We start from the raw sequence: 144,179 nt of genomic DNA, 5'->3' as shown, positions 1-144,179 counted from the left end.
AAGTAACGTTGTTCAGTTAATAAAAAGCAGTCAGTTTTTGTCCAAAATGTCACGTCGAACGCATTGACGTCAACAATGCGTTTAAGTGTTCGCACGTTAGCTTCGAATCTATCAGCACAATTAAGTGCTGCAAATCTCCTTCCCACTATTAATTCTTCGGTCGATTTTAATTGCTTTATTTAAAAAAAATATGACCAACTAACATTCTAAAAATTCGAAAACGCGACTATGACATTAATAAATTATTAATCAAAATCAACCGAGAAACGTGGGAAATAGAGCCCAAACAACATTTTGAAGTCAGCTGGCTGTAAAAGGTTCCAAAACCTGTCACAAATCCTACAATACTTTTATTAGGCTTTGTAACGATCATCAAAACCTTCTTAAATCCAACCGACTTGGAACTATTGCTTGGGAATAGACTCTAATGAGCCCTGGCGGATCCTCCATGTTTATCGAGCATGTCTGATGCATATGATCAGCCATACTCCATCTGCAGCAGCCGGTTCGTGATGAACCGTTGGAGGCGCATTAAAGTGTTAAAAAGGTGATATGTTTCACTAAAGAACACTACATTACAATAATCAAAATGAAACTCCTTCACTTTAATACCGTCAACCCCTGCGAACTTGGCCAGGGTATAAGAGAGAAATATTCTGCTGATTTTGTTTCTCTGGCCTAGAACTATCTTTTCATTCAGCATTATTTCAATGAAAACGCCACGGTCATATTTTGGATTGTTTCCTTTTTGTTGATTTGATTTTGAATACCATTCAAAACAATCGTCATGGCTTACTTTGTTTAAATTGGGTTGGGATCTGGGATTAATGTTTCCTAATACTGCTAATATCGCTAATTAGTATTAGAGGTGTCCCGCCTCTAGGCTTTTGCAGTTTTTATGGAGAAATCCAAGGAAGAACTTTTGGGGTCATACCAGGAGCAACTCCTGGAGGAATTTCAGAAAACAATTCTACTTCAGAAGAAAGAACATAAGAAAGAATAACTTGGTGAATCTCTCAAGAGTCTCCTGGAGAAATTGAACCCTTTCCTTCCCACGAATTTCAACGAATAAATCCATTCCCTATGCCAAAAGCGCTTTTCAGTTTGTTCAATTATTGCAAATTAGCCATAATTTTTCGAAATCAATGAAATTTTTTGTTGTAAATCAATAGGTTTTTGATTGCATATCAATAGTTCCACTATTGAAACAAGTAGTTCGTCGTCGGGTTAACATTATATGAGGTTGCAATCATATTCCGAATCAATTCCGTTTGTCTCAAGTTCGTCGATGGTGCTCTAGAGCACGGGTTCCCAACCGGTGGTCCGCGGTCCCCTGGGGGGCCGTGAAGCCAGTCCAGGGGAGCCGCGATGTAACCAGAAAAAATGTTAAATTTTTATTCCATTTTAAAAAATAGATATCAATGTAAAATGTAAATCATACTTAATTACTGAAGCTGAGAAATAAATTTTCAGTATAAAACGCCTTCAGAAGAAAAAATTTTCGGCTGCGCCGCTATTTTTCAGCTACGACTTAAATTTAATATTCATGACTCAGTGTTCACAAAATATGAGTGTCGAAACGTATCATTGATCGTCGAGAAGATTGTGTCATATTTTTAATAAAACTGTAATCGACATTGATCGTTAAATTAAATAAAAATAGTTTATAACTGCTACATTATAAATAAGTGCGAAAATGTTACCTACTTTCAAATCAAACATAACTTTTCAATCCGACGTAACTCGAGAATGTAAACAAATCCGGGTTAACAGCTGCATGCATGATTCATAGAGCAAATTGAAGAATCCACATCACTGTTTGATGATTTATTGCTTAATTTGTTTAACTAAGCATATTATTCGAAACGACGTATCTAACTATTTTGATGTTTACAACTTTACTGATAGATACACCGTTTTGATATATGAGAAAACCAAACGACGTATCTAGCCAAAATCAAAAGTACCTAACAGATACACCAAACTGGCACCATACAAAAGCGACGTATCTGGCATGACGTATCTCTAACCAACCCGGTGTATGAGTATTTTTGTCAAAATTCATTGTGAAAATGATATGGAATGAGTAGGTTTTGTTTCTTACCTAGTGCGTGCTATATCCCTGGTGATGTTAAGCACGAAAAAACTTATGAAAAGTCTTTTTATAAAAAACTATTTTAGTGAAATGGTCGTCAACATTGACCATGAATTTACTCAGATCAGTGAAAAAGTTAGATACGTCGATTTGAAAAATTATGCTTGAAATGCTCGATACGGATTACTGTATATTCTAGTGAGAGCTTAAAGGAGTGTAATACAAACAATAATCAATTATTGATTCAAATTTACTTCGATTCGGTGTTGCGACGATAATAAAATTCAAAATAAAACCATGCTTATTTTTACATGAAAAATAAAATCGCCTAAAATATGCAGGATGTTAAAATATGTAATATGTTGGAATTACAACTTTAGAAATACCTAACGACAATCTCAAAACATCAATGGTATGCCTATAAAAAATGCTCTTAGCAGCACAACGCAAGTGTTTTTCATTTGTTTACGCATTTGATATGCTTTCTATCTGATAACAACCAAATTAATCACCCCAAAACAGCCTAATCAAGCTTATCATTGCCGCAAAATAAACAAGAAAACATCGCCTTGTAAGGCAACTAAACCTAGGCACTATTCCGATCACTGCCGCTGCTGCTGTTTTTCCAATATTGGTAAATAAAAACACACCTCCCCCGGGCGCACGGTGCATGCATGCGATTAGCTGTCAAACAGCGAATTAAAAAAAAACACTCCCGAAGCCGTGCATTTTTAGCGCGCCAACAGCAGCTCGATGCACCGGGCGATGTAAACAAAGCAAATTTGAGGTGGTTTCCTAGTCCATTCGGACCGCCGGCCAAATCCACCCGACGGACCTTCATTCGCACGGACGTTTCGATACCGAATTCGCCGTAAAATCCAAAAATTTCCACCCCAATCGGACGATCTAGCGCCATCCGGGATTTGTCAGCTTTTGGCAAGATGGCGGCACACGAAACCTCGTTTTTCTCCGTCGCTGCCCTAATCAAAGCAAAATGAGCAGTCACTTTTGAGGGCGATTTGCTTACCGATTCCTCCTCCTTTTCCATCCCGCTGGGCATCTGCGGCACGGCCCGGTTGATGGCCGAGTATTCCGGCAGATCCGGAAGCTCCTCGGCCAAATAAATGGGCATTGGTTTCGAGGGATCCAGGGCCCTAGCCCGAAACGAAAGCTTCGACATTTTTTTTCTTCTACGCCTTTGCTTCTTTCTCTCTCTCGTTTCCTCCTGCTTCGATCAGCTTTCACAACTTTTTGTTGACTGTCACCCGTCTCTTTCTTTCTTTTCTTTTTCACCCACCCTCCAGCACCGCACCACTTCCCCTCGCCCGATGGATGCGTGCAAAAACTGGGACCTAAAACCGAGAAAACCGAACGGAAGGAAAAAAACACGCGAAAATTTCTACTTCCAAGGTCCGCTAGGAGGTCCACCGGGACCCGGCAACACGACCCGGAACGTTTTCTAGTTCATTACGGTGGTCACGGCGCGCTCGCACTCAGTCACAAATGGGAAAAAACAATTTTCTGTTCTTGCTTCTAGAGCGTGGTTACGGAAAGCCATAATGGCGGCTCTAGTTGACTACTGCGCTCGCTACCTACAACGCCTTCTAGCTGGGGCCACAGCCACGGCGGACTACGAAAATTCGTTCACTCACACCACTGAAGACAAACAAAATCGACTTCTGTGGGGTGCGTTCAAACACCAAATATTCAAATAAGAAAATCTTTTCGTGCAGTTTGAGACAATTTGTTGGGAATATTTACATCTGATTTTTTCTGGAATCATAACCTTAAGCCCCCCATTTTATCACTAATCTGTAATGACATTTCCAAAATTAGGTGTGTTTCATTCATGCCCTTTAACAAATCGGTTAGAATCCTTCATTTTCCAACCAAAACAAACCCATTCCCACTAAAGAGTACGTTTAATGCCTGCCTCCCAATCTTACGAGTGTCGTTCCATGTGTGAGTGTCAACTGCACGAATATTGATTTTCGCTTCCGCGGATGTCGCCTTTGTCGACTGGTCCTATGCAGCACACGAATGGGTGACGCGGATTTCCACGCGTTTTCGATGCAGATGACAGCACTGACAGCTGAAACGTCACATTGAATCCTTCAGAAAGTTTTATTTCGGAAAAAAATATGCTGCAAAGCTATGTGCACGGAACCACAAATTTCTCTTTTATTTATTCTGGCGTTCGACTTAACACAGCTTGAATCTGCATAGGAATCACAACAAACTTACGGCCTATGGTCCACTGCACGAATTTATGCTGGCCTGCTTACTCTCACACGAAATTTGACGTTTGAGAGGTGTCGGCACCGCTCAAACGTCAAATTTTCTGTGAGAGTAAGCAGGCCAGCATAAATTCGTGCAGTGGACCATTCAAATCGAACGCCGGTTCGGAAGCCGGACACGCAAATGCCGATTTTCTAAAAATCCGCACATTGAACAAAACATAGAGTTTCTATATCTGTAGATAGAATGACAGATCAATCGATAAAATGACATCAACCCGAACAAGAGAAAATCCCCATACAAATTTAAAATCAGGCTTTCGATTTAAATGTTAGCAGAACAATATTATATAGTACAAGATAAAGATTGTCGCTAGTGTTACCATTGTTCCGGCGCCGCAACATGTTAGGTACATATCTGTCAAAGCTGAATGTGGATGTCTCAATATCACTACACCGATTATGCTGATCATCGACGACAATCAGCACGATTTGCATTGGGACCCCTAGTGACTCTCATTTGCCTCTCAATGTTTCTATCCCAACATTCGTTTACACCCTTATTCACCCAATTCACCCAACATACTTATTCACCCATGTGGATTTCAAGTTTTATTGAACTAAATAAGCAAATTTTTCATTTCATTTTGTCACCTTAATTTAATTTCAATTATATCTTGTCACCTTAATTTGAAGAAGAGAGAGTCGATGAAGAGAACTCTCATGTTACTTTCGCCCTTATTTAAACTCAATCTAGAAATAATGGTTAAACAAACAAATAAAAAAATCCATAGTTAATACTCGGTTCAGATTACTTGAAGCATAAATTTTAGAATTGAAATTTCTTAAGACTTTAGCCTTTAGTCTTTTAGACTTAAGACTTTACTTAGTATGTGTTGTGCACAGATGGAATGGTAGGTGCCTATCTGCAAAAGGCGCCTATTGTTCGACAGTCGGCTCATTTCTATCTGCCGATAGTATAATGATGCCAAATGATGCCGTTTTTGCACATTCATCTTTGTACCCCACCAGAGTCGTCGATCGAGTCAACGACAGAACGCCATCAGCAGCAGCCGCCGCAAGATGCTGCTCTCACGCGCCCATCGCTCGATTGGGCTTTTATTACGTTTATTGTAAATAGTGTGTTCGTTAATAAATCTAGATTGAGTTTAAATAAGGGCGAAAGTAACATGAGAGAGTTCTCTTCATCGACTCTCTCTTCTGCAAATTAAAGTGACAAAATGCAAATTCAATCGAACTTTTTTACACTTAGAAGCTATTATGCCTCTCAAGAAAAATCAGAATATGGCGATTATCTGCCTCTGGCTTCTGATATTAGCGCGACAGTCACTAATCATAACAGCGTCACCAGATTTAGAAGTACATAATTCCACTATATGGGGTTTGACAGCAAGAACACTCATTCCACTGAGCTACTCTTGCCGTTCGTCACAAATACATTCAAAAACATCTGTCACTTCGCGAAACCCACGTGCTTTTGTTTTTGGCGGGAACACTTTTTCTTTTGTTTTGCCTTGCGACTGTCATGCGGCGGTATGCATTGCGAGCGTACGACCGCCGCAGGACTCTAATAAAAGATAAGCGCGACAATAGATTGCATCGCAACCTAGCGATATATGACCAAAAAGTGTAACCATACTTGCATGTTGTCACTTTAATTTGAAGAAGAGAGAGTCGATGAAGAGACCTCTCTCATGTTACTTTCGCCCTTATTTAAACTCAATCTAGAAATGTATATTTTACTCGTGTTTATGTCCGCGTTTTAAGAACATATTCGGCCACCAACCGCTATTCCCCCGGACGTAACAGTATGGATATTGAGATATTCTATATCAGATGCCTTCACATGTTAGCCTTCCATCGCCAGCAGCTGATCGTGTAAACAAAACGTTTGACAGACGTGGCCCGGGATGTTGCGGTCAGCGACGAGAGCGACAATCTGTTGGAGTAAAGTAGTCATCAGTGTTTGGACGAAAAAGTGATCAGTGAACCACTCGGCAGTTTTTCTTCCCTTCTGTTGGTTCTGTTTCAATAACCAAGCGGTGTATGTTCTCTCGTCGAGTCGCATGGTTCACGAAGGAACACAAAGAAGATACTCCGATATAAACAAGCAGCGGCGATGAGCGGGCATCGCTAAGTGTAACACTTACCGATGATCGCTCATCGTTGGCTTGGGGCAACTGTGAATAATCGTTATTTTCATCAGTATTTAATGCGTTTTCGCTTTAAAAACGTGAAATACTATTTAATTTAACTGTATTCATGACGTTGCAGGTTGTGTAGTCACAATAAAAAAAGAATTATGGCAATAAAATATTCTTACCGAATGCATCGCTTTCATTAGCGTCATCGAGCATCTTCTCTCTTTATTGCGCTCTCGTATCGAACCGGGCAAGAGAATGAACAGCATTTCGGGGAGCGTTCCCGAGCATGTTGGTTCATGAAATGCTACAATCGCGAATGTATCACTTGCTGAGCATGGACCATTCAGTGGTTCGCGATAAAAATCCACACACTGGTAGTCATCATCATCATCATCATCATCATCATCATCATCATCATCATCATCATCATCATCATCATCATCATCATCATCATCATCATCATCATCATCATCATCATCATCATCATCACCGACAGCACCGACAGCACCGACAGCACCGACAGCACCGACAGCACCGACAGCACCGACAGCACCGACAGCACCGACAGCACCGACGTGACAGTGGTGTTTCAAAACTGTCCCCCCCCAAATTTAACGGTCGACCAACGAAGCGAGCGAACGCTTCTGTCAAATCAGAGCGGACGCGAACCTTTTCCTATATGAATACACGGGGGTTCGGATGCAAGCTATCAAAACAATGCGAACCGTTATCCAGCAATTTACGAGCGCTAATGGCTGCCGGGCCGGCGAAGCTGGCCCGCAACTCAACTCGTCGAAAAACTTATCGTTTACTGTTTTACGTGCATGTTTGTTGGTATTAGTGAAATCGCGTTTGACAGATCGTTTTGTTTACATCTAATCTGACGTTTATTGTCAGTTGAAATTTTGAATTTTGTCCCGTTCACTTTACACCAATTTCAGTTCAGATAAAATTATTTAGGTACCTAATAATGAAAAAAAATAGTTAACACCAACCGAAAAATGTGAAAATTATCGCTGGCAATAGTACGCAAAACCTAACAATTTACCGATGCTACAGAATGTCGCATTCCGCATGCCGTGCACCTTAGCCGCATCCCATTCCAACGTTGAGTGATGTTTTCAGAGTCGGAAGAGTGCTCGTTGCTGACGCGTGCCCTAGACGCGGACGAAGCTGGCCAGCAACTTGTACGGCGAAGCGGTGGAAAGTTTCCTTCGCACCGAGGACCGCGAAAAACGGGAAGAAAAGTTGAACAAATTTGCCAAACAGGCTCAGAAGCGGGCGTATGCCGGAGGATCTGATGGAGAAGTTTTTTTTTATTCGCTTTCGGATTGCTACGGTCTGCTGGAGTTGGCCTCTAAACAGAAGCGAGACTTTGTGCAGTGGATCCGAGTTAACGAGCTCAACGAAAACCCGGTTCGCAGAGGAACATGCGTATTTCTACCACCAGAAGGTGGTTTCCGATTGTAGCTTTGTGGCATCGTTGGCGGAACCTCGGGCGGAACTTGTACGAGAAGAAGTGTCGATTTTTTATCCTAGTGGAAAGTATTGGATCCGGATGCACGTCGATGGGATCTCGAAGAAGGATTTTATTGGCGACTGCCACTGCCTCGGATGGAGAAAGCCTTCAAGAAGCTAATGGTTGGATACGATTTTCCCGGATCTAATAGAGTAAGTTTTGGGTTCTCTCGTTATTCTTTTATTTTATTTTTTTTATTTTTTTATTTTTGAAAATGGGATATGAACTTTGAAAAAGAAATTATTAATAATCACGGAAATACAAAGTTGAAGATAAAATTTACAATCTATATATATAAATCTATATATATAAAAATGCAGTGGCATACGTGGGACCGCGCATAACTAGCGAACGGATGATCCGATTTGGGTCGTCTGAGTTTTGTTCCATTAGTTTTCACCAAAGGAAGGTTTGTGAGACAAAAAAATAATTAAAAAATGAGAGTTTTTGAAAATCGGGTTTTCATCCATTTTGAAAGGGGACTTGGGGAATTGGAATAGGAAAAGGACTTAAAAAGTCAAAAAACGCAGTAGGCAAGACAAAGTTTGCCGGGTACAGCTAGTTTAATTTAGTTTACCTTGCATAATACAGAGGTCGGTCAAAATATCAGAAAAAAAGCAGTAAAGACAAAAAACCCGTAATTTTTTGCAGGTTTTACCTGGTTTTTTGTCCTTTTTCTACTATTTTTTTTATATTTCGGCTTGGCAAAACTAATTTCGCTTCGACGGGATGGAAAGCGCGTCGATTGTACCTACCAAAAGATGCGGACTTCAACGCCGATGCCATTTCAATCGTCTTAGAGAAGGCCTCGGTGCCTCCTTGGTTGCATTTGCTATGGTGAGGTATCTAAATCAGCTTTGATATAAAGTGTATTTGAAGCTTGGGTGTATTTAAGATTCGTTCTGAGCTTAATGTTGTTGCTCATTATTTGAAGTCACCTAAGTGTATTTGATGCTTAGGTGTAATCTAGACTTTATTTCAGATTCGTTCTGAGCTTAACGTTGTCGTTCATTATTTGATGTCACCTAAGTATATTTGATACTTAGGTGTAATCTAGACTTTATTTCAGATTCGTTCTGAGCTTAATGTTGTCGTTCATTATTTGAAGTCACCTAAGTGTATTTGATGCTTAAGTGTAGGTGTAATCTAGACTTTATTTCAGATTCGTTCTGAGCTTAACGTTGTCGTTCATCATGTAAAGTCACCTAAGTGTATTTGATGCTTAGGTGTAATCTAGACTTTATTTCAGATTCGTTCTGAGCTTAATGTTGTCGTTCATTATTTGAAGTCATCTAAGTGTATTTGATGCTTAGGTGTAATCTAGACTTTATTTCAGATTCGTTCTAAGCGTAATGTTGTCGTTCATCATATGATATCACCTAAGTGTATTTGATGCTTAGGTGTAATCTAGACTTTATTTCAGATTCGTTTTGAGCTTAACGTTGTCGTTCATTATTTGAAGTCACCTAAGTGTATTTGATGCTTAGGTGTAATCTAGACTTTATTTCAGATTCGTTCTGAGCTTAATGTTGTCGCTCATTATTTGAAGTCACCTAAGTGTATTTGATGCTTAGGTGTAGGTGTAATCTAGACTTTATTTCAGATTCGTTCTGAGCTTAACGTTGTCGTTCATTATTTGAAGTCACCTAAGTGTATTTGATGCTCAGGTGTAATCTAGACTTTATTTCAGATTCGTTCTGAGCTTAATGCTGTCGTTCATCATATGATATCACCTAAGTGTATTTGATACTTAGGTGTAATCTAGACTTTATTTCAGATTCTTTCTGAGCTTAACGTTGTCGTTCATTATTTGAAGTCACCTAAGTGTATTTGATGCTTAGGTGTAGGTGTAATCTAGACTTTATTTCAGATTCGTTCTGGGCTTAACGTTGTCGTTCATTATTTGAAGTCACCTAAGTGTATTTGATGCTCAGGTGTAATCTAGACTTTATTTCAGATTCGTTCTGAGCTTAATGCTGTCGTTCATCATATGATATCACCTAAGTGTATTTGATGCTTAGGTGTAATCTAGACTTTATTTCAGATTCGTTCTGAGCTTAACGTTGTCGTTCATCATGTAAAGTCACCTAAGTGTATTTGATGCTTAGGTGTAATCTAGACTTTATTTCAGATTCGTTCTGAGCGTAATGTTGTCGTTCATCATATGATATCACCTAAGTGTATTTGATGCTTAGGTGTAATCTAGACTTTATTTCAGATTCGTTCTGAGCTTAATGTTGTCGTTCATTATTTGAAGTCATCTAAGTGTATTTGATGCTTAGGTGTAATCTAGACTTTATTTCAGATTCGTTCTAAGCGTAATGTTGTCGTTCATCATATGATATCACCTAAGTGTATTTGATGCTTAGGTGTAATCTAGACTTTATTTCAGATTCGTTCTGAGCTTAATGTTGTCGTTCATTATTTGAAGTCACCTAAGTGTATTTGATGCTCAGGTGTAATCTAGACTTTATTTCAGATTCGTTCTGAGCTTAATGCTGTCGTTCATCATATGATATCACCTAAGTGTATTTGATACTTAGGTGTAATCTAGACTTTATTTCAGATTCTTTCTGAGCTTAACGTTGTCGTTCATTATTTGAAGTCACCTAAGTGTATTTGATGCTCAGGTGTAATCTAGACTTTATTTCAGATTCGTTCTGAGCTTAATGCTGTCGTTCATCATATGATATCACCTAAGTGTATTTGATACTTAGGTGTAATCTAGACTTTATTTCAGATTCTTTCTGAGCTTAACGTTGTCGTTCATTATTTGAAGTCACCTAAGTGTATTTGATGCTTAGGTGTAATCTAGACTTTATTTCAGATTCGTTCTGAGCTTAACGTTGTCGTTCATCATGTAAAGTCGCCTAAGTGTATTTGATGCTTAGGTGTAATCTAGACTTTATTTCAGATTCGTTCTGAGCGTAATGTTGTCGTTCATCATATGATATCACCTAAGTGTATTTGATGCTGAGGTGTGAACTAGATTTTATTTCAGATTCATTCTGAGCTTAATGTTGTCGCTCATTATTTGAAGTCACCTAAGTGTATTTGATGCTTAGATGTAGGTGTAATCTAGACTTTATTTCAGATTCGTTCTGAGCTTAACGTTGTCGTTCATTATTTGAAGTCACCTAAGTGTATTTGATGCTCAGGTGTAATCTAGACTTTATTTCAGATTCGTTCTGAGCTTAATGTTGTCGCTCATTATTTGAAGTCACCTAAGTGTATTTGATGCTTAGGTGTAATCTAGACTTTATTTCAGATTCGTTCTGAGCTTAATGTTGTCGCTCATTATTTGAAGTCACCTAAGTGTATTTGATGCTTAGGTGTAGGTGTAATCTAGACTTTATTTCAGATTCGTTCTGAACTTAACGTTCTCGTTCATTATTTGAAGTCACCTAAGTGTATTTGATGCTCAGGTGTAATCTAGACTTTATTTCAGATTCTTTCTGAGCTTAACGTTGTCGTTCATTATTTGAAGTCACCTAAGTGTATTTGATGCTTAGGTGTATTCTAGACTTTATTTCAGATTCGTTCTGAGCTTAACGTTGTCGTTCATCATGTAAAGTCACCTAAGTGTATTTGATGCTTAGGTGTTATCTAGACTTTATTTCAGATTCGTTCTGAGCTTAACGTTGTCGTTCATTATTTGAAGTCACCTAAGTGTATTTGATGCTTAGGTGTAGGTGTAATCTAGACTTTATTTCAGATTCGTTCTGAGCTTAATGTTGTCGTTCATTATTTGAAGTCACCTAAGTGTATTTGATGCTTAGGTGTAATCTAGACTTTATTTCAGATTCGTTCTGAGCTTAATGCTGTCGTTCATCATATGATATCACCTAAGTGTATTTGATGCTTAGGTGTAATCTAGACTTTATTTCAGATTCTTTCTGAGCTTAACGTTGTCGTTCATTATTTGAAGTCACCTAAGTGTATTTGATGCTTAGGTGTAGGTGTAATCTAGACTTTATTTCAGATTCGTTCTGAGCTTAACGTTGTCGTTCATTATTTGAAGTCACCTAAGTGTATTTGATGCTTAGGTGTAGGTGTAATCTAGACTTTATTTCAGATTCGTTCTGAGCTTAATGTTGTCGCTCATTATTTGAAGTCACCTAAGTGTATTTGATGCTTAGGTGTAGGTGTAATCTAGACTTTATTTCAGATTCGTTCTGAGCTTAATGTTGTCGTTCATTATTTGATGTCACCTAAGTGTATTTGATGCTTAGGTGTAATCTAGACTTTATTTCAGATTCGTTCTGAGCTTAATGTTGTCGCTCATTATTTGAAGTCACCTAAGTGTATTTGATGCTTAGGTGTAGGTGTAATCTAGACTTTATTTCAGATTCGTTCTGAGCTTAATGTTGTCGTTCATTATTTGAAGTCACCTAAGTGTATTTGATGCTTAGGTGTAATCTAGACTTTATTTCAGATTCGTTCTGAGCTTAACGTTGTCGTTCATCATGTAAAGTCACCTAAGTGTATTTGATGCTTAGGTGTAATCTAGACTTTATTTCAGATTCGTTCTGAGCTTAACGTTGTCGTTCATTATTTGAAGTCACCTAAGTGTATTTGATGCTTAGGTGTAATCTAGACTTTATTTCAGATTCGTTCTGAGCTTAATGTTGTCGTTCATTATTTGATGTCACCTAAGTGTATTTGATACTTAGGTGTAATCTAGACTTTATTTCAGATTCGTTCTGAGCCTTACGTTGTCGTTTATTATTTGATGTCACCTAAGTGTATTTGATGCTTAGGTGTAATCTAGACTTTATTTCAGATTCGTTCTGACCTTAATGTTGTCGTTCATTATTTGATGTCACCTAAGTGTATTTGATACTTAGGTGTAATCTAGACTTTATTTCAGATTCGTTCTGAGCCTTATGTTGTCGTTTATTATTTGATGTCACCTAAGTGTATTTGATGCTTAGGTGTAATCTAGACTTTATTTCAGATTCGTTCTTAGCTTAATGTTGTCGCTCATTATTTGAAGTCACCTAAGTGTATTTGATGCTTAGGTGTAGGTGTAATCTAGACTTTATTTCAGATTCGTTCTGAGCTTAATGTTGTCGTTCATTATTTGATGTCACCTAAGTGTATTTGATGCTTAGGTGTAATCTAGACTTTATTTCAGATTCGTTCTGAGCTTAATGTTGTCGCTCATTATTTGAAGTCACCTAAGTGTATTTGATGCTTAGGTGTAGGTGTAATCTAGACTTTATTTCAGATTCGTTCTGAGCTTAATGTTGTCGTTCATTATTTGATGTCACCTAAGTGTATTTGATGCTTAGGTGTAATCTAGACTTTATTTCAGATTCGTTCTGAGCTTAATGCTGTCGTTCATCATATGATATCACCTAAGTGTATTTGATACTTAGGTGTAATCTAGACTTTATTTCAGATTCTTTCTGAGCTTAACGTTGTCGTTCATTATTTGAAGTCACCTAAGTGTATTTGATGCTCAGGTGTAATCTAGACTTTATTTCAGATTCGTTCTGAGCTTAATGTTGTCGCTCATTATTTGAAGTCACCTAAGTGTATTTGATGCTTAGGTGTAGGTGTAATCTAGACTTTATTTCAGATTCGTTCTGAGCTTAATGTTGTCGTTCATTATTTGATGTCACCTAAGTGTATTTGATGCTTAGGTGTAATCTAGACTTTATTTCAGATTCGTTCTGAGCTTAATGTTGTCGCTCATTATTTGAAGTCACCTAAGTGTATTTGATGCTTAGGTGTAATCTAGACTTTATTTCAGATTCGTTCTGAGCTTAACGTTGTCGTTCATTATTTGAAGTCACCTAAGTGTATTTGATGCTTAGGTGTAATCTAGACTTTATTTCAGATTCGTTCTGAGCTTAATGTTGTCGTTCATTATTTGATGTCACCTAAGTGTATTTGATACTTAGGTGTAATCTAGACTTTATTTCAGATTCGTTCTGAGCCTTATGTTGTCGTTTATTATTTGATGTCACCTAAGTGTATTTGATGCTTAGGTGTAATCTAGACTTTATTTCAGATTCGTTCTGACCTTAATGTTGTCGTTCATTATTTGATGTCACCTAAGTGTATTTGATACTTAGGTGTAATCTAGACTTTATTTCAGATTCGTTCTGAGCCTTATGTTGTCGTTTATTATTTGATGTCACCTAAGTGTATTTGATGCTTAGGTGTAATCTAGACTTTATTTCAGATTCGTTCTGAGCTTAATGTTGTCGCTCATTATTTGAAGTCACCTAAGTGTATTTGATGCTTAGGTGTAGGTGTAATCTAGACTTTATTTCAGATTCGTTCTGAGCTTAATGTTGTCGTTCATTATTTGATGTCACCTAAGTGTATTTGATGCTTAGGTGTAATCTAGACTTTATTTCAGATTCGTTCTGAGCTTAATGTTGTCGCTCATTATTTGAAGTCACCTAAGTGTATTTGATGCTTAGGTGTAGGTGTAATCTAGACTTTATTTCAGATTCGTTCTGAGCTTAATGTTGTCGTTCATTATTTGAAGTCACCTAAGTATATTTGATGCTTAGGTGTAATCTAGACTTTATTTCAGATTCGTTCTGAGCTTAATGTTGTCGTTCATCATGTAAAGTCACCTAAGTGTATTTGATGCTTAGGTGTAATCTAGACTTTATTTCAGATTCGTTCTGAGCTTAACGTTGTCGTTCATTATTTGATGTCACCTAAGTATATTTGATACTTAGGTGTAATCTAGACTTTATTTCAGATTCGTTCTGAGCTTAATGTTGTCGTTCATTATTTGAAGTCACCTAAGTGTATTTGATGCTTAAGTGTAGGTGTAATCTAGACTTTATTTCAGATTCGTTCTGAGCTTAACGTTGTCGTTCATCATGTAAAGTCACCTAAGTGTATTTGATGCTTAGGTGTAATCTAGACTTTATTTCAGATTCGTTCTGAGCGTAATGTTGTCGTTCATCATATGATATCACCTAAGTGTATTTGATGCTTAGGTGTAATCTAGACTTTATTTCAGATTCGTTCTGAGCTTAATGTTGTCGTTCATTATTTGAAGTCATCTAAGTGTATTTGATGCTTAGGTGTAATCTAGACTTTATTTCAGATTCGTTCTAAGCGTAATGTTGTCGTTCATCATATGATATCACCTAAGTGTATTTGATGCTTAGGTGTAATCTAGACTTTATTTCAGATTCGTTTTGAGCTTAACGTTGTCGTTCATTATTTGAAGTCACCTAAGTGTATTTGATGCTTAGGTGTAATCTAGACTTTATTTCAGATTCGTTCTGAGCTTAATGTTGTCGCTCATTATTTGAAGTCACCTAAGTGTATTTGATGCTTAGGTGTAGGTGTAATCTAGACTTTATTTCAGATTCGTTCTGAGCTTAACGTTGTCGTTCATTATTTGAAGTCACCTAAGTGTATTTGATGCTCAGGTGTAATCTAGACTTTATTTCAGATTCGTTCTGAGCTTAATGCTGTCGTTCATCATATGATATCACCTAAGTGTATTTGATACTTAGGTGTAATCTAGACTTTATTTCAGATTCTTTCTGAGCTTAACGTTGTCGTTCATTATTTGAAGTCACCTAAGTGTATTTGATGCTTAGGTGTAGGTGTAATCTAGACTTTATTTCAGATTCGTTCTGGGCTTAACGTTGTCGTTCATTATTTGAAGTCACCTAAGTGTATTTGATGCTCAGGTGTAATCTAGACTTTATTTCAGATTCGTTCTGAGCGTAATGTTGTCGTTCATCATATGATATCACCTAAGTGTATTTGATGCTTAGGTGTAATCTAGACTTTATTTCAGATTCGTTCTGAGCTTAATGTTGTCGTTCATTATTTGATGTCACCTAAGTGTATTTGATGCTTAGGTGTAATATATGTTGAACCACCCGGTTCGACTGGCAACCTTTGAACGAAAGCCAATCAGGCAACACTGCAAATAAGTTCATCCTATGTAACTGAGCGTAAATAAATTAATTCTTGTCTAAAGCGTACTAGCGTCCACACGTGTTTTGTTCTAGCTTGACTGAGTCCCCGTTTCCCTCGTCTTTTCGTAGCCTCAACAGGTTATGTGCTCAGCATTGGGGCCAGTTCTAGTGAAAAAAGTGCGTGACGCGTTTCGGAAAATAGTGTTTTCGGTGCGAGAAAACAAAGACTTTGTTCGAGAAAGTACGCGGCGCGGTTGGAAAATCGTTTTTCGCGGTAACGAAAGTGGATTTGTCCGGAAATCTTTTGTGTGAGCGGAATGGATTTTTCGAAGGTGGGCGTCGTCCGGCTGAACAACCGGAATTATCGGTCCTGGGCTTTCAAGGTGCAAATGCTCATGATGAGGGAGGGTACGTGGAAGTACGTCGACCCGGGTGTCGCGCCGGCACCGGTAACTCCGGATTGGACGGAGGGTGATTCAAGAGCGCGAGCCACCATCGCTTTGTTGGTGGAAGATAACCAACATAACCTCATCATGTCGCAAGCCACAGCGAAAGGAACTTGGGATGCGCTCAAATCTCATCACTACAAAGCCACTCTCACTGGAAAAGTTTCGTTGCTCAAAGAGATTTGCAGCACAAACTATCGCGAAGGTGAGAATATGGAAGAGTTTTTGTACGGTATGGAGGAGCTTTATTCTCGGCTCGAGAACTCGGGCGAAAAGCTTTCCGCGAACATGCAGGTAGCCATGATTTTGCGGAGCCTACCGAAAGCTTTTGATGCGCTCACCACCGCTCTGGAGAGCCGCTCCGATCAGGACTTGACGATGGAGCTGGTGCGAGCCAAACTGATCGACGAAAGTGAAAAGTTGTATGGCGGTAAAGCACAGGAGGAGCGCGTGCTGAAGGCGAAAAACGAACACAAATCGGCTGGTGTTTGTTTCTTCTGTGGTCAGCCTGGCCATAAAAAGCGTGAATGCAGGGAGTTCCTGAGCCGCAAGAATGCCGGAGAGGGTGAAGATAAGAAGAAAAAGAAGAATAAACAGAAGCAGGAAGAAAAAGTGAAGCAAGTGCGCGAAAACGACAACAGATCGTTCACGTTCATGGTGCGTCACAATGACAGTCGTCGTCGGGTACCTCATTCGTGGCTGGTGGACTCGGGGGCCACGTCGCATATGTGTAACGATAAAAGTGCGTTTACGGTAATGGAACATGAGTCGCGGTCGAGTGTCACCGTCGCGGATGGAAGCGAAAATCAAGTGGAAGGCGTCGGCGATTGCCTGATCAAGTGCGTTGATGACAGTGGAGAGACAATCGAACTCACACTTCGCGGGGTGCTGTATGTTCCCACTCTGGAAGGAAATATGATTTCGATCGGGAAGCTTGCGGCAAAAGGTGTTCGGGCGATATTTGACAACAATGGTTGCAAACTTGTGTACGGTAACACGGTAGTCGCGGTCGCGGACAAAGTGAGTGATATGTACTGGTTGCGGGTCGCGCAAGATCGAGTGATGAAATCCGAATCCCGAGAGCATACGAAAAACTGTCAACATACATGGCATCGCCGCCTTGGACATAGGAGTCCGGATGTTCTCGGGGAAATGAAGCGAAACGACTTGGTGACGGGATTGAATGTGGTCGACTGCGGCATCCGCTGCACCTGTGAGTGCTGCATCGAAGGCAAAATGGCCCGGCCGTCGTTTCCCCAGGTGGCCGAAAAAACGTCGACGCAGGTGTTGGATATAATCCATAGTGATGTGTGTGGACCAATGGAGGAGACGAGCCCAGGGGGGTGCCGCTATTACATGACTCTGATTGACGATCATAGTCGTTACACCTACGTCTACTTTCTAAGGAAGAAATCGGAGGTCGAGGAAAAAATTCGCGAGTACGTACGATTGGTCGAGAATCAGTTCGGTCGTAAACCGCGAATCATCCGCTCGGATCAGGGCGGAGAATTTTCCGGCATGTCACTGCGTCGGTTCTACGCTACCGAAGGAATTAAGGCGGAATACACTGCAGCATACTCGCCCCAACAAAACGGGGTTTCAGAGCGGAAGAACCGGTCTCTAAGCGAGATGGGTAGATGTATGCTTTTGGACGCAGGCATGCATAAGCGATTCTGGGCGGAGGCGGTGAACACCGCTTGCTACCTGCAGAACCGGTTGCCCTCCGCTGCGGTAGATCGTACACCATACGAGATTTGGTTTGGTAGAAAACCAGATTTGGCCTACCTACGATTGTTCGGGAGCGTTGGATACGTAATGATTCCGTCAGCGAAACGAAAGAAACTGGACGTCAAGGCAGTTCGTATGACATTCGTAGGCTACTCGGCCGAGCATAAAGCGTACAGAATGCTGAACACGAGAACGGGAGAGATTCAGATCAGCAGGGACGTTCGTTTCCTAGAGCTGCAGGACGGGTCCAAGGCTCAGCTTCGCGCTGAATGCAAACTGGCAGACAACGCGGAAGGCAGCGAGGAAATCGAGTGGTCGCTCGATAAAACGGAAAAGGAAGCCAACAATCAGCAGGTAGCGGACGACACACTTTCCGAAGGAGATTTTTATGGATGGGATGACGAAGATAACAGCTGGCCACGAGGTTTTTGGCACGACAACGACAATGATTGGCTTCGCGGACTGTGGAACGATGATGACGTCGGAGAACCGGATCCCGCGGTTGAGAAACCGGCTTTGCGCCGTTCGGAACGCGCAACAGCTGGTGTAGCACCAGTAAGGTATCCCGAGGAAGTGAACGTTGTGAAGCAAAGTCTGGTTGAACCAAGAACGTATCAGGAGGCTGTGTCTGGTCCGCAGTGCGCCGAATGGAAGTCGGCCATGGCCGAAGAAATGCAAGCTCATCTGGACAACGGAACTTGGGATATCGTCGAGCTGCCGCCAGGTCGAAAGGCTATCGGATCGAAATGGATCTATAAATGCAAGGCAGATGAGGATGGCAATCTCGTCCGTTTCAAAGCACGGTTGGTGGCTCAGGGGTTCTGCCAAAAATATGGGACAGATTACGACCTAGTTTTCGCTCCCGTAGTCAAACAGTTCACGTTCCGGACGATGCTGGTTGTGGCTTGTAAGCGTAAGATGTTGACGAAACACATCGACGTCAAAACCGCCTATCTTCACGGCCAACTGCAGGAGGAGATCTTCATGCGCCAGCCGCCCGGCTATGAGAGCGGTGAGCCGAACGAAGTCTGCCGGCTAAGGCGCAGTATTTACGGGCTAAAACAGGCGGCCCGCGTCTGGAACGCGAAGATCGACGAAGTCCTAAAGCGTATGGGATTCAACCAATCAACAGCAGACCCTTGCCTTTACATACGGCGGAGGGCGGGTAAGTCCATTTTTGTGCTTATCTATGTTGACGATGTAATTGTTATCTGCTACACGGAGGAGGAGTTTGCTGAAGTCGCCCAAGCCCTGAAGCAAAACTTCACGATCAGCGTCATGGGGAACCTGCGATTTTTCCTCGGTATACGTGTTCGACTGAATGACGGACGCTACTGTATTGACCAGCAAGCATATTTGGAACGGATTTTGGAGCGGTTCGGTATGCAGAACGCGAAGCCGTCAAAACACCCGATGGATCCCGGCTTCTTAAAACAAAAGGAGGAGAATGGCAAGAAGCTGGACTCGCCGGCAGCGTATCAAAGTCTGATCGGGGCTTTGTTATATGTCGCCGTGACCACCAGACCCGATATTTCAATCGCCACATCGATTTTGGGAAGAAGAGTGAAGGAGCCATCTGAAGCGGATTGGACTGAGGCCAAGCGGGTGCTACGGTACCTTAAAGGCACATTGGACAAAGTACTGTACCTTGGCGGTGATGGTCAGAAACTTGAGTGCTTTGTAGACGCCGACTGGGCAGGCGACGCCAGCGACCGCAAATCGAACTCTGGCTTCGTTTTCAAGTTCGGCGATGGACTTATTGGATGGGGCTGTCATAAGCAAAAGTGTGTAGCTTTATCGAGTACCGAGGCCGAATACGTAGCCCTCGCCGAGTGCCTACAGGAGATCAAGTGGATTCAGAAGCTAATGGCAGACGTTGGTCAGCAGCTGGTTCTCCCAATCGTAGTCCATGAGGATAACCAAAGCTGCATCGCGCTGACACGAGAAGATCGGACTGAACGTAAGGCCAAACATATCGATACGAAATACAACTTTGTCAAGGATATGGTTCGGGACGGCACTGTACAATTACAGTATTGCCCGACCGAGCAAATGGAGGCGGACCTACTGACGAAACCGTTGCAGGCTGTGAAACTGCGACAGCTTCGGAGGGCGATCGGCATCACATCGTTTAACGTTGAGGAGGAGTGTTGAACCACCCGGTTCGACTGGCAACCTTTGAACGAAAGCCAATCAGGCAACACTGCAAATAAGTTCATCCTATGTAACTGAGCGTAAATAAATTAATTCTTGTCTAAAGCGTACTAGCGTCCACACGTGTTTTGTTCTAGCTTGACTGAGTCCCCGTTTCCCTCGTCTTTTCGTAGCCTCAACAATATAGACTTTATTTCAGATTCGTTCTGAGCTTAATGTTGTCGCTCATTATTTGAAGTCACCTAAGTGTATTTGATGCTTAGGTGTAGGTGTAATCTAGACTTTATTTCAGATTCGTTCTGAGCGTAATGTTGTCGTTCATCATATGATATCACCTAAGTGTATTTGATGCTTAGGTGTAATCTAGACTTTATTTCAGATTCGTTCTGAGCTTAGCGTTGTCGTTCATTATTTGAAGTCACCTAAGTGTATTTGATGCTGAGGTGTGAACTAGATTTTATTTCAGATTCGTTCTGAGCTTAACGTTGTCGTTCATTATTTGAAGTTACCTAAGTGTATTTGATACTTAGGTGTAATCTAGACTTTATTTCAGATTCGTTCTGAGCTTAATGTTGTCGTTCATCATATGATGTCACCTAAGTGTATTTGATGCTTAGGTGTAATCTAGACTTTATTTCAGATTCGTTCTGAGCTTAATGTTGTCGTTCATCATATGATGTCACCTAAGTGTATTTGATGCTTAGGTGTAATCTAGACTTTATTTCAGATTCGTTCTGAGCTTTATGTTGTCGTTCATCATGTGATATCACCTAAGTGTATTTGATGCTTAGGTGTAATCTAGACTTTATTTCAGATTCGTTCTGAGCTTAACGTTGTCGTTCATTATTTGAAGTCACCTAAGTGTATTTGATGCTTAGGTGTAATCTAGACTTTAGTTCAGATTCGTTCTGAGCTTAACGTTGTCGTTCATTATTTGAAGTCACCTAAGTGTATTTGATGCTTAGGTGTAATCTAGACTTTATTTCAGATTCTTCCTGAGCGTAATGTTGTCGTTCATCATATGATATCACCTAAGTATATTTGATGCTGAGGTGTGAACTAGATTTTATTTCAAATTCGTTCTGAGCTTAACGTTGTCGTTCATTATTTGAAGTTACCTAAGTGTATTTGATGCTTAGGTGTAATCTAGACTTTATTTCAGATTCGTTCTGAGCTTAACGTTGTCGTTCATTATTTGAAGTCACCTAAGTGTATTTGATGCTTAGGTGTAATCTAGACTTTATTTCAGATTCGTTCTGAGCTTAATGTTGTCGTTCATCATATGATGTCACCTAAGTGTATTTGATGCTTAGGTGTAATCTAGACTTTATTTCAGATTCGTCCTGAGCTTAATGTTGTCGTTTATCATATGATATCACCTAAGTATATTTGATGCTGAGGTGTGAACTAGATTTTATTTCAGATTCGTTCTGAGCTTAATGTTGTCGTTCATTATTTAAAGTCACCTAAGTGTATTTGATGCTTAGGTGTAATCTAGACTTTATTTCAGATTCGTTCTGAGCTTTATGTTGTCGTTGATGGTTAATATAACTTGAATGCACCCTTGGGTGATTTGTGCATCCTAAGCTTATTTCGAGCTTGGGAACCCATTTGATGCACAATATAACTTGAATGCACCCACGAGTTATTTGTGCACCCTAAGCTTATTTTGATCTTGGGAGTACATAAGAACCCATTTGATGCACAATATAACTTGAATGCACCCTCGGGTGATTTGTGCATCCTAAGCTTATTTCGAGCTTGGGAGTACATAAGAACCCATTTGATGCACAATATAACTTGAATGCACCCACGAGTTATTTGTGCACCCTAAGCTTATTTCGAGCTTGGGAGTACATAAGAACCCATTTGATGCACAATATAACTTGAATGCACCCTCGGGTGATTTGTGCTTCCTAAGCTTATTTCGAGCTTGGGAACCCATTTGGTGCACAATATAACTTGAATGCACCCTCGGGTGATTTGTGCATCCTAAGCTTATTTCGAGCTTGGGAGTACATAAGAACCCATTTGATGCACAATATAACTTGAATGCACCCACGAGTAATTTGTGCACCCTAAGCTTATTTTGATCTTGGGAGTACATAAGAACCCATTTGATGCACAATATAACTTGAATGCACCCTCGGGTGATTTGTGCATCCTAAGCTTATTTCGAGCTTGGGAGTACATAAGAACCCATTTGATGCACAATATAACTTGAATGCACCCACGAGTTATTTGTGCACCCTAAGCTTATTTCGAGCTTGGGAGTACATAAGAACCCATTTGATGCACAATATAACTTGAATGCACCCTCGGGTGATTTGTGCTTCCTAAGCTTATTTCGAGCTTGGGAACCCATTTGGTGCACAATATAACTTGAATGCACCCTCGGGTGATTTGTGCATCCTAAGCTTCTTTCGAGCTTGGGAGTACATAAGAACCCATTTGATGCACAATATAACTTGAATGCACTCTTGGGTGATTTATGCATCCTAAGCTTATTTCGAGCTTGGGAGTACATAAGCACCCATTTGATGCACAATATAACTTGAATGCACCCTCGGGTGATTTGTGCATCCTAAGCTTATTTCGAGCTTGGGAGTACATAAGCACCCATTTGATGCACAATATAACTCGAATGCACTCTTGGGTGATTTATGCATCCTAAGCTTATTTCGAGCTTGGGAGTACATAAGAACCCATTTGATGCACAATATAACTTGAATGCACCCACGAGTTATTTGTGCACCCTAAGCTTATTTTGATCTTGGGAGTACATAAGAACCCATTTGATGCACAATATAACTTGAATGCACCCTCGGGTGATTTGTGCATCCTAAGCTTATTTCGAGCTTGGGAGTACATAAGAACCCATTTGATGCACAATATAACTTGAATGCACCCACGAGTTATTTGTGCACCCTAAGCTTATTTCGAGCTTGGGAGTACATAAGAACCCATTTGATGCACAATATAACTTGAATGCACCCTCGGGTGATTTGTGCTTCCTAAGCTTATTTCGAGCTTGGGAACCCATTTGGTGCACAATATAACTTGAATGCACCCTCGGGTGATTTGTGCATCCTAAGCTTATTTCGAGCTTGGGAGTACATAAGAACCCATTTGATGCACAATATAACTTGAATGCACCCACGAGTTATTTGTGCACCCTAAGCTTATTTTGATCTTGGGAGTACATAAGAACCCATTTGATGCACAATATAACTTGAATGCACCCTCGGGTGATTTGTGCATCCTAAGCTTATTTCGAGCTTGGGAGTACATAAGAACCCATTTGATGCACAATATAACTTGAATGCACCCACGAGTTATTTGTGCACCCTAAGCTTATTTCGAGCTTGGGAGTACATAAGAACCCATTTGATGCACAATATAACTTGAATGCACCCTCGGGTGATTTGTGCTTCCTAAGCTTATTTCGAGCTTGGGAACCCATTTGGTGCACAATATAACTTGAATGCACCCTCGGGTGATTTGTGCATCCTAAGCTTCTTTCGAGCTTGGGAGTACATAAGAACCCATTTGATGCACAATATAACTTGAATGCACTCTTGGGTGATTTATGCATCCTAAGCTTATTTCGAGCTTGGGAGTACATAAGCACCCATTTGATGCACAATATAACTTGAATGCACCCTCGGGTGATTTGTGCATCCTAAGCTTATTTCGAGCTTGGGAGTACATAAGCACCCATTTGATGCACAATATAACTCGAATGCACTCTTGGGTGATTTATGCATCCTAAGCTTATTTCGAGCTTGGGAGTACATAAGCACCCATTTGATGCACAATATAACTTGAATGCACCCACGAGTTATTTGTGCACCCTAAGCTTATTTCGAGCTTGGGAGTACATAAGAACCCATTTGATGCACAATATAACTGGAATGCACCCTCGGGTGATTTGTGCATCCTTAGCTAATTTCGAGCTTGGGAGTACATAAGAACCCATTTGATGCACAATATAACTTGAATGCACCCTTGGGTGATTTGTGCATCCTAAGCTTATTTCGAGCTTGGGAGTACATAAGAACCCATTTGATGCACAATATAACTTGAATGCACCCTTGGGTGATTTATGCATCCTAAGCTTATTTCGAGCTTGGGAGTACATAAGAACTCATTTGATGCACAATATAACTTGAATGCACCCTCGGGTGATTTATGCATCCTAAGCTTATTTCGAGCTTGGGAGTACATAAGCACCCATTTGATGCACAATATAACTTGAATGCACCCTTGGGTGATTTATGCATCCTAAGCTTATTTCGAGCTTGGGAGTACATAAGAACTCATTTGATGCACAATATAACTTGAATGCACCCTCGGGTGATTTGTGCATCCTAAGCTTATTTCGAGCTTGGGAGTACATAAGCACCCATTTGATGCACAATATAACTTGAATGCACCCTCGGGTGATTTATGCATCCTAAGCTTATTTCGAGCTTAGGAGTACATAAGAACCCATTTGATGCACAATATAACTGGAATGCACCCTCGGGTGATTTGTGCATCCTTAGCTAATTTCGAGCTTGGGAGTACATAAGAACTCAATCGATGCACAATATAACTTGAATGCACTTACGGGTGATTTGTGCATCCTAAGCTTATTTCGAGCTTGGGAGTACATAAGAACCCATTTGATGCACAATATAACTTGAATGCACCCTTGGGTGATTTATGCATCCTAAGCTTATTTCGAGCTTGGGAGTACATAAGAACTCATTTGATGCACAATATAACTTGAATGCACCCTCGGGTGATTTATGCATCCTAAGCTTATTTCGAGCTTGGGAGTACATAAGCACCCATTTGATGCACAATATAACTTGAATGCACCCTTGGGTGATTTATGCATCCTAAGCTTATTTCGAGCTTGGGAGTACATAAGCACCCATTTGATGCACAATATAACTTGAATGCACTCTTGGGTGATTTATGCATCCTAAGCTTATTTCGAGCTTGGGAGTACATAAGCACCCATTTGATGCACAATATAACTTGAATGCACCCTTGGGTGATTTATGCATCCTAAGCTTATTTCGAGCTTGGGAGTACATAAGAACTCATTTGATGCACAATATAACTTGAATGCACCCTCGGGTGATTTGTGCATCCTAAGCTTATTTCGAGCTTGGGAGTACATAAGCACCCATTTGATGCACAATATAACTTGAATGCACCCTCGGGTGATTTATGCATCCTAAGCTTATTTCGAGCTTAGGAGTACATAAGAACCCATTTGATGCACAATATAACTGGAATGCACCCTCGGGTGATTTGTGCATCCTTAGCTAATTTCGAGCTTGGGAGTACATAAGAACTCAATCGATGCACAATATAACTTGAATGCACTTACGGGTGATTTGTGCATCCTAAGCTTATTTCGAGCTTGGGAGTACATAAGAACCCATTTGATGCACAATATAACTTGAATGCACCCTCGGGTGATTTATGCATCCTTAGCTTATTTGGAGCTTGGGAGTACATAAGAACCCATTTGATGCACAATATAACTTGAATGCACCCTCGGGTGATTTGTGCATCCTAAGCTTATTTCGAGCTTGGGAGTACATAAGATCCCATAAACAATTTTTTGAACTTCCATAAAGTTTCATTGGTTGATGAGAGGCTGCTGAACCTATATATGGCCATGTTGGCACGAAACACGATGAAAAATATTCACTGAATGTAGACATGAAAAAAGTTTTTGTTAGAAAACTTTTTTCCCTTAAATATGTCACAGCAACATTGTTTGGAGAAAATGTAGGTAATTGAAATACCTTTCTCCAGAAAAAAAATCATCGATTCAAAAACATAGGGTTTTTTGTAATATCGATTAAAATTTTTAAAACCTTTATTTTTCAGTGTAGGAATTAATTTCGTATTTTTTGGATATTTTTCTAAAAAACTTCATGGAATTTCACGATAGTCCGCCATACAACACTTTTTTGTTGGTCTTGTCATTTTTGAGTTACCGTCAAGGCACCATTCACCGTGGATCTAAGAGGATTCGGGGCAAATGAGGGCTGTCATTTGACACCAGTCTTATAAACATTGTTGGTGCCGCTTTTAATTGCCTTCATTATAGGTAAAAATTAAAGCAATATCCACAGAAGTAGAAAATTTTTCACAAAATTTGGTGATATAGTACAATTAGTAAAGGGTAGTAGGGTCGCCTAATTCCGTGGTAGGTCACCATTCACCGTGGTAGTAGGGACCCATTCACCGTGTATGAGAAATTTTATTCTACTTTGTTCAAAAATGATTAAAACAACCCAGCCAAGGGAATTTTCTTCATTTAAATTCATTTCAAGTAATAACTTGCAAGATTTTATTAGAAAAACGAATGTTCAAACTTTCGATTTTTTCTAGATATATGGGACAATCTGGGGCACGGTGAATGGAGACCATTGATTTTTAGGGTACCCATTTACCGTGCCTTTTTGTTTCAATTAAAAAGTACGAGTAATCGTACTTTCTTGTTAAACTTACTTCGGTAATGCAAAATACATACCTGATATGTGAATTTTATTGCTTCTTGGTAGAATAAAAACGTTACTACATTTAGTTTATCGTTTAAATCACCTTAGCGCAGTTTTCGTTTTTTCACTATGAATGCAGTGTACGAGCAGAAATCCGCTGCATGTAAACACACTTTAGTGTCAAAATGATACTTTTAAATGTTTCTAATGAGCGTTTTGACATGGTAACAATACATTAGTGTTGTATTGGTGAAATTGAAGGGAAATTGTCATATCATTCAATCAGAATATGGAAATAGTGAAAAAATATTCAAAGGCACACGGTGAATGGAGCCCCCACGGTGAATGGTGCCTTGACGGTATATCGATTTGAAAAAAATCTATGAAAAAAAATTAGGCCCTCTTCAAATGTTACTCTTGAAAAATTTCGAAAAACAAAATCTGGAGAAATATTTGAAAAGGGCCCAAGAGGTCTTGTGTCTTTTTTCGAAAACGCTCCGTAGGGCATAACAGCAGCCCGCCCGCGCATATGAACACCGTTATGCGAAAGATCGATGTTCGATCTATCTGATAACGGTCTTAGTTTGTGTGAATAAGCTGATGGGGGCTCAGGAGCGACGTGTGAAGTCATTGTTTACCAATGCTTGTATGCCCTTTTCAAATGTTGCTCCAGAAATATGCAAAGCTGTTTAGAAAGACCTATTGTTTATGCCCACAAAGTTTCGTTCGATTCTGAGAGGGTGCTGCCAACCGTTGGTCGAGTTGGCGCGAAATTTGAATTGAATTCACTCTCGGGTGATATGTGCATCCTAAGCTTATTTCGACCCGAGCAGGAGAAAATAGCTGAAGAATAACTAACTCAGGTATGGAAAACCGAATACCTACTACCTGAATGAGGTATTAACCCTCTAATACCCAAATTTTTGATTTTGATCTAAATATCATTTTTCGTCATCTAAAATCGACTTAAACATGTTTTGGAAGATGATTCTTTTTAATTCTCGATTTCGTGAATTTCAGTTTTTGATTTTTCTAATTTTTATTTTTGAACATCCCCAAAGTTTTATATTTTTTCTGGAAGCCTATTTGGGGTACAGATTTTTTGAGATGAAAACATTTTGAGATATTATGATTGTTGTTGAAATATTTTTATTTTAAATTTTTTTCATAGAAAATTTTATTTTCCGTGTAATTTTAAGAAAAATAATTTTAGAGTGTATTCGATTCCCTTAAACTATAAAACTAGGATAGAATGATTTGGGAAAAAATTAAAATATGTTAATTGCAGTGATTAAATGCAAAATAAACAATGACTTCTAGAAGGTGACTAAAACATCAATTTTTCAATGATTTTTAAAAAATGTAAATACGCTTGAAAATACACCAAAAACCATTTTGAGATATACAAAACAGTCCTAAATATCAGCCAAAAATATAAAAATTTTGATTTCCCACGAAACAAAAATTACAAAAATGCTCAAACTATACCCCGTCTAAAGGCGGTATTGGGTATTAGAGGGTTAAATAGCCCTGTATAAGAGGTAAAATACCTAAATCAATAACTGGTGTGTATTCTGTGCATAACGCGTGAATAATAACATCAGGTATGGCAATACCTAAATAATAATCAGCAATTTTTTCATACAAATAACAATTTTTCCATAATTGAATAATTCCTCAAGCAGTCCTCAACACCAAACCAAAAACTCGTTGAGGTATTGCATCAATACCTACAAAATATCAAATTTTCAATACCTGGATAACCGACCAATACCTAATCTTGGTATGATACCTGACTGTGGTATGCTCTAGTTATGGGGAAGTTATTCATTCCTGCTCGGGGAGCTTTAGGAAATCACTAGATCCCATATGATGCACAATTTGAACTAAATTCACTCTCAGGTGATAAGTATGTGCATCCTAAGCTTATCTCGGGCTTAGGAGTATACAGCTAGATTTTGTAATTATAAGTAAGCATCAAATACACTTAGGTGACATCAAATAATGAACGACAACATTAAGGGAACGTTCAAAAATTACGTCCAACATTTTGGGGGGAGGGGGGGTCTAAGAAAGTGTGACAGTACGTGTATTAGATATAGGAAAATAGCGTGACAGAGGGGGGAGGGGGGGTCTAGAAATCCCAAAAAACGATGGACGTAATAAATGAATCTTCCCTAAGCTCAGAACGAATCTGAAATAAAGTCTAGATTACACCTAAGCATCAAATACACTTAGGTGACTTCAAATAATGAACGACAACATTAAGGGAACGTTCAAAAATTACGTCCAACATTTTGGGGGGAGGGGGGGTCTAAGAAAGTGTGACAGTACGTGTATTAGATATAGGAAAATAGCGTGACAGAGGGGGGAGGGGGGGTCTAGAAATCCCAAAAAACGATGGACGTAATAAATGAATCTTCCCTAAGCTCAGAACGAATCTGAAATCAAGTGTAGATTACACCTAAGCATCAAATACACTTAGGTGACATCAAATAATGAACGATAACATTAAGCTCAGAACGAATCTGAAATAAAGTCTAGATTACACCTAAGCATCAAATACACTTAGGTGACATCAAATAATGAACGACAACATTAAGCTCAGAACGAATCTGAAATAAAGTATAGATTACACCTAAGCATCAAATACACTTAGGTGACTTCAAATAATAAAACCCGATTTAATCCACCTATGGTGAACAGAACCCTTCTTACACTTATTGTAATTATTGTTGTATTATTTGTATTTAGCATATTTATTTCGTGCTATTGACCAAAAGTTCTAGAAAATATTATGGATTTGGCATCTAGAGGATTGGTTTCCAAAATATCATCATGGACCATGGGTAAACTACCAGAAATGCCAGACACCTCCTAGAATCTTGTATGGAATGTATAAAAAATAGCTTACATATTCTGGAATATTGTATCTTTTGTTAACTGCCAAAAGATCTTGAATCGATTAATAAATGAATAAGAAAATCACCGAGATACACCTTGTCTAATATCTCTTAATCAGTCGATTAAATTAGCTGCGAAGTACATGAATTATGGTGTAGAAAGGACAAAAATGATATACCTACTAAGTTAATCAGTTTTGGCATTAGCTAGTTATTTTGGTTGTCCGGTTCTTGCATTTTTCCCACAATATATAAATTCAAAGCTTTCATTTAACATATTGTTAGTTTTCAAAGAATTCCTGTTTATTTGTAATTTGTTATTTATAATTTTGTTGAAAACAATAACCTGCTATAGTATACACTTTATATGAGGTCAGCATTATTTATTGAAAAATAATTTCACATATAATGGTCAAAAAATCATGCAAGATAACAAGTGAACATTTGCCCGGTAATAAAATAAAAAGAATTTATTGAAATACTCTTCGTAAGATATCTCAGTTATCAAATGTCGAATCGAAATAAAATATCAGGGCCTTTTACAAGGACATTGCAGCTTTCATTTGGTGCTAAGAGAATCCAAATTAGTTGACAGACGGCTGAGATATTTATTATGGTACCCTTGGTCAAAAATCTCTCTAAAAGTTAACATGTATTACTCCCAAGTACTCTTTGAAACATATCTTGGTAACCAAATGTCCAATCCTAATGAAATTGTATAGGGTTTTCCGAAATCGGTTGACAGACGGCTGAGATATTTATTATGATACACTAGGTCAAAAATCTCAAAAAGATTAGTTGTATAAATCCTAAGTACTCTTCGAAAGATATCTCTGTAACCAAATGTCCAATCGAAATAAAATTTCTGGGCGATCTACTAGGATGCAGTAGAACCCAAATCGGTTGACAAACAGCAGGGATATTTATTATGATACACTTGGTCAAAAATCTTAAAAAGTTTAGATGTATGACTCATAAGTACTCTCCGAGAGATATCTCGGTAACCAAACGTCCAATCGAAAAAAACAATCAATAGCGTTCTACTAGGATGTAGTAGCTTTCATTTGCTTCCAAGAGAACTCAAATCGGTTGACAGACGGCTGAGAAACGTGCGTGACTTTTTTTTTTGTAACGCACATACACACACACATACAGACATTTGCTCAGTTCGTCGAGCTGAGTTCATTGGTATATGAGACTCGGCCCTCCGGGCCTCGGATCGAAAGTCGGTTTTTCGAGCGATATTTATACCCTTCTTATGGGTGTAAGAAGGGTAAAAAGGCGTTGTTCAGGGTTCATTTGGGTTTTTAAGGGTATCCAGATTATTCCATAATCGGAATTTCCACCCGAGAATTAATCAAAATCCAACATTTTATCTTTTTAGGTGACCGAGAGTTATGTTTCCAATCTATTTAAAATTTGTATGGGACATTTTGTTTTTGTTCGGGACGAGCTGTCATTCTATCGATTGAACTGTCATTTTATCCACGAAAATCAAAATGTTTCGATTCAGGTACGAGACACTGAACTGCCCATAATCGCATAACAGTAATATTCGACAGAAGTAGGCATTGGAGAAAATGGAGCCCAAAATTGTAACTTTCCGTAGTATGAGAAATGACCGAAATTTCAAAAATTTCCCATAAATTCAAAATCAATTATTTAGCATTGAAATCTTCTACAGCACTTCTTTTATTTTGGACTAATAGTCAGAAAATTAATTGGACCAAAGTTTGTTTGATGGCATGCTTTAAAGCTATTCTGTTTCCCCAGTGTGACAGTTATGCGGTTACAGTGGTCAATGAGACAAAATGACTTGGTATTTATTTCGCAAATCCTAGAACAAACATTGAAATTTTATTCAGGTAGTCGAAAGTACTTGTGAATTGTTGATCATCCCTGGTGTTAACTCTATATTAGCAAAAAATGCAAATGTTACAAATATGCAGTTATGGGCAGTGAAGACGGCCTTACAGTTGAGGTCGAAATACGTATCTGTGAAAGGATGCAAATTTTTAATTGAAATTAAAAGGAACAGCACTTTATTCGATTTTCTTTTACTTACAGGTATTCCACTAACACGCCCAGGTTTATCATCATCAAAATGTTTTGTTTTTTTTTTTAACAACAAAACAAAGATATTCGAACGCAATAAAATCAAGTTATACTCAGATCTCTCTCGATTAGGCTACAGATAATAGCAACATTTAATTCACTAAACAACCCAACAATTTTAAGAAGCGAGAAGGATGTCTTGTTGTAGGGATGTCATGTGACGAAAAAGTGAAGATGCAAGTGCTCTGCTGTAAATAGGAGGAATGCGTTTCTTATACCATCGGTCTATTCACTTCAAAATTTCGATTTTTCTCGTCCCTCTCACCATTTCTCCCTCTACAACCCACTCCTTCGCAGATGTTTTGTTTATATGAGAGCCAGAACCTTTTTAATGAGTTGAAAAGGTTGAAATAAATTTAAAAAAATCATGTGCCTATTTGGCCAGCCCAAAATGCTCCCAGGAACTGACTAAATCGGTTCTTCACTGTATACAATAGACTGGTAACGTCCATAAATTACGACACACTAAGGAAGCAATGCGTCAGCGAAAGTGAAATAATCCTAACTCAGACAAAAATAGTAGAGGTCTCATACACAAAGTGTGCCATATGATGAATAATTGGTTGGGAATGGATTTTTTTTTTCGTGACGTAATTTATGGACATTCCCTTATTAAAATTTCAGGCGAAGATCGTAGTGTGCCGCGCGCGGAGACGGACGCAAAAGTTTTACGGGCTGTGTTTTTTGTCGTGCTCCTCACCGTTTAGAAATAAATCGGTCGTAAGCGGCTAAAGGTTTAAACATGGAAGAAAAAAAAAGACGTGCAAAGCGATTCCAAAAAATTACCAATGCAACTGGATTTGAAAATAAATGAAAACCGTTCGTTGTAGAGTGATAGATGCTAGGTGACGTTTTCCGGTGCTAGAAACGCGAGTCATACAACCAGATTGCAAATCAGTTGTGCCGACGACGAGAAACTATCCGATTTTGGTTGGCGTGGGTGTGGGAAACGGGATAAGAAGAAAAATCTGTGTTGGACAAACCATGCTGCTATGTGCTTAGATCGTGAAAAACCAAATTTCTTGAAGTGTAGAATTAGTTTAAGTTATGTGTATTTTAACTGTTTAATCGTGACATTTCTGTGAACTGCATCATCGCTTGCTTTGATGCTACTTTGAATTTTTTAAATTCGGACGTTCTATTTACCAATTTTTCATGTAAAAAGAAATGCTCTATCGTTAAGCCTAATTATTTGCATCGCATTTGATGAGCTTGTTTAATGCTCGAATGAAGAAAATCAGTGAAAATTGTGTGTGTTGCTGATCATGTGTGATGTGTCAAATGGATTGCCTCTCACTCGGAGAAAAAAATGAGGCAAATCAGAAAATATTGCTTCCAAGATGATCGGCATTGGACCTCAAAAACCACGCAACGATTGGTGAGATCTTTCCAATATTATTTATTTATGATTAATTCTACTTCATTATATATACACCTATATATATAATTTGTTATACAGTCGACTCTCCACAACTCGATGTTCTACAACTCGATATTTTCTATAACTCGATGGATTCGTCGGTCCCTTCATTTTTCCATATACCGTACTCTCCATAAGTCGATATTTCCATAACTCGATGCTTCCTTTGGTCGATGTCACACTTAGTATAAATTTACCTCCATTACTCGATGTAAACTTGAAAATTAAATATAACCAGTGCATAATAAGCGAAGTATGGCTAAGAAATCGTTTGAAGTAGTTTGCAATTGATGAATACTTGAAAAGACGAAACCATAAATTTTGATGGCTGATCGAAAATTATCACTTTTTATGTCATGCACTACAGTCCCAGAGACATACCAAATTGGACGAAAAGTTTCACGTCTAAACTAATAGTTTTTGCTATATCTTAAGGAAAGTTTCTTCATATTTTTGCACATTGGCTTCAATATTGTAAAATTAGGGTGGTCCAAATTTTTTCGCAAACTACAATATCTACTATTGATTTTTTTTTTACAGATAGAACAATGCAGTGTTCTACAAAGATGAAAAGCATATAGTTCCAAACAACTTCTCCGAAACATAAATCGAAGTTGTATCTCTTATGGTTGTACCAGATATAAATTTCCAAAGTAATAAGCTAGGGTGACATCAAAAGCGGTTTCCTTCCAATAACCTTTTATTCACTGCTTTCTTGTGACCACTTTATTTCAAGCAGTTTTAGTCGATATTCTACATTTTCCTAAAGATAGCAGAGTACTACATCTTCTATAAAAAAGTTTTCCTTTTTTTGACTACCAAATATTTCAGAATAGCGCCAGTGGATTGACATTTTTTTTTGGAACTAAAGAACTTTTTCCACTATTAAAAGATAAAAATAAAAGCTTTTTAATTGTATTTTATATTTAGAGATTGAAAATGCCCTTGCACCGTTCTGAAATATCAAGTGTCAAAAATAAACGGGTTTTTAGAAGAAACCCCTGAAAAACTACAAATTGAGGGCATACAGCTAGCTGTCTTTGTGAAACATGTTGAATGTTAAAAACTCTGAAAGTGGTCGGAGCAATGATTTTGCGAAAAGCTAGTCAACACAACTTTATTTAAAGAAACCCATTTTTAGGTGTCACCCTAACTTTTTTTAAAAGAAGAGTATCCCTTGAACCATAAGCGATAGAATTATACTTTCTTCGGCAAAGTTATTTTGAATCAAGTGCTTTTCAACTTTGTAGAACATTTAATTTCTCTATGTGGACTAACTAAAAAGTTGACGATGTGGTTTTGAAAATTATATGAACCACCCTAATTTTACAATATTGGAAATAATGTCCAAAAAATATGGAGAAACTTTTTTGAAGACAGCATATTTCAAAAACTAGTATTTTAAGCGTAAACAATTTTGTCCAGCCAGATACGGCTTTGGGACCACTGCGCAGGGTTCATTTTTTTTATTTCGGTTATTGAATATAGAATTTCTACCTCAAAACAGTGGTTTTCGACGTTTTCGGTTTTGATTTTTTTTCCCGATATATTCTATAACTCGATAATTCTATAACTCGATGGTCCCTTGGATATCGAGTTATGGAGAGTCGACTGTAAATATATCACTTTTTTGTGGATCCACGTTGTTTATCTGGCAAAATTATTGAAACATTAAAAATATCTATAGTACGGTTAAAAACGGCACTGACCCATCTTGCCCCTTGACCCATCTTGCCCCCACATACCATATACCATAGAGGTAGATCTACAGGAACAACCATTACGTAGTTCGCCACAAAATATAACACGTGGGACTGCGCATAACTCGCGAACGGGACGTCCGATTTGGGTAGCCTTGGTTTTGTTCTGTTAGTCTTCACCCAAGGAAGGTTTATGAGGCAAAAGACATGCAAAAATTAGGATTATTTTGATTTTTTTTAAATTTTCAACGGGGGATTGGGCTTGATACGTGAAAAAAGTTTGCAGAGGACAGCTAGTTTCATAGAAACTCAGATCTGCAACACTACCCATAACTGCATATTTGTAACATTTGCATTTTTTGCTGATATAGAGTTAACATCGGGAATGATGACCAATTCACAGGTACTTTCGATTCCCTGACTGAAATTTTAATATTTGTTCTAGGATTGGCGAACTATAATAAACATACAGTATCCGACAATAAAAATGCACAAAAGCCGTTTTCCCTTACAAACTATCGTGCCATGCCCTAATACCGTGACGTTAAGAAAGCTCTTCACTTCAAACAGCTCCGTAAAAATTAATATACCATATTTCTGCATTTTTAAAACGCTATACTATTGGTTATTGTATATTATCGTCGCAGCACCAAATCGAAGTCGCGACATGCGAAGTTACAGATGCGAAGTAAATTTGAACCAATTATTGCCACTGCGCATCATTCAACTAATTTAGGATCGATTTCTTCACCCTGGCTTAGGCGTTAAACCTGGTTTAACTATATGGGTAAGCCTGGCTTACGAGTTAAGCCGAGGTGAAGAAATCGGCCCTAAGAGCTACAATATGCACTTATCCAAATCGAGTTGCGACACGTAAAAGTGGGTGAAAACTCAATTTTCGTACCCCAGGTCACTTCGTATTTCAACCAAAAGCATAATATGTTATGTATAATAAATATGATAAGTGAAATTCTAAATATTTAAGTCATGGCTTAAATCGAAATGATAAAACATAGCATTGCTCCTAATACCGTGTACCCGAGCAGGGAATGAGAACTAATTGAAAACAAATTGAGTATTTTAGATATCACGTATTTTGATAACAAAATGAGTTTTCATTTTGTATGACTTAAGTGTTAACATAACAAAAACTGATAACAAAATAATGTACTGAAATATCTAATTGAAAACTAAATGAGTTCTTATTGATAAGAAATTGATATCTCATTATGTTATCAAATTTTTTCCACTTGATATCATACACAGTTCTCAGGGAGTTATCAATTCCATAGGGTAATAACTAAAATTTAATAACAAATTTAGTATTCATTTTGATATTTTGCTAAAAAAAATCTCCGCAATCAATGGCGAAGTATTATCGATTTCATCTTACTATATTTCCACTGTTAGATAAAAACTTAACTATTGGATCGATTCAGAAATGTGAAATGAGTTCAAAACAGTTTTTAACCCTTTATAAGGCCGAGAGAACCAGGCACGGAATCCACTCGTTCTACATTGGAATATAAAGTACAGGTGGCGTAATGAACAAAAACATTTTTATTATCGAAAAATTCGATGGTCGATTTTGTATGAAAAAAAAAAAAAAAAAAATGGTCTAAATTTAAACTTTTTGTCAACAAAGTTTAAAATGTTGTTATTTTGTGATGCGTTAATCAATCATGCTGATTTTTTGACAGGTTATTGCCCTAATATTCATGAGTTACTTGTTTGGATTTGAACTCGATTGGTCAATCATTTTGGACGATATGGCAATTTTAGTACATGTCCATTTATTATAGTACATTTTTTCAAAAGGCTGAGTTTCTAAAAATAAAGAAGCAATCAAGTTGAAATTTTGTCCACAAGTAAAAGGAAAATAGGCCTTTCATTCCCCATCATTCGATTTTTTATTCGCTCTCTATAACAGAATTTCGAGCTTATAAACCTTCATGCACTCAAAAATGGCAGTTTTTGGAAAGACATTTTGTTCTAAAAAAGCCCATTCATATTTGTTATTGCTCAAAAAAATTATGAGTGTTCACAAAGCCCTAATGTGTCCATCAGTTAAAACAGAAGTTGTGAAAAAAATTCTAAACGAACAGAAAAAATATGTGTATTTATAAGGTGGTAATATAGTTGCCACTGCCTTATAAAGGGTTGAAAGACTTTCAGCGTTTTTACCGCTAAGATAATATATCGTTTCATGTGCATCTAATCACTAATTTATGTCAAATTGTGAGAAACTTTGGAGCACTGTGAAACTCGTAGTTATTTTCATACGAAAGTACGAATGGTGCAGTTTTAAAATACATATTGAACTGAAAATAATCACTCTGTAGTTCAAATTTCAAAAATATATAATAAACCGTATTTGCCACTGCTCCGAAATAAAAGATTCAAAATTTGAATTGGCATTCAAAATTTTGGTATCCTTTTAAAACACAGATGGCTCAGTACGGCGTTAGAATAAGTTTTATGTTGACTGATGGCACAAATGCCCCAAATGGAGGATAACGTGCCTCTGGAGCCGGCCTTCTGATACCTGACTACTGATGCAATATTGAATGAATCAATAAAATTGGACAATTATTTAGCTTTTAGCTACCATTATAGATATAAACTTGACAATATTCAATACCGAACGCGAACACACGAAGAATGTAAAAAATAGGATATTATGAATCAACTACGCTGCCCCCATTCGCACAACAGTCCCATGTGATTAGGAAACACAACAAACATGAGACTCTTATGCGAATAGGGGCAGTACGACACATGAATTCTAATTCAATGTTAGCTTCATCTTTTAAATATTGCTTCCATTGTTATGAAAAAGTTTGTAAAGAAAAATGTTTCAAACTAACGACCATTATTTTGTTAAATATTCTGAAAATTCCCTGAAATGGCACGGTAGTCAACTTTAATTTGCCATATCTTAACAATTTCTTAACCGTTTGCTTCCATTTTTCCGCGACGATCTACAAAACATTTTAATTTTTAAAAACCATTGAAAAAGTTCGGTGATAACCAATAATGCAATAGTTGAAGACGGTTGCATTTTGACAATAACAATACATCAATACAAAAAATCTTGTAGAAAAAAAAATGGTTATGTCATAGCATTATGGTGTATTCGGCAAATATGTTTCTTGTGTGATAAACGAATGAATGTGCTGAAGAAACTAACATGATTTAACTTCAGCACTTTTAGATACAAGATTTTTATGTCAAAATACAACCGTCTGCAACTATTGCATCAATAGTTACCACAGAACTTTTTCGATAGTTTTTGAAAATTGAAATGATTTGTAGTTCATCACAGAAAAATGAAATCGATCGGTTGAAACATGATTGAGATATCTGCAGTTGACTAGTTTGAATTGGAAAACGGATTTGGTGAATTTTTATTGTCGGATACTGTATCTTTTGTAGTGAAACTGCAAACTTCGCCATTGGATATGTTTCCTTTCTTTCTTTCGAATTCCACTGTTCTACAGTTTATTAACTGTCGAATTGCTAACTGCTGTTACAGAATTGACAGTGGCCGCCAGTTGCTAACTCTTCCATCTGAGATTTCTGAAACCTGTTCTTTTTAGGCTCTCTATCTGATCGGTCTCACATTGCATTAGGTCTATTTTCCATTCGACCCAATAACCTTCGGTTTAAATATCTAGCATCGTTTATTAGTTTTGTTGGGGGAAATGGACAGGGTTCAAGTCCATTTCCCCCAACAAAACTAACCTCTCTAAATATACTTCACAAATCCGGCATGGAAGATAGAATCGCATAAGTCTTAAAATTTGGCGACTTATGTGATTCTGCCTTTCGTGTTTCCGCCTAACGTAGGCCACCCCAGAGAAAAAAACAATGTTGTTGAAGATACGACGGGAAAACGAACCTTTCTTTTCGATCCTTTTTTACACTCCATGCGTTTCCTTCATTGATATACATGAGAAACTTCTCCTTGGGTGATAAGATGAAAACAGGTTTATTCGATTAATAACCGATGATAATATAATATCATGGTACGTAGATTAGTAGTAGTTCTGGCTACAATTTACTTTTCTTGTCTGTACGTTTAACAATCTGGTGTTACATTGTGTAGGCTTCGCTCACACTTACAGTACAGATTTTATATTGGGGCCAGTGAATGAGTGCTGCTCCCGAGAACCAACACCTTTGGCCTTGTAACGATTTTAGTGGGACGAATGGTGATATAAACAGTTGCGGGAAGAATTTACGTTGTTGGTGTCCCCACCACTAGAGGGCGTGTCGTTTGTTGTGCCCATCACGATGATTGCGTCGTAAACAGGAAGAACCATCCTCAGGCCTACCGGCCCTCCTCGGGGAGCCATCATCGTTCGGTCGGACATTATTCAGCAGGGCGTTCAGAATCTCGTTGGGATGCGATTGAACATGGGTCAGCTGCCTTCCGATGGCCTCGTAAATCTGCGGAGCTGCTCCTTTCGGCCTTTGCTGGGCCCAGTCTGAGAACTGATTAAACTTGTTAACCTTTTTGCCTAGACACAAGCGGACCAGCTTGACGAGATTCTGATGAACGGATTTCGCTGGAATTATGTGTGTTAGATGAAGACAAATTCTGGAACAATTATTAGTACTAGTAGCGATTGCATGTAATCTAAACAATGTTGAAATTAACGTTAACAGAGTAAATCTTTTGAGCATAGATCTTGTACAATTTAGGAATTCCAAAGAACTTCTTCAAGTGTATCTTGGAAATACTTATCAAGTATTTTAAGAGCTAATCGCTATTAGCCCTATAACCCAACAATAATGTGCATACCATAATAAGAAAACGGGAAGCAATCGAATTGCCATAGAATCTACAAATCCAATATCACCGATGTGTTCTGAGTTATAAATCACATTGAAAGACAGCAGCGCTAGAATGAACAAACGCCAGCCTCAGAATGTCGTCCCTGTTGAACACATTCTTCGCCAAGGCAGCCCAATCCGACGGCTACTGCTGGCTGACCAGCACATTGATCATATACACATCTTCCACGTGTACAGATGAATCAGGTAAACTTCGTTTGCATTCGGAATCGAACCCAACCACCGGCTGCTGGCTGAGATCCGATAGCATGGCGAGAATTTTGCCCTTCCGAGTCCACCAGATGAACGTGGGATTTGTCTAGCCGGAACGTATACGCGAGTTCACTCTCGGGCATCCCACTGTTGGTCGTCAATGTTTTGCCTCTGTAATCGGGACGAAGAAAATCAATTTAAATTTTGGTTACGTCGTTCTCACTCAACACTTACAGCTCTAAGATGTAATCCTGCAGCAACGGGAAGATCGTTTCGTTTGTGCCCACATGGCAGCCCCCAGTTGGTTCGAACAGACACGCCAGAGTTTGAAGCACACCAGTTTCAGCTGCAGTTCTTTCCTTTCCAAAACTGTCCCGCACCATTTCAGCCCGCCAATCGATCTGCTTTAAAATTTATATTCATAGCAGCACCTTCCGGACTCTTCGCAGAACGTCGAAGTGTGCGGTAACCACCATCAGCATCTCGTTATTGAAACAATCGGAATTATCCTATACCACGGATATTATCAATAATTATTTGTATATAATAAAATCGCGTATTTTTATATAAACAACTGCTAGAACCTGAACTAGACCGATGCTTCAGCTTCATGCGCGGAAGATCGTTTTGTTTTGGATTATCAAAAATTGGTTGTCACTAATACCAATACAACTAGTTGGAAATGAACGATAGTCGATAAAAACGATAGGAGTCGACGATTTGAACGTCGACGATTTTTGATGCATCCTGGCTGCCACAATCATGCTCACTTTCTGGTAGGGATAAGCCAATCAGACGTTTGACCTGTATCGTTTGCCAGCTGCTCGATAAGATCGATCATAAAACTTATCGATCAGCTGTCAAACGACACAAGCCAAACGTCAGATCGCCCTATCCCTACCAGAAAGTAAGCATGTTTGTGGCGGCCATTACCGCTCGTGAATTGCTGGATAGAGTTGGCGGTAGTGTTCGGTTATTTTTCATCATGGCGTGAGTGACAAATCTAGATAGAGTTTAAATAAGGGCGAAAGTAACATGAGAGAGTTCTCTTCATCGACTCTCTCTTCTTGACATTCTAGATTGAGTTTAAATAAGGGCGAAAGTAACATGAGAGAGTTCTCTTCATCGACTCTCTCTTCTTCAAATTAAAGTGTCAACATGCAAGTATGGTTGCACTTTTTGGTCATAAATCGCTAAGTTGCGATGCAATCTAGCGTCAAAGTGTAAAAAAGTTCGATTTAATTTGCATCTTGTCACTTTAATTTGCAGAAGAGAGAGTCGATGAAGAGAACTCTCTCATGTTACATTCGCCCTTATTTAAACTCAATCTAGAATTAAAGTGACAAGATGCAAGTATTGTTGAACTTTTTGGTCATAAATCGCTAGGTTGCGATGCAATCTAGCGTCTAAGTGTAAGAGAGTTCGATTGAATTTGCATCTTGTCACTTTAATTTGCAGAAGAGCAAGTCGATGAAGAGAACTCTCTCATGTTACTTTCGCCCTTATTTCAACTCAGTCTAGTCATAATCAAAACAAAACAAACAAAATCATTATAGTCTATTTTACGAAACGACAACAGTGTTGATATTGATATTAACACTCACGGGCTTGGGCGCAACCTCCTGTCAAATTTTCATTCATAAAATGAGCGATCAGCTGATCCGAAACGTCTCGTAAAATGGCTCATTCTTCGCATTTCAACCAAAAAATCTTAGGAAAATTCAATATTGTCGCGCTTATCTTAGATTCTCAGCAAGCTGCGTTCGAAACGCGCAGCCTCAGATCGCGCCAGACCGCGCACGTATGATTTGTACACGGTGTGCACCTTGGCTAAAACTGTTTTGCAGCCGCCGGGTGGAGCTGTCAGCCGCCGTGTACAAATCAAACGGGCGCAATCTTATGGCGGCTGACTCAGATCAGCAGGATCTGAGTGATTAAGCTAGGATGCACAATACACATTCTATGATAAAAAAAAGAGAGGATCGATGAAGAGAACTTGAAAATGTCAGTTAGGCCCAAATGAAAAATCCGTGTCGAAATCATTGTCGATTTCTCGGTCGATTGTCGACAAAATTTGTGCATTGAATATTATTTATTCGGCATCACTGCTTTTGCTCGTGATGTGCGAGAGCGGAGAGATGACAGCTCTTCACGCTAAGCTTTTTCATATCTCATTTTGGTCACGCGTATGTTTAAAATTTAGTTCAATAATAATTATTATGTTTACTTTCGAAAAGTTAGGGTATCCGTATGATTCAAAACTGCTGCTTATTTTTCAAGTGACCTTTTGCGAAAAATAAACTTTTATTCAGCTTTCATTCTACAAAAAGGATCATCGATGTTAAATTGGAGACCCCCAAGACTTACTGCTGTATGAAACAGATTTAGCGTGTTCAAAGTGCATGTCGACTTGCGAGAGAATCGTGTTATTTGAGAGCGGGCCGCTGAGAGATGCAATGTTTAACCCTCTCGTGTCCACTGCATGAGACATGCATGCAGTGTTGTTTGGTCTGTTGCTTTCTGTCATCCGCTGTTCGTCGACTCCGTTGCTCGGTTCAGGAGTTTTGTTGTGCGAACGACTCGACTGTGGAGCTGCTGTCTGAGTTGTGTAAATATTTTCAAGATGGACGGTCGCGTATCTCCGTGGCTCTGCTGCTACTGCGAGTGCAAATACCTTTTCTAGTGTGTTTTTCTGTGTGTGATGTGATTTTTGATTGTACGGTGGCGAAGAATTTCGGGGTGTGATTGGTTTCTTGCCGTGATACGAAACGGAAACTCTGCAGAAAATTTGTGTCGGAAGTGGGTGCGCGATTGGGGGACCACACGATTGACAACCATTCTTCAAAGCGAAGTGCCGCAGTGTGTATACGCAACAGAAGGAGGAAAATTCGGCCGAGCGCAGTTTTTTGGATTTTCACTCTTCGTTTGGGCGGAAATCGCACCGCAGGTGAGGGGAAATTTTCCTGTGACAAAATTGTCAGTGTTTTGTGTGCGATTGTTCTGTCATCATCTGTCAACGCCCCAGAACCCGAAAAGGAGGCTGCGATAGTGAAATTTCGTGAAAACAAAGGCAAACTCCAAACAGATGTTCGTGTGCTAGAACCGAAGAAAATTTAAATCGCCGAACGCCGCCGAGAAGTGGAATTTAAAATTAACACCCAATCATCCGGGAAGAGAAATGGCCCCAGTGTTCGATTGGTTGCAAATTTCGGAGAAGAACGCCGCAGTCAAGTGAAAGTGTGGAGAAAAGTTTCAGTTTCACACATCGGACCGTGAATGCCTGCCGCAGAACGTTTTCGGTGGATGCTGCTGCTGCTGGTGTTGTTGATAGAAGACTTGGGGCTGCCCCGTGGAAAATAGGTGTGTGTGCACGGAACGGAGGAGTGCGTGGAGGTGAGGAAAATTTTCACTCGGGCGCGATGGGCGGCGATGTTCCTGCTCGGTAAAAATAGATGCCCCCGTCCGGTAGCAGTCGAAGTAGTGTGGAGGAGCGGCTGCAGGAAATTCTTGTCTTTCTTGGTGCGTGTTGATTGCTACTGATGAGGAGGCTAAGCTCTTTCCGATTTCAGTGCAACTGTTGTTGATGTGCGTGTGAATGTTAGGGGACTAGCCCGTATATGCACTAGTTTGTCCGGTTGAAGGCAACGGGCCGAGGAGATTTTCACTTTGGGTGGTGTACGGGGTGGAAGTTGTGATACGCAGTGAAGCCGAGTTTTTGTGTGGAATTGTAATTGTAATTGTAATTGTAATTGTAATTTTTATTGAACATACGTAAGCCTGTAGGTAGTACCCTTTTTTCAGGTCAAGGAAAAACAACATTTTGAGTTAACATTAGGAGTGCAATAGTTACAGTTAATAATAACAGAATAAAAATTAATCCTATTCAACCTATTCTAATTTGACTTCTTATCTTTAAACACCTACATATCTCTACATACACACTTTAACGTCTATCTAGTGCTGCTTTGAATGAACTGATAGTTGGCAATTGTCTTATAGTTAAAGGAAGCTGATTCCAGTGGATAACACCTGCGATCAAAATGCTTTTTCTTTTTGTCGTTGAATGTTGTGGAATCAAGAATGTACAAAGTCTTTCCAGGTGTCCTCTTCTTAAATGCTGTTGTAGGTATGCAGGTAATGTTCCTGCGTATCCCTGACGTATGAAGCAGCTGATCCTGTTCTGGTAGTGAGTTTCCAAGTCGTGTCCTAATATTGTATTCCTAACTGCAGCTGTGGATTCACGCCGCCTCATGCTGTGTACGAAGCGAACAGATGCCTTGAAACATCGGTTCAGTTGGTCACGCAGTGCAGCTGATAGACCGGGATGGTATATGACGTCGCAGTAAGTAAAGAAAGGAATTATCACAGACTGCACAAGTTTTCTTCGAGTTTCCATTGTCAGGACGGAGGCAAATCTTCGAAACGTCTTCAGCGTACCGAAAACCTTCGCTGTCACGTCATTCACTTGCCGATTCCATTTCAAGTTGCAGTCCATTTTCAGTCCTAGATTCACCACGAAGTCGGCCAATGGAATGCGCTCTCTGCAGAATACGATGCTCGTCGCTGGTGTTACTGAACCTTCCTTGCAAAAAACTATTGCCTGCGTCTTCTTGGGGTTCGGGAAGAGTGAGTTCTGTTTCGCCCATCGTTCTATAATCTCCAGATTGTCGTTAATACTCGTGATAAGCTGATCTACGTCCCGAATTTCACCAGATATGTAGATCTGCAGATCATCAGCATACAGTTGATAATTGCAGTTCAACCCACGGGGTAAGCTATTGATATAGAGAGTGAATAGCAGGGCGCTCAAGCACGAGCCTTGTGGTGTGCCATCGAGAACTGGACGTTGGGAAGAAGTAACGTTTCCTATCTTTACCGCTTGAGTACGATGATCCAGAAAAGAAGAAAGGAGATCACATGCACCATCGGAGAAGGAGAACTCGTCGCGAAGCTTTCTTTCTAATTTGCGGTGATCGACGCTATTAAAGGCCAACGAAAAATCGACCAAAACCATAACCGTGCATTGACCGTTGTCGAAATGGTCATAGATGTCATGCGTAACTTTTGCAAGAGCCGTGGTTGTGCTATAACCCTTTCTGTAGCCTGATTGGTTCGATGCAAGGAAATCGTGATCGTTGGAGTCAACATGGCTAACAATTTGATCGAGAAGGATTTTTTCCAGAATTTTTGAGACGGCTGGGAGAACGCTAATAGGACGGAAATCCTTCGGTTCTGTCGGGTTGCCTACCTTTGGTATCGGAGTGATAACAGCTTTTTTCCAAACAGACGGGAAGCGTCTCGTGTCGATTATAGCATTAAACAGATGAACGAGTAACGGTAGCACGAATGGTCCTAACATCTTGATAAACGATACCGGTATGCCATCCGAGCCCGCAGCGTTGGTTTGAACCTCCATAATCTTCCTAGACACTTCATTGACGGTTGTACGACGGAAAGTGAACAGGATTTCACCTCGGTCCGTAGCAGTTCGATGTGCTGGTTCCTCTTCTGTTGGTCTGTCTGTAGTTGATAGAAGTCGATGTCCTTCGCAGAAAAAGCGGTTCATCTCTTCTGGGTCGGCTTGCTCGAACGATACGTTTTTCTTTGCGTTGTTATGTACGCCTTCACGACGTAGGTTGTTCCATAGCTTTTTTGGTGGAAGATCGTGGGCGAAATGTGTTTCCCCGTATCGTTTCTTCGCTGCTGCGATCAATGATGACGCTATGTTACGTTTCCTCACGTAGTCGTTCCATTGCATGTCATTTCTTCGCCTGTTCGGATTCCGTAGGTAGAGTGCGTGTGCTAAATCTCTAACGGAAATTGCCCTTTCGATTTCCGTTGTGATCCAGGGAGTTCGTACATCTCTTACAACTATTTCACGTTCAGGGGCATGCAGATCCATTAAGTTTTGCAGCTCGGTGGTTATTGCCTGGGCTTTGGCGTCGATGTCGTCAGTGTTTAGTGCTGCTCTGAAATCTATTGCTTGATAATCTGCTTGGAGCGCAACGACGTCAACGTTACGGAAGTTTCGAATTTTGATTCGTTGGGGTATTGCTTTTCTTATTTTAACATCAGAAATAAGGAACACAACCTCGTGATCCGAATTGGATTAGATTGGAATTGTTTGAGATTTTGGGGAAGATTTGAACCACATTGATCGAGAGGATAAACGTCTCTTAGGAAATCGCATTGGTCTATTGGAGAAATATAAGGTAAGTGTGGAAGTTTGTTTTTAAAGATAATATAAAGTCCATACTTAATCTACATACATAAGGACAAACGTCTGAAAAGTACATACGTCCGTCAACAAAAATAAATCACTATATTAAAACTAACTTTGACCTAAAAAAATAAAACATTCTTGGAATTTCAATGTTTTTATGTTTCTGTTGAAATGAAAATGTTGGGTGGCGTTTTAGCGAAGTGTTTAAAAAGGATTTTAGATATTTAAATACTAATCTGCTTATTAAAAAGCCTGCAGGTTTACAACAGAATTATTAAAGAATTTTCTAAAGCAATTACTGGTAGTTTTTTTTTAAATGTATTTACAGAAAAATAAAAAATCGGGGGAAAAAAATAAAAGAAAATTGACGGGGAAAGTGAAGCGCTATTCCTAAGATAATTTCCCATAAAATTGATAGGAATCCTTGTGGGGATATTTCTGGCGGAATTTCTGAGTGAGTTCCTCGCCGAACAGCTGTGCAAGATTTTGTGCATACATTCCTAGACAAACTTACATAGGACTCGAGAAAATTTCGGGAATATTTCCCGACCCTCTAGTCTTGAACTCTTGAACTTTACAAGGATCTTAAAGTTTGGGACGCTAAACTCGAGAGTTCAGTCAAAATTTCTAGAGGTGGATCTTGATCAGTTTCTTTTTGCAGTAAATCCTTGGTAGGGTTCTACCGAAATTTCTTCATCAACATTTGCACGAACCCTAAATTTTGCAGAAATTGCAGGTGAAACTACAAACTTAGTTGTAGCTGAAATTTTACTCAGGTTTCGGTGATAATTTTTAACTTATTGAAAGGATCTTTTTGGTTGAATTGCTAAAGAAACGTTTTTGGGAATCATTGGCAAATATACTAAAAACATTTTTTGGGAAATCGTCAGGTAAAATCTCAGAAGTTTTTTTTTTTGTTAAATTTTCTATAAAAAAAATCGAGGAGAGAGTACTACATGCTATTTTTGACGATTATTTGGATAATTTTGTGACAAGGAATGCCAAAAATTACTGGAAGAAATTCTGGATAAGTAAAACTCCGAAAGATACTGAATCAGAACTGGCAGCATAACCTAAAAGCAAATGTGTGAGCTCGTTCATTTTCATTCTGTAAGGGGTTCGATTCTCACTCCAGTTGGAGGAAACTTTTAGTCGAACGGAAAATTCTTTATTGGGCCACTGGATGTCGTATATTTTTTTATTGTTATTGTATCTCCAAAGAATTTGGTCCAAGCTGTTTATACGAATCCCTGGAAGAGTTTTTTTTTAAGTATTCTCTTATAGCAAATTCTGACAGTAACAGAATTTCAGGAAGAATCCATGTGAAAAAAGCACAGTGCGATTCCTAGATAAATTAAGGTGGAATTGGCAGTGAAACTCCTGGAAAATTCCAGCATGTGTAGTGTTCTGGACAATTCTGGTAGTATTAAAGAGTATGTTCTGATAATTATAACAAGAAAAAAAATTAAAAGGACTATAATATCATCACTGCTTACTATAGAAATGTATCAGGCTCAAAAAATTCCCTTCCTTTTTTCCGCTCTTTTTTTTATTCTGTTGCAATGTATGGGTTCGATTTCCGGTCGGTCACGTAAGGTAGAATCTATGAATAACCTTCTATCAACTTTTGATATTCACTTTCCCCTTTTTTAGCATATATTATTAAGAATTTCAGCATATAGGGGAACTTACGTGTTATCGGCAGTTTTGTTCTCTTCGTCATGGTTTTTTTTTGAACCTGTAGGTCTCAGAGTGGGCCTCAAATCCTTCCCAACCAAGCTGAGTTATATGCCCAAATTTCAGGCAATTCGGGTCACAAAAACCCCCCATGACGAAGAGAACAAACCTGCCGATAATACCCTTCGTCACCCTATATACTAGGAATCCCGTGAAAAATATCTAAATGGTTCCTGGCAGGACTGAAATAATGCTTGAGCAATCCTTGAAAGAATATCGGGAGAAATATCTGAATCTTTAGAAAAAATCCTGAAGGAATCCCGGGAGAAACTCCAAAAGTGATCCCGGAATGAATCAATGAAGGAATCTCTGAAAGATTCCTAGCAGAAATCCCTGGAAACAAGTTGAATGAATTTCTGGTAAGAATCTCTAAAAACAGTAGTCGCTAGAGGAAACCCCGGTGGAATCACTTGTAGAACACTGACAGAAATCCCTGAAAGAATCATGGGAGAAATCAATAAAAGAATCCCGAACGAATCCCATAAATCCCGGAAGGAGCCAATAAAGGAATCCCGGGAGGAGTCCATGGAGTGATCTTGGAAAGGATCCCGGGAGGAATTTCTGAAATATTTCTGGAGAAATCCACGAAAAAATACCCGAATCTCGAGAGAAATCTCTGAAGGAATTCCGCGAGAAATACTTAGAGGGATCAAGGGCCCATATAGCCGAGGCGGTAAACGCACGGGTATTCAGCATGACCATGCTGAGGGTGACGGGTTCGATTGCCGGTCGGTCCAGGATCTTTTCGTAAAGGAAATTTCCTTGACTTCCTTGGGCATAGAGTATCTTCGTGCCTGCCACACGATATACGCATGCAAAATGGTCATTGGCAGAGGAAGCTCTCAGTTAATAACTGTGGAAGTGCTCATAGAACACTAAGCTGAGAAGCAGGCTTTGTCCCAATGAGGACGTTACGCCAAGAAGAGAGAGAGAGAGAGAGAGAGAGAGAGACTTAGAGGGATCCCAAAAAATATTCGTGAAGGAATCCCTGATAGAATCCTGCATGAATTTCGGAAGCAATTTTTAAAAAAAATGCAGGATTAATCCCTAGAGGTCCCCTGAGTGGACTCAATGAAAGAATCTCAGCGGGTATCCCTGAAAAATTTCCGGGAGGAATCAATGAAGGGATCCCTGGAGGAGTCCATGGAGAGATCTTGGAAAAATTCCCTGAAAGAAACTCGGAAGGCTTTCCTGAAGTATTTTTGGAGCAATCCCTTAAAGAATCCCGGGAGATATCTCTATAAGATTCCTGGGAAGAATCAATGAAGGAATCCCAGAGAGAAATGAATTTCGGGACAAATCCCTAAAAAAACGAGAATAAAAAAATTCCTGGAGGAATCGCTAGAAGACCCCCGGGAACAACCACGAAAACAATACTGGAGGGAATCTCGGGTGGAATTCCAAAAAAAATCTTAGAGAAAATCAATGAATCCCTGGAAGAATCCTTGACGAAAACGCAGGGGAAATTTTTAATAAGAAATTCAATGGAGAAATTCTCAAAGAATTCTCAATGGGTTTCAAAAATGTTTACTATTTTCTCGATAGCTTAGCATTTCAACGACAATATACTGAAGATGTATACATCATATATGAAATTTATGTGCTAATTATGATAAAAGCCGTTGATCATCGGCTTTGGATTGAATTGAAATTCTGTCCAGGATTTTCAAACGAAAAACTCTTCCATTATTAGGGATCTTCTTACAAAAGAGTCTGCCAGAATAGTGCCACAATTAAGGGAAGAATCCGTGTAAAGAATCTCTTGAAAATTGCAGAAAATGTATAGTAAAGTTCCCCGAATAAATTGAGATGGAATTGATGACTGTTGGAGAATTTTTTTCCGTAAATTTGCTTGGAAATCTATTCAGAATTCGTTCAGAAATTTCTCTGAGGATTTCTCCCGAAATTCTATCCAAGATCCTTCAGGGATTCGTACATAGAGTTCTACTGCAATTCTTCTTTATATTCTTTCCCAGTTTATTACAGATTTTTTTCCGCGATTTTTCTCGCGGTTATTTTGGAATTTATAAATGGGTTTTAGTTTTGCCTTGGGACGTGCAGGAGTTTTTTTTTCTGGACTTCTTCAAAAGTTTCTCCCAAGCTTCCATGAAACGGGTTTTCCGGTCTTATTCCTAAAGTTCTTTTCTAGATTTTCCCAGTGTCCCTTGTGATAATTCTAGTGATAACCACCCGAGATTTCTTAAAGAGTTTTTCTTGATATGCTTCCAGAGTTTTTCGCCTTTTATTCCATCCAAAACATATCTAAAGCGCTAACAAAATTAGTGGTTTACTGGGACGACATTTTAACAGTTTCTCTCGGAATTTTTGCGAGGTTCCTGCGGAAGTTCTCAAAGATTTCTCTACTAAATTTCTCGTAAAAAAATTGCAGAGTTTTTACTGGAATGTCTCAGAAATTTCTTTCAAAGTAGGTACCTCTGTAGATTTCTCCAATACGTCTTCCCGGTGTTTCTCGAAATATTTCACCTGGATACTCTGGGAATTTCGAACAAGGAATTTTGTACATTGTACCAGGAGGTATTCCGAGCAAAAACTTCTGGAAAATCCGTGGACGTACTAGAGGAATTGCAAAAGGAACACCCAGAGTCCTGGGACAATTTCCGATAAGGATTCCGGGAAAAACTGTGGCAGCAATTTCGGAAAAATATCAAAAAATCACTGGAGTCACTGCTAGAAACCCTGGAAACAGCTACAAGGATTGTTGTGGAAAAAAGAACATCTGAAAGAAATTGTGGGATAATCTCTATTAGAAATATCAGTAACTGCTAAACAAAAACAGCAAATCCGGAAGGAACTTCTTTAGGAAAAAGTCACTGATGATGATGATGATGATGATGATGATGGTTTCCATTCATTGTAGCACGGTACTAAGCCCGATAGCAGTGGGCTGTCCATCCAATGTGATTTGATCAAGCAAAACATTATAATTATACAACCAAGATCATGCAATTATATATAGTGCAAGCACTTCACATTGGAGGATGCCCCAATGAATGTGAAAAAGAAGAAGCTGTCATTCTCCACATAAAAGTTATAATAAGAAGTTGGCATCTCCACTCTTCCCAACCATTATGTTTCGACTGACAGCTCTTATTACTCCCAAAAATAGTTGTTTATACCAAATGTTTTATGATATCAAAAAAGTATCATATCATATTTTTCCCTCATAACTTACCTATTTTTCTCGTTCATTCTTGCTAACATTGTTTATTCTGTAAAATAATTGTTTCTTTACCTTATTGATCAGAACCTATTTTGTTTGTTTTTTTTTTTTTATAAATAACCAGGGAGCAGGGAAAAGCCCCTGGGAGTGTAGCTTTTTTTTGTTAAAAATCCACTTCTCCCAAAGGCATAAAACCTGCTCTTCTTTTCAAAAATGAATATACAACTTCTACTCGCTTTTTTTACAAAATATATCGTTGTTTGACCCGTACATTTATCTCTATTTTTTTATGACATCTTTTTCCAGTGTTTATATCCTTTTCCTCCTTGATCCTCATCGTCCGTCGATACACCTTCCGAAATTTCACTTTCTTCATTGTTATATATTTCTTCCGCTTTTCGTTTCAATTTCTCTTTGTCCATCGCAACTTCTTTCCATTCATCATTATCAATACTATCATATCTAATTAGGTCGTGCTCAAGAGATTTTCTCCACGTCAAACCTGGTCTACCTTCTTTTCTTTTGTTTAAATTTAGATTATATGCTAATTTCAAAGGATGTCCCTCTCCTCTTCTTTTGATATGTCCGAAGCAATTTATCCTTCCAACTCTTACTCTTCTTTTTATTGTTTTTCCATTAAGTAACTTTCTTGCATTAAATTTCAAGGCAGAATCTTTCTTACAATTATTAAAAATATTTCTCAAGATTACTTTTTCATAATTAGCCATCGAAATTCTACTTTTTTAGTCAATACCGCAACCTTAGTCCCGTATAACAAAGCCGGCGATAAAACTGTTATGTAAATCAGTTTCCCTAGCTCCCAAGATGGATGGAATCGTTTACAGAATTCTACTATTAATCTTGATGTTCTTTAGGAAAAAGTCACTGAAAGTCGGAACGGGATGAATGACCCATAAAAGGTTAAAATCCCTGGTAATAAACAAACAAACAACTGAAAGTCGGAAACTCTCTGAGAGACATCCCGAGAAAAATTCTAAAAGAAACAACGGGTGAGACTTCAAGAATTACACTTGAAAGCTCGCAGGATTTTTTTTAAGAAATTGCTGGAGGAATTTCGAAAGAAATCACATGAGTAACTCTAGTAGAATTCCCAGGAATAACCCCGAAAACAACTTATGGGAAGTGCCAAGAGAAAGACTGGAAGAAATTTTTAAAAATGATTCATGAAGTATGCAGAAAAACTCTAAGAGAAGGCAACTTCTGGGAAATATCCTGAGAACTTTCCATCTTCCATTCAAGTTGATTAAACATGTTTGACACATTAAAAAACATTAATAGTCAGACAAATTTCTTCCATAAAAAGTACTACCGGTTGTAAGTTGGGTTAGTTGTCTTCATTAGAGAGATTTTCAGCCTTAGGCTGGTTTATCTTTTACTAGATATGTTGTACTCACATACATCTTCTGGGAATTATTCTGAGAGAAAGTCCTGTAAACATCCCGAGAAAAAACCCACGAAACTTTCTTTGGGTTAAATACAGTAGGAATTCCGGGCAAAATACCGTGAGTTACCCAAAACCCAAACCGAGAAAAGTTCTGGAAGAAATTTTTTATGATCTCCGCGAAAAACTCCTGGAGAAATTCGTAGACATTGGGGCATCCTGGAAGACTCTCAAGAAAGAATCCCGAAAAGAATTCAATTGTTCGATTCTTGGAGAAATGCCGGTAAGCATCAGGACGAACCTCCTGGAAAAATGTCGTGAAAAAATACGGTTGAAATCTTTTAGGAGAAATCTTTGTAGAAATTCCAGAAAGAAACGCTAACGGAATATCTGGAGAAATCCTTGTGGATGAATTTGGATGGTTGGATTTTGAGTTCCAGATTCATCCGTGTTCACATGAAATTTGCAGCATCTTGTATCGGAATTGTTTCGAGAATTTGAGAAAATCGCGTAAACACATGTTCAATCAAATATACTGTTAAATACTTCCATCATTAAACTCTTACTAATATCACTAGTTTACAAAATAAAACGAAAGTCATGAACTTCTATCTATCATAATCTTGATGCATAAATAGAAAGCTGAATTCAATATGTTACGATCATCTGAACACAATTTTTGCATCAAAACTTTCAAAACATAATGAAGAGTTTTATTTTTTCAGTAAGAAAAAATCAATTTAAAAAAATCCTTCTCAACGTACATTTGAAATATTAGATGTAAGCAAGTTACAGTAAAAATTTCAGCTCAATCTGAGTAATTTATAAAGGGAGCAATTTCAAATACAACAAAAATCGATTTCAAATCGACAGCCTTGTATGAAAAGTCGTATAAACTTCCGCTCTACTGTTTTTTTTCCTTCACGTTTTCGAAATCAGGGCATGATTTTACACTAAAAATGATCATCAGCTTACCGAGTTCAAAAATGCTGTAAACTAGTGTTATTAGAGATCCCTGGAAACAGCGTCGTAGAAAGTTGAGAGATTTACAAACAAATGAATAGAAGCTGCTCCTTGTTAATCAGGCCATTGAGTATGTGCGGATAATCCTGCACAGGATATGAGTGTTTGATATCCGAGTTAACAAATTTCATTCTATTGGATCCTTGATTGGATCGATACTAGAAATAATTTCCTTCTGCAAATAAGTGATGGACGTAATGTCAACCTTATTCTTCTGACAAACAGTTTCACATCTTGGATTTTATCGCACCATCCAAAGGGAACAGCAACACAAAACAGAGAATCAAAAAGACATTTAACAACACATCTGTTGCACATTTGTCCAGCAGAGTCGGCATTCCCGTCTTCCGCGTGAAAACGTCATTCTCGATTTTACCCTGCTCTACTGCTGCTGCTGCTGAGGGATTCCACGGAGGCACGCAAGTCGATCCTGAGCGACCATTTCAAAAATATCTGAAACTTTGCACAGTTTTTCAATTTCATCTAAAACGTCATTTTTCGATATCAAATCTTCATATAGAGTCACGTCTAACTTTTCAAAAGGGTGTATGTGAAAATGGTTGAAAAATATTCAAAAAGCTGCACAGCAAAAACGGTTCGTTCGATTGTTATGATTTTTTCAGCAAAGTTAGATAACTTAATGGGGATTGCTAAGAAAATATACACTGTAAAATTTTTTTTTTTTGCATTAAAAAAATATCATTTTTGTCACACAAACTCAAATATCTCAAAACCCTATCTTTTTACCAACGTGATTTTTTCAGGGAAAACGGTCCATTATATTAGCTATCTACCATAAAAATTTGGTGATGGTAAACTAATAAACAAAAAAGTTGTGATATTTCAAACATTTCAAAATTTTTACATTTAGTAAAAAAAATATGTTTTTTTACCGTGTACATTATTCAGAGAATCGCATTATGATGCTGATTTTATTGTTAAGGCTACCGCATGAATTAAACAAGTTATTTTCATGATATTTTTATTTAATTATTCATAACTATTATAGCATCTATTAGAAACTTAGACGCGATCCAGTGTAGTGATCAAAAGTATTGATAGTGTCATTATTTTTATTGTACGTGACTGGCGAAAAATTCTGTTAATAGGGTTAAAACCTGTTGATAATAAGAAACATAAGTAATATTATTTTTAAGATAAAAGCTGCAAAACAAAAGTTTTATATAGACGAATGCGTCTAGTTTACCTGCAAAAAACTTACCTCTTAGATAATAGATTTTATGATGGAGAGAAAGCGAGTAACTGCAACACCAACAAATACATAATAGGTGCATACCACGACAATGCTCTAGACGTCTAGTTTACCTGCAAAAATTTACCTATCAGAGAATAGAATCATAAATATCAGGAGGAAGCGAGTAACTTCAACAACAACAAATGCATGATAGGTACCATGACAATGCTCACGAAAAAGCAAAAAATTACTACCGCTATGGTTATTAAGGATTGTAAAGTAAAAGTTTTCTTCAGTCAAGTAAACGACACCAAACTAGTCAGTAAAAACTTGAAAGTGATTTTGTTTATTAAAATCTAACGAACAACATGAGTAGTCGCTTTCTCAACTGTTGTAGGCCGTTTGCAGAAAAAAAGTGCTCAAAAGAGTTACGAAATCTCACCGAAAGCACCATAGATAAACTGAAAGCGACAGGTTATGCTCCAATGTCCACATTGAATACAAATTTACGCATTTGCACGTCCTGCCGTCTAAACGTTGACAAACGAGCAATCTGTATATCATCGGAAGAGCAGGGCGCAGGAAGTTCGAAAACGACAACAACTGAGGAATTACTAGAAGTTCCAAGTGCAGAGAGCCTTGCCACCGTACCATCAGCGACATCTGTTTCAACAAATCAATCGGAAGATGAGTGTATTCAAAAGGTAAACATCGAACGCTTTAACGAGGGCATAGCTGGGATAAAAGTGACTCCGATTGAATGGACGAAGATGGACTACGTTTATTATCCAGAGAAAAAATACCGTGAAATAAACGAAGCTGTACGTAGAAACCTCTTCAAATTAGGACCTGAGGATGTGGAAAATACAGACTACGATGAGGTAATTATGAATATGAAGGAAAGGTTCTCGAATCCAGCCACGACAAGGAAAGAAAAATTATTGATTTTGTCGATGCTGCCAAGTTCGTGGTCTATTCAAGATGCCATTGATGAGTTCGAAACCAATAGATATACAGTAAAAGTGGCAAAACTATTTAAGAATAACTGTCTTTCAACCAAAAATACTAGGTCTAGTAATGCGTTAACAGACGAGGCAAAAGAAATAGTAGTTCAATATTTTGAAGATGATGAAGTAAGTCGAGCTATGCCTGGCCAGAAAGATTATGTATCAGTAGAACAAGATGGAAAGCGTCAAGCAATCCAAAAACGATTAATGATGACGACATTGAAAGAAGCTTACACACGCTTCAAGGAAATTCACAATAATATTAAAGTAGGTTTTTCCTCATTTGCAAGCCTTCGGCCAAGGCAATGCAAGCTTCTTTCCAATTCAGGAACACATAATGTTTGTGTGTGCACAACCCATGAGAATATTAACCTTATTTTACATAGTTTGAAAAGAATAAATTTAACAAAGGATATTAAAATGTTAACTGGTAGTCTTTTGTGTGGAAATACAACATCAAATTGCTATCTACGATCTTGTTCGAATTGTCCAGATTCTTCATTATTGGAAAATACTTTATTCGGTGAGTTTGAAGAAAAATATATTGATCAGTTATCATTTGAGCAATGGGTAACCACGGATAGGTGTGACCTAGAAACAATTGTAAAACCTGTAGATGAGTTTGTGTCATATTTTTGCTTGAAATTAGAAAGTTTAATCCCTCACGATTTCATTAAAACAGAGCAATCCAGCTTTTTAAAAAATACGAAAAATACGTTACAAAATGGTGAATTTTTAGTCATTTGTGATTTTTCTGAAAATTACAGTTTTGTATTGCAAGATGAAGTTCAGTCCCATCACTGGAACGTGCAACAAGCTACAATTCATCCATTCGTTATTTATTTTAATGGAAGTTCGCAAATTGAACACTTTAGTTTCATTGTAATTTCCGAAGATTTAAGGCACGATTCAATATCTGTAAACTTGTTCATTGCCAAAATGATTAACTTTTTACGCGTTGATAAACATAAAGAAGTCAAAAAGATATATTTTATGTCTGATGGAGCAGCGTCGCAGTACAAAAACCGTAAGAATTTTTCGAGCCTATGTCAATTTAAATCAATGTACGGAATTGATGCAGAATGGCATTTTTTTGCTACGTCACATGGCAAAGGTCCTTGTGATGCTATTGGAGGAACAATAAAGCGCATGGCCACAAGAGCAAGTTTAGCCAAAGAACGTGAGCATCCAATTAAAACTGCGAAAGAACTTTTTGAATGGGCGAATCGTAGAAAAGAAGACGATTTAACCAAATTATCATTTTGTTTTACTACTACGGAAGAGTACTAAATAAAGGCTTCAAAGCTCAGCGAGCAATATAATAACGCGAAAACGATCCAAGGAACCCAAAAATTCCATTGTTTCATTCCATTGTCAGAAAATAAAATTAAAGCAAAACTATACTCAAACTGTTCTGACAATGATGCCAAAGTGTTCGATATTGTAAAAAAATAAATAAAATCAAATAAAAAATAAGTAAAACTGTTTTCATGATCTCATAACCCATAATAAAATCCAAACCCAAAACTCTTAGCCCTCTCTTACCCCTATTGTGTCAAATCTATGATTATTGTTGTGTAATTTGAGAATTCATTTATATGTATAAATATTATATGTATATATATTATATGTATATATATTACATGTATATACATATAATATAAATACATATAATATTTATACATATAATATACATAATACAAATGAATACACAAATATTGAATATCGTAAAAACAACTTGTTTAACTCCCGCAAGACCCTTAACAAAAAAACAGCACCAAACTGTGATTCTCGAAATAATTTACACGGTAAAAAAATTTTTTTCTACTAAATGTAAAAAATTGTGAAATGTTTGAAATGTCATAACTTTTTTGTTTATTAGTTTACCATCACCAAATTTTTATGGTAGATAGCTAATATAACGGACCATTTTCCCTAAAAAAATGACGTTGGTAAAAAGATAGGGTTTTGAGATATTTAAGTTTTTGTGACAAAAATTATATTTTTTAATGCAAAAAAAATATTTTTTTTACAGTGTATATTTTTTTAGTAATCACCATTTAGTTATCTAACTTTGCTGAAAAAATCATAACAATCGAACGAACCGTTTTTGCTGTGCAGCTTTTTGAATATTTTTCAACCATTTTCATATACACCCTTTTGAAAAGTTAGTCGTGACTCAACATGAAGATATGATATCGAAAAATGGTGATTTAGATGGAACTAAAAAACTGTGCAAAGTTTCAGCTCAATAGAAAATCATGAATTAAAAAAAGTCCTAAATTTTGATGCTGTTGCTTGGAATCGCTCTGCTGCTGCTGCTGGCTGTTGTGTTCGTTATGCAATTTAGTGGTGTGACGTGTGACCGTATGCAAGCATGTCATTCCCATTGGCACCATACAGACTGACTGCTGAGAAGGATGTCAAATTCAATAACAGCACATTATCCAACCGTTTCGACACACGTGCAGAGATCTCGTTTTCTCGGTATGGCAGGATGTTCCGATACTGTTGGGCTTATTCTCAGGGGAAAAGCAGAGAAATTGTTATTCGACTGAGTTTTCTATTGTGAATAAATGCAAAAATGTAGAATTTTTCAATTTGAGTTCGTATAAAACCATTTTGGAGTGAAACCAATCAAATCATGTAGTTTTTTTCAACTTACATTGGGTACATTTTTCAAACGGTGATCTGAATTCTAGTTTTACAAGGTATTGAACCAATTTTAGGACCTAACTGTGTCACCTAATCCCTTACAATACAATGTTACCCTAAATAAATGTTGCCGAGTTGAAAGTTGCAGCAAACAATTTGCTTAAATTCAGCCAAATTTGTTGAATCGTTCAGAAACCTCTGCAACGTTTTGCTGAAATTTAGCAAATTTTGCCGGAAGTTTAGCAAAAAAAAAGCAGAACCCTCTAGCTCGGGAAAAATCAGTAAAATATCACTGAAAACGTTTGATGTGTAGCATTGGAAATGCAATCGTAATATCTTAAACTTTTTAACCAAATACTGAAAATAGGAAAAAATAATAATAGTTGTATCATGGTTTTAATATAGGTTTAAAACTCAACTCAACTCATAGAAACCCTTATAAAACCTGAAATATCTCTGAAAACATTGAAAATCGAACCAAAAACCAACTGCAAAGTAAGATTCCAGATTTCCATTCCAAATTTCAAACAACATCTCACAACTAGTTGCGAGTCACCTACTTACTGTAGTACCAACCTACGGCCAAACAACTCGCGCTCTTCCAAGCGGAACCGGCCGATTCGGGTCTCCAACAACAGCCACCACCACAGCTGCTGCTCGTCGACGTCGTTCCGTCGTTCCAGTACATGAATATCCGGGTGCAGCCAACCAGCCAGCCTACAAGCCAATGCATATGAAATGGATGGACGCGACGTTGCTGCTGGCTGGATGGCTGGATGCTACTACAGAAGGGCTTTTTTCTCTGTTGTTTAGTTCTTGACGGAGGAGTGGAGGGAAATCCACGACGATTGTTAGATTCGGCGTTGGTATTTTGCTTTGTTGTATTTTCTTCGAAGGGGATGCAGTAGATTAGGATGAGGATGGGTGCACGCTGGAAGAGAGCGACGTGTTGCTTTTTTTTCGGGTCGAAGGGGAGTTTGGTGCTAAATTGAATCCAATGGATAAAAACATTCACGTATTTTTCACTATGTTCAAAACATAAATGCAGACAAAGATGCAAAGTAACAAATTCTTTGGTTAGAACCCTCTCTCTCTGCTGAGTATATGTAATTGACAACCATTACGTTTATGTCACAATTCTTACAAGTTAGGACAAAGAGTCGGCGCGCCTTTATTGTCGTTCGTATTGCATCTCTCTTCATTGACAATTTTTTTCACCCTAGCATCCCCTATTCGAGATAATCGATAGCAAGAAATTGGGCGCTAGGATGCTGTTAAGATGGATGTTGGAGTTGATAGCCGTTTGTCAGGGGACGATGAGTCACGGTCAGAACGAGGGGAGAAAGTTTGCGCCATGAAGGGATTAGGCTGCACTGAACTGGAACTGGAGGGACGTCGACATGTGACCTGAATCCCGCGGACATAACGATGATGACAACGGATAACTGGGTCAGCGTACGTCATTTTGACAAAGTTGAAGCCAAGCCAACAAATGTGCTACGCTGGACGCATATTTTTATGGGGATAATTGCGCATGTAGAATGACAACAGTACTATTTACGAGAGTGTTGTAGAACCACTCGCTTCTGAAACCGGTATGTGTGAACTGGAGAAGTTGTCTCAAAGATGATGGAGACGCGAAGAACCGTGTGCCCCGTCGTCGCCGGTCGGAGCTAGGATGTCAAGATTCAGTGAAGCTCGGACTTGAAGTGAGTCGACAGCCAGCAATCCGTGAAGGAAACCTAATCTGTTTACTGTGCCGCTAGTCACAGAGGCGAATTGTTCTTCTTTCGCTTCTTGTTGGTTTGACGTTTCCACCTCCACTACAACCATAATCAATTGTTCGTTATACGTAATTTATTTCAAAAGTTTGGTCTTTCAAGCTTATAAATTCAATCACCATTACTTCACACTGATACAGCTATACTGCCCCCACTCGCATAACAGTCCCATTTGTAAAAAGAAGGAATTGAGAAAACAGCATTTGAAGTTTGAAAACTTGTTTCCATATAAAACTTTGAAAAATCGCCAAAATTTGAAAAATATTTCGATCATCTTGAAACTTTCACAGATTGCTTTGCACATGAATATATAACTGTAAAAAATATTACAATCACTACAAAGTTGTCCAGTTGTGTGTTACGTGACACAAAAATCCATGATGGGACTGTTATGTGGGTACTTTTGATATGGGACGCTCACGACTTGGTATTTTTTCCACACATTAACATAAAAATTCTTAATTTTTATTATTGTATTTGGAAGTACATCTAAAATGATGACTATTCATAACGTTAACTCAAAATTGATGAAAAGCCAAATGGGACTGTTATGCGAGTGGGGGCAGTATAATTGTAGAAACATATCTGTTCTGAAGGGAATACATGACAAACATAGGTATTCTATACTTTCAAGTTAGATGTAACACTGTTTTGATACGATAAAAGGTGTCCTTATGCCGACTTAATTATGTGAATTGAATGCTTTTATTCTCACATTATGGTTTCTAAACCGACATGCAACTATGTTTAATTTAGAAAAGTCCTGGATGAGTTGCTGATAAGACTCGTGTGCTGTTTATTCCTTTGTTGTTTGTTCCAAACCACACAAAACTTTTCAAATAATTCATCGAATTTCAGATAAAGAGTTCGATGTAGGTAATACCTATCATTTATGTTGCATTTTAGAAGATATTGGACAAGTATCTCTTAGGGCCAATTTCTTCACCCTGGCTTAAGCGTTAAGCCAGGTTTAACTGTATGGGTAAGCCTGGCTTACCGGTTAAGCCGAGGTGAAGAAATCGGCCCTTAGGGAATAGGCACGATATTTCAACTAAGAACTCCTTTGTAAACGCAATGCATCATTATTAAATAAACTTTCTATGGATTTGTACAATGATTATAATCTGCTAATATTCAAGCAAAGATCTTCTCTGGAATATTTCATTTATGTATAACCGTAAAAAATGGTCTAACGTATCCTACTGAACTAATGTGCTATTAAAGTTTTTGTTCAATATCGCTTTCTTGTGAAATTTGTAAAATGATAAGACATTTCTACTTTACTGACACACTTGTAGAGTTATTTGTGAATAAACTACTTAAGCTTGCGTTGGAGCAGATTTATTGGTCCTATATTCGAAAATCATCTTTCGGTTTTTCGTCAAGTCTCATACCGTAATGGTGAGTAATATCGTCCTTGCATGATATCATTGTATCATCGACGAATAGTTTTGTTGGTTCGCAGAAATTGAGATTATATCTATTTACCAGCACCATAATGGCAACCTCAATGACCGGTTGTCTAAAGCCGAACTGGTGTTCATAGATCATTCCAGTGAACTCAAGGTCTAGCATGTTTTTTTTCAAAAGTTTTTTTTATCACGGGTGTAAGTGGTAGTTAGTAGCGTTCATCGTATTGTCTTCCTTAAATACAGGATACACTCGCGATTGTTTAAGACAATTTGGGTTTACCATCGATAATACTGCCATTGATGCAATCCGCCAGATATCTAGAATGTTGGAATGCTCGTAGAGTGCTTTTTTCAAAGCAGTTATTGGAAATCCAACAATTTCAGTTGCCTTGTTTGTATCCAAGTAGACTTATAGACTAATAGCAAGTAAATGACTTACTAAGTAAATCAGCTTACGATGAAGCCAGCAGAAGCAGAGAACCAATTGAATGCATTGGTCCACCATTGGGTCATACCAATAAAGTGTTACGAACTCTAGTGCTTGGTTTATCTACTCAGAAGTAAAATCCCAGATTTTACTAAATTGTTGGTATGAATAAAAAAAGTTTGCGAGTGTATAGTGTTTGCCTCTCTTGGACATGACTCGACTTTCGCATTGGAACTTGTCCTGCCTCTCTTCAACTTAATGCTCTTAGAGCACTTCCACAGTTATTAATTGAAGGGTTTCCATTAGCAGAACCCTACAAATGCTCATTTTATTTTCCGCATCGAGCCCCATATTTGGGAACTAATGGGATACGAAAAATAAAATGTAACATTACAAATGCACAAAACACGAACATGCAACACAACATAAATGTGCCCCGTTATCCAAATGTATAACGAAGTCCAATCCCAGGATAACGAGGTTTCATAATTGTTCTTGGTCCATCAGTCAATCCTGTGATCATATTTTTTCTGGTTGATTGCCTTCAGTTCGCAGGGATAGTTTCTTTCATAACTTGAACAATTTTACATGAATTGGAGAATGCAATTCATGGAACATTCTTAAAACTATTTTATAAACGTAACAGCTACTTGAACACAACACTAGCAACACGGCTTGTCGAAATGTTCACAACAATTTACAAACGTAACAACACAAAGAAAATAGAAATTCTTTCTAATGGCAAGGCTGGTAGCAAGTCACTTTTTAGTGACTTAGTCACTTTTTTTGGGTTGGTCACTAAAAAGTCTCTTTTTTCAAGGTCAGGTCACTAAAGTCACTATTTTCACCTAAAAAGTCACTTTTTTCAACTTTTTTGGGAAATTGATAAAATACGGATTGAAAAATATCCAAAAATGTTAAACCATCAAATGATGCCACATTAAAAAAGTCAAATTTACCCTATACAAACCATTCCATACAAAAAAAATCGCTCCGCAACGACTTTTATGTCTTTCTTTAGGATCCATGGGAGACATTGAAAGAAAATTGGCTACTACTTGCTCCTATCCTGCAATTTCAATCAAGTTGTCGGCGATGATTGAAATATTCCAACATAAAATTACCATATTAGCCATTAAATATCTCTGAGGAAACATTTGGTCGTCATGACCGCTTTTCTCGGTAGATCAATCATTGCAGAATCTAAATCTGGTATTAGATTTCTTAAAGAAGCGTGTTTTACGAATTGGAGTCTATTTTGTAAACTGGAACAGCCATCTTCATGCACAGATAAACACCCAAAATAGCAATGCCCTTGTAATTTCATAGTGTTGAAACTGTTGTGTTAAAATTGTTTATTCAAATGTTTACAACACCTCAAATAATGAGAGTGAACCATGCACGGCCTTGAATAATCTTTAAAGACTATTACCCAACTAACAATCACTCATTGTACATGCACTTTTACGACGAATAGATTCAGCATGATGTTGAATAACATTTGGATAATTTTCAGGTACAACCTTTGTTCAGTATTTGTTCACACAAATTTGGAGAAACTATAGAGCATAGTGTTGTGTGCCAACTGAATTGTTTGTTGTGAAATCATTTTACAACTATATAATACAGCTGTTATTCAGCTTTAGCAAAAATGAATAAAAATAAATAAAATGCAAAATTTTTCAACTTCCACGAGAGTTTATGATTGGAACTTAATGCTGTGAACAAATATTGTGAAATAATAACTACACATAAATTTACCTAAATCCAGATTCGAACTCGAGACCCGTCGATTGCCAGCCGCATGCCTTCCTATCTGCGCCATCCTAGAGATGATGAATTGCAGCGCTCAAATCAAAACATAAACTTCCGTGGTTTAATAATGATCAGACTTCGACTCCTGTTCAGCAGTGGTGAATTATCTCAGACATTATGGTTAACGACTGGACAACAGATTAAATCAGCTGTTGTTCAGTAAAAAACACGCGTTTTTCATCATGCACTCTAAGTCGAAGTATGATGAAACAAAAGCGTTTGTTTGACTTGTGAAAAACACATTATACAGATACATGAGCTAATTTTTACATGAACTTAACAAGAAGCAGAAAAAAGTGTTGTTAAACTATGTTGTAGAGGAATTACTGCGAGTCGAATAAAAATCTTATCAAACGCTTGAAAAGTGGTTTTAATTATCATTGTTAATACCAATACGAAATGTTGAACATTGGCTACCTTTTCAATTGAAATAGCATTTGTACAGTAATGTGTACAACATAATTTTAGTTCAAATATAATTACTATTATAAAGCAACAATTCAGCATGCATGCTTGTTTGCGGCTGGCGATTGTTAGTTGGGTATAGCGGTTTGCGGACCTCTAAATTCCTTCGCGGACATTATTACATTACGGACCTTCACAGACCTGCACAAGCACTGGTTGTTTTGTGGACTAGACACAAAGGCTTATATTCCATGGAGATCTTGTAAGATCTGTACCATGTATACAGTTCAATATAATACTCAATTTACTTGTTAGAAGGGTCATTGGTCTGAGGCGTATAGAATAGTCATTCGTATAATACTAGTTTTGCTTGTAGATCCTGCACCTACATTTCATGGAATTTTGGGACGACCTAGATCATATGTAGAACTAAAAGTAGTAAAACTGTTATAGAAATCTTCAAAACATGCTTTAAAAAAAGAACATCAATGGAATCCAATCACTGTACGTGTGTATCGAAACAACTTTTATATATATTGGAAGACTGAGTTCCATAAAGTTTGGAGAGTTTTATAAACTAACGCAAACATATTTTGTATGGGGCCGCCCCATGGTGCGTCGGTGAGAGTGCAGGCCTAATAGCAAGTCGCTATTTAGTGGCTTGGTCATTATTTAAGTCCCCAAATAAAATTAACAACTTCTCCCAGAATGCTTGTAACTACATATTATGAAAATTTAACCAGAAACTATGAGACAATTCAAATAAATTAATAAATATGGGACATTTTGAAGAAATTAAGAGTTCTGTTACATTTTCATAGGCTATTCAAAAAAAAAACCGTTGTTTTCTTCATGTAATTCTTCTGAAAATTTCCAAGGGGATACGTAGAGAAATATTTCAAGTAATACATCAAAATTTCTTACTTTCTGTTATTCATTTTATTTTATTTTGAGAGAATTTTTGCAAAAATATTCAAGAAATTATATTTAAAAAATTCTTATTCAAATTCATTCGCACATATTTAAGCATTTGTCTATCTAAGTTTCCATCAAGGTGAAATTCATGACAGAAAACATCCAACAAGTTTTCCAAGAGTTTCATAATTTATTTATTATTTTTTGAAAGAATTTTCATGCCATGCTCATCTAGTTCTGCACAACATATTCTATAAAATTGTACATGCAGCTTTGTACAATTTTAGGAATGGAAGGTGAAAGTTTTTCTTGAACATTTTCATTATGCGGTTCTCCAGGGTTTTCTGAATCGAATTCGTTCTAAAATGTTTCCTCACTAAGCATATTTTTGTGCCAAAAGTCACTATTTTGCCACTGTTTTTGCTATATGAAAGTCACTATTTGGTCACTATTTCAGCGATTTTGGTCACTAAAATAACTATTTTGACCCTCAGTTCCTGCTACCAGCCCTGTAATGGTTATTCGTGAAGTAAGTTAAATCCTGAAAACATCTACATTACCGTACTAAAAAACAAGAGGAGGATCCCTACCCCTAGATCAAATAGATAGTTGCGGCAAGTCGACGATACCGTCAGGGATTCTTCCTAGAGCTACTTGGAATACCTTTCAGAATTTCTCAAATTCCTTTCTTTTTCACGATTCGTTCTTGAATTCTGCCGAGAGATTCTTCCGAATTCCTACAGGCATTTCTCCAAGCTTCAAAAAATTCTTTCCAGGTAGATTTCATCGATAATATTTACGTTGATGCAATCCGCCAGGCACCAGTGAGCTGGAAAAGCTCTTAGAGTGCTTTCTTGAAAACAGTTTTTGGAAATCCTTGAGAATCTACCAAGATTACTGATTTCTCTCGAAATGTTTCATCCTGCAGTTTTTTTTTCCAGAGATGTCGCTCCCCGAAGCCCTCGCGCGGTCAATCCTGGAGTTCCTCCTGCGTTTTCTCAAAGAATTTTTCGTTGGATTTTTACCAAGGTTTATTTCAGAGTTTGCATATGAGTTTCTTCCAGGATATTTCTCAGATGTTGTAGCGGAATTTCTTTCAGAGTTCCTCCTAGGATTCCTCTTGGATGACTTTCTTCCCGAGTTTTCACAGGAGTTATTCCTAAAATTTCTACTAGAGCTCCTTGCAAGGTTTATGCAGGAGTTTTTCATGAGGTAAATTCCTAATGGAATTCCTACAAAAATTGTTTGTGAGCTTTCCTCTAGCTTTCCTCTCTCGGGATATTTCTTAAAGGTTCTCGTGAAATTCGTCTCGAAGTTTCATCTGAGATTTCTCTCGGAGTTTTCCCGGGACTTCTTTTTGTTGAAGATCCAATAGTAAACAATAACAACTGTCGTGAGGTTATCACGGTTGTTTATCAATTCTCTTTTCACCCGTTCCCACAGATATCAACTGTGGTAAAAAGCTCTCGTAGAACATTTGTAAAGGCCCAATCTAATGATTTGAATTTGAGCTTTGCCAATGCGGCTAGCAGTGCGGCCAGATTCAATTATATAATAATATCATACCATTTCTCTATATATCGCTAATATATTATGTTATCTTTTAACGACTTCGGATGAAGAAACTTCAATACAGTATCAGTATCCAGTTTTCGGTGTTTTCATTGAACTTAAGGAAGTTTAAAACTTTTAGCAGATTTATTCCGATGTTCTTCCCGGAATGTCTCACAAAGGTTTCCAAGATTCATTCCTCCAGGATTTCTTCTAGTGCTCCTTTTGAGATTTCTACAAGAGCGATTGCTTATAATTTCCATAAAGTTCTTCCCGCGATTTCTTTCGTAGGTTTTCCAGGCTTTCTTTGGTAGTTGGTTTTGGGACTTTCGGTTCTGAGGTTTCTCTCAGAGAATTTCCCGAGATTACTCTGAAAGTAATACTATGGAATGTTGTACCTAAGATTCCGTGTTCCTTTTGACATTTATTTATTATTGAATAAACTTGGTGTTCAGTTCATCTGTTTTTATTTCGCCGAACAATTATCGAACTCGTTATTCAAAATGTGTAATTCCCGTTATATGTATTCACGATGCTTTTACCGGAATTTCTTCCTGGATTTATTCTCGATATACCTTCTTTAATAACCTACAAAATTCCTTGCAAAAATATCCTGGTAGGAATCCTGGTAGAATCTCGCAAGAAATCCCGGGAAGAACTGAAGAAACCACAAGAGAAACTTCGGAAGAAACCCAGAGTAAAACTGGGACATGTTGGACAAACTTCTGGGAGTAATCCCGGAAGCAACTATTTGCGAAATTTTGAAAGAAACTGAAAACCTTTAAGAAAATCTCAGAAAGAACTACGAAAAGAATCCCTTGATTAACAGCAACAGAAATCCCGGGAAATTATTTGTAAAAAATCCTGGAAGAACTTCTGCAAAAATCATCCAAGAATTCCGGGAAAGCTACAGGGTGCGGCAGGAAAAAATGCGAAAAGTTCAAGGCATTATTACACGCTAAATATGAGATATATATGACTATTTTTTCTTGACAGTGTATCAGTCAATGTCTATATTCTAGGTTTGAAAAATAAAAATGAACATATTTGATGTTTAACATGTGATAATGTAGGCCTAATAAGCGGATATCAATGAACTGCGCGCCCAATGGCCATTAAACAAAATGACTATAACAGTAACAAAATTAGCTCAAATTCGATGAACAACCAGACCACACTCATCCAGAGCCATGTAGTTTCACATACCAGATGAAATAAGTACATATATTTGATGATATTGCAGAGAAAATCAAAAATTTTGTTTTATCAGATGTGAAATTTAACGACCTGTGCGATTTTCTGCGGTTTGAAAATTCTGGTTGTCTTCATCTTCAGGCGCCGCCCTGTAAAGGTTAGTGACCAAAATGGGAAATTTTTTAATTAACTTTTCAGAAAACTAGCCTATTATAGATCATGGAACGTTGAAACATAGATTGGTTAATGCCAAATGGACGAAAATGAGGTTTGAAGTTGAAAAACACTTTCGCATTTTTTCCTGCCGCATACTGTATACCACAAAATTCTAAGAGAAATCTTTGAAAGCTTTTTCGGTTGGATCTCCGTGAGAAGTTCTAAAAAATTCTTGATTTTAATAGTGACGCAAATGACTAAACATGACGAAATAAGCTTTGACATAAACCTAAATGTGCCGCATTATTACACGTTTCATACTGTACAAGCAAAAATTTACAAGTTGATATAGTTTGAGTGCTTCTGCCCATAATTTACAAGTGTATAACTTATTAATCAATTCCTTTTCCTGTAAATTTACACGAGATAAAATAAGTTTGCACATAATTCTGTGCCATTTGTGTAGCTTTTATATGTCTATTCAAAATGACATACAATTACATGCTTTTTTTTTCGAAGTATGTGGGAGCAATACCGGGAAAATCTCTAGGAGAAATCTCAGGAGGTACTTTTGCAAAAAATCCTGGAAAACCCTAGTCGAAATCTTGGGAGGAAACCCTAGCAGAAATTTTAGAACAACCCCCAGAAATCTAGGCAGATACAGCGGAAAAATCTCGGAAGGAGCTCTGAGAGTAGATTAGAAGGTTAGGAGAAACTCTTGGAGCAATCCATAACGAATCTCCTGAAATGAAAATCCCTAGATAGATTCGAATAAAAACTCCCTGAGAAATTGTGCAAGAATTTAAACAAGGTATCGCGGTAGAATTCAAGTAAGGATCTCGGATAGAATTCCGAGTGAAATCTTCTTCATCTTTTTCCTTTTTATTCTGGTGTAACGTCCATACTGGGAAAACCTGACTCTCTAGTGTTTTATGAGCAATAACCGTTGATTATTAATTGAGAATTTCTATATCGTGTGGTAGGCACGAAGTTACTACATACACTCCCGTTCAAAAGTTTGGGGTCACCCCCTCAAAAACATGTCATTTTTTTAGGCTCATATCTTCGCCAATTTGCGTCCGACTTCAAAACCTTAGGTTTCATTCAAAAGATAATAAGTCAAAGAAACTTTAAACATGATTTAAAAAAAAAAATTCAAAAAATTTTGTATGTAAACTTAACCCAAAGTTGGCGAATTTTCTAGCAAATGAATATAAACTTACGGCAGTGTCGCTGGAAGTTGGGTCGACCAAATTTTAAGATGAGAGCGGTAATATGACCCATTTTCTATTAGCTTTCAGCTGCTTTTTACAGAACTTAGCTGAAAAATCTAGAAAAAAAGTTATTAAGTAAATTAATCCTTGATGTCATCGACCAAAAGTTTGGGGTCACCCCTCAATATGATGTATCGGCCAAAAGTTTGGGGTCACTTTCGTAAAACATGGAAAAGTGATTTGGTGATATCTTCGTCATCTATAGTTCAGTGTATAGTGTATAGTGTATATGCCCAAGGAAGTCAAGGAAATTTCCATTTCGAAAAGTTCCTGGACCGACCGTGAATCGAACCCATGACCCTCAGTACGACCATGCTAAATACCCATGCCTTTACAACTGAGGCTACACGTGAAAGTATATCGATGATCACTGAGGAGGATACAATTAAGTCAATAAATTCAAACCAATTAAATGGCATCCGAGGTCTGAGGAGTTTCCACTTTCCAGTCATGTCGCATCATAATTCTTCTCTAATTAAATCGAATAGCTAAGCCATCAATATTTCTCCAGCAAGTAAGATGTCTACTATTGTAGGAATGCTTTGCAGATGTTCACACAAGTTGATTTTTTTTTTTTTCAAATCGATCAACCCTCGAGGATTAATAACAATACGCAATAGCAATATTGATTGTAAAACTGAATAGCACTAACATTCTAACAGTAGATTGTAAGAAATTTATCAAACCTGGCAACAATTCTGCTATGAATACACAATTCGATGAATCCATCAAAAATTTTGCTAGAAGAAGCTGCCAACGAAATAGCCAGTAATTCTTATAAGTTTTCAACATTATATTTAGAAAGAAGCTCAATTACAAGAGTTTGCCAAAGATCATAATGAAAATACATAAAAAAAAACATCAGGAATATTCGAATGAGTGTTATCAGTTTTGTTCTTTTTTAGTTCCGCTCTACTATGCTTATCCTTTGACAGATACGCGTATTTCGACTACTACTTGTAATATGTGAAATAAATGATATGACATGAAAAAAATAAAACTCCCCTGGTGTTAGTTACCCACTGAGGAAGATTACAAATGGGAGTCGAAACACACGTATGTGTCGAAGAATAAGCATAACAGGGTGGAATTGAAAGGTACAAAATTGATAACTTTCATTCGAAGAGTGTATTCTGCTTAAAGGATCGGAAAGTTGGTCTAAGACCAGGAATCTATCAAGTGTCTCATCGCGAATTTATCCAGATGTTTTATATGATTCATACCATGAATCTTCGAAATTCGTTTGAGGAGTTCTGAATAAGCTTCAATAATCAATGTATTGACAAGTAATATTCTAAAGTTTTAGGTGCTGTCAATGCATCGATGATGCAGTACAAAGTGATTGATGTTTGAGAAATCTGTTTCAGGTATTGCCTGTGATGTGAAGTTTATCACTAAACCACCAACAACTATTGTTACTTAATCAAATTTTCTTTAGCACACAGATAACTTTTTGTTACGCATTGCTCTTATGGGATTGTTTAAAAGGTTCGTCATGATTGGTATCGACGTGCTATTGATTAGTGTTTCCATCAGAAGTTCGCTACATTTCAAAATAGGTTCAACAACTCCCGAAAGATCATCTAAAATCTGAAAAATAACGATAATTTTCTTAGTTCATCCATTACTGTATCAACTGTAAAATAGACTCTGCTGGTGAACCAGCAGGTTAGTTCACTACCAGTGTGATGAATGACGCAAGATAATATTGAACATGGCCTAATCGTTAACTAGAACTTGTTTCGTAAAACAATCCATTCATTGGATATGCTTACCAGCTGAACAACCCGCTCCAGTTTGGCCAGCAGGCCATCTCGTTTCTTGCTTGGGTTAGGTTCAGACCCTTGCACAACCTGTCAATCAGTCGCTCTGACATGTTTGGAAGTCAACAGCGTTTCGTAAACAAAGCATATTCTCGGCCCAAGAAAAATCCACAAATTACTTTGTTGATTACTTCCCTATCCCAACTGCAGTAGCAGCCGCAACATCACCCGGCTCCGAACTTCGAAGCCAACGAAATTATAACAAATTATTTCTCCGCTGATCCTTTGTTTACTACTCCGAACTTGGCGGTTGTTGCCCGGCCGTAAGGCCGCCACATCGCGAGAACCCAGTTCCAACGAAACCTCCGGCATTGAATGACACCCAAGACACAAGACGCTCTCTACACGACCGACGAGACGACGACTACGACGCGGGTTTCGTATTATTAGCCTGTTGTTTATACGTTGCGCTACCGCAGCAGCAGCGGCTCGAATCAAATTTCAAGTCAATTTAAAAATTCAGCGAAAAAATAATAATAAATCATAATAACAACAAAAGGCACGATATGTTGCAGCAGCAGCAGCAGCAGCACCAGCTGCTGTGTGCAGCAACCAACCCGGCTTTTCATTTGAATTAAACAAATACCGAGCGGCGGGCGATACCGATGGCTGACTGACGTCTGATTGATCCAAATTTTTCAATTGAGATTGAGACCTCCCCCCCTTCTAAACGTGGCCACCACGCGATCGTCGACTAATTGAGTGGACTCAATTAAGAGATCACATTTTGGCTGTTTGCGGGTAGTTGCCTTGAAATGACCAATTTGTTACTACAACATTCCGGTCCTGAATCGGATTTATAGAAACTAGACTCATATTTCTCAAATTTACGAAATCTCGTTACTGACTGGAAGCAACTGAACGTCTCCGGAGTTCTTCCAATCCTGCTTCGCCTTCGCCCTCTCCGACATCGTCGAATCGACGCAAATGCACAATTTCGTCGGAGCAGGTTTTGGTATCACCATTCCAATATATCAACTTGTTTTATGATTATTTTTCTGCTTGCTCGCTGTATCTCCTCCTAGTTTGTTGTGGTGAGCTGCTTCGTTCTCTTCGGGTTTCCTCCATTTGTTTACACCAGTCCACACAGAAAGCGTTTGGCTGGATGAACGGAGGAAACTCTATACCAAGTGCACCATGACGATGACGACGACGACGGAGTGTAAACCTGTTTGGATTCTTTCAGACGACCTAACTGTCTTGGGAGATATAGATTTTTTTAGGTTATGTGTATGATGGTAAACGTACACAGAGCAGTTGGGAAAATGTGTCCGCGCAAAAATTTACGAGTGGGATTTGCCTGGTATGTTGTTTTCGGTGGATACGGGACTAGGGGGATATGGATGATAAAAAGTGGATTTCACCAATCGAAAGAAGACGACACGATGTAACGGTGTTGAAGTGGTCGTAACGAAGTATGTACTGCCAGAGAATACATGTCAAAAACTTGATCAAATCGAGAAAAGTTTTACTTTGCAGTATGCGATTTGCCTTTTCTTACATCGTTGACATAGAAAGACGCGATAAACGCGCAATTATTAACCCTAGTAGGATGTTGGGGTCAATATGACCAGGGATTCCTTTTGGGATGTTCCCAGAATTCTTTTGGGATTCCTTCAAAATCCGTGATGAATGCTTCCAGAATCCTTCTGAGTTTCTTCAAGAACTATTCTAGGTTGCTTCAAGAATCCTTCTGGGATGCTTTTAAAATACTTTTGAAATGCTTCCATATTCCTTTAACCTTCCTTTTGCATTACATTGGCAGCAGCTCTCTGACGTAGTGCACGGTTTGGGTCAAAAATGACCCTAATGCCAAAGGAGGGTTAAGGATGCTTTCCGAATTCCTCCCGGATTCATCCAGATTTCTTCTGGGATGCTTGCAAAATTCTTCCGGGATGCTCCAGAATCTTTATAAAATCAGGGTGTCTACTCTTTAGAAATCATCTGAACACCTGAAATTTTCAGGAAATTATATGTACCAGGGAAAAATCTGAAATACTTGGGGAACTTATGGAGTGCTCGGGTGAATTTCGTAGCGGATAAAACAAATACTAAAAATCCATTATGGGAGAATTTCTTAACAAATTCTCAGAGAAATTCTGAAAAATAAATCTTGATTGCAGGATAATTTTCTGCAATAGTCTGGATTGGATTACCAAGTTGCATTCATCAGGAAAATACTGACTGTATATATAGTTCCAATTGCATATGCACATGCTTCAAAAAGAAATACAAAAAAAAAAAAAATTCCGAAAATATGTCTGGCTCATCTTGGAGAAAAAACAATTGTTTTTTTTAACTACTTGACGGAATCGTGGTACGCATCTTCAAAGAGTATCTGATACAATTTGAGAATGTTTTGTAACAAATTCTGGTGAAAATCCGGAATGATTTTCTACCGATTTCAGCTATAGAATTTTTAGACAATTCATGCCTGATACAAATCATGTTTTTTAATTGATCTAAGAACGAGGTAGCTCTGTATTAGAAGTTCTCAGCAGAATCAGTTGAGTAATTTAGCACATTATTGAACATTTGGATTATTGTATGCCGAATTCCTTGATATTTTTTCTGAAGTTTTGGAAGAAAATTCCGTTAAATATCACGAAACATTTTTGAAAAACTTTCAGTTATAGTTCTTGTTGCAATTCATCTAACAGAAAAATACCTACAAAGCATTCAGTTTTGTCCAAAAAATTCTGCGTTTTTCTTACAGATATTTTCGTAGGATTTCAACTAGGATTTATCCCAAATTCTCCATAAGAAATTCATAGTTGTAGCGGAGTTTCTCCTAGAATTTCCCTCGGTATTCCTCTTGGAGTTTTTACACGCTTTTTCTTTCGGTTATTCTTTATTCTTAAGATTTCTACTGAAGTTCATTCAACGATTTCTTAAGGAGTTTATTTCGCGGATTTTCTGCGAAAACGTTTTTTCGAAAGTTTTCGTGTAATTCCTTCAAGAAATTTCTAGCTTTCCACAAAAGCTGGGATATTTATAAAAGGTTATCGCAGTATTTATTTTGAAGTTTCACTTATATTCACCTGAGTTTCTTAGAGTTTTTTTTTGAGTTTTGTTTACCCTGGACTTTTTCCTAAGATTTTCCCGAAATACCTTCTCGAAATTCTACAGGAGCTCTGACTAATCTTTCTCATTGAATTCTTCCCGTGATTTCTTTCAGAGTCAGGCTTTCCTCATAGTTGTACCAGATTTCTTGCAGCGATTATTTTTCCACAGATTTTCTCTGGATTATTCGCAGAAGTCTTCCCGAAATCTTTATCGCTAATTGTGCCAAGTTTCTTAATGCTCCTTTTGGGTTTTCTTTAATAGCCACTCCCAGAGTTTTTGCAGGGATTTTTCAGAACTCGAAATTCCTTGTAAGTAATTCTACGATAATTATCCGAAGGAATCCAAGGAAAAATTTCGGGAAATTCTGCAAAATCTTATTGAAGAAATCTAGACAGGAACTTCAGAAAAAAAAAAACCTGAGAAAAATGAGATATCTCGGTCCAGGATTGGAACCTTCTTCAGGGGTCTACAATTTATTTACAATGAGGACAATAGTTGGACTTACATTTAACATATAAAATTTTCACTTGGTAAAACAATTTTACAAACATAAAAGGGGTTACATTTTTGGTCTGTTTGAAATTACTTACCAAGAAATGTTCGCTCTTGTACTGAAACTTTTAGCCTGTCGTGTTGTCCTTTTCGGTTAAACATTTGTGAAATCCTATTTTGTTTTATATTTTTGATTTCAACCTTCCATCCCAAACTTCAATTCTTCAGTAGAGGTAAAAGAAAACCAACAGCTTCTCGTGCATTAGAAAGCGGCCCACTCATAGATTCCATAATGAAAATCAGAAATTGCACCACATTTCAAAACTTGCATGAATATTAACTTTAACTTTCATATGAATATTAACTACTGATATTTTGCCAATATCATGGAGAGTTTTTCAGAAGAAGTAAGATTTTTGAAAGTTTGACAAGCTCTTAAAATATAACCTTTTGCGAATTTTGTTCCGAAAATATTAGAAACTGTTGTTGAGAACGGCGTGTTTCGCTCAAATAATGAGTTTAGGCTAAATTTCATAGGTTCTCTGCCATGGATTTTGAACTTGTGGCAGAACTATTATTTCCATTTTTTTAATAGGCTAAAAAATCCTTGTATTCGATATACTTTACATTCAGCACTTCTACCAGGTAACTAATCCACAAAATTTACACAGTTATTGCCTACAGTTTCTCTTAAAAGGAAGTGTTGCCTAAACTTTAGGAATTTCGCCATAAACTTCAGGGATTGTGCAAGATAATCGTCATTCTCCTAGCAATACTTTTGGGAATTCCTCTTAAAATATCTATTCTAAATCGGCTACAAATACTTGCACACATTGCTCAGAAAATCATGTCAGCAGGTTTTTCTTCATTGGCTTCCTAAGAAACTACGCAAGAAAAACTTAAAAAAAAATTAAGTTTTTCTACAACAAGAGCTCCAGTTTTTCGGAATTTCTTCCGAGAACCCTGAAATGCTTACAAATCATTCTGAAATTTCTCAAAATCCACGAGAAGTCTCAAATTCGACATGATTTTCAGGAAATCCCTAAGCTACAGAAAGAAACTCAATTTGGAAATTTGTCGAAACTGGTTCCTGGAGTTTTACAAGTAATTTGTCCGTGTTCGTGTCTAAGACTTCCACAATTCCTTACCTACACGCTAAAAAATTCGTTCTGATAAACGTGAACAAACAATCGCAAATATACACCGTGAACTGGAACTAGTTCCAGCTGTCAATATGGGCGTTCTAGAGACCGTGACATCTAGTTCACGGTGTACATATCTTATTGTTGTTATCGTTGCTATGCATAATTCCCGTTTGTTCTTGTTGCCGTGACTGAGAGTGCATGTATATAGGAACGGATTTTTTTTTGCGTGTACATATGTAACGGTTATTACATGTTTTATTTTTGTGTTAAACGTTGTGTTTTTAACTTGTAAAGATTTCCCCAGTAATAATGCACATTTATAGAGCTTTAGCAGAATGGAGGCCCGCAATCCTACTTCGATTGCCAACATTCAGGCCATTTCGGGCCGCGATTAAGTACTAGAGATGTAAACCTTTCCCTGGCACAGACTTCAAGTTATAGAACTCTAGTTATGAAACCCGAATTAGGATGCCCCCTTAGGATTGAAAATTCCTAGACAAAACTAGAGTAGTTTTCGGCAGTTTGTTAAATAAAATTCAGGAAAGTGTTTATGTTGCTTGTTTCCACTCTGTGTGTTTGATGGTCACCCGAAAAGGACGCAGCCAACGAAAGTTACTACCAATACCCTGCAACTTCACTTAGAAATCCTCTACTATAGATTAGCGAAAGTTACATATGTCGATTCGGCAACCCTGTTTATTTTGTTTACAACAGATGCTAACACTTGCCAGCAGCTAGATGTTCAAAATTTGTGCGTGACTTTGTTGTGGTTCAAGTTGTTTTATTTACGTATGTTAATTATAGCCGAACTTTTTTCCCCAAAATTATGAAAAAAATAGTAGCGCAATCGAAGAAATCTGAAGTGCATTGCAAAGTGTTGCGCTAATAATTTCGGCAGAAGTGAAGCAAGCAGCAGCAATTAAAGTTTTCACAAGAAGAGCAGGGACAAAAGCTTCTTCATGAGCATGAGCTCTTGAAAGCAAAATTAATTAAATATTATCAGAGATGAACCAGCCTAGGGCGGAAAATCTCTTTAATAAAGACAAAAAAAAATTAAATATTATCTTCCTGCCAAATTTATATAGGGGAACTTACGTATTCTCGGCAGTTTTGTTCTCTTCGTCATGTTTTTTTTTGAAATCTGGTGGTCTCAGAGTTGGCCTCAAATCCTTCCCAACCAAGCTGAGTTATATGTCAAAATTTCAGGCAATTCGGCCCACAAAAAAACCCCAAGACGAAGAGAACAAACCTACCGATAATACCCATCGTCACCCTATGCCATCAATTTCATGATAATAAAAATATAAAAAAATATTTTGTTTTTTTTTTCGATTGCAATACCGTTTGAACGCCTTCTACAAACGATAAACATGCTCATTTGGCTCACACTTTGACAGTTCTCCCTGCTCGATTGGCTCACAATAGCCGCCTCCGCATATCTCTATAATGTAGGATTACTAACTTCACTCACCGGAGGACTCCGCCCGTAAGCATGATGTTGGTAGCCATTGGTAGCGAATGGAGGCCATGTTTGAGTAGATCCTGGATTGATCGGGAAGAAAAGATCGGCCATTTGCCCAAGTAATCCCCCTAAAAGCTGTTCTCCAGTGGTTGCAGATACCTCGATTCGATTGGGCGACAAAGGTCACATCTAATGGGAAGAAGATGGACGGGATCGGCAGATGATGGCGGCAGGAGAAAGGGGCCACGAAGAAGGCAGAAGAAGGTCAGATTAGTATTAAGAAAGTGGGTGGAAGTAGAGTGAATGTAGATAGCTAGGGAAAGATAGAGGAAGTGCACTAAACCGTAACAAACAAGAGTATGAAAAGGCAATATCAAGTGTTTCCTGAATCCGCGAAACAGCAGGGATAAGCGTGCCGACCCTAGAGATTGAGGTCAATACAGAGTCTCATTAGCCGTTGGGAAGGGTCACCTTCTGTGACCCTCTTCTCAAGTCAAGCTTAGCTGTGGTGCAACCGCCTATATAATTTGCGCTAAAAGTACGCTGTAAATTTATCCACAATATTCTTAACCCTCCTTTGGAATTAGGGTCACTTTTGACCCAACCGTACACTACGTCAGCGATCTGCTACCAACGTGATGCAAAAGGAAGGTTAAAGAGGTCCAAATTGTTCTAGCCAGCGTCGCTATTGCTTATTTTTCGTATGACTTTTAAGCAGTGCTGAAAAAGTCATTTCGACATATCCAAATTCAACCACCTACAGTTCATCTTAGAAGCTGTACCTGAGAATATGGTATATGAAAAACTTGTGCGGCTAGACCAGTTCTACAATAAAGTCACGGAAAACCCGATCTTTTTCGGATATTTAAAGTAAATGTCACGGACTACCTTCGAAAAATGCCATTTGATATTCACCATGAATATCAATTGGCATTTTTCGAAGGTAGCCGTGACATTTACCCTAAATATTTAAAAAGTATCGGTTTTTCCGTGACTTTATTGTAGAACTGGTCTAGCCGCACAAGTTTTTCATATACCATATTCTCAGGTTCAGCTTCTGCAATGAGCTGTAGGTGGTTGAATTTGGAGTTGTTGAAATGACATTTTCAGGACTGCTTTTAAGTAACTATTCTCAAAAAAAAATGCTCAACACCCTAAATATTACGGTCTTGAAAACCATGTTTTTATATCCCAACGATTTTAAGGATTTTTCCAAGTGAAATAAAATCTGTTAGTTCCAGGTTGTTCTTTGCTCTTGTTCAATATTTTCAAAAAATCAAACATTTGGATTTTGTATTAAATCTTGAAAATTGTTGAAAATAAACTCTTGAATAATTTGCAGCCCGCAGTCTCTTTAAAAAAAACAATTTTGGCCCGCAAAGCTAGTTAGGCTGAGAATCACTGCTCCAGTCAATGAAGGATCAGTGTCTATCGATGAATCGCATATGAAGCGAATGAGTGATCCTCGCGATCAAGAGGCCGTGCTCAAAAAGCCACTTTCAATTTAAAAAAAAATCAGATTCATATTTACAAAACCCGTGATTCATACCAAACCAAAAAAATGATTACACTACGAGACGTCACTCTCAATGTCTTGCTTTCTCTTTGTCATGTTCATTCTCGGCGTTGTGTTGGTGGGTGACGGTATTCGTTTTCGCACTTACTGAACTTCATTAGGCTGATTTTTTTAGGCATTCCTCGGGGTTTTTCTTTAATTCCTCAGATAAAATCGCAAAGAATTGTACATAAACCTCGCAAAAAGGATCTCAAGGTTTTACTAAAAGAAATTTCAGGGTTGTACCCAAGAACATCCGTTAAAACTTCTTCTGAAAATTTCGTCAAGAATTTTTCAGGAAATTCCATGAATGTGTCTCAATCGGTAAATGAATCGCATAATAGACGTATAGAAACACATACATCATTTGTGATAGCACATGCATGTCTGGTGACTAAGAAGTAATAACGAAGCACTATAATTCACCTGGAGACGAATATAATGTCATTAAGGAGTGGACATGCTCTATATTGGCCGCCTAATAGTCCAAAGTGGCGAAATATAGTGCTAATGGTTACTAGGGTAGTTCAGAGGCAACCGTAGCAAGAATTGTGTTGTTGACATCCACACATGCTCGAGGCATGACACGTCAGTTTACCTTTTCAATTTTACGGAAACCAGCAAACACCTAGTTCATACATTTAGCTAGATAGAAGTTCCTCTTGCGAAATCAGGATCTTTATGGTTGTACGATTCCACTGGAACTTGACCCGCCTGTCTTGAGCTTAGTGTTTATTGAGAACTTTCACAGTTATCAGTTCAAGGGCTTTGCACATTGCTGACATTGCATGCATTTGCATATTGTTTCGCAAGCACAATGACACACTTTCGTCGAGCAGCCGAGAACACATCCCGATTGGAACTCGTCGCCACCAGATCGCCGCGTTGAGAGTATTAATGGTTTCTGAATTAGTACATTGTTCCATTCAACCCATAGTCATAAACAAAAAAGCACTCGATGATCGCTTTTCTGTCATAACACAGTCAACAACTAACTGTACTATTACTGCCGAAATGGTTGCTTTTCCTTTTACATAGGTACCTTCCAACAGCGACCCACGATAAAACCCAAACGAATGAGGTGATTCATATGCAAATGATAAAATACTCTACGCAGTTATTGTCCATTTAACTTCAACTTTGTATGCAAACTACCGCTGCCTCTGCCGGGGAAAACGGCGCTGGCGCTGATAGCGGCTATCACGGCAACGATGACTACACATTTAAAAACGTGTAAAACCCGTGGCACGCTCTCTCGGTAGAAAAATTGGGGTATTAAGCCGGTCGTTTTGCTGTTAGGGCAACGTTGCAGCATTTTGAGCGACTGGCAGCAACGCCAGCCGCTAGGATTAACCTTTTCAATTGTTATGAATCGCTTGTTTGCTTGCAGCAGCAGCAACAACGCTACTCGTTCTAAGTAGAGTTGCGACGCTTGCACTGTGTGTTCTGCATGCATCAGGTCGTCGAATGTTCGTTCCTACGTGCAACGAACATGGCGTAATCCCTGTAAAGCTGAAAATCCTTTGGCAAATACAGACAGTTGAAGTTCAAACACCCGAGGCAGCTTCAGAATGTATAGCACTAGCACTGCAAAGCAGACATTGATTTATAGGAAAGAATCCATGTCTAGGATTTGCGTCTTTTTTGGTTTTACTGTCGGGAATAGCCAAACGTCTGCTTCGGATCAAATGCATTCATGTATTGGAGCTTAAAATGGTCAGTGTGGCACCACCAAATCTGAAGAGGCGAGGCTAAAACCCTTTTCGAGAGTCGGTCGAGGGACATGGAAATTCATTTACTCCTTTTTGAGTTGTTTGCCATCAAAAAGGGTTTTCCGATTAAATTTGCATTTTATGCGGGCAGTCGAACCCGGCTTCCAACGCGCTTCACTTCTCATTCGAACCTTAATTTTGCACCATGTTGACCAAAGCTCGAAGAACGCAAACCAATGGGGTCGTGCGTTGTTGCTACTAGTCCTGTTGGTGGTTCATCGAAATTAGCATCTAAATATGTCTCACCGGTCGTCGGTATCGTGTCAGCAGCAGAGTGCTTGTAGAACTGGAAATGGTAATCAACCTCAAAACACTCGCACACACACACGTCAGTCAAACAAAACCGGCTATCCGGTGATGATAGAGTCATGGTCGCGCGAATGATGCGTCATTTCCATGTCGTCGTTGTCGCGTCAACCGTAGGCTATTATATGATTGAGGGAGATCGGATATCATCGCACACAGCTCCCCAAAGCCACCCACTCCGATGCGGAAGAGGTAACAGGTTGCTGACATCGCCGGATCATATTCGACACCATTGCGCCGCCGTTTACGACTTCGGGGAAGTCGTACTTATGATGTAGCCGAATCCGAGTCGGCTCACTTGACAGGTTCCGACTTTTGGTGCCGACTGTGCCGTGCCGTGCCGTCGAAGTAAATTGATGGGGCTATAAATACATCACGCATTGCACCTCAAGATCATGCTCAGGCAGATGATGAAGGTGTTGACGAACTGAAATGAGTTCGACGGTGGAATGGCATTCGGCCATGTAGTAGTGGAACAAAATTGATGAAGTAATATCATATAGGATTACTTATTGATTACATAACGACAAAAAAAAACTACATTTGAATCGGAAGCGGTTTAAAGTGAATCACAGAATTTCAGACATTAACACAATAAACCATTACGGGAAAAAAATCAACAGCTGTTTTTTTTTGTCGGTTATCAACAGTAACTGATTATGGTATAATTTTACGGTTTCCTGTGTGATTCATGAAACATCTGTGAAAAAATCGAGCGCAATTCAGTAATTTTAATGATCAAACATTTCATCTTCTTATATTACCGTAAAATTATCAGAAATCAGTTGAATTGTCTAGTATTTAAATTACCCACCGTGCTTTAAAAATCTCCTGTACACTATTCATTTGATTATATAATTTGTTTTTTTTTTCATTTAATTATATAATTTGTTTTCGTCTACACTATCTTCCACAGGTAACACTGATAAGATTGAGACTACATGTATGCATCTGAATATGGTGTATGGAAGAGTAATGCGAACTAGTGCAGGTATCAGGTATCACTAGGTCAGCTCCAGAGGCACGTTCTCCTCCATTTGGGAAAATTGTGCCATCGCCATGAACACGAGCCTATTCATCATTTACCTGATGGAGAAGGGAAGGAAAAAGGATAAAACTGGGGAAAGGACAGGTAAGGGAATAGGATCGTCATACACGCAAAAGATCACCACAATGGGTTGACATAGCGCACGCATACCAGGAACCTACATATTATGGAACTTGCATGAACCTAAAATCTTTTTCCATAGGTTTTCAGCCTATGATCTAACCTTTCAGAAAAGCCTTTGTTCAAAATATTCTATCGGTAAAAATTGAAATAAATCAAGTTTGAAGATTTTCTATCAAATGAGGTACATTCATAGCATAATTTTGTAAATCATCCCGAACTGCAAACAACAAGGCATCGTGCGTGACCTGTCACATACCCGATGGTCTCTTCTTAATTTTATAAACATTATATTCACTTGTCATTTCTCCGGCATTTGTGTTATATGATCAGCCCAAGGGGATCTGCCGTGGTTAATTAGCTCATTTTTTATTTTGTGGGCTTCGTGGTCATGCGATTAGTGGAGTTAAACGTTTAGGTGTATATGTAGTAAGTCTTGGAGTAAGACTCTGAAAAAACTTTTTGTGAATCGAAAAATTCCTAACTAGCTTCTGTGTGTTGTCTGTTATATGGTGGTTATATGGTGGTATTGAAAAGGACACTGTAACAACGCATAAGCGTATCACCTGAGAAGAACACTGTGATAACGCATAAAGCGTAAAGAGAGTCTATAGCTCTTTACTACAGCGGGTCAAGAACAACAGAACGTCCTGAAGATTTGTGTTTCTGAAGTCAGTTTCACTTAATAAGTGTTTTCCGAGTACTCGGAAACGCAGTTGCGCAAAAATTGGACAGTTACATATTAAATGATACGAAGTTCCATAATCGGATTCACAGATATCACAGGCAAATGAATCAGCTTGCTTAATATTCGCAATGTGATTGCTGAGTCGACAGTGGCCAGTCAATGCTTTGACCAGCATGCTGCAATTCTTCTTTGATAGATACTTTGCCACCCCTAGAGATGGCTCAGTAGAGTTCAATTTTGTTTGACTCCAAACTATTCCAGTATTGTTTGTGCTGAGTGGCAGCCCAGGTGTCAATCTGAAGCTTTACCCAACACTTGGATACCGGAATAGCTGGCGCAGGGCCAATGAAGTCATGTGATGCTCCAGTGCGAGCTAACTCATCAGCCAATTCATTTCCAGCGATGGAAGAATGACCAGGTACTTACCCATACAAGGTGAACAGCGTTTGCTGAATTCAGCTCCTCGATTTGAGTTCGACAAGCGATAACTATCTTCGACCGAAGCAAGTGCTTTAATAGCAGCCTGGCTATCTGAACAGAAGTATGTTACTTTGCCCATTACGTGCTGCTGAAGTGCTGATTGCACTCCGCACATAAGAGCAAAGATTTCGGACTGAAAAACGGTGCAGTGTTTACCAAGTGAGTAAGACTGATACAGCCTTAGCTCACGAGAATAAACACCAGCACCTGCTCGACCTTCGAGAAGGAAGCCATCAGTGTAACATACGATGCCGTCTGAAATACTAGTTTCCTCTAGTAAGCCGAGTACCCATATAGACGGTAAGTGCAAGAAAGTGCTTTTTGTTTGAGATGAATGTGTAGTGGTGAAACGTCAAAGAGAACTTCGAACGCTACGTGGGTGTTGAAAAGAACGCTCCAGACATCGCCATTAAGCACATCCTTTGGAGATGAGCTAATTTTGATTGGACCGTTCTCACTTCGCCCTTTTGCCACCACACAAGACAACCATAGACCAATATTGGACGAACAACAGTTGTATAAATCCATTTGATATACTTGGGTTTTAGACCCCAAGTTAGTTGTATCAAAGGTTCGCCGGCATTACCCGAAGGCCATACAAGCATTCTTGATTCTGAACTCAACATGAGGTATCCAGGAAAGCTTGGAATCATGTTACCTGTTCAGGCACATCGATTTCAGAATCAAAGAGACGCAAAGGTCGAACGCCATTACGGTTTCGCCTTTCCGTAAAAAGAACAATAGATGTTTTACTCGGATTTACCGAAAGGCCATATTGGCGACACCAACCCTCAACTACCTGAAGAGCGCTTTGCATCAGGTCGAAAAGGGTGCTGATGCACATACCGACTAACAATGTTAGGTAGTCGTCGGCAAAACCATAAGTAGGAAAACAGCTATTGTTGAGTTGCCTCAATAGCGAATCTGCTACGAGATTCACAAAAGTGGTGATAAGACTTCCACAAACACTCAATTTCCTAATCGCCGCTTGCCGCAATGTCGAGAAGAGATGTCGGTTTTTAAGCATTTGGTGAATCCAATTGGAAATCATTAGAGATATACCATTACCCCGTGCGGCTTTCAATATTATGGCATCGAAAGGCACGTTGTCAAATATCTAAGAAAATACCCAAGCAGGATTGCTTTTGAGCGAATGCCTTCTCGATATTGTAAATAACTTTGTGTAAAAGAGTCACAGTGGACTTTCCAGATTGGTAAGCATGTTGGTTCACATGAAGAGGCACATTGGCCAGATGAACATCACGGATGTGATGATCGACAATGCGTTCTAAGCATTTCAGAAGAAAAGAGGTCAAACTGATAGGTCTGAAGCTCTTTGCTTCTTCATACGACGCACGACGCACTTTCGGAATAGACTTTACAGAAATATCGCGCCAGGATTAGGGAATATACCCTGTAGCAAAACCGCAAACAAGTAGTTGTTTCAAAACATGTTTGAAATGATCAAATCCCTTCTGAAGCAAAATTGAATAAATCCCATCTGCCCCAGGAGATTTCGATGGAGTAAAGCTAGTAAATGCCCATTCAATCGATTCTAAAGTTATGCTACTCCGAGCCGAAGCTAAAGAATCATAACTACAAGAAAAGACATCAGGTTCATCCGAAGATGTAATTATCCACACATCCGGGAAAGTGTGTACTGAATAAACATTCCAAAACTTCCTCATCAGAGGAAGTTGAATCACCATTTGGCAAACGAAGTTCGTTCACTTGAAAATCCTTAGATTTTGTTTAACCGACTGGCTTCACTCAGACTAGAAACATTTGTACAAAGGTTTTTCCAGCCGGATCGTTCATCAGACCGAAGAGCTTTCTGGTAGAACTTGCGAGCCGACCTGAAAGCCTCCGATCCAGCAGAACGTCGTCTGTTCCAACTCTTTCTACATTGTTTCTTGAGCTTCGCCAGATCAGAGTTCCACCAAGAGGTTCCTCTTGTGGTCTTCACAGACCGCAGAGGGCAAGCTTCTTCAAAAGTTTCCATGATGAAGGCCATTGTAGCATCAACGGCATCATCTAAATCACTTGGAGTGTCAATTCATGGTGAGTATCCATGAAATTTGGCTGTAACAAATCGGTAAAGAGATCCCAGTTGGTTGACCGGGGGTTCCTGAAACACAAAGTTGGCGAAGTAACATTCACATGTTCTAAAAAGATGTAGCGATGGTCAGATAAAGATTCTTCATCTGACACATGCCAATTGGTCATTTTGTGACTAATTCTGCTAAAGCAAAGCGTTATGTCTAACACATCCTCTCTAGCAGGTATCATGAAGATTGGGCGGTTGCCTATGTTAAGTAATCCAAGATCTGTACTACTTAAGTATTCCATCAAACTGGATCCTCTCAAATTGATGTCTGAGCTGCCCCAGATTATATGGTGAGCATTAGCATCACTACCAAACGAAGGCTTTTTGAAGTGCATTATGCAATGACTTGCTTGAAAGCATCCTTAGGGCATGGTTCATCATGCGGTAAATACACCGAACAGTAAACGTATTTCCTGTCGAGGTTTCCAACAGATACATCGATTATGATAGCACATACATCTCTAGTAGTTAGTTCAGAGATGAGTGTAGCAACGATTGCGTTGTTGACAAGCACACATACTCGATGCATGACACGTGAGTTTGCTATTTCATGTTTACTGAATTTAGCAGACACCGAATTCACAAGGTTTCCTAGATAGAAATTCCCCTTACGAAAGTAAGGTTTTTGGACTAACACCACTTGGGCTGTACCATTTTGCATAAGTCTGCAAAGATTGATCGTCGTTGTTCTTTTGTGCTGAAGATTGATCTGAGCTATCCTAACCGTAGCCACTACCCAAACTAGGCAAGATTAAACTCTTAACAATCACAGCACAAAAAAGAATAGCAACAATAAAGCCAGATCGGTATCGATTTGAATGTGCCAAAGGCGAGGATGCAAAGAATACACTGTGTAAAACGCATAATGCGAAACCATATAGGTGAAAATTCAAACTAATTAATAACATCTTCATAATCCCGTCTTATTCAGCCTCAAGTATGAGATTGAAGAAGGGCAGTTGATTGTCTCGGAGAAACACAAGGTTCACCGCGCTATTGCTCCGGTTAGCGCAGTAAGGGTTAACTGAGTACTGTGGAGGGTGCCCTGGTACTCCACAGGCTCCGTTTGCGATTCATTCCTAGGCACGGTAAGCATAAAGCCGCATAACACCTTGAAGTAGGGGTCACCTGATTAGTGGACTGCTACCACTGGAACAGGCGGTCCGTAGTGCTATTCTTAGCCAGTTGAACCAACCGCTACCGACACTACACAACTATCTAGGCTTATCGGGAAAATATTGGTGATCAACTTGATATGGGTCCGAAAAGCCGTGTTTCTATTTCCAATGGGTCACATCAACCTCCATTTATCGACGTCGCTCACAATCTCACCAAGCACATTGACTGGGCGAAGTACGCAGAAGCAATTATCGACGCTGAGCAATCGGTAGAAGTCTGTCCATCGCGGGAAGAGTATCGATTTCTAACTAAACTGATCATCAGGCGCGCTTCAGACACAACGTCGACAAGTGCCAGGTCTGTCGATTCGCAGGAAACCCCCCAATCCATGGTGGGATAGTGAGTGCACAGAGGTCTATCGCGAGAAATCCGCGGCGTTCAAAGAGTTTCGGAAACGCGGTTCGGTCGAAAACCTTAAGCGGTACGCTTTCCTTGAAAGCAAGCTTAAAAACTTGGTCAAGGCGAAGAAAAAGGTTATTGGCGTCGGTTCGGCGAAAGTTTGTCGCGCGAGACATCGATGAGAACTCTTTGGGACGTCGGGAGAAGAATACGTAACGCGGCGTTGGTTAACGAGGATCGAGATAGCTCTCTTCGATGGATCCTCAAGTTCGCAAAAGAAAGTTTGTTCTGATTCCGTACCAGTGGAGTAAATAACTCGTGGCGTTTCCGTTTTCGATGGCTGAATTCTCGCTTGCTCTTTTTTCATGTAACAATTCCGCTCCAGAAATGTATCGAATCAAGTTCAACTTGCTTGAGAACCTTTCAGACGTCGCTAAGAGCCGCTTGTTGAACTTGTTCAATCAGCTACTGGACAACAACACCGTTCCGGATGATTGGAGGCAAGTGAGAGTGATAGCTATTCAAAAACCCGGGAAACCCGCGTCGGATCATAACTGGTATCGTGCAATCGCGAAGTTGTCTTGCCAATGGAAGTTGTTGGAGAAGATGGTTCCCTTTCGAATGGACAAATGGGTTGAATCGAAGGGCATGTTCTCAGATACAGATGCCTTTGCTTAAAAGCAGCAAATGGGCTCAGTGTTTTTGGATGTTAAGGAGGCGTCTGATTCAGTTTGTCGATGTTCTTTCCGACAAACTACACGAAAGTGGACTTACACCAATGTTGAACAACTTTTTTGTGAAATTTGCTGTTTGAGAAGCAGACGAGTTTTGCTCATGGCGACTTAACAGTTTCACGAATTAGCTACATGGGCCTCCTCCAGGGTTCATGTCTAAGCCCCCTTCTTTACAATTTTTATGTCAGAAAGTCTCATGGAAAATTGCACGTTAAGACAGCTTGCGGATGACTGGTTGTTTCTATAACGGGATCAATAGCAGTCGATCTGCAAGGTCCACTACAAGATACTTTGGACAATTTGTCTATTCAAGCTGGGTATCGAATTCTCTCCCAAGAAAACTAAGATGGTTGTCTTTGCTAAAAAACATAAACCGGCAAAGTTTCCGCTCGTTCTGATGGATAAGAAAATCACTCATAGCATGTCTTCTCTATATCTCGGCGTCTGGTTCGACTCCAAATGCAACCGGGGGAAGCATATTGTGTATCTGGTACAGAAGTGCCAAAACAGAATCAACTTTATGCGAACTTACTATAACCGGAACATAGTAAGGAGCGAACCCGGAAGATCTGATCAGGCTGTACCAAACAAGTACCGATGCCTTCGGATCGCGTTAGGTTGCATGAACTCCACTCACACAATGAGTTTAGAAGTACTTGCTGGTGTACTGCCTCTGACAGACCGCTTTGTGGGGTTGTCGTTCCGGTTCCTCATCCGATGCGAGGTTGCAAATCCGTTAGTCATGGGAAACTTCGAAATGCTGCTCGAAGAGAATCCTCAATCTTGCTTTTTGAGTATGTACTACTGGAGATAAGCTGCTCTCCGGTTAACACCAACCGTGACAACTTCTCAGACCTTGACACTTCCTCTATAGAGTTTGATCTCTCTATGAAGAATGAGATCACCGGAAATTTTTCATTCCGTATATACCTATTCCACAATTTCTTGTAAGTAAGTTGGCGCATGCTAGCGGGGACAGGCAGTTCTTCACAGATGGTTCAAAAGCCGATGATTCGACTGGTGTCTTCAACGATTTTCATAGCGCCACCTTCATGCTTCAAAACCCCTGTTCTGTATACGTTACGGAGCTAGCAGCTATATATTACACCTTAGAGTACATTGGCACTCTTCCACCTATGCACTACTTAGTTTTTACCGACAGTATAAGCTCTCTGGAGGCTGTTGCTAGACCATGAAACTGATGAGGCGCTCAGCGTACCTCCTGAATGGAATACGCCAAGTCTTGAGTGCTTGTCCAAACGCTCATACACCATCACCATAGCTTCGATCCCTTCACATTGCTCGATTCGGAGCAATGAGAAAGCGGACTCTCTGGCTAAGGTGGGCGCTAGCGAAGGCGATATTTACGAGCGACAAATCGTCTTCGAAGATTTTTTTTGCATTGGCATGTCAGGAGACCTTGATCAGCTGACAACACAAATGGAGAGATGGGTAGATGGTTGCACTCTATCATCGCACAGGTGTCGAAGAAACCATGGTTAACAGGGTTGAATTTAGGCCACGATTTCATTCGTGTAATGTGTCGGCTACGTAATAAATTTTACCTTTTTTTCAAATGATTCAAATGTAATATTTTTGTTAAGGTCTAAACCATTATCCTTCTTGTTCCGAGCTCTACATTTCTCAAACTTGGTAGTTATTAGTTAAACTAGATTAACAAGCAATAATTTTGTGCAGCTGTGGCTAACTTTGTTCCTCACTCTCTCGAACAATTTCAGTTTTAATTTCGAGTGGCGGATTACCAAGAGATGAATGTTCTTTACAGTTCTGATAGTCGCCACCACCCAGATTGATTCATTGTCAGTAACTTTCCACTTACAAACCGCATTAACCGCAAAGGGCGTGCAACTGTGTTCATTCAACATCAACGCCCATTCCATCCAAGCTACCTCCAGCAGCAGGCATGCTACACCGACAATCCTCAGGTGAATAATCTCTCAATTTGTGCGTGATTGCAAAGTTATAAATTCCACCCGGGCAACCAAGGCAAGCAATCGATTTCTCAGAACCAAATCAACCGGTGCGCAATGCATCACCACATAGGCCTCGAAGGAATTCATCGCTCGCCGCCGTCTGATGGGAACTGGGAATAATGGATTCAGGCTTTCTCGCACCGAGCAATAAATTCATTTTGCATAACTTTCAATTATGTTCGGGCAGCTCCATGTGCATGTGTTCTCCCTCTCTCTCGCTCACAATTGCACAAATACTCGCCGTGCCCCCGACATTTCTTCTCACCTGGCATATCGTCTGACGACGAGTTCAATTTCGATTTCATCCATACCGCACAGGTTTGGAGTTTTGCCCTTTCGGTTTCGATTCGATTCACACAGCAACAGCCAGCCGCTGCAACCATCAGCCAAGAAAAGCGATGCAAATGAAAAAGACAGATGAAAATTCCCTTTCTTCTTTGGTTGGCAGCTTCTGTCTGAGGCGGCCGGCCGGGCCGACCCGTATTGTTCGTTACGCATCCACCATAGCAGCAGCATACGGATCGACGCGCGCGCAATGGCCTCAGCAGAGAGTTGTCGTTGCATAACGTTGCACTGTTTACACGCATTTACCTACCGTTGTTGTTGGTTGCTGCTTCGGCTGCTGACTGCTGTTACTGAATGCAACAATATGCAAAATCGAGAATATGAATAATGACCACTCGGGTTGCGGGGAGTAGCATACCTACCTGCATATCCCTTTGTGGTCAGGGTTTGTGCTGTGTGCACCCATGCATTGCAATGCGGGCTGGTATGCAAATTATGACTGGTGCGTTCTTACGGGAGAATTGCAGTACCTCTTTATCAGTGCTGGACCCATCTTAAAAAGATTGCTGTTACGAAATGCGTGGTGTTCCATGAAACAGAGCTATTTGCAATCGTGAGGCAGTGGTTACCAAACATTGTTGACACCTTCCACCCTTTTTGATGTTTGAACAAATGGCATTCACCTACCTGGATGAAGTCATATAGAGAGGCCACTCCTGTTTGTACCCGCAATCATGTACTTTGGTTTGGTCGAGTTTATTGTCACGCATATCCTTGTTGTCTTCCTCGTCAGAGGAGCAAAAGCTTCCTTGACTGCTCTAAGATCGATGCTGATGAGATTAATGTCGTCCGCAAAGCCGAGGAGGATATGCGACCATATGATGATTGTGCTATTCCTTTGTACTCCAGGCTTCCCAATCGCTTGTTAAACAGTACATTTGAAACTACTCCACCATGCTTCAAGCCATCCGAGGTTATAATACTCCTGCAGATATTATTGCTGGATTTACTCATGCAATAGGACATATCAGTTAAGTTGATGTACTAGAAACTAGAAAAAAAAACTTAGGGCAACAGTGTCGTTGTTTTCTCCGTTTCTTGCGACATAAACAACATAGTTAACCAAAGTTTTTCTCAAACAGCATCAAATTAGGTAAGGAATCATAATACCCACTCTTTTTGCACCATTTCATTGCAGAAACGGAGAATTGACCTTCTCACCATACGAAAATTCAGTTCACTACTACAAATCTAGTACTACTCCGAACGTGCCCCATTACAGCTGAGATTCATTCAGTAATTCTTGCTGGAATTACTCAAGGAATACTACTGGGATTCATTCAGGAATTTCTGGTGGAATTCACCAGTTAGTCTTGTTGGAATTCCTCAGACAATTCCTCCTCCAGAAATTCTTGGCGGACTTCTAAGAGCAATTACTGAAGAAATATCAGCTGATATTGTTTGAGAAATTCCAGCAAGAATTCATGAAAACATATTATGTATTAGGAATATCTGAAGGTATCCTAGCACGAATTTCAGCTGAAGTTCCAAGATAAATTTCTAAAGAAATTCATGAGACATCTCTGGAGAAATCACAAAGGGAATTTCTATTGAAACCCTTGGTGGAATTACAGTCAGGATTTGCACAGGAATCCCATCAGAAATTTGTAAAGGAATTGCACAGACTTTTCCTTGGATTCCTCCAACAGTTCCTCTTTGTATTTCTCTGCGGATTTCCCCAAGAGTTGCACAGGAACTCCTTTAGGAAATATTCTCGATGGGCCAACTGGGATTTCTGCAAAAGTTCTTCTTGTGATTTTTACAAGGATTTTTCAAAAGACTCCACAAGTTCCACATCAAATTTCCCCAAAAATGCCTGGTGTGTTTTCTTTAGGGAATCCTCATGTCGTTCCTCCAGTAATACCTCTTGTAATTTATCCAACAATGCTTCTGGATTTTCACAAATTATTTTTGATAGGATCCATCTAGCAAACACTGCTGTCACTTCTCCATGGGTTTCTCCAGAAATTTACCCGGTAATTTTTTTTCCATGAATTTCTTCAAACTTTCTCTAGGGATTTTTCCAGGTGTTCTTCTTTGTTTCCTTTGATAATTTATGTTGACAGTGCTCCTGGAATGCTGATGAGGTTTCTCCAGGATTTCCTCTAGGAAGTCTTGCTGGGATTCCTCGAGAGATTCCTGACGGAAATTCTTCAATTCCTGGAGGATTCCTAAGGATTCCAATAACTGCAAAATTACCATCTGGAAATGCTTGTGAAATCCTAGCAAGAATGCTTGGGATAATCCTGGTATGAGTTCCTGAAGGAACCCCAGCAAGAATTCTCGGAGGTATTGCGAGATGAATTCCTAGAGGAATCGTTGATAAAATCCCTAAAGGAATCATCAGAACAATTTCTGGAGGAATCTTTGGCTAGTCAATGGAAGAATCTCAGCAGAAATTTCTTGCAGTTTCGCAGTTTGGAAGAATTCAAAAAGGATTTCCCAAATCATTAATCTAGCAATTCTAGCAGGGATGACTGCTGGGGCTCCTCCGAAAATTCCTCTTAGGATCCCTCCAGGATTTCTTCCTGGGAATCTTCTCCAGGGATTCCTCTCGGAATTCCTCTTGTAATACATCCAGTAAACAGCAGGGATTCCTTCAAATACTCCTTCTAGAATTTCTTCGGAAATTCTTGCTGATATTTCCAAACATTTCAAGCAGGAATAGGGGTTTGAACTTCTTGGGTACTCTCGTCAATTCCTGGCACCCTACAGCAAAACAAATCAAAATATCACTTGCCGCATATTTTCCAAACGCACTTCCGTAGGTAATCATCTCCCGCAACATTTTCGCAACGAGATCCACAGTCAATAAGCTACACGTTCACTTTGAAGCCGCACAAGTGGTCAAAACAATTATTACACGCAGGCGAGCCCGAGCAGAAGAAAATATCAACAGCCTAAAAAAATATGTTATTTTGGCTTAATAACTGGAGAATGGAATCAGTAATTTTTATGTTATTAGCATAACAAATTATGTTCTAAATTTGTCTGTCATAAGCGGCAAAATAACAAATATCATAACAAAAAAATGTTCCTGGAAGACTAATTCAATAACATGTTTTGTTAGATCAATTACAACTTAATAACAGGTAATTTGTGAACTTGATATTGTTGTGTTATTGTTCATCACATATTTGTACATTCTCGATAGTAGAATAATAACAAAAATTGTTCTCCATTACTTACCTTACCGGTCAGGCTAAGGCCGGGGTGGCCTCTGCTGTACATAGTAGCCGCCTCCATTCCACTCGGTCCATGGCTGTTTGTCTCCAGTTCCGCACTCTGCGTAGGGTCCGCAGATCGTCCTCCACTTGGTCGACCCACCTAGCTCGCTGCGCTCCACGTCGTCTTGTACCGGTCGGATGACTCTCGAGAACCATTTTAGTCGGGTTGCTATCCGACATCCTGATGACGTGACCCGCCCACCGTAGCCTCCCGATTTTCGCGGTATGGACGATGGTTGGTTCTCCCAGCAGCTGATGCAGCTCGTGGTTCATTCGCCTTCTCCAAGTCCCGTCTTCCATCTGCACTCCGCCGTAGATGGTACGCAACACCTTCCGTTCGAAAACTCCAAGGGCGCGTTGGTCCTCTGCACATAGGGTCCATGTTTCGTGCCCATAGAGGACGACCGGTCTGATCAACGTTTTGTAGATGGTTAACTTCGTGTTACGGCGAACTTTATTCGTTCGTAGAGTTCTGCGGAGTCCAAAGTAGGCACGATTTCCTGCCACAATGCGCCTCTGAATTTCTCTGCTGGTGTCGTTGTCGTCGGTCACCAGTGAGCCCAAGTACACGAATTCTTCAACCGCCTCGATTTCATCACCGTCGATATGAATTCGGGGTGGCGGGCGCGGTGATTCCTCCCTGGAGCCCTTTGCCATCATGTACTTTGTCTTCGACACATTAATGACTAATCCGATTCGCTTGGCTTCACTCTTTAGTCGGATGTACGTTTCCGCCATCGTCTCAAATTTACGAGCAATAATATCAATATCATCGGCGAAACCAAGCAGCTGAACGGACTTCGTGAAAATCGTCCCACTCGTGTTTATCCCCGCTCTTCGTATTACACCCTCCAAAGCAATGTTGAACAGCAAGCACGAAAGACCATCACCTTGCCGTAACCCTCTGCGAGATTCGAAGGGACTCGAGAGTGTCCCTGATACTCGAACTACGCACATCACTCGATCCATCGTCGCCTTGATCAACCGTATCAGTTTATCCGGGAATCCGTATTCGTGCATAATCTGCCATAGCTGTTCTCGATCGATTGTATCATACGCCGATTTGAAATCGATGAACAAGTGATGTGTGGGCACGTTGTATTCGCGGCATTTCTGCAACACCTGGCGGATGGCGAACATCTGGTCCGTTGTAGCGCGTTCACCCATAAATCCAGCCTGATATTGCCCCACGAACTCTCTTGCAATCGGTGATAGACGGCGGCATAAAATTTGAGAGAGTATCTTGTAGGCAGCGCTCAGTAGTGTGATCGCGCGGTAGTTCCCGCAATCCAACTTGTCGCCCTTTTTGTAGATGGGACACACGATACCTTCCATCCATTCCTCCGGTAATACTTCTTCCTCCCAAATCTTGGTAATGACCCAGTGTAGTGCTCTCACCAGTGCTTCTCCACCGTATTTTAGAAGCTCGCTTGGTAGTTGATCTGCTCCAGCGGCTTTGTTGTTTTTCAACCGGCTAACCTCCTCCTCAATCTCTTGAAGGTCCGGGGCCGGAAGTCTTTCGTCCTGTGCACATACTCCTAGATCTGTTACCACGCCACCTTCGGTACTTGCAACGTCGCCATTGAGGTGCTCATCGTAATGCTGCCGCCACCTCTCGACCACCTCACGCTCGCTCGTGAGAATATTCCCGTGATTATCTCGGCACATGTCGGCTTGTGGCACAAAGCCTCTGCGCGAGCGGTTCAGCTTCTCGTAGAACTTTCGTGTGTCCTTAGCGCGGTACAGCTCTTCCATCGCTTCACGATCTCGTTCTTCCTGCTGGCGCTTCTTCATCCGGAAGACTGAGTTCTGCCTGTTCCGCGCCTGTTTGTAACGTGCCTCATTCGCTCTCGTACGGTGTTGCAGCATTCTCGCCCATGCTGCGTTCTTCTCGTTTTTCAACTTTTCACATTCGCCGTCGTACCAGTCGTTTCTGTGATTCGGAGTCGCGAAGCCTAGTGCTGTAACCGAGGTACTACCTATGGCGGATCGGATGTCCCTCCAGCCATCTTCAAGTGTAGCTGCGCCAAGCTGCTCTTCCGTTGGTAGGGCCACTGCTAACTGCTGCGCGTAGTCTTGAGCCACTTCTACGTTACGAAGTTGCTCGATGTTGAGCCGCGGCGTTCGACTTCGACGCGTGGGATAACTGTCGAAAGTTTTGAGCGCATGCATACAGCGACTAAGTAGTGATCCGAATCTATATTCGCACTGCGGTATGTGCGGACGTTGGTTATATCTGAGAAGAATTTACCGTCGATTAGAACGTGGTCGATTCGGTTTTCTGTTTGATGGTCGGGTGATCTCCAGGTGGCTTTGTGGATATCTTTGCGGGGGAAGAAGGTGCTTTTTTGAAAATTGTTCTCCAACAAAATATATTATTAAAATGTTATCTTGTGGGTATATCCCAATAACTTGAACATAACAAAATAATATTGCCTAACAAAACATGTTATTAAAAAGATATATAGTTAACAATAACAAAGTATGATATAAAAACAGGCTATGTGATTCTGTTGTTATGAATTTGCTATTCTCCTCTGCTCAGGAGTGCACTTCGTCAGCACAAAGATGGATACTTACCTTACCGGTCAGGCTAAGGCCGGGGTGGCCTCTGCTGTACATAGTAGCCGCCTCCATTCCACTCGGTCCATGGCTGTTTGTCTCCAGTTCCGCACTCTGCGTAGGGTCCGCAGATCTTCCTCCACTTGGTCGACCCACCTAGCTCGCTGCGCTCCACGTCTTCGTGTACCGGTCGGATGACTCTCGAGAACCATTTTAGTCGGGTTGCTATCCGACATCCTGATGACGTGACCCGCCCACCGTAGCCTCCCGATTTTCGCGGTATGAACGATGGTTGGTTCTCTCAGCAGCTGATGCAGCTCGTGGTTCATTCGCCTTCTCCAAGTCCCGTCTTCCATCTGCACTCCGCCGTAGATGGTACGCAACACCTTCCGTTCGAAAACTCCAAGGGCGCGTTGGTCCTCTGCACGTAGGGTCCATGTTTCGTGCCCATAGAGGACGACCGGTCTAATCAACGTTTTGTAGATGGTTAACTTCGTGTTACGGCGAACTTTATTCGATCGTAGAGTTCTGCGGAGTCCAAAGTAGGCACGATTTCCTGCCACAATGCGCCTCTGAATTTCTCTGCTGGTGTCGTTGTCGTCGGTCACCAGTGAGCCCAAGTACACGAATTCTTCAACCGCCTCGATTTCATCACCGTCGATATGAATTCGGGGTGGCGGGCGCGGTGATTCTTCCCTGGAGCCCTTTGCCATCATGTACTTTGTCTTCGACACATTAATGACTAATCCGATTCGCCTGGCTTCACTCTTTAGTCGGATGTACGTTTCCGCCATCGTCTCAAATTTACGAGCAATAATATCAATATCATCGGCGAAACCAAGCAGCTGAACGGACTTCGTGAAAATCGTCCCACTCGTGTTTATCCTCGCTCTTCTTATTACACCCTCCAAAGCAATGTTGAACAGCAAGCACGAAAGACCATCACCTTGCCGTAACCCTCTGCGAGATTCGAAGGGACTCGAGAGTGTCCCTGATACTCGAACTACGCACATCACTCGATCCATCGTCGCCTTGATCAACCGTATCAGTTTATCCGGGAATCCGTATTCGTGCATAATCTGCCATAGCTGTTCTCGATCGATTGTATCATACGCCGCTTTGAAATCGATGAACAAGTGATGTGTGGGCACGTTGTATTCGCGGCATTTCTGCAACACCTGGCGGATGGCGAACATCTGGTCCGTTGTAGCGCGTTCACCCATAAATCCAGCCTGATATTGCCCCACGAACTCTCTTGCAATCGGTGATAGACGGCGGCATAAAATTTGAGAGAGTATCTTGTAGGCAGCGCTCAGTAGTGTGATCGCGCGGTAGTTCCCGCAATCCAACTTGTCGCCCTTTTTGTAGATGGGACACACGATACCTTCCATCCATTCCTCCGGTAATACTTCCTCCTCCCAAATCTTGGTAATGACCCAGTGTAGTGCTCTCACCAGTGCTTCTCCACCGTATTTTAGAAGCTCGCTTGGTAGTTGATCTGCTCCAGCGGCTTTGTTGTTTTTCAACCGGCCAACCTCCTCCTCAATCTCTTGAAGGTCAGGGGCCGGAAGTCTTTCGTCCTGTGCACATACTCCTAGATCTGTTACCACGCCACCTCCGGTACTTGCAATGTCGCCATTGAGGTGCTCATCGTAATGCTGCCGCCACCTCTCGACCACCTCACGCTCGCTCGTGAGAATATTCCCGTGATTATCTCGGCACATGTCGGCTTGTGGCACAAAGCCTCTGCGCGAGCGGTTCAGCTTCTCGTAGAACTTTCGTGTGTCCTTAGCGCGGTACATCTCTTCCATCGCTTCGCGATCTCGTTCTTCCTGCTGGCGCTTCTTCATCCGGAAGACTGAGTTCTGCCTGTTCCGCGCCTGTTTGTAACGTGCCTCATTCGCTCTCGTACGGTGTTGCAGCATTCTCGCCCATGCTGCATTCTTCTCGTTTTTCAACTGTTCACATTCGCCGTCGTACCAGTCGTTTCTGTGATTCGGAGTCGCGAAGCCTAGTGCTGTAGCCGAGATACTACCTATGGCGGATCGGATGTCCCTCCAGCCATCTTCAAGTGTAGCTGCGCCAAGCTGCTCTTCCGTTGGTAGGGCCACTGCTAACTGCTGCGCGTAGTCTTGAGCCACTTCTACGTTACGAAGTTGCTCGATGTTGAGCCGCGGCGTTCGACTTCGACGCGTGGTGATAACTGTCGAAAGTTTTGAGCGCATGCATACAGCGACTAAGTAGTGATCCGAATCTATATTCGCACTGCGGTAAGTGCGGACGTTGGTTATATCCGAGAAGAATTTACCGTCGATTAGAACGTGGTCGATTTGGTTTTCTGTTTGGTGGTCGGGTGATCTCCAGGTGGCTTTGTGGATATCTTTGCGGGGGAAGAAGGTGCTTCGGACTACCATACCACGGGAGGCTGCAAAGTTTACGCATCGCTGGCCGTTATCATTCGATACGGCGTGCAGGCTGTTTCGCCCGATTACCGGTCTGTACATTTCCTCCCTTCCTACCTGCGCGTTCATGTCGCCGACAACGATTTTCACGTCACGCGGCGAGCAACCATCGTATGTTTGCTCTAACTGCGCGTAGAACGCTTCTTTCTCGTCATCGGGTCTCCCTTCGTGTGGGCAGTGGACGTTGATGATGCTGTAGTTGAAGAAACGGCCCTTAACTCTCAAAATGCACATCCTTGCGTTGATCGGCTGCCACCCGATCACACGTTGTCGCATCTTGCCCAACACTATAAATCCTGTTCCCAATTCATTGGTGGTGCCACAGCTTTGGTAGAAGGTAGCCGCTCGATGCCCGCTTTTCCACACTTTCTGTCCAGTCCAACAAAGTTCCTGCAACGCCACGATGTCGAAGTTGCGGGGATGTAGTTCGTCGTAGATTATCCTGTCACATCCTGCGAAACCTAGTGACTTGCAATTCCATGTTCCAAGTTTCCAATCGTAGTCCTTATTTCGTCGCGTGGGTCTTTGCCGATTGTATGGAGTCGTATTTTCTCCTATGTTATTCGCAATGGGTTTTTTTACGGGTGGCTTATTGGGCCTACGCCAACACTCCTGTCTCGCCGGAGGGCCATCGTGCCAGTTCTGTTTAACGTCCCAACCAACACTGGGACGACCACGCTGATGGGGCTACCACCTTGGATCTAGCTGGGCGTGGTGCAGCGTTTCTTACTCAGCCGCTGGATGCCAGAACAGACGCTGTTTGAGCCGCACCTCCTTGGTGAACAGACACTCGGATCGTACCTCCTCAATCTAGCTGAAGTCAGAAGGACAACAGTGCCCAGGCTGCACTACCAGCTAAGCACACAACTCTTAGCTGGCGGTCTTTGTCATCGCTTGACCCGTGGAAGCATGAGGTAGGAACTTGTGAGGACCAGAGCTATATTGGATGCTCTCCTTATCGACTCACCGTTTTGCAGCCCAAGATGGATGCCGAACTGATTTCCCATTTGATTTTGCTGGAAGCTCGGCACTGGTGCCGGGAATTGACGCTGGACTAGGTGCAGTAAAATCGTTTAAAATCTACATTCCCGCAGATAATCTTTACAACCATCCATGGTAATAACAAGTTCAAGCAATAAGATATCTGATTCAAATGGAAGAAGTGGGAGAAAATTAGGAGATTCCTACCTGAAATGTCTAGAAAACCCCCAGTAACAGTCTTGTTGCAAGCAGTAGTTCCTTAAATAATCTCAAAAGGATTCCCAGTAGGGAAACCTAATCCTAAGTAAGAGAAATCCATAAATAAATTACAGCAGGAATTACTGGAGGAGTCCCAGCAACAAATTTCTAGTAGTAGGATAATGTTCCAATTGTTGCACGGCTAAAAAATTCGCCAATTGTTGCACACCTCATAAGAATAACATGGAGTGTGCAACAATAGGCGTGTTTTAGTCGTGCAACAATTGGAAAATTACCCCAATGCCAGAAGAATTCTTGGGTGAGTCCATGCCGAAATTTATGGAGGAATCACAACTAGAATCTGTGGAGGAACCATAGGAGGAATTTCTGGGAGAGTATCCCTTCAGATGTCTCGATGATAACTTCAGCATAGAGACGAATGCCTCAGAGGTAAAGTCTCTCTAATAAAAAAAAAACTTCAGCAGACATTCTCGGATTATTTTTGAGAGTGAAATCTAAATGTCTTCTGAAATGTTTGGAAAAATCCCTAGAGGAATCCATACAGAAATTCTTGGTACAATACCTAACGTAGATTCCCTGGTGGAATCCCAGAAGAAATTCCTGAAAGAACCCTTTTCTTTTCTGCAATCTCAGCAGGATTCCTCTAGAAAATCCCGTCAGGTATTCCTGAAGACATTTATCTTGAAATTTCTCTAAGAAATCTTAAACATATTTTTGATGATGATGATGATGATGATGATAAAAGTGTACCCACCATCAGCGCAAGGATTACCTATGGCTGCAGAATCATTCCGGGAAGGGATGATCTACCTGATGGTTTGTTGTAGCAGGGTGAGTTCAAATTGCTGAATTCCTTCGATAGTCAACATAAAGTTGCTATCTCATGACAAAAGTCTGGCTACTCCACGAGCTTGAGTCCGGTCATCAGTTCAATTAACTCCCTTTAAATTTTAAACATATTCTTATACAAATTCCCAAATATTTTCAGCTAGGATTGCTCTAGATATTCCTCTTGAGAGCCCTTCTAAAATTCTTAGAGAATTGCCGGCAGAAATTGCCTGAGAAATCTCAGCAAAACTTCTTGGTGGATTCTACTATAAGTTTGTGATAGTTTTCCAGCATCACTATTGAAGCAATCCCAGCTCCTAAAGAAATTTCAAGGTGATTCCCAGCTGAAAATGTTGTAAGAAAATTTCTGAAATATCCTCGTATCAATCCACGAAGGAATCATAGCAGGACTTTTTTAGAGAAATCGCAGCTGTAATTAATAGCGTGGGCAGTATTTCTCCTTTTTTATTCATTCTTCTGAATAAACACGTGAAAGAGAGGGGCTCCTTCAAGAAGTTTTTTTGGGATTTCTGTTGAGAAGCAGGCTCTGTTCCACTTGGAACGTTATATCAGTAAGAAGATAAAAGCAGAAGGAGGTGTATTTCATCACAAAGAACAACTTTATAGAATACTCTAATATTCCCAAAAATCCCTAGAAACAGTTATATTAGAAAATCTATTACAAGGGGTCGTCCACAAAATATGACACGTAACTCTTAAAGTTGAACAAATAAGGAAATATGTAGTTTAATCGGCAAACTTTCCACAATACATTTTTCTGCATCTTTGCAAAGGACACCAAGGGGCATCCATAAAGTACGAGTTTATTATTAGAACAATCCGTATGAAAGGGAAGGGGGTCTAAAATTCTCAAATTTTGCGTGGCGTACTGAATGGATGCCCTCCAATACTCTATCTTTATTTATAAGAAAAGTGGATTCCTATCGCACTTTTAGGTGAATTTATCACAAAGGGGAAATTTCAGAAAAAGGAGTTAAGTATATAGAACAAACTCTTCTAAGACACCATACTTCTGAACTCAATACTTTGAAGTCGTCAAAAATGGATTGTGAACGTGGAACCCCTGTATACAGTATGTAGCAGGTTTCTCCGGAGATTAGCTCAGGTGGCCACATCCGGCAGCTCCTAAACATTCCAAAACTGCTTATTAAAAATGTTCGATGGTAGAGGTGTAAGTTATAATAGAAATAGAGAGAATTTGATTGCGGATCATTATGGAAAATATGCGGTGTACCTTTTCAGAAACAAACTTCACTACTTGTCTAGAACGTTGAGAACCCCTGCAGTGTGAGTACTGCATATGACAATACCTTTGCAACGCAATACGTTGCGTAAATCGATCCGAGAGTGACAGAAGGTACCTATTTTACGTGGCCAAGCCCCGAGACGCGAACGTGATTATGGACTGCATCCTGCATTAGAAATAGATGGGTTCGCCCGTAGTCAACTTCTTCGGAGCTCTGAAAGAGACATGATGGAATAGAATTACCAAAGACGAACCTATGTCTTCCCATCGTACACCGTCCGTCGGCGTTGTCTACAACAACGGGGTGAACCGGGCGGAGGGACATATAAATAATTGGCAGTTATCATCTTCGGTCGGCCGCGCGCTTCGCTCCTCCACATCCAACGACATCCGCCGGGGTATATCCACAGCTGTCAACTCAATAAATTGCCTTCCCTCACATGAGAGTATTATGCTAATTGATTTTACATTCACTTGTGATCTGCATTAAGTGGGTTCTCGTGGTGGAGCTTCCGATGTGAATGCACCTTCCCGTTGGACGACGACATCAGCGACGACGGCGATGAATGCAGCAGCGAACGACCGCCGGGCTCTAGAGTAGCTAGACCTTTAAGCACCCTTTTTACGCTATAATCTTCATATTTGTTCAGGTTGCACAACCACCTATCCTGTGCACCCGGTCCGGTCATACCCCGAGTGCATAGAGGAAAGGCATTCGCCAATTTCTTCACCGTACCCTGTCACCTCCATCCAGGCAGTCCAGTCGATACATTCAATGGAAGTGAGTGGGGATCGAGCCCCCATTGAAGGTATCGCCGAGTAACTCCCCGATCGCCCGGCTTGGTATAGGAAATGGAAATCCTCCACACGTTTGTTTGACTGCCTGCATGGCAGTTCACGAGAGAGGTACACACATTTAGCGCGCTTGCCTTTAGTAGGAGATCTCCGCTGGATACGAAGATCTTCAAGTCATGAATCTCGCCTGTAGCCCGTTTGTGCACATTGCATGCATCACTGCCATTTGTGTGCGATAGCGCTCTTCTAGAGACACGCACACGCGCCGCAGTCAACTGAAACCGGGCCCAGCAGAAACACACAGAGAGACAGAAAGAGGTGGAAAAATGTCACCATAATAAATGCTTTTGTCACGCGGAAATAGATTACCGGCAGCGAAAAAATGGCTCCGATCGGCCGTCGGAATGATTTAATTACTAAGCCTCACGCAGACAGAACGTCTTCCTGGGTTCGTTTGGTAGGTGTGTGCACTGTATAAGCTATCTATACCACTTTCTTTGGAACCTCTTCGCTGCTGGTCCGCACTCTGCGCTGTTGACTCGACAGAGTTATGGGATAATGGTCGCAGTGGATCGAGTTCGGCTTATTTAGTGACTAATTGGCTCAGTTTCCAAGATTCGATGCGAATGTTCCGCCACTAATGGTGTGTCTCCCGTGGTGGTCAATTTTCTCGGACCTTTTATTCAGTTATATAAATATGGTAGGACGGCGTCAACATTACTGCACGAAAGAATTAACGGAACAGGAAATTGGAAGCTTGGTTCATGGCAAGAAAAGATTCAAGTGTTTAAGCGACAGGAAATGATATAGCACATACAGTCACCCCACAGTTATGAATAGGCTAAGGCATACTTCGCAGTCTATTGATGAATAAAAAATATAATAAAACATGTCCTCAGGTTATTGATAGGCGAAATAGAAGCAAAATATTGTAAATTTTCAGGAAAAAATATAAAACCTATTGGTTATTGATCAAAAATATCTATAAAAAACAGATTATTTAACGTCGGTCGTCCCACAGTTATGGATCACCAGAATTCTCAGCCACAGTTATGGATCATTTTGGCTCATATTATGGATCAACGACAACTACTCATCATAAATAATTCTAAAATAATATGCAAAGTAATTTAAACGAAATCTTGGAAGTTTGGGAGTTCGTTTACACATTACGTAACGCAAAAATTGTAATTTTACCCCCTTCACTCCCCACGTAAACAAATTTTGTGTGGAAGGTCTTAATTTCATGTATGGATCGTAACACCTCAAGAGACTCGCTTCTCTCTCTGCATTACAAAATATGCAAATGAACCCTAGCATCGTTTCGGGGTTTTTCTTAACATAAAAATATTATTTTTACTATTTGGGGCCTCACACAAATTATGTGAGGGAATATGGATTAGGAAAATCATAAAAATTGCACGCTCCATACGCAAAAAAGTAATTTGTGTGGAGAAAAAACATCATGCAAGGGAAGAATGGTGGCTTTAAAATGACAAAAAAATACCATAATCTATGAATAGCCCCTTACTCAATGTTTGAACGTTTTTGCACTTTATTTGCTTTATATTTCTGTCATGTTTACCAGGTTATTCTTCATATTACAGGAATCTGCTGCTTGTAGCTACGGAAAGTAGACCTGATTACATCAGTTCAAATTCATTTCATTGTAACAATGAAGTAAGAGTTTTCCTGGTCCGAACACAATGCTTTGTAACGCTTTGGAACAAGTTGGAATCCTGATTCATCGAAGTTCAGAATTCGCTCTGGATTGTTGAAAACTTCCATATCAAAGCCATCCTTTCGCAGCAGCTCTTCCGCCTCCTGGAACCAATTGCGCAACTGAGCCTCGGTAACTTTTGCACCTGCCTTTAAGAGATTGTTTACCAACTTTTTCTTGATATCCGGATGACGCCTCAAAAGAAATTCCTTAAATGTTCCACCGCGACGATTCCGTAGCTCAACGCTTCTTGCAATCCCGCTGGGGTGACCATATCTGTGGGCTATCCATAACTGTGGGATTACTGTAACACCACGTAGTGTTGCACTTCCTGTCACGTGAAAATTCAAGAAACATTTGTGCTCTTCTGTATTTTTTTACTTATTGGTTTATTTGGAATGCTCGGCCGTCACATGGCCATAACGGAGCCGAAATAACTTATGCATTTTTGTTTTTATATTGTTTATATTTTACATTTTTTTTACTGCTTCCATACTATATTAGTTTGGGGAGACAAAGTACTCACTTATACTAAAAACATTGATGGGACAGATTGTCCTGATCTGTTACGGAACCAAAAGGAATGACTTTATCGGTAGACGATAAACGATCATATTCTTGTACTCCAAATCAAGACCTGCCAACACTTCCGTAACAAGTTTCTGTTATTTTCCACGGATCTGGAGAATTTCGTACAGCTCAGATCTGACCTCACGATGCTCAGCGCATCCCCACACGACTTACTCAATATTCTGGTAAGCCACGCCGCAGACTTAGAGATTGTTTTCCAAGAGCCCATTGCGGAAGGTATGTGGGTTTAACAAATAGTGGTTGGACATCAGCCGACACATTTCACGAATGAAATCGTGGCTCTAATCCTACCCTTTGAACCATAGCTTCCTCGACATCTTTGGGATGACATATCTCCATCTCTCCATTTGTGTTGCCAGCTGATGAAGGTCTCCTGACGGGCCAATGCAAAAAAAATCGCTGAAGGCGATTTGACGATCGTAAATATCACCCTCTCCGTTTTCTTATTGCCCGGAATCAAGCAATGTGAAGGGGCCCATGTTAGGGTGATGCTGTATGAGCGTTTGGACAAAGCACTCAAAGCTTGGCGTATTCAATTTAGGAAGTACACTGAGTGCTTCTTCGGTTTCATTAACCGCATCCAGAGAGGTTAGACTGTCGGTAAAAATGAAGTAGTGCTCAGATGGAAGAGTGCTAATTACGAATCTATGATATTAAATCGAATGGCGTTTAGTTGAAGGACATTTGGTCGAACCCTATTTTGTAGATAAGAAAACCTATCACATTTAGTCGAATGATCTGGTTGAAAGGCATGGTATAGTCATTCACAGATTTCAATAATCTTGGGCTTATTTGATTTAGAAATTCATCTTATATTGAGAGCATATGGCACGGTAAAGGCTGGGTATGCTGCGCAATTCAGATCCCATTGTAATCCACTAGCCTCTGCCCAGCAACTCCTATCCCTACCTCCTTGTGGTAGCGGCCGTAAACTATGAGCAACCTTAGGGAAGATTGGGTAACCAACCCCGGTGGGAACTTTGGTCGTAGGCTGACAGGGAAGGGGGGGTTTGCTTCGGAAAACCTGACCGTCTGTTCTCTAGGAGGAGCGGCTCACAACAGCGTCTGATCCCCATGTTAGGGGCGGCTGATCTACGTCCGAGTGCCAGGGAAGGACTCTAAGCTCAACTGTGCACTATGGTCCTCCGGAAAGTAGGGGGTTCGTGTCAGGCCCTACGAGCCAGATGTAAAAAATCATTGTAACGGAAAATCAGCAACAGAATAATACGAACCAAGACCAACGGCAAAGACCTCAGCGAACAAAAAGGACTTGCGATTGGAAAATCGGTACGTGGAACTGCCGATCTCTCAACTTCATTGGGAGCACCCGCATACTCGTCGATCTACTGAAGGACCGCGGGTTCGGCATCGTAGCGCTGCAGGAGGTGTGTTGGACAGGATCCAAGGTGCGAACGTCTAGAGGTAATCATACCATCTACCAGAGCTGCGGCAACACACGCGAGCTGGGAACAGTTTTCATCGTGATGGCTGAAATGCAGAGGCGCGTGATCGGTTGGTGGCCGATCGACGAAAGAACGGCCCACACTCCGGAAGTACTGATGATGACAAGGTTGCATTTTACGCTCAGCTCGAACGCGAGTACGATCGCTGCCCCCACGACGTCAAGATCATCATAGGAGATTTGAACGCTCAGGTAGGCCAGGAGGAGGAATTCAGACCGACGATTGGTATGTTCAGCGCCCACCAGCAGACGAACGAAAACGGACTACGACTCATTGATTTCGCCGCCTCCAAAAATATGGCCATACGTAGCACCTTTTTCGAACACAGCCTCCCTTATCGTTACACCTGGAGATCACTACAGCAGACGGAATCTCAAATCGACCACGTTCTGATTGACGGACGGCACTTCTCTGACATTATCGACGTCAGGACCTATCGTGGCGCCAACATCGACTCCGACCACAATCTGGTGATGGTCAAACTGCGCCCAAAACTCTCCGTCATCAACAATGTATGGTACCGGCGACCGCCACGGTACAACCTAGAGCGACTGAAACAACCGGATGTCGCCTCAGCATACGCGCAGAATCTCGAGGCCGCGTTACCAGATGAGGGCGTTACCAGGCCCCTCTAAAGGACTGCTGGAGTACAGTGAAAGCAGCCATCAACGACGCAGCCATCAACGACGCAGCCGAGAGCACCATCGGGTACGTGGAACGTAATCGACGGAACGAATGGTTCGACGAAGAGTGCAGAACGGTTTTGAAGGAGAAGAACGCTGCGAGGGCGGTAATTCTGCAGCAAGGGACTCGACAGAACGTGGAACGTTACAAACAGAAGCGGAAACAACAGACCCGCCTCTTTCGGGAAAAAAGCGCCGCCTTGAAGAGGCGGAGTGTGAAGAAATGGAACTGCTGTGCCGTTCCCAAGAAACACGGAAGTTCTATCAGAAGCTCAACGCATCTCGCAACGGCTTCGTGCCGCGAGCCGAAATATGCAGGGATAAAGACGGAGGCCTCTTGACGGACGGACGTGAGGTGATCGAAAGGTGGAAGCAGCACTTCGATCAGCACCTGAACGGCGTAGAGAACGTAGGCACGGGAGCCCACGGCAACGGAAGAAACGATGACGCCAGTGCAACGGAGGACGGAAATGATCCAACTCCCACGCTGAGGAAAGTTAAGGACGCCATTCACCAGCTCAAAATCATCAAAGCAGCTGGTAACGATGGTATCGCAGCTGAACTCATTAAGATGGGCCCAGAAAAGTTGGCCACCTGTCTGCATCGGCTGATAGTCAGGATCTGGGAAACCGAACAGCTACCGGAGGAGTGGAAGGAAGAGGTAATCTGGCCCATTCACAAGAAAGGTGACCATTTGGAATGTGAGAATTTCAGGGCGATCACTATTTTGTATGCTGCCTACATCTTCCGTCGTCTGTCACCTAAAACGAATAAGTTTGTGGGAAGTTATCAAGCCGGCGTCATCGACGGCCGGTCGACAACGCACCAGATCTTTACCGTACGGCAAATCCTTCAGAAATGGCGTGAATATCAGGTTCCAACGCATCACCTGTTCATCGACTTCAAAGCGGCAAACGACAGTATCGACCGCGCAGAGCTATGGAGAATCATGGACGAAAACGGCTTTCCTGGGAAGCTGACTAGACCGATTGAAGCAACGATGGACGGTGTTCAAAACTGCGTAAGGGTTTCGGGTGAACTATACAGTTCATTCGAATCTCGCCGAGGACTGCGACAAGGTGACGGACTTTCATGTCTACTCTTCAACTTCGCTCTGGAAGGTGTGATGTGACGAGCCGAGCTCAACAGCCGGGGAACGATTTTCACAAAATCTGGACAATTTGTGTGCTTTGCGGATGACATGGATATTATTGCAAGAACATTTGGAACGGTGGCAGAGCTGTACACCCGCCTGAAACGCGAAGCAGCAAAGGTCGGACTGGTGGTGAATGCCCTAAAAACAAAGTACATGCTGGTAGGCGGAACCGAACACGACCGGGTCCGTCTGGGAGGCAATATTGTCACGTTAGACGAGGATAACTTCAAAGTGGTTGAGGAATTCGTCTACCTCGGATCTTACTGATGGCAGACAACAATGCTGGACTTGAAATACGAGGGCGCATCATTAGTGGAAGTCGTGGCTACTACGGGCTCCAGCAGAAGCTGTGGTCTAGAAAGACTCACCCACGCACCAAATGCACCATGTACAAAACGCTAATAAGAACGATGATTCTCCACGGACAGGAGACATGGACTATGCTCGAGGAGGACCTGCAAGCACACAGAGTTTTCGATCTTCGGCTGTGTTCAGGAGAATGATGTTTGCCGGAGAATGATGAACCACGAGCTCGCTGCACTCTACGACAAACCTAGCATCCAAAAGATAGCCAAAGCCGAAAGGATACGGTGGGCAGGGCATGTTGCAAGAATGACGGACAACAACCCTGAACAGTGTATTATCGAGAAATATTGTTGATCTAGTTTTATCTTGAATTTGATGTAATTCTAAATAAATGAAAAAATGCTTACTAATATTCCTTCCCTATTCTCAACTAACTGCTAAGACGGGAATCGCTGAATAGGGTAGCGAACCACTTGGGCAGCGACCGGTATTTTGGGCACTCTTCGCTATAACTCAGTCAATTCCAAACCAATTGACTTGAAATTTTGTACACGGATCGACTAGATACTATAAGTATCTCATCGCTTTCCAAAAAGTATGTCAATTGATTTGGAATTGGCTGAGTTATAGCAGAAAAGTGCCCAAAATAGGACCCCTGCCGAGATGGTTCCACTTCCCTAAGTATAGTTTTAACGGATGCCATAGTTAGCCATAGTTTCTATTGAATTATACATTTTCATTCCGTTCATTCACAGAACAGCATCCATATTAGATATGTTCAACCAGTTTGAGCTAATATAGCCAACGGAGCTTTCTAGATTAATTCTAAATTTGTGGGAAGAAGATACGTCTTGAAAGGGTCTAACCATGCTTGATGGATGCACTGCAATTGATTGCGGTATTTCCCGGTTCTATAGCTTGCATTCTCCCAATCCGCAACGATGTAAACAAAAGCTACCGCCATCAATCTTCGTTCCCGGCGGGAACCGGAGAAATGTTTTACTTTTCTGTTTTTCAAAACAAGCAAACAATACTAATGATAATGATTGGCAATTAGCTCATCGCATCGCATCCACAACGCCACTGGAAACCAATTTTCCCAGCACTAGATCGTTTTTTTCTTGTTCACGCAAAAACGCGCGTAAACACACAAACTGCCGACCGCTCTGGCCGGGTAGGCCGGGACGTTCGGTTCGGGCTGATATCGAAAGTAGGCCGTCAAAACTGTGTGGACGCTTAACGATTGGAACATTACCATTTTCACCTGCCCGATCAGTCGTGCGGTGCGGTGTCGAGTGGAACTTTTCTCTTACAAAAACACTCCGGAACGATTAGGCGTAGCTGCAATAACTGAATTTGATTGATAGCGGTGCCAAAGAGTGACTAGGGGAAGAAAAAACCGAATGGATCTCTTACGTGTATGGCCGCTATGTTGAATGATGGGTGGTAGGACCGAGCGGTTTCTCCCCTGGAGCACGCTCAATTTTGGATAATTTTCAACACTTTTTAAACTTCACGGTCATCGAATTAAGCTGAATAAACGGTAAAGTGATGCGTCAACGGAACCATATTATGTGCGTAAATGAATTAAGTTGCGTGAAGGGGCACAAAACGGTGAGTCGATAAGGAGAGCGTCCAACATAGCTCTGGTCCTCACAAGTTCCTACCTCATGCTTCCACGGGTCAAACGATGACAAAGACCGCCAGCTAAGAGTTGTGTGCTTAGCTGGTAGTGCAGCCTGGGCACTGTTGTCCTTCTGACTTCAGCTAGATTGAGGAGGTACGTCCCGAGCGTCTGTTCACCAAGGAGGTGCGGCTCAAACAGCGTCTGTTCTGGCATCCAGCGGCTGAGTATGAAATGCTGTATTGCGTCAGCTATACCTAAGAAGGCAGCCCCTTCAACGCAATGTAGGCAGCGCGGCCCCGGTAAGGTAGCCTGCTGAAAACCTTCAAACACCCAGAAAAGCAATAGTAGAGTAAACGGATTGATTCAACGGCAACAGACCCGGCAACGAATAAAGGACAACGATTGGAAAGTCGGATCTTGGAACGTGAGAACTTTGAATGAACCCGCACGTGTTGGGCTCCTGGCTCGTGAACTGCAGAATGTCGGCGTTAATGTGGCTGCTATCCAGGAGATACGCTGGCCCAAAACTGGAGAACGCGAATTCCGAGCGGTGGTTCTCATCGCCAACACTTCATTCAAGTACCACATCTACTACAGCGGCGGCGATAAGGCAGAACGCGGAGTTGGCTTTATAGTGATCGGGAAGCAGATGAAGCGAGTTATTCGGTGGAAGCCGATAAGCGACCGAATCTGTGTGTTGAGGATGAAGGGCAAGTTCTTCAACTACAGCCTGATCAGCATCTATGCGCCAACGAACGACAAACCCGATGACATGAAGGATGAGTTCTATGAGAGCCTTGATAAGGCCTACGGAGAGTGCCCAAAACAAGATGTCAAAATAGTCATCGGAGATGCAAATGCGCAGATCGGCAGAGAAAGTTTCTTTCGGCCTGTCATTGGAACGGAAAGCCTTCATTCTGTTACCAACGATAATGGTCTGCGCCTTGTGACATTCGCTGCTGCTAGAGGGATGGCAATCAGCAGTACCTACTTCGCACGTAAGAATATCCGAAAACACACCTGGCGACACCCGAGTGGTGACACTTGCTCCCAGATAGACCACGTGCTGGTCGACGGGCGACATTTCTCGGACGTCATAGATGTGAGGTCCTACAGAGGCCCGAACATCGACTCGGATCATTATCTTGTAGCCGCTAAAATTCGGGCGCGATTATCCAGCGTCACGAGTTCAAGAAACAACAGGACGATGCGTTTCAATATCCAGCGCTTGTCAGCCGAAGGGGTTGCTGCACAGTACCATCAGAAGCTAGACGAGAGGATAGGAGAGACCAACGGATCTGGAGATGTCAACAGCTTATGGGGAAGTATCCACGAAGCAGTGACAACAACAGCGCAAGAGGTGATTGGTACCGCTCAGCGACGCCAACGTAATGGTTGGTTTGACGAGGACTGCCAACGAGCGACGAACGAAAAGAATGCCGCCAGAAGTCGAATGCTAGTGGCCGGTACCCGGCAGAACAGAGAGCGGTACAGGGTTGCAAGAGCAGAAGAGAAACGAATCCACCGCAGAAAAAAACGGCAACACGAAGAGAGTGTTATTGCTGAAGCGCAGGAAAGTATGGACAGGAACGATATGCGGAGATTTTATGCAACTGTCAATGGCGCGCGGCACAAGACTGCGCCAGTGCCCGCCATGTGCAATGACCGGGAAGGAAATTTGCTGACAGACAAAACAATGGTGGCAGCCAGGTGGAAGGAGCACTTCGAAGATTTGTTGAATGGTAGCAGCGAAGGAGCACCCAGGAACAGGATTAACATAATGGATGACAGTCAAGCAGTGGAACCACCAACACTGGATGAGGTTAAAAAGGCCCTTAAGGAGCTGAAAAACAGCAAGGCTGCTGGGAAGGACGAGATCCCGGTCGAACTTCTTAAGCACGGAAGCGAGCAGCTACATCAATCAATCCATCAGATCATTATAAAGATTTGGGAGGATGAAGAATTGCCCACCAGTTGGTTGGATGGCCTCATATGCCCAATCTACAAGAAAGGGCACAGACTGGAGTGTGCCAATTACAGAGGGATTACCCTTTTAAATTCGGCGTATAAGATACTGTCGCGTGTCCTGTTCAACAGACTGCGACCTCTTGAGGAGTCCTTCGTCGGCGAATACCAGGCTGGTTTTCGTGAGGGCCGATCAACGACGGATCAAATGTTTACCCTGCGGACGATCCTAGATAAATTTCGGGAATATAACTTGCAGACTCACCATCTGTTCATTGATTTTAAAGCAGCGTACGATTCAGTGAAAAGAAATGAGCTTTGGCAGATAATGTCAGAACATGGTTTTCCGGCGAAACTAATTAGGCTGATACGCGCAACGCTGGATGGATCAAAATCAAGTATTCGGATCGCGGACGAAGTGTCTACGTCGTTTGTGACCTTGGATGGATTGAAGCAGGGGGATGCTCTTTCAAATTTATTGTTCAACATTGCACTCGAAGGAGCGATGAGGAGGTCAGGCGTGCAGAGGAATGGCTCTATCATCACACGGTCGCACATGCTCCTCGGTTTTGCGGACGATATTGATCTCATCGGCATCGATCGTAGGGCAGTGGAGGAAGCTTATGCTCCTCTGAAGAGAGAGACAGCGAGGATAGGCTTGACGATTAACTCTACCAAGACGAAGTACATGATAGCGGGTAGAGACAGAAGCAGGCCTAGTGGTGTTAGTGCTGAGGTAGTGATTGATGGGGAAGTGTTTGAAGTTGTTGAAGAATTTGTTTATCTTGGAACACTTGTGACATGTGACAATGACGTTTCCCGTGAAGTGAAAAGGCGTATTGCAGCTGCGAATAGGGCCTTTTACGGATTGCGTAGCCAGCTTAGGTCCCGTAACTTGCAAACGCAAACAAAATTCGCTCTGTATAAGACGCTGATTCTTCCGGTTGCCCTCTACGGTCACGAAGCGTGGACGTTAAAGGAGGTAGACCGAAAAGCTTTTGGAGTTTTTGAGCGCAAAGTGCTGCGGACAATTCTCGGTGGGAAACAAGAAAATGGAGTGTGGCGCAGACGCATGAATCACGAGTTGTACCAAGTGTACGAAGATGCGAATATTGTGAAACGTATAAAATACGGCAGACTTCAGTGGGCTGGACACGTAGTGCGAATGTCGGAAGAAAGAATAGCGAAAACAATATTCAGCAGAGAACCCGGTAGAGGTAGGCGACTTCGTGGGCGGCCGCGAACTCGCTGGCTGCACGCGGTTGAAGAAGATCTACGATCCCTACATGTTCGGGGAAACTGGAGGAACATCGCCCAAGACCGACGAAGATGGAGCTCTACTATACGCTCGGCATTGGAGTAAAGTTACTTTGTAGCCAACAAGGTATCAAGGTAGGTAAGGGGCACAAACTGCTAGTCAAGACTCAAGAGCAACCTAAAATGCTGAGATATATTATCTTGTAGATAATGGATTTCGTACGAAGCAAAGTTGCAAAAGAAAACTAGAGAAAAATGTCCGAAAAGAGTCGTAGTGTTGTTCATGTAGGTATTTAAAACAAATTCAAAACAAAATAACAGAAAATTAGCGCTCCAAACTCCAAGCACCTGAAAGAAAGTGAGAGTTTGCTGATCGCAATCATGCAAGTCAATTTTCTAATCATTATTATACGCGAAGCAATTATTGGCAATATTAGCGCTCTATTAGACCATTTTGCGGATCACATATCCCATCTGCTGATAATTAAGATACAGCAGCGATGGTAGGAAAAAAAAAACGTCGATCCGAATATCTTGAGAGAGATCTCTAGCACGCGCGTACATCGCCAATTCCCACTCAATTTCGGCACATTTCCGAGCGTGGGTTCTTCAAACCGAACAGCACAGCACAACACACTGAAGAAGATGATGATGATGATGGCCATTGATCGATCGAATCAACTCCAGCTCTTGCGGGCGTGCGATGCTAACCCGATCAGAACGCAATAACTAACTCGTAGTATATGGATTGTGTTTTGTCAGTTATTTATGGCTTATTTTTAAACTAATATGACACAAAAACACGCTTATTTCGTTTCGAGCATGGCTCAATATTGAATTACATTAAATTTTACATCCGTTTAACGAATGAATGATTCAACAGCTGTTGTTTTGTATTTTCTATATATACAGGGTGTTAGGTTCCTGAGTGCAAACTTTTTAAAGGGTGATAGAGGACCATAAAGAGGACCATGAAAAAAATGTTCTACGCATATGGTCAAATCTCAACCCTTACGTAGTTATTGAACTTCCCATGTTTATGATTCTTATTGCCTTAACTTGCTATTACTTCAAAATGGTCAAACTTATCGCAGTTTTTTTTACCTTTTTTCGACAGATTATTGATTTTTCTATCAAATGGCATCTTTGAATCGATTGGTTTGGTTAAATAACTAAGTTTTCCACAGCAAATAGCTCAAAACTGGTGAGTTTGAATTTGTTCTTGTAAATTATCTTTAAAAAATGCGTAATAATTTTTAATTCTTTCTTAGGCAGAGTTCTGGCCCCTGTTTCACTTTACAATTCGTTCTTTGACATCAAACTTCTATCTCTTATCGTTTTCTTGCAATTTCGATTTAAACATCGCATTTTAGATCATAAATTTGCAACTGTCAAGGTAAAGCACTTTTTCGCGCACTGTGCCGCACATTTAAATCGAAATTGGAAGTAAACGATAAGAGCTAGAAGTTTGGTGTTAAAGAACGATTTGTAGAGTGAAACAGGGGCCACAGCTTTATCTAAGAAAGAATTTTAAAAGATAATTGACAAAAACAAATTAAAACACACTACTTTTGAACTATTTGCTCTGGAAAACTTAGTTTTTTAACTAAACCAATCGATACAAAGATGCCATTTAATAGAAAATTCAATAATCTTTCGAATAAGAGTAAAAAACTTGCGATAAGTTTGTCCATTTTTAAGTTATAGCCAGTTAAAACAATAATAATCAAAAACATGGAAAGTTTAATAACTACGAAACGGTTGAGATTTGACCATATGCGTAGAACTTTTCTTCTCACCATTTACGGTCCTCTATCACCTTTTAAAAAGTTTGCACTCACGAACCTAACACCCTATATATATAGAAAATACAAAACAACAGCTGTTGAATCATTTAGCGTTAAACGGATGTAAAATTTAATGTAATTCAATAATGAGCCATGCTATATATATTTTAGTGCAAATTCTGCAATAATCTAGTTATCACATTCTGATCCAGTTTTCTGGCTTTTCCTACAATTAAAATCGCACAAAAACATACCCCAGCTTGGATAACCTGATTTCAAGCTTCCGAAAACAAACTTTTCCTTTCCTTGCGATTTACGAAATTTGTGCTCGGATCAAGAGCACTTTTTCTTTCGATTCACCTGAGATCTAATCGAATTGGAGCACGTTCAAGTCGTAGTTGGTTGAGCTGATTGTTGATTGTTGATTCGATTATCGTTTTAAATTTAACTGACAAACCGATGTCGGCTTTGGATTCCTAACCAGGAATACAAACAACCTGATTAGTGCCAACTCAAGGCCAAAAAAAAACTTTGTGCTCCCACGGCAAAACAGACCGATAAAACCGCTGGAAGTCATACCGGCCGGCAAGTGGATATACGAAGAGGTGGACGGTAAAATCGGTGGAGTTCTTATCAGCGCAATGACTCTTCTCGCAAAACTTGTTCTCGAAGCACAGCGCGCTTAAAAGACTGCGGTACGTCGAGGAAAGCTGCTAAAACGGGGATAGGAATGTTGACGACCACTTGAAGTAGCATTTTTGAAGAGGGCAGTGGCACGCGAGACTCGATGAGAGGTTGTCGGTCTCTACGTCGTCGTCGTCGTCGTCGTCGTCGTCGTCGGAAGCTTTTAGAAAATAGTTGCGGTTGGATGAGTGCGTGTCTTAGATGAATAGAATTTGTATTATGCAGTATCCAGCAATAGACATTAGGTGGGATAAACTTGATGCAACTTGCATGCTAGTAAAAAACGTGTCTATCGGAGAAATTGTTTCAATGGACAAATATTATAATTAAGAGATGAACCAGCCTAGTTCTGAAAATATAAATAAAAATTAATAATAATAAGTAAATATTATAACGATGTTATTTAAATGTGATTTGGTAACCTCTTTTTTGGACAGTAATATGCCTAAACTTTTTTGGGTCATATAGCCACAGCTGTAAAGGCGTGGATATTCAGCATGACCATGCTGGGTTCGATTCCCGATCAGTCCAGGAACTTTTCGTATTGGAAATATCCTTGACTTCCTTGAGCATAGAGTATCTTCGTGTCCGCCACACAATATACACATGCAAAATTATCTTTGGCAGAGAAAGCTCTCAGTTAATAACTGTGGAAGTGTTCATAGAAACCAAGCTGAGAAGCAAATTTTATCCCAACCCGGGCAGAGTTCAAGTACTGACGATCAAAATGTGATATTGGTTTGTTTGAGATAAGAGGTAAAAGTACTGGAAATAATAGCAAAAATTTGTTCTTGAACCATGTAACCAATAGCAAAATATGATATTTGAAGATCAATCAAATAGCTCACTGCTATTGGCTAGATCTTATCAAGAGCTAAATGTGCTATGATGATGATGTTCCAGGAGTAAAATTGGGATATTATTTTCAGTACTTTTACCTCTTATCTCAAACAAACAAATATCACTTTATGTTCTCCATATCAAAATATGCTATTATTGAGATTTTTTCCTCTGCTCGGGAATGGGTACGAGTTCTTGGTGTAGTAAAAGGCCTGTTGTTTCCTGTCAGTAAAAGCAGGCTTTCAGTTATTAAGTTACTTTAATCTGAAAAACCATGTACAGAATATCAAACGGCGATTCTTCACTTTAAATAATGTCATTGAACTGCAAATTACTAAAATATTGTTTTTTTCTTTTTTACTTTTCAGGTAACCGCTTTCAATCAGATTCCAGCATGTTCAACAAGGTAGAGAATAAAAGCACTGGGATCTTAATCACTGTCGTTTATCGGTGGTTCCCTAACTACAAATCTACCTGTTCAACAAGGGTAAATTCTTGAATTTTGGCATAAAATTAGCTTGTAATTACCAGAAATTGGCGAGATAAGCTATTTGATTCTGATCCTGAATTCTCTACAATTGTAAGTTTTTTGGTCGTTGAACAGGTAAAAAGTGAGGTTACGAGACACCACTGTGTTGTTACGAAACTGTCAAATAGTTATATTTCAGCGATAGCTTAATAGACTTCATTCAAAAGTTATATTTGAATCATCAAATTGGGAATCTCCTGCAGACTAGTGATACCAATACAAGTTTTTCGAAGTGATCTACGGTGTTACCTGTCGAATGATACTATTGTGTTGAATAGGACAATTCGTTCGCGAATGTATAAACTTATCTTTTTTACTATCGGGTTGCCGAATGCCAATGTGTTTTTTCTTTAGAGACGAGTGCCCCTTCAGGGTAAAGTTTCTCTAAACAAAAAAAAATGTGTTTTTGGACGGTACCGCTGTAAGTTTTCCGTGCGTCCCGGATGTGAAAAATTTCGTCCCTTGAGTACCGGAATTCGTACCATTTGGTGAGCTCGTTCCTGCATATCTTTTTCGGTGCCCGAGCATTGACCAAATGTATCCTAAGGCTTTAACCCTACCACTGATAACTCCCAACTTTCTGTGCTGTCTATTAGGGAGGCAACAGTCTCTGTTACTCTCTTAAGTAGACACTTAAATAACTATCCTTTCCTAAGCACGTGGTCAGGGCAGCTCTCGAACGTTGAAGTATTGCGTGAATCTTATCTTAGAAGAGTCGAGAGATTGGCCATAAATCTCTGTGCTTTGGTAGCAGACGGGAAAGACTGACGGAGCGATCTAGGACTGTTGTGGCACTTGCTTAATGCTTTTGCTAAATTTCGAAAAAAAAAACGCACTTATAAATCTTGACAGTACTTTTTTTTGTTCCGTCATTTTCTATGAAGTACTTGCTGAATATATTAATGATACAGTAGCATTAGAAGTTCTCATGTTCTGCAGCCTCCGAAGCAGTCACAAGTTTTGAACTAGGACTGTGCACCGTCAATCTGTCTATCAGGGAGGTCATCCCTGGACCTCGTGAAACTTACTTTGTGTTTTCCGAATTTATTGGATCCTGTACGCCACTCTTTCATTTACCAGTTATTACAAAACTTCAAGTTCTACAGAATCAACAAAGGCTTATACGATACATACATTTCCGAAAATATATGATTATTTTATGAACACACTCTTGAACAATCGCTGCAGTAATCTCAGAACTCTGGTCTGCAAGGCCTACACTCTTAAAAAATTAGGAATTTACACGTGACGTAAACCATCAACGTACGCAAACATTTCATGACTGAATGTCAAATTTGACTCAATTTTACATGATGTAAGAGCGTAGCCAGAGGGGGGCAGGGGGGGGGCCGTGGATTTTTTTTAAATTCAAGCCGACTCAAAGATTGTCAATAATTCAAGTGTTCCAGAAAAAATATTTAAAAAAACTATTCTCTAGACTATTCTAATAATTGGGGTTTTTATCCACAATTATCCAACCTTTTTTTTTTTCTTGAGAATCACAGGAAATTTCGCCAAGTATTTCTCCAAGAGATCTACTTCAATCTTATCATAGAATTTAACCAAATAAAGCTTGGATGAATGGTTAAATTTTGTGATGTTTATTCATGGAACACAAAAACAGCATGGCAAGTTTCCGGTAGGGAAAAACAAGGACTTTGTAGAACTAGAGTGCAGTTATATGCTATTGCTACACGAATTTTCACTTGTATTCAATTCAAACAAACGTCATGCTAAGATAATAATACCTGGGATTTCTTTACAAATTCTTTCAAGGACATCTCCAGAAATTCCTTTAGGCAGTTATTCAGGAACTTTTCCAAGGATTCTTTCAGAAATTTTTCAAGGAACATATCCAGGGGTTTCTCTTTCGTGATTTTTTTCATGGACATCTTGCAGGGCTCAGATAGTTTTTTTAGGGTTTGTTCCAAGAAATGCTTTAAGAATTCCCCCCACGATTCCTTCAGTTTTTCTACAAATACTTCTGCAAGGATATATCGATGAATTCCTTCAGGAATTTTCCATAGCTTCCTTCAGTCATTCTAGCATGGATTGCTCCAGAGAGTTTTCAAAGAATTCCTGTATGGGTTTCACCAGGCATTTCTCCGGGAATTTCTTCTGGGATATCTTGAGAAGTTCCTTCAGTGATTGTTCCAGTGATTTTTTCGATAATTCCTCCAGAAATTTCCAGGAGTTCCTTAAATCATTGTACAAAACATTCTCCATCCAAAAATTCCAACAATAATTCGTCCAAAAAATATTGCAGACATGGATGCCTTCATTTTTATTTTCCTACAGAAATTCTTCCAGGAATTTGTTAAGAAAGCTTTCCTGGGATTTCCTAAGGAATTCATCATGGGATTGCTTCCGGGATTCCTCCAGATTTTCCTTCAAGCATTCCTCCAAGTATTCGACCGGGAATATCTTCTGTGTTTATTTCAGAAACAACTTCAGGAATTATTCAAAAAAATCCTCCAAGGATTCCACCAGGAACACTTTTTAGAATTCCTTCAGAAGATTCAAAAAAAATAATCCAATACTTCCTCTTGGAACTATTTAGGAATTCCCCAGGATTTCTCCTGGGGTTTCTTCAGGAACTGCTACAGGGATTCCCCAAGGCGTTCTTCCACGTACTCTTATTAGTATTCCTTCAGGATATCTCCAAGGATTCCATCTGCAATTTCTTCAGAAATTTTTACTGCGAATTCTCCTTGAATTTCTTCAGAGATTCCTCTATGAATTATTCCAGGGATCCTCTGGGAATTGAAATGCGTATAGATATTTCTCCAGAAATTCCTCCAGGAATTCTTATAGAGAGTCCTCCAGGAGTATTTCTAGAGATTCCTCCGTTAAACTCTACGGGTATTTTTCTAGGATATCCCCCAGGGATTCCTCCAAAAATTTCTGCAGGACTTAACTCGGGACTTCCTTCTGTGATTCTTTCTGAAACAACTTATTTTGAACATCCTCCAAAGATTCTCCCACGAACTCTTTTTAGGGTTCCTCCAGCAATTCCTCATTGTATTTTTAAAGGATCTTTTCTAGGAATTGATTCAGTACTTCCTCCAGGAACTGCTTAGGGATTCCCTTAGTAATTCCTCTTGAAATTTCTTCCGGGTTTCCTTCTGGAGTTTCTTCAGAAACTCTTCTAAGGATTCCTCCCGAATTTGTTCAAGAACTCCATCTGCGATTTCTTGAGGAATTATTTCTGGTATTCCTATACGAATTCCTTAAGAGATTCATCCAAAAATTTCTTCAGGAATTCCTCTAGGAATTACTCCAGGAAATCCTTCAGGGATTCCTTCAGAAATTCTTCCATGATTTTTTCTAGGAATACCTTCTGGATTTTTTCCAGAAATTCCGCCAAGAAATCTTTCAGGATTCCCTCCAGGAATTGCTACAGGCATTCCTCCAGGATTTGCACAAAAATCTCCTCCAGGAACTTTTCTAGTGATTTTTCCAGGGATTTCTTCAGAAATTCCTCCGGGAATTTCTCAGGCGATTTTTTCAGAAATTTCTCCCAGAGCTCCTCTAGAGATTCCCCCAGAAATTCATCCACAAATTGTTGAAGGAATTATTACAGAGATTCCTCCTAGAATTCCTTCAAGGATTCCGCCAGCAATTCCCAAAGGATAACCTCCAGCAATTCCTCCAGGATTTTATTTAGGAATTTCTCCAAGAAAATTCTCCAGGAATTACCCCAAGAATTTCTTCAGGAATACCTCCAGCAATTTCTCTAGGAATCGATCCAGGAATTGCTTCTGGACATCCTTCAGAAGTTATGTCAACAATTTCTCCAGGATTTTTTCCAGAAATTCTTCTGGAAATTTTTTCAGACATTCTTCCAGAAAATTCTCCAGGAATACCCCCAAGAATTTTTCAAGGATTCCTCCAGGAAATCCTTCGAAGATTCCTCCAGGAAATCCTGGAGGAATACCATCAGCATTTTTTCAGGGATTCCCCCAGGAATTTCTTTACAAAATGCTTCTAGGATTCTTCCAAGGATTTCTTCAGGAATTCCTTCGAGGATTTATCCAAGAATTCCTCCAGATATTCCGCTAGAGATTCCTCCGGAGTTTTCTTAAGGGATTTTTTCAGAAATAGAAAAATAATAGAAAAAAAAATAGAAATTCATCCAGTAATTCTTCCAAAAATTCTTCTAGAGATTCCTCCTGAAATTCCCAAAGGAATACCTCTAGGAGTTTCTCCAGGATTTTATCCAGGAATTTCTCCAGGAACTTATCTAGGAGTTACCCTAGGAATTGCTTCACGAATTCCCCCCGGAATTTCTCTAGGAATTGCACCTGGACATCTTGCAGAAATTATGTCAACAATTCCTCTAGGTATTTCTCCGGGAATTTCTCATGAGATTCCATCAGGAATTGCTTAAGGGATTCCTCGAGAGATTTCTCCATGGAATCTCTTCAAGAAATTCTTTGAAGATTCCTCCAGGAAATCCTGCAGAAGTTTCTCCAAGGATTCTTCCAGGAAATCCACTAGGGATTCTTCAGAAATTCTTCAAGAATATTCTCCAGGAAAACCTTCAAGAATTTTTCAGGGATTCCTCCAGGAATTACACCAGGAATTAATCAAGGAGCACCATCATAAATTAGGGATTGCTTCAGAAATTCTTAATGGTTTTTTTCTAGGAATACCTTCTGGAATTTTTCCAGAAATTCCACTACGAAATCTTCCAGTTTTCCCTCCAGGAATCGCTACAGATATTTCTCTAGGAATTCCGCTAAAACTCGTCCAGGAACTTCTTCAGGGATTTTTCCAGAGATTTCTCCAGGTATTCCTTCAGAGATGTCTCTTGAAATCCCTCCGTGAATTTCTCAGGGGATTTAGGTTCAGAAATTTCTCCCAGAGCTTCTCCATAGATTCCTCCAGAAATTCATCCAGAAGTTGTTGAAGGAATTCCTCCAGAGATTCCCTCACGGATTCCGCCAGCAATTCCCAAAGGAGAACCTCCAGCAATTCCTCCAAGATTTTATCCAGGAATATCTCCAAGAACTATTCCAGGAAATTCTTCAGGAATTACCCCAAGAATTTCATCAGGAATTCCTCCAGAAATTTCTCTTGGAATTGATCCACATCCTTCAGAAATTATGTCAACAATTTCTCCAGGAATTTTTCCAGAAATTCTTCTGGAGATTTTCTCAGAAATTCTTCCAGAAAATTCTCCAGGAATACCCTCAGGAATATTTCAGGGATTCCTCCAGGGAATCCTCCAGAGGATTCTGCCTGGAAATCCTCTAGGGATTTCTTCATAAATTCTTCCAGGAAATTCCTGGAGGAATACCATCAGTAATTTTTCGGGGATTCCCCAGGGACTTCTTCACAAACTGCTTCTAGGATTCCCCAGAGATTCCTTCAGGCATTCTTTCAAGGATTTATCCAAGAATTCCTCCAGAAATTCCACTAGAAATTCCTCCAGAATTTCAGAAACAGAAAAATAATATAATAGAAATAGAATTCTCCCAGAATTTCTCTAGAAATTTATCCAGTAATTCTTCCGAGAAACAGAAAAATAATAGAATAGAAATAGAATTCTCCCAGAATTTCTCTAGAAATTTATCCAGTAATTCTTCCGAGAATTTCTCTTAGAGATTCCTCCTGAAATTCCCAAAGAAATGCCTCTAGTAATTCATCCAGGTATTCCAGGATTTTATCCAGGAATTTCTCCAGGAATAACCCCAGTAATTTCATCAAGAACTACCCCAGGAATTGCTCCTGGACATCTTTCAGAAATTATGTCAGCAATTCTTCTAGGTATTTCTCCAGGAATTTCTCCCGAGATTTTATCAGGAATTGCTTCCTGATTCCTCCAGATATTCCTACAGGGGATTTCCCTCCTGAAGGGATTCCTCCAGAGATTTCTCCATGAAAAATCTCTTCAGGAAATTCTTTGAAGATTCCTTCAGGAAATCCTCCAGAAATTTCTCCAAAGATTCTTCCAGGAAATCCTCTAGAGATTTCTTCAGAAATTCTTTAAGAATATTCTCCAGCAATTCCTGCAGGAATTTTTCAGAGATTCCTCCAGGTATTCCACCAGGGATTCCTCCAGATATTCTTCCAAGGATTTCTTCACAAATTTCTTCAAGGAAACCCCCTGGGATTCCTTCAGGAATTCCTTCGAGAATTTCTCCAGTAACTCCACTTGCAATTCCACTAGAAATTCCTCAAGGGGTTCTTTCAAAAATAGAAAAATAACAGAAATAGAAACAGAAATCTCTCAAAATTCTTCTGGAGATTCCTCTAGATATTCATCCAGTATTTTTTTCAAGAATTCCTCTAGAGATTCCTCCAGAAATTTCCACAGGAATACCACTAGGAACTCCTCCATTTATTCCTCCGGGATGTTATCTAGGAATTTTCCCAGGAAATTTCTTCCGGAATACCTCCAAGAAAAAACCCCAGGAATTTCTTTTGGAATATTCCTGGCACCCTTCAGGAATTATGCCAGCAATTCGTACAGGAATTTCTCCTGGAAATCGTCTTGGTATTATTTCAGGAAATTCTCTAGGAATACTTTGAGGAAATTTTCAGGGATTCCTCCAGATATTCCTCCAGAGATTCCTCCAGCAATTACTTCAGGGATTTCTCCACGAATTTTTCGAGGGGTATTTCCAGAGATTCCACCAGGGAATCCTCCAGAAATTCCTCCAAGGGTTCTTTCAGGAAATCCTCCTGGAATTTCTCAAGGGATTTTTTTCAGAAATTTCTCCAGCAATTCCTCCCAGAGTTCCTCTGGAGATTTCATTAGGAATTTCTCCCAGAATTCTCCTAGGGATTCCAAGAATTCACCCAAAAAATTGCTCAAGGAAATTCTCCAGGAATTCTTCCAGGAATTACGCCGGGAATTTGCTCAGAAGTTTCTACAGGCGTTCCTTCAAGGATTCCTTCACAAATTTCTCTAAGATTTCATATATGAATTTTTAAAGACATTTCTTATGAAATTTTACTAGGGATTCCGTCCAGAATTCCTCCAGGAATTTCTCCAGAATTTCCTCCAGGGAATCCTCCAGAAATTTATCTAGGATTTCCTCATGAGATCTCTTCAGAAATTTCACTAGGTATCCCTCCCATAATTTATCCAGGAATTCGTACAGGTTTATTTTTTGAAATTTTTACAGGAGTTCCTTCTGGAATTCAAAAATTCAAAAAATTCTGGAGGAATTTCTCCAGCAAATAGTATTGGAAGATAAGTGGAAGCATACAGGAACCAGGAAATTCTAGGTTTATCCTCAAAAGAGTTCGTAATTTCCAAAAGAGTTCAGCTATAATTTCTGGTGAATGTTTTGTAGACATTGACAAAAAAAATCAGAGCAAAATATTGCACGAGTAAATAAAAATCCTTAATCTCCCAGAAATTGGCCATCGCTACCAGCACCACGTTGATTTGTGTAGATCAGGCGAGTTTTTGTTAACGTATTTTACAAAATACGACAGGGTTAAGGGTTAAATAAAGCTTTTAGAATATAATGTTATTCAATTTCATCGTGTTGCGTTTAGTAATAAAAGCTAGTAGGTACATTTTTACTGAGGGTGCTTGCCCCCCCCTGACCGAAAAGCTGGCTACGCCCTTGTTACATCCATCATGTAAGTTCGAGTTGTCAACAAACCTATCTGACCAGATAGGTAGAAACAGTTTTACATTTATCGTTTGTTTCGCAACTCGGTGATACAGCCGAGAGGTATAGTACGTGCCTCTCAATCAGCGGACCAGAGTTCGAATCCAGCTCATTATTTTACTTACATATGTTTCATCTCTCAAATTTATATGATTTTTTTTAAGAGTGTACCGAATCTACAGTGACGAAAATAAATATTCTGTCAATTGTCTGTATTCGTGTGGATTCGATAATACTTCAAATTCTTCAATATAATTTCTACGTATCCTTTCAGGACGCACGCCTGTTGGATCCTAAAACTGCACCGCGCTTGCACTGAATACGTCGAACGAGGTAGTGTTGTACTTTTTACTCGATTATCCGGTGATTTGAAAAAAAGCTTACCACTATAGATTTTTTTTATTCTTCAATTACTTAACCTAATTTACAGCTCTATTGTCCACTAGGGCACTGCGTGAGCGATTCCAATTGGAAGCTGTACATACACTTTGTACAGCGCCTAAATGTATTCTTTTGCTTATTGTACTACATCGAATTGGTTGCCGTTGCGCTGCTTTCACTATCTACCCTATCATGGTAGAATGATGAACACGAGAATGTTGATGTGTGGCTGTTGGTTGTTACTGTTTCCAGTCCGATTGTGGGTCCATTATGGGTTGCCGTTCGCCGATGTTCAAGTATCCGGGTTCATTTGAGCCATGGGCTCAGAAGAGGGTCACTGTCAGCTAATCTCAGGGGGAGAGAGCAACTGAAGAAAGTGCCGGGGCTGGGATCGAACCCATGACCATCTGCTTATGAAGCAAACGTGTAGCCACTACGCCACGGGCCCCGGCAACGTGGATATTTAGCCGGTTGTTATTCGTATTCTTTTAGCGTTTCGTGTTAGGATAACTTATATTGTGTAATCCTACTGTAAATTCCTCCAAACATTTCTTCATACTTCAAAAAATCCATTTAGGGATTTCTCCTAGAATTCTTTTTGGTGATATTTTCACGAATGCCTTCTGCGGATTCTTTCAGATTGCTTAATGGATTTATTCCTGGAATTTTTTCAGAGAATCCATCAGAAGCTCTTTCATTACTACAAAGATTTTACGATAATTTCTTCTGGGAATTAATCCTGGTATCTGTCCGGCGAATTCTGGAGGATGAGCTGAAGGAACTATAGGAGACAACTCAGAAGAAACTGATGATACCCAGCAGGAACTCCTGGAGGATTTCCAGTAGAAACTCCTTCAAGATTACAAGGAGGAATTCCCTGAGGATTCCTAGAAAAACACCCGGAAGATTCCCCTGGGGGATTCCCATACTCGAAATAAATTTATGTTGGATTCCCATAAGAAACTTCTGAATGATTTTCAGAAGGTGATTCTAGAAAATTCACTTAAAGAACTCGAGGGCACTCAAAAGGAACTCCTACAGAATTTCCAGAAGGAACTCCGTTAATAATCTTAGAAGGATCCTTTCAAGGTTTACCATAAGGAACTCCCTGAGAATTCCTATTAGAAACTCCTAGAGGATTCCCATAAAAAAACTTTTGGAGGCTTTCCAGAAGGAAATTCTGGTGGATTTTGAAGCATTCCCAGATGAAACTTTTGAAGAATATCCAATAGGAAATTCTGAAGTATTATAAAAACGACTCAGAAAAGAACCCAGCAGATGCAGTGGAAGGAATTCAAAATTAAAGTCAAGGACGAATTCCAGAAGAAACTTCTGCAGACAATCCTGAAGGAATCCCAGAAGGAGTTCTTGGAGAAATTACTGGACGAAATCCATGAAGAATCCCAAAAGAAACTCCTAATTGAATCCCAGAAAACATTTTGGATGAATCCCAGGAAGATTTTTAAGAAAATCCCAAAAGGAATTTCCAGAGAAATCTCAGAAGAATTTTTTGAAGAATAAAAATAAAAATAAAAAAAAACATCCTGGAGGAATTTCAAAAGTAACGTTTTGGCGAATCTCAGAAGATAATCCGGAAGGCATTTCAAGAGGATCTTCTGTGAAAATCCCATTATGTGTTTAGGTAGTATCGATTCCCGGTAGGATTCCTGAAAAGATATCCGGAGAAACTTTAAGAGGAAATTATTAAAGGACATCTGGGTTAATTCTAGAAAGAATTCCTTAGGAAATGCTAGAAGGTAGTCCCATAGAAAACCCAGGGTTTATGAACTAGTTTAGTTATCTAAACGAGTCTAGTAGTAGTTCTTGGAGAATTCCAAGAGAATACAAAGAAAATCCCATTAGTTTTCTTAAATGTGGCTCAGAGCAAACTCCTAAAGGAAGAAAACAGTGAAAAACTCCTGGAAAAACCGAAGATTTTTTTTTGGAAATCCTAGAGGATTATCTGCAAAAACCATAGAATAAACTTCTTAAGAAATTCGAATGAGTGTGATAAGTTTTATACGTATTCTGCCCTCTAATGCTTATCCTTTGACAGATACGCGTATCTCAACTACCACCTGTAATCTTTCTCAATGTCAGTTATCCACTACTGGATGCAACCACTACTGGATCTAACCACTACTGGATAACTGACACTGAGGAAGATTACAAGTGATACTTACTCTAAATACGCGTATCCGTCAAAGGATAAGCTCAAGAGGGTGGAATTAAAAAGTACAAAACTGATTACACTCATGCGAAAAGAGTATTCTGCTTAGAGAACATCGTCCTGTAGATGGGCAACATCGAGTCGGCCATATACAGTGACCCCACAATTTATGAATCGGCAAAAATGACCACAGTTTATGGTATGGATCACTCCATTTGATCAACATGGTGATTCATAATTAGTGTACAAAAATTAAGGTGATTCATCGGTGTGGGGTCACTGTACCGTTTTTTGAAAGCACGCTCCTGAGCTGAGAGAACAGTATGTGAGTGTAGCTCTTTGCAAGTGAGTGTTCCCATCTTTGCCAGTAGGATCCGATGAGATTTTCTAACGGTATACAAAACTGAGAGGAAGGCTTTGTCCCAACTCTATTGGGATTTTATTTCAAGAAGAAGATTACTCCCGGTATTTTTTTTTTATTCCTGTTCGGGTTTGTCACTGCGACCAGTTTTTAGATCTATTGTGACATTACCCGTATCCTTAGTGTAGTGCATGTCGCATTACTCAATTGCCATTGAGGGGCAATAAAGTATTGATTTTGATACAGTTTTTGTTTTGTTTTCTTAGAAAACAAAACAAGAGTACTGATATTGGCCATGCATCGGAAACCTAGCATCACCCTTGTTTTACTGCTAAATTCTCCCCAGTAGGAAGTTTAGGACCCGGGTTTTAACATTAGCAGCAATATCATTTCAATAATGGAACATGTGTTCAGTAATAAGGATTCTAGTATGTTCCTTGCGTACTAGCACTTTCCAGTTTTCGAAGAGTTAGTACATACATGGATCCCTAACCCAATTTGATTTCCTTTGCATTGAGTTTAGCCTCAGATGGTGAGGTTTTTAACTATATGCAAAATACAGTTGGTAAACTCAGTTTTATTCAAAAACTGGAAGTCACCAAAACACCAGTAGTAGGACTAAATGCTATAACTCCTTGAATTACAAGAACACATATTCCAAAATTGAAAAATAGGACGACACTAGATTTCGGTTTGGTAGATCTATCACCGCAACGCAACCCAAAAAGGCGATCTACCCGCGCTACGGGCTCCGTTAAAGATCGAGCATCTTTTAAACCCCCTCAACCATTCATCCCTCAGCACGGGTCGCCTGACACCTTGGATTGGGGTTACCTGTTTGGTGGACTTTTACCCCCGGAACAGGTGGTCCGTAGTGCTATTCTAAGCCAGCAGCTACACGGGCATACTCCCGGTATAGTCAATGCCCTATTTGTTATGAAACTAATACTAGCCTAGCCGAAAGATAGTAAACGAATAGTATGAAACGGGCTCACCAATTTCTAATACAGCCCGGATTCGCTGATTGGGTCATGACTGTACCCCGATTAGTGAACCGTGTTCGTTCGTTGGGCTACTGACAACTGCTCAGAATGCTCAAGATACAGGCAACTGATAAGAAATACGTCACGAACCACTAGGGGTACTCACTAAACAGATTAAATTGCTGCGTAAACCATGATTTTCTGCGTATTTGAAATTTTTCATGATTTTGCGAATGAAATAATCAAAGATTGCCTTGGGTGATCGCGAAATTTAATCAGTTTACGCTGTTTAGTGAATCCCCCTACTAACATACTTGCGCAGACGTTCTATATATAGGATCTGCGGTGCGATGGCGGACACACGTCAAACTCCTTTTGACTTCGATTTTGACATTGACAGTGCTTCTTGATTGGGTTCTGCCACAACCAGTGGACATTCAACCATCGAGACAGCCCTTGTAACGAGCCCCCAACGAACCAATCGGCACTGTAAAAGATTGTCTATAAACGCTAATAAAATTTGGTTAGGGTTTGCTGAACACGTCTGTAATTGAGTGTGAACTCTGTGAGTAAAAATGCGAAAAATTACTCCTTATTCATTTCGCATTGGAATGCTCCCTGCCCAAGGGCATCCGTTGTTGCTGCGTATGTTTTTCAGACTTGTTGATGATGCAGCGCTCCCAATAAAAACGACAATTTCCACTTTCTTCAAATACCTTACTTAAACGATTTCAATTGCATTTTTAAATTGAAGTATCCATCCACAATTTGAAGAGCGCACTTGGGTTGGCATCTGACACGATATACATACATAGCTTCTACCATACCACATGCGATGGACTCCTCTCACGAAACCAGTAGATCTTACCGAATGCATATCACGCAACGACGGACGGCGGCGGCGGCGGCGACGACGGCGACAACGAAAACATTCGCCGGATGCCGTTTCTTCAATTCGGTTGGATCTCTCATCCACATGCTAGCCCGCTAGCCGTGGTATTGAACAACGCACTGCACTGTGCGCTACTGCACTCTATCACTCGCGACGCGAGATTTGCCTGTGCGGCGCGCGGCAAGTGCAGCAGTTGAAGTAAACAGACAATCACCACAATAATGCCCGCTGCTGCTGCTGCTGCACTGCTCTCCCTCTCGTTTGGGGTGGTTGGGACGTTGTTGGATCTTGGATCGAAACGGTGGTGATCTCATTTGTGTCGAGTGTCCGTCCGTCTGTCTGCCGGCGCGCCGCGCAGTTGTATGCGCATCCAATTCATTGAGTAATGATGATCGTTCAGGATTTGGGAAGGTTGATTTGGTCCACGTTGGCGGATGGGCATTGGGCATGATGTTGCGGTTCGAAACTGCAAAAACAATGCATTTTAATTAGCTTAGAAATTGTGTTTGTTTTGATTGATCTTAAAAGTTTGTACAATTAGGCTCAGTGTACCAGTTATGGCTATAGTACATCAAATTCGCCATAGTCAATTTTCAACCTTTAATGATGCAAATCAACATGAAAAAAATGTGAACAGCAGATCACGTTCACAAAAGATGGTTGCAATCATTCAAACTTCACAATTAGCTCAAATTATGATAGAAATAAATCATTTTCCTTAAATTTTAGGCTTCCTTGCACCCTATTTCGCCATAGTGTACCAGTTATGGATAATCCCATAAGGAATGCATGTAAATAGTGCGAAGTGGAACACAAATTAGCAAATGTGTCCATAACTGGTACAGGGTTCCTATCATTGGCACACGCCGTAATAAATACTAAAAGTAATTTTGGGCCCGTTTCTATATTTTTCCTGTAAAGTATGAAAACTAATCAATCATTTGACATATCGATGACATTCGACGGTCTTCTTCTTATTTTTGTAGAAATAGTTTTCACCCTACATATGTTCAAAATTGCTAAAACTCTTGGGATTCGTTTTGAGTAGAGGATTGTTACTGTTATAAATGCATAGCCGGTACCAATAAAAACACTAAATCGTTAATTAATAAAAAAAACGCCTGTTATTCGAACGAAAAAACAGTACAGCTTTCTTGGGAAACCACCTCGGTCATTGTCGCGTCGTCTGAGAATGAGGAACGAAAACGGACGTGGTAAAATGCACCATGTACCAGCGAGCAGACGGGTAATTGTATCCTTCCGGTAATTTTCGCTCGATCACCTAAAACGAAACTGAAGCGTGTGAACGCTTGTACGCAATCGGGGTGTGCTATTGATACAAACAGGCACAGGGGTTTTCCGATTTTTTGCGGCCCGTTTTTTCACGTTTTGTGTGATAGCAAGTTGGTGAAACTGTTATCCGCTCAGTTCAACCATCTAACAGCAAAGATTTTGTTCGTGACGCATTATCATCAATCCGATTTAGTGCTGTGACCGCAACATTTTGATCTGCGAAGCAGAAACCTGTCCGAATTTCATAAAACTCTTGCCTATTAGCAGATCTGGCTCGTTATAAAGATCATTTTCAGCACAAAACACAAAAAAATGTCATTTTTTGACACGATGTTTTTCAATAATTAAAAAATAATTTGAACAAGAATTTATTCATGTGCTGGATTTCGTGAATCATTTACTTTTGCATCAATACATAACCATTTCTCCTCACCTAACTATTAGAAACATTACTAATAGAAACTACAAAAACAAAGCAGCTCTATGGTTAGTAATAGAAGCTACAGCTGTGTTCATAAAAATAGCAGTGAAAGCCGTTTTACATACAAATTGGCCAAATTTGACTTGATATAACTTTGTTCTTATATGAGCGATTGAGCTGAAAATTTGACAGCGAACTACAAATATAGTGAAGATTGTTATAGCAAAATCTGTGAATTTTCGGAGAATGTGAAAGAAAGTTAAACACTGTGAAATTGATCAAAATAACAGCATTGTTTGTTTTGATTTCTTTTATTCAGCAAAAATTTTTAAAATTCTCAGCCTTGTACATTATTTTGTAACCAAGGCGGAAACTGTTCGAATTGCGTGCGGAAAAATTTCTTGCCTCGTCAAAGTAAAGTTACATTTCAATTTATTTACACTGCTATTATTTTGATCAATTTCACATAGTGTTTTACTTTTTCCCACGTGCTTCGAAAATTCTCAGATTTCGCTACAAAAATATTAACAATGTTTGTAGTTCGCTGTCAAATTTTCCGCTCAATCGCTCATAGGAGAACAAAGTTACAGCATGTCAAAGTTGGTCATTTTGTATGGAAAGCGGCTTTCACTGCTATTTTTATGAACACAGCTGTATATCATTTAATATAGAAACGAGAGGACTTGGAAGTTTAGAAGAACTGTAATAACGAATTAGAATAGCTCGATTCAATAGTAAAGGAATTTTTAGAAGACAGTTTAAAAATTTCCTTGGCAAATTTTAAGATTATTGTAAGGTTTTTAAATTGAAAAAAAAAATAAATAAAACGAAAAAAAAAACTATACTTTAGTTTCCTTATTTCCCGTTTAAAAAAACGATGACAAATAAAAATTCTAGAAAAACAGTTAGTAGCAACAGCCCAGGATGATGGGTTATTTGGCAAATTTTGAGGCTGAAAGTCAGCCACAGAAAAATAATTAAAAAAAATCTAGTGGTAAAGTTTTCGGAAAATTTAATTTCTATGACATCAACATAGATTTGCGATAAATATTACTCTCAGTGTATTTTTTCTCCTTCAAAGTCCTTCAAATATCCTCAAACATCTTCGAAGACATTTTTTTACACCCTATACTTTTGAAAAGCTATGTAAGTATGTATGCAAAACAAATACAGGTGGACATTACAATTTTCAAAATGTCTATAAAATAGAATTTTACATAAAATCGAGGCATTTTTTTAATTTTATTTTAATTGTATACCAAAATGCACCAAAACCAATGAAAACTGAGTTTTCGGTAAAAGGCTCGATGTTTTTGGCATAGGGTGACGATGCGGGTTTTTGTCGGCCAAATTTCCTGAAACTTGGTCGTATAATTCAGCTTGGTTGGGAAGGATTTGATCTTGTACCGACTATTCGAACCCTCTAAGCAGAATACTCTCTTCGAATGAGTGTAATCAGTTTCGTACCTTTTAATTCCGCCCTATGTTGCTTATCCTTTGACAGATACGCGTATTTCGACTACCACTTGTAATCTTCCTCTGAGGAAGATTACAAGTGGTAGTCGAAATACGCGTATCTGTCAAAGGATAAGCAACATAGGGCGGAATTAAAAGGTACGAAACTGATTACACTCATTCGAAAAGGATTTGATGCTAACTCTGAGTTCAAAAGCTTTCAAAAAACACCTCAACTTTATCACGAAGAAAACTACGCAAACCAAATCATCATGTTCCTCCAGAAGTTACAAAAATAATTCATTTACGAAATCTGGCATGAATTGCTCCACCAATTCCTCCATGATTGTTCACAAATCATTTCAGAGATAGTTTGAGAAATTCGCCATGGGATTACTCTGGATATTTATTCAGACATTTCTCTAGGCATTCGTTTGGAGAACAATTGGAGATTCATTTAGAAAATTACCCAAAAATTTCTTCACAAATTCTAAAAATCTTTCGGAAATTTGTCCGAGTATTCGGTAAAAATTCCCTTATGATTCTTCAAAAAAAAAATCCATGGATTCATTCAGAAATTTTCTTTAGGGATTTGTTTAAAAATTTCACATAAAATCTTTCGAAGCATCTGCATGATTTACTTCTCTGATGTTCCTCCATTTTAACCAAAAAATCATCCATGAATTTGAGCAGAAATTCCTTTGGGGAGTCTTTCAAAGATTCGTTCAGAGATTCTTTCAGAAATTTCTTTAACCATTTATTCAGAAATTTCTCCAAAGATTCCTTCAATAAAACTTTCAGCGATTCAGTTAGAAACTATTCCAGAGTTTTTTTTTCAGAAAATGTTTCAAAAGTTCTTCAAAAATTCAATCCCTCGACAACTTTCAATTTCTCCAGAAGGCATTCCTCCAGATGTTCCACAAATAGTTGTGTAGGAAAGTTGTGTATGAGTTTCTACAGAAATTCCTCCAGGGATTTCTGTCAAAATCTTTTACCCTTATTTACCCTAATTTTTCGGGACTTTTCTAAATTTTTTTCCGAACAATTCCAAAATATTCAAGGAATATCCGAAGTCACTCTCTCGACCGATCATCGTATCATCAAACAAATCCTAAAGAAATTCAGTCACAAAATCTTCTAGGGATTCCTTTAGACTTTAGAACGTCCTCCACAATTTTTCAAAAAACTTCTTAACCCATTTATGCTCAGCGATCAATTTATAGATCAGATGCCTCGAACGCCCAGTGATCTACTTATAGATCAGTGACTTTTGCGATAACCGTGGAGAAATGTGCCTGAGACGGGTGTCTTCAGAAAAGTTGTTGGGAAGGGCAAGAACTTTCCTATAGTACGTAATTTAATACGTATTCGCTCCAGTAGGAGGCGCTAGTGATCATGAAACATTTTGCTTTGATAGACGTTGCGTCAACAGCCATTGCCAATACCGTCACGCTCGTATCTAGAGAATCAGACCATATGGACGAATTTCGTCTTCAACAAAGTGGATCAGGACATCGAGAGCTATCCGTTAGTGAGCTTGTTGATTCCAGGTTTATCTGCTTGGTGGCGCTAGTGAGTCCTTGAATTCCGTTTAAATGACTACAATAAATCTATTTTATGATTTTTGAGATACTCCAGAAAAAAATCAGACATATATTGTGATTATGGCATAATTCGGGCGTTAATGGGTTAAGAAAATCATGCACTGTTAGCTTCCATAAATGTTGCATAATTTCCTTTAGAAAAATCTTCAAGAATTTCTTTCAAAAAATCTTGCATAGATTGGTCCAGAAATTCATCTAAGAATTTCTTCTGTTTTTTTCATAGAGATTCATCAAGAAAATTTTCAAAACATCTATCTAGAAAACCTTCCATGAATTTTCTCAAAATTATTTCATGGATTTTTTTTTTTGAAAATGTTTCACGAATACATCAGAAATTCAGAACTACTTCAAAATTTTCTCAGAAGCTTTGTAAAGAATTTTCTCCAAGGATTGATTTCTGAAAGAGATTATTAAAGAAATTGCCAAGATTTCTTCACATCCTCTAGATATTCCATCAAGACTCTTCCAGAAATTGCTTGAAGGGTTTCTTAAGAAAGTCTTGGAACATCCTCCAATGATTCCTTCGCTAATTTTTCTACAGATTCTATCAGAGATTCTTATAAGGACTCTTACGGAAAGGCAGAGATTCCTACAGAGACCGGCCCACATTTGTCTGATGCGAAAAAAAAGTTTTCAAAATTCACGGGGCACCCTCTAGAATTGTGCCTTTGGATGAGAAGAACACTCTGTGAAAAATTCAGCTCAATCGGTTGAAAACTGAGCTGGCGCAAATGAGTTGAAGGTTTGTATGGGATGTTCAGCCCCAATATATGGGAAATTGGATGACCTCTAGTTTCCCATACAGCACGCCGGTTTGGCGAGTTCGATTTGGCTCATAATTGAAAGAATAGTAGTTGATACCGTAATGAACAACTTTGTAGAAGGCCATGTCATGATAAAACTTAATTTACAGTATGACCCATAAAAAAATGCGAAAGTTTTCAAAGTCATCGTTCCCCTACTTCAAACTGATTAACCTTGCATGTATCTATTGGATAGTAGAGCCACTTATCTGATAATGGCAAAGAAACATAGGCTGATTTCATGCACATAACTTTGGAAATATTACGTTGAACATATGGATGTCGAAATCGTCCACGCGCCAGAGGTCGTTTTTTAAGGATATAATTTTCTTTTAATTGCTTTCAATCACATTCAATCAAATTTTATTTTCAAAATAGTACTTTTATGGCTGGATAAGGTCTTCAGGAGTTCGTTGGTTCGTCGGACAAGAACGAAAAAATATTAACTTATAAATTAAGAGACATTTTCTGAAAATTGAATGATTTGATAAATGATAATTTTTAGAAAATATTGTGTTTTAAACATGAAATTGTTTTTAAGTACTTAGTATTTGTACCTATCATTAAGGTAGGTTTATATGCCTTCATCGACCAAAAATTGTTTTGAAAAATGTTCAAACAGTGTTAAGTTTTTTATTAATTTATCTTAAATACGGTTTTTAATATGTAGCACCTTTTTTAGTTTTTGTTTCCTAAACATTTGAAATTATTTTTTATAATATTGTTCAAACATGGGCGTATTAAAGAGTACACATTTCTTCATGGTTTTCATGTATTTAAAAGTTTTAATCTAAGTTCATTTTGCTCTGAAAATTAGAGGAAAACTTGATTTTATTTAGAAATTGTTAACAATTATAAGGTATCCCATATACAGGGGATGGCCAAAATGTTTGGGATAGGCAACTTTTTTTCTCCCACAAAAAAATTCAACGTGCTGTAACTTTTCATAGAGTGCATCAAAAAATCTCAAATTTTGACTGTTTGTCAATCAATTATGTGTGCATCATTGGTACAAATTTGGGCTCGATTGATTAATTTTTCGCAAAGTTAGAACCGTTCGGGTAAAACACTATTTTTTAGACAACTATTTTTTGAACTGTGTTATATCGGAAACCAGTAAACCGAATTGAATGATTTTTTTAACGTTTATCAACAATATATTGATACTCAATACGACGTTATAAAATGCAATATTTTCTCACGGCGAATTAAATTATATCGGGTTGAAATTTTTACCCATATAGAGGAAAGTAAGTCAAATTTACAATACCACACAAAAATCATAAAATGTGTTCTTTCTTCAATCTAAATAGGCTCTAATATATCTGATTAGAACAGAAGTGGAAAATCTTTGGATATCAACACTTAAATTTATTCACATTAATGTAAAAAAAATACATTTTTTTCGAGAAAAGTCCAAAAAGTGTCAATCCATGATAACTTTTTTCAACGTTTAAAAAGTATCTATGTTTTAATAGTTTGTGAAGCATTTACATATTGTTAGTGTACGTTCAAAATTTCATTCAATTCGGTGTACTGGTTTCCGAGATATGACAGCTCAAAAATGCGTTGTCTAAAAAAAGGTGTTTTACCCGAACGGTTCTAACTTTGCGAAATATTAATCAATCAAGCCCAAATTTGTACCAATGATGCACATATAATAGGTTGAAAAACAGTCAAAATTTGAGATTTTTTGATGCGCTCCATGAAAAGCTATAACATGCTGAACTTTTTTGTGAGAGAAAAAAAAGTTGCCTATCCCAAACATTTTGGCCATCCCCTGTAAGTAACCAATGAATATTTTGACAAAAAATTTAGAGATCCTGTATGACAATGACCTCCTTATTGTATCCTAATCCAAAAAAGTTTGATTCATTAGGATTATTTCATTAAAAATCATCAAATACCGCAAAAAATGAAATTTCGCATTTTTTTATGGGTCATACTGTAGTTGCGGTTTTATCCAACGAAAGCAGGATGAGGACATCTTTCCCCGTTTACTCTCGGTTGTTACATGCACGTGTTTGCCGTCTGAAACTTGCGCACTACATCATAGGCGGCTATGTTGTCCTTCATTATTTCCATTGCTCACGCACGTGGGTGAGTATCGAGATAATGAAGAATTACATAGCTGCCTATGATGTAGCGCGCAAGCTACGGCCGACCAACACGTGATGCATATAACAACCGAGAGTAAACGGGGGAAGATATCCTCTTCCTGCTTTCGTTGGCTAAAACCACAACTAAATTAAGTTTTATCATGACATGATACAAAGTTGTTCGTTAGGGTATCAACTACTATTCTTTCAATTCTGAGCCAAATCGAACTCGCCAAACCGGCGTTCTGTATGGGAGACTATAGGTAAAATGTACATTAAATCGAAGTACATAATATTCGAGGGTTCACTAAATTGAGGTATACCTGTAACATGATAAACACTTTCTGATAGAAGCTCACACATGAGCAAAATTTCATTTGAATTGAGTGGAAATGCTCTATACATATTATTAGAATGGCCACTCACTCGGAATTATTTGAAGAACCAGGAAAAACTTGCATTCACCACCGAATACTGAAAACCGAATTTACGATTATCTGAATGCTACGTGAATGTTTTTTGCAGCATGGTACTACAGTAAAGACTGGACTCGAAAAAAATGAGACACTCAAAATAATGTATAACTTTTGATTGCGTTCACAAAAATAGCTGATTTTTTTACCAGGAATAGCATGTTATGTGTAGTTAATGCCCTAAAAATTTCATCAAAATCGGTTCAGTATTGGCGCAAATATTGTCGATACAATAAAATGTGATTTTGGAAATTTTGGGCTTCCATTTTAAAAATTGTTTAGGCTATAACTTGGTTGTTAGCTCATCAAAAGTGGTGAAAATTTCATTATAATCGGTGCAGTACTTTTTTTTAAAACGAGGTTTTCAAATTTTGGGCACTTTTTAACATTTTGAAATCAGTGTGCATTATTGGCAACACTGTCCCGATTTTTTTGAAACTTTGACAATGTAAAATTGTTGTGTTAGTCTGTTCTCAGTGAAAATTTCAGCCATTTTGATTGAACATTTTAAAAGTTAGAGCAGTTTGAATGTCACTATACCAAAAAACCCATCTGCTTACTGTGACATAGTGCTACATATATGGCTATAACTTTTTAAAGATCAAATATACATCTACATACATCTACAAATATACATCAATACATCTACATACATACTTTTTGTACAGTAAAATTTTCATTGAAATCGATTCAGTATTTTTGACTCTACAGTTTTAGGTAAAAAATGTGATGTTTAAGTGTTTGTTTGGCCCAAGATTCTCAAATGGTAAGTCTCTTGTTTCGACAATATCTCCGCCAACACATAACCGGTTTGATGTAATTTTTATGGTATTAGCTACACATAATGTACTATTCCTGGTCGAAAAATCAGCTATTTTTGTGCACGCAATCAAAAGTTATACATTATTCTTTGTGTCTCATTTTTTTCGAGTCCAGTCTTTACGATACATATTTCCCATTTTTGGACATATAGGGCTAATGTATAGCAAATTTAGAGCATTCTGGCCCTTTAATAGCATTTTATCAGCACGCAAGGCGAAAAAATGTACATATCACATGTATTATTTGCCTCGCGTGCCAATAATGGAGTGCTATTGGAGAACTGGCATGCTCAATATTGGCCGAAAACTAGCCCTTAAAAACCCAATATGCCAAATATAGTGTTTTTGATTACTTGGGTAGTTACTTAAGTTTGGAAATACTCAAAAATGCTGATTAAAGTTTCCCTAGTACCAAAAGTGTAGGTTTGCAAGCAGACGGGTTTGATGGCCTAGCGGCTACCGCTTTTGATTCGTATGCAGAACGTCCTGGTTCAATCCGTGGCTCGTCCCTTTCCGCCTACTTTGTATCTTTCTATATTGTTTATCTCTTTTTTCTACTTATACAACTCATTTATAAAAGCCACTTGTTCATAGCCATCGCTAGAACAGAAACGGCTTGAAAAAGTTGTTTCCCTCCCTTCCAACTTTCACAGCACAGTGTCAATCTATCATATAACGCCCACGAGCTATGCAATCAAGCGAACTGTGCCGGATTATCTTCGGAATAATAAACACACAATCTTTCACCTTACGCGTGGCATCCACGCACCAATGTGTGAACCCTTTGCCGACCATATCCTACCAACACTTCGACATCCGAATGAATTTCTGCAGACGCAGAGGTATATTCGGTCTGCTGTGGATACAAACGCAATCATCACTTCCTTCCCCTTCCCCGCATTGGCCAGCAACCTGACGTGGCTGGCGCTATTGTCGCCTGAAAATAGATCACCAACGCTCACACACTGAAGATGCCAGCATAGTCCCCGGCAGATATCTCATTGGTTCCTTGTGTGAGTGTAGCTGGTCTGGCGATACTGGAGCAGCATCTACGGGCGGCAATCAAGCTGAAGCTCAAGTTCAAGCTACTAACAGTATACGTTTGCAAACAACCACACCACTATCGGAATTCATCACTTTCAATCTAACGTGTTAAAATGGACAACTCCTGTCTGCTGCAACCATTATAAGAAAGATAAACTACAAGCGCATTACCACAGCACTCCGTAATTAGCGCGAGAGAGGAAATGAAAGACAGTAAAAGAACAATTATAAGACCGTAAGTGGAAGAAAATAAACATTAAACACATCAAAAGACCGATTACTTCAGCTAATTTACTAGAACGATAACATCAACCGAAGTGCGCTGCGCTTCAAGGCGCGGAATCGGAATCGGCGATCGAATGCTGGTGGTTGGTGGTGGTGCATCGACGAGCAAGTGCCGCGCAGTAGCCGTTCATGATCGTGTGATAGTTGCTGCAGTGCACCCAGCACAATCCACTATCCGTCCGCGAGTAATGAAGGGTGATGAGTTTGGCGGAGCAAGTTCGTTGGCCTCGCGCCGATGATGCCGTCTGCCGGCGATGCAACTTGTTCAGCATCACTAACAATCCTTCTCTGAACGAAATCCCTTGCCAAAGCCGACGGGCGGCGTGGCGGGCGGCCGGCTCGGGCGGTCCATAAATGGAAAACTGATGAATGGCTAACCATAAAGTCTAAGAGCCCCAATCGCATCACTCTTTCACTTTTGTGCCTACATGGTTGGTACACTCATAGAAGTAGCTCGCAAATCTAGGCGAGTAGCCCGGGAACAAAAGCCACTGGCTATGTTGCCGAGTTGGACATTAATCAGCTAAATTGCAATGAATTTCTTTTCATTCATCAAAGAACCCGGTCCACGGTGTGTCTGGTAGAACAAAATTAATTTAAAAAAATCGGTATCGCTAAAACACCCACCAAACGAAAGCTGAAGGTCCCCTTTTTCATTTGAGACTAAAAGGAGAAAGTTCTATCGGCGGGTCTAGAACATTTTTTTTTTTTTCAAATATTACTATCTTTGAGGCTTGTAATTTTTTCTTTTTTCAACCTTTAGTGTAGCCAAATGGGCTTGTATGAGGTCGCCCATTAGTAACGTGTCCTTTTAAAAGAGTAAACGGGTCAAATCAAAAATTAATAATTTTCCTTGCAAAATATTGCTTAGACATAAAGAACAAAAAAACATATTTAAGGCAGTTGAATAGAATTTCAGCAGTATCTGGGCAAATATACAAATAAACTTCGCCTTTTATATGTACATGTGGAAGTAGTTATTGCGGCTGCAATTTTCTTATTTTTTTATTGACAGTATCTTATGATTTAACAGTTTTACGATCAAAGTAGGCCGAGTAATGTCAACAAAAATAGAACATACATCAAAGTAGCTCGGATAACGCGGCACAACATTTGCAAGGTAATCCATTTCTGAAAACTGAAAGTTTTTTGATGATGCAATTTAAATCGTTCAAAAGCATCAGAAAATAGAAAATAGAACTCCACACCAATTTTATCAATGGTCTGTCTTATACCCTTGTATGCCGTGGCTCGGATAGAATTATCACCTGCCGGTATTTGTTCAATTTGTGCACCTTTATGGTACCTAAGACTCAAACATTTTTAGTTAATTTAGACTATTGCAGTTAGGTATAGCTCCTTACTTTTAAAGAAACAACTACGACAAGAACCCCCTAAGTGACGAGGAAAACCAAACCAAAGAGTGCGTTTTAGATTTGTTTAGTAAAATTGTCTAATAACGGGTAATTTGACATAACAAATATTAGTAACAGTATACCTTTGTGAACAGGTAGCCTTACTCAACTGACAAAAACATAATAATTAATGCTACATGTCTAACGGTATATATAGTAAGAACAATGTGCTAATCTGTCAGTTATCAAAAGTTTGATCTTTTGTTATTTTTTTAATCTGTATTAACGAGATTTTTAGCCCTCGTTGCAGTTGTGTTCTAAATGGTACAGGAAGATAATCAAAGGCAAGCAGCTTGTTTGCACTAAAGCTGAAGTACATTGAAACTTGTTGAACATGATTCAGACTTCTCATAAAGTTGCTGAGGTTGCTGAATATTTGCGAGCAAAACCCAGAGATCAGGCTGATCAGATGAAGCTCTCAAATATTCATGAACTACCATCCAGATGGAAACCGGCGTCAACGAGTGACCAGAACAGTAAACCTCTTTTGTTCACCGATGATTTGTTTTTGATAACGAAAAGTGCCCATAAAGCCACAGCTACAAAGGCGTGAGTACCCAGCACAACCATGCTGAGGATGACGGGTTCGATTCCCGGTCAGTCCAGGACCTTTTCGTGAAGGAAATTTCCTCGACTTAAATGAGCATGCAGTATTTTCGTGCAAGTCACACGCTATACACATGCAAAATAGAAATTGACAAAAGAAGTTTTTAATTAAAAACTGTGAAAGTGCTTGTAGGAGATAAAATAAGAAAATTTCAAACAAATCAAACAATTTAATTTATTCTTATTACATCTCCTATAGTGCTCATAGAACAAGCTAAGAAGCATGCTTTGTCCCTGTAGGAACGTTTCACCAAGAAGAAGAAGAAGAAGAAGACGAAAGAAAACATGTGTCTTGAGTACCAGCCGCACCGAAGCTGTTTGAGGAGAATATATGACGAAGTCACACCCCGAAATTTCAAGAGCACAAATCTGAAGAACCAAATGACGGTATATGTTGTAAAGGTGGTCGATTGGTGACCTGCTGGTGTCAGTCAAATACGAAACCCTAAAGACGTATACGCATCTGTCATAGGATGCAAACACATTATTGGAATCTAGATTGGAATTCAAAGGAACAACATATAACTCGATTTTATACCCACTGTTCTAGTACTTTCACCACACTGTCCATAAACACAAAACTGTTATCTGCTGGATTTCCCATTCACATGGGACTATTGTGCTTTTATGTTAAGAATAATAAACATAATATAAAAAATATATCGTCGGAAAATCATGCTTGCAATGGAAAAACAGTGTTTTGTCATAAATGTGTTCTTCGAAAATAATGAAAAAATAACATATTTTCTCAAAAAAAAAAATGTTCTAGACCCGCCGATAGAACTTTCTCCTTTAAGTCTCAAATGAAAGGGGGGACCCTTAGCTTTCGTTTTGTGGGTGTCTTAGCGATACCGATTTTTTTAAATTAATGTTGTCCACCAGACACACCGTGGGTCTATTGTTTCCGACTCGGATATTCCACGTTCGAAAAAAAAACAGGAAATCAGTCCTTCCGAGTGACTCCATACAAAACAGTCTCGTGACCGTATTCGGGTTGCTGTTTCAATATTTGGTTGGCCTAGAGGCAATTGAAATTCTGCTAAATGAATCGATCAACGCTGACAATCAAAATTTGCTTATCTATAATTATCTATCATTTTTGTGCCGAGAGCGGCTCCATAATACTCTTCGCCGCATTAATATGGGATAACACTTTTAAGTTTAAAAAGCTGACGAATACTAATAGCTCAAACTTCAATGTTAACTAGCTTTTGACAAAATTATTGAACAAAATTTGCTATGCTATAATATAGACTGCACTGTTGAAAATGCTTTGACATCCATGTGCACAACAGAACATGTGCTCGATGAACAAATTGAGATTTGAAATTATGAAAAGAAATCCACGTACTCCGGTGAGACTCGAACTCACGACTCCCAATTCGCTAGACGGGCGCTTCTATTCCTTCAAGCTACGGAGTCACTCGACTATCTCCGTCGCCAGCAGGCCTAGAACTGAACTCGATTCCACAATCGCACATGGTTATCTTCTTTTCACAATCCAAACCCCCTTCGGATGGGATTAGATGAACATCTAACACATTGTCTGTTGTGCACATGTATGTCAAAGCGGGAGAGGAAGTTATTTTTAATTGTCGAGAGCTTCGGGCACTGCCTTCCAATCACTTATTGGTATGGCAATTAGTGTGCAGTCGGACTCTCGACGGGTCGGTCCTCGGCCGACCGAATACGGTAAGGGTGACCGTAGCACCTTACAAATGTCAATTTCTTGATTTTGCTTTGGCTGACCAAGCCATGTGGGAAATTACACTGTTGAAAATGCTTTGACATCCATGTGCACAACAGAACATGTGCTCGATGAACAAATTGAGATTTGAAATTATGAAAAGAAATCCACGTACTCCGGTGAGACTCGAACTCACGACTCCCAATTCGCTAGACGGGCGCTTCTATTCCTTCAAGCTACGGAGTCACTCGACTATCTCCGTCGCCAGCAGGCCTAGAACTGAACTCGATTCCACAATCGCACATGGTTATCTTCTTTTCACAATCCAAACCCCCTTCGGATGGGATTAGATGAACATCTAACACATTGTCTGTTGTGCACATGTATGTCAAAGCGGGAGAGGAAGTTATTTTTAATTGTCGAGAGCTTCGGGCACTGCCTTCCAATCACTTATTGGTATGGCAATTAGTGTGCAGTCGGACTCTCGACGGGTCGGTCCTCGGCCGACCGAATACGGTAAGGGTGACCGTAGCACCTTACAAATGTCAATTTCTTGATTTTGCTTTGGCTGACCAAGCCATGTGGGAAATTACACTGTTGAAAATGCTTTGACATCCATGTGCACAACAGAACATGTGCTCGATGAACAAATTGAGATTTGAAATTATGAAAAGAAATCCACGTACTCCGGTGAGACTCGAACTTACGACTCCCAATTCGCTAGACGGGCGCTTCTATTCCTTCAAGCTACGGAGTCACTCGACTATCTCCGTCGCCAGCAGGCCTAGAACTGAACTCGATTCCACAATCGCACATGGTTATCTTCTTTTCAACAG

General features: G+C 39.7%; 1 protein-coding gene and 2 long non-coding RNA genes across 3 annotated transcripts; 1 reads left to right on the top strand and 2 right to left on the bottom strand.

Annotated features, from left to right (window-relative positions):
- Positions 1 to 3,121: 3,121 nt before the first annotated feature.
- LOC134287585 (enhancer of polycomb homolog 1-like) lies at positions 3,122 to 3,737 on the bottom strand (the record flags this gene model as incomplete). The annotated part of the gene is given in 1 exon segment (XM_062849656.1): positions 3,122 to 3,737. A coding segment is annotated over 1 exon segment (154 nt), but the record flags the coding sequence as incomplete, so codon positions are not given.
- A 35,137-nt stretch (positions 3,738 to 38,874) lies between these two features.
- Positions 38,875 to 40,670, bottom strand: LOC115265576 (uncharacterized). Its single transcript, XR_003896756.2, has 3 exons — positions 40,194 to 40,670; positions 39,715 to 40,130; positions 38,875 to 39,478 (listed from the first exon to the last, which is right to left on the bottom strand). It is a non-coding gene; the product is annotated as an uncharacterized LOC115265576 (long non-coding RNA).
- A 1,776-nt stretch (positions 40,671 to 42,446) lies between these two features.
- Positions 42,447 to 132,566, top strand: LOC134287584 (uncharacterized). Its single transcript, XR_009997389.1, has 3 exons — positions 42,447 to 42,906; positions 81,850 to 82,065; positions 116,756 to 132,566. It is a non-coding gene; the product is annotated as an uncharacterized LOC134287584 (long non-coding RNA).
- Positions 132,567 to 144,179: the final 11,613 nt, after the last annotated feature.

This window comes from Aedes albopictus, chromosome 2 (genome assembly GCF_035046485.1).
Source record: "Aedes albopictus strain Foshan chromosome 2, AalbF5, whole genome shotgun sequence".
NCBI classification, from domain to species: Eukaryota; Metazoa; Arthropoda; class Insecta; order Diptera; family Culicidae; genus Aedes; species Aedes albopictus.
This window is presented reverse-complemented; position numbering and strand designations above follow the sequence as displayed.